The sequence below is a fragment of the Oncorhynchus nerka genome, linkage group LG10 (genome assembly GCF_034236695.1).
Source record: "Oncorhynchus nerka isolate Pitt River linkage group LG10, Oner_Uvic_2.0, whole genome shotgun sequence".
NCBI lineage: Eukaryota > Metazoa > Chordata > Actinopteri > Salmoniformes > Salmonidae > Oncorhynchus > Oncorhynchus nerka.
Genome location: NC_088405.1, coordinates 25,863,996 through 25,982,933, shown reverse-complemented (window position 1 = coordinate 25,982,933; position 118,938 = coordinate 25,863,996). Strand labels below are relative to the sequence as shown.

The following is a 118,938-nucleotide window of genomic DNA, read 5'->3' as shown; positions in this document are numbered from 1 at the left end:
GACTCCCTCCTATACAGACTGAACTTTGGTAATGATGGTCAGTCAGCATTATTTGTGTGTCCAATCATTGACCTGTCAAGTCTGAACAGGGTGTGGTGGTATGAGTTGTGTTTAGTCGAATGGAGGCCCACAGTGACCAATGATGATGTCATACGGTTGCTTGTGGAAAACAGAAACGACTACATCTGGATTGACTCGGGGCCAGTAAGAAGTGGATGAGGTAGCCCAGTCTGTTTATGCTTTCATTGGCCTGCAACAGTGACTTTTGTTGGGCTTCTGAGAGACTCCAATCGGAGTCCATGCTTCAACATTGTTTTGATCACATGGACTGGGATATGTTCCGGGTACCCTCAGAGAATAACATTGACGTTTACACGGACACGGTGACTTGGGTTCGTCAGGAAGTGTATAGGGGCTGTTGTTCCCACGGTGTCTATTAAAACCCAACCAAACCAGAAATGGTGGATAGATGGCAGCATTCGTGCAAAACTGAAAGCGCGAACCACCACATTTAACCATGGCAAGGTGACTGGGAATATGGTCGAATACAAACAGTGTACTTATTCCCTCCAGGCAAGGCAATCAAACAGGCAAAACGTCAGTAGAGAAAAAGTGGAGTAGCAATTCAACTCGGAACTGAGAAGTCTCGGACTTCAGTGAGTCAAGACAACTGGGAACTCGGGGGGAAAACTAGCTCAGACTGAGAAAATAAGTTTTGAACAGTCATCCAACTCGGAATTGTAAATCGGGAACTCGGGCATCTTTCTAGATCAATGATGTCACCATGATTCAACCTTTTTTCAGAGTTCCCAGTTGTCTTGAAAGCACCATAAATCCAGAGAATGCCAGACGTTGATGACAAAATGTACCCAAGAAGGACCGTCAGGAAGGACCGCTGCTCCACCTTCCTGTTCAAGTGAGCACAGCACAACAAGGTGGCTCCAAAAATGTCTTATATTCTGCTGCATAAATTATGTAATATGCCAGGGAGATATGTATACTGTAGCTAAAAAAGTAATACTAAGTGTATGTTGTGTAGTAAGCTGTTATTAGCCCATGTGCCTCACCCTAATAATTTGGTCTATTTTCCCCTTAATTTCGCCTGCTGTTCTTGGTGGTGTACATGTAGCCTATAACCTGTTTTAGAAAAATGTAATCATCGAATATTGTAAGAGCTTTCATTGTCTGCTTTATTTATCCCGTGGTTCTGACTTGGTGTAGAGGGAGAACACCCATGTTCTGAATTCGCTGTACATTTCAAAAGTGCTGAACAAATAGTTATATTGACTATGTCCATCCTAACTTGCTCATTGTCTTAATCGAAATTACCGATTGCCTCTTATCCGCTTGTTGTCCCCGTATGCCATAGTTTGTACATTTCAATTGTCAGTAGAAACCAACATTTGTTTAAGCAAGTCAGCCAAATCAGCTATGTTTTTTTTTAAAGGCATTAAATGAGGATGAATGAACTGTTTTGCTGCCAGACAAGACTCTGCTGATAGCCAGCTGTAGCAGTGGTAAGGTGTTGGGACAGCTTTACAGTTTGTGGGCACTGTTTGTCACCGTTTTAGTGTAATAATGTATTGTTTAGTGTTGTGTTGCATGCCACATATTTCTTTTTTTCCCCCCACCAAGATGTACATGCTAAAATCGCCACTGTTGGCAGGGACAACAGACATTCACAGATTACAAAGGGGAAAAAACACCAACATCTTGCTCCCAGACAAGTCAAACGCGTTCGCCCGCTTTGAGGATAACACAGTGCCACCGATATGGCCCGCTCCCAAGGACTGTGGGCTCTCGTTCTCCGTGGCTGACGTGAGTAAGACATTTAAGCGTGTTAACCCTTGCAAGTCTGCCAGCCCAGACAGCGTCTTTAGCCGCATGCGCAGACCAGCTGGCTGGAGTGTTTATGGACATATTCAATCTCCCTATCCCAATCTGCTGTCCCCACTTGCTTCAAGATGTCCACTATTGTTCCTGTACCCAAGAAAGCAAGGGTAACGGAACTAAATGACTATCGCCCCATAGCACTCACTTCTGTCATCATGAAGTGCTTTGAGAGGCTAGTTAAGGATCATATCACCTCTACCTTACCTGACACCCTAGACACACTTCAATTTGCTTACCGCGCCAATAGATCCACAGACGATGCAATCGACATTGCACTGCACACTGTCATGGACTTCCTGACGGGCCGCCCCCAAGTGGTGAAGGTATTAAACAACACCTCCACTTTGCTGATCCTCAACAGAGGCCCCACAAAGGTGTTTGTTCAGCCCCGTCCTGTACTCCCTGTTCACCCACGACTGCGTGGCCTACAAGTTTGCAGACGACACAACAGTAGTATGCCTGATTACCAACAATGAGGAGAAAGCCTACACGGTAATGGCCCTGGAGGAGTGGTGCCAGGAAAATAACCTCAATGTAAACAAAACGAAGGAGCTGATCGTTGACCTCAGGAAACAGCAGAGGGAGACTGCTCCTACCCACATCGACGGCCGCAGTAGAGAATGTGGAAAGCTTCAAGTTCCTCGGCGTACACATCACTGACGATCTGAAATGGTCCATCCACACAGACAGTGTGGTGAAGAAGGCGCAACAGCGCCTCTTCAACTTCAGGAGGCTGAATAAATGTGGCTTGGCCCCTAAGACCCTCAGAAACTTTTACAGATGCACAACCGAGAGCTTATTGTCGGGCTGTATCACTGCCTGGTACCGCAACTGCACTGCTCGCAAACACAGGGCTCTCCAGAGGGTGGTGCGTTCTTGCCAAAGCATCACCGTGGGTACACTACCTGCCCTCCAGGACACCTACAGCACCCGATGTCACAGGAAGGCCAAAAAGATTATCAAGGACATCAACCACCCGAGCCACGGCCTGTTCACCCCGCTATCATCCAGAAGGTGAGGTCAGTACAAGTGCATCAAAGCGAGTTCTATCTCAAGGCCGTCAGACTGTTAAATAGCCATCACTAGCAGGCTACCACCCGGTTACGCAACCCTGCACCTCAGAGGCTGCTGCTCTATATACATAGACATGGAATCACCTGTCACTTTAGTAATGGAACACTAGTCACTTTAAAAATGTTTACATACTGCTTTACTCATCTCATATGTATACACTATTCTACTATATTTTAATCAATGCCCCTTATAACATCTGCTAAATATGTGCATTTGACAAATAAAATTTGATTTGACTAATATAGTGGCTGTTTGGCCCTAGAGAGACCTCTGCATGTGCTCATTCGGAATCATACAGCTCACATCAACAATGGGTCCAAGTTAGCAAGACAAATCTCGTCTTCTTTAACTTATTAGGGTGTAACCTAAAGCAGGTTGTTTTCATCTGAATATGTTTTAATGGGTTGATGTTGACCTTAAAGGTTGCCATGTTATTTTCACAACATAATATTGTCCTCCAAAGCTATACATTCAAATGGGAAGAGTGTTTATAACACCAAACTTCATGAACTCCAGTGTCACTATTGTTCCACATACCCTCACCCTTTCAATGCAAGACAAAGTGAAAACCATTATGAAAACAGGACCCTCTCCATCCCTGTGCTTTCCTCACTAAGTACCCCTTTGGTTATGGGAGGAGCATGTTAGACAAACCCCATAGCACCACAAGGGGCCGTAGGCAACCTCCATCTCAATGCCTGGGCCCTGAGTATTGGTCCAACCACCTCATTAAACCATAGTCATTAAAATATCCCTGGCCCATAACCAATCATAGTTTATGGCAGTGATTCATTGGTCCACTGTTTAGTGGATCTTTTACAGCCCACCACAGGCATCCAACTTGACAGAGATTTGTTGTTCGCTACACTACAGTATATAAGCCACGAGCTATAACATTGGAATACATGCTTTTCATGCTAGAAATTGGCCAATATTTCTTCTAATGAGAGTAATTTGTTTAGTCTTTAATTTGTATAACTTCAGAAAACAGTTTAAGCTTTCTGTTAGAATACCACAAAAAAAACAGTTTGCTAATGATCTTATGAACAATGTTGGTTGAATGAAAAAGCTTTGAATGTTAGCTTTGTTACAAAATTGGAAATGATTCATCATCACCCAAGTTCCCTCAAATATTGGTTTCTGTTGATTGTTTAGTTTCTGACCGCACATGAAATTATTAATGAATGGGCAAATTGTTTACTTTTTAAAATAAGATTGAGATAACTAATTATTTGATAAATGGCTTATAACCCACAGCAATCCTAGAACGCCTCACACCCACCCTCTCTGTTGTTTTTGTAGCCCGATTATATGAGTTGAGTAAGTTGCCAAGAGTGACTAAGTCATATAGGGAACAGTAAAAAAAACAGCATGTTTAGGGCTGAGAATCCAGAATTCTACATGCTTCATGACCTCTCCTGTGATTTCTCCTGCTGTAGGCAGTCTATATGTATAGCTTCCTATTGATTGGGGAATGATCATATTAGTTCATCGTGAGCAATGTTACGATGGCACACACATACGTGAATGGATTCTCTGAACAGCTACATTTAAATGTTTAAAGATATAATATAAAGGCAAATGTTTTCAGGACCACATTTGTATTTGTTATTTTTTGTGACACGTTTATAAAACATGGACCTGTAGGCTGCCACTTTACAATTAAACATGTAAGAAATACATACAGAGTCTAACAGGTGACATCAATAAGGGATCAGAGCTTTCACCTGGTGAGTTTATGCCATGGAAAGAGCAGGTGTTCATAATGTTTTGTACACTCAGTGTATACTGTATATTTTGTTTGCATGTGATGTATGTGTTGGGCTTTAGCTGAGATTATTCTTTACAGAGTCAAGAATATTCGTCCAGGCCTCAAATGTTTCTTGACCAGCACCATTCAGTCTCGCTGTCGATAATTCTAACGTTATAACTTCTAACAGTACCTGTACTCACTGACACATTGGGTGAGAGTGAGGTGATTGCCATCTAAGAGCCAACATCAGTTTTGTGGCTGTGCTGCATGCCATCAGTAATCATCTCTGATTGTTTGAGATATTTAAAGAGCTAAAGTGTCATTGTTAAGTAACATAATAGATGCAATACATTGAATATTTACTTTGTAATTTGTCACCAGCAGCATTTAACTGCAGGGCACTCCCGCATCATATGGAGGAATGTGCCTACCTGATTTAGGAGACACGGTGAGTAGTTGGAAGTTGGGGCCAATTTCACCGTAAAACATTTCCTTCGTATAAATAGAGTCTGCAAACAAACTTTAAATGTCTATGTTGATGGTTCGGACTATGGGATTCCAAGGTCATATTATTCCATATTCTGTTCAAGTACTTTTCATGGCTTGCTCAGAATATCAGCTTTCCAAAAGTATAAACACAACATGCAACATGTGGTGGTCCTGGGCTGGCGTGGTCACACGTAGTCTGTGGTTGGAAGGCCAACTGGATGTACTGCCAAATTCTAAAAAACGACATTGGAGGCAGTTTATGGTAGAGAAATTAACATTCAATTATCTGACAACAGCTCTGGTGGACATTCCTGCAGTCAGCATGCCAATGGCACACTCCTTCAAAACTTGAGACATCTGTGGCATTGTGTTGTGTGACAAAACTAAACATTTTAGAGGGGCCTTTATTTGTCTCCAGCACATGGTGCATCTGTGTAATGATCATGCTGTTTAATCAGCTTCTTGATATGCCACACCTGTCAGGTACATAGATTATCTTGGTAAAGGATGAATGCTCACTAACAGGAATGTAAACAAATTTGTACACAAAATATGAGAGAAAAAAAAGAAAAAAAGCTTTTTGTGCATATGGAACATTTCTGGGATCTTTTATTTCAGCTCACGAAACATGGGACCAACACTTTACATGTTGTGTTTATATTTTTGTTCAGTGTATTATAGAGATCAGTCCTTTCGGGAGCCCAGATAATTTATTTCTAAATCCCATCATTGAATGGTTCGGTAGTTGGATTTCCCAAGGTGCTCCATAGGCCAGCGTAGCTGACCTAAGTTCTAAATAAGTGTAAGTGTCTTTCAAATCTTGGAATGTTCTCAAACCATTACTGTCCATGCTATTGGCAAGAGAAGGATTGAACATTTCGACCATTGGGTTGATGCAAAAGGTCGCCCCCCAGATCGCAAGGCGTTATAGTGACATTTTGGAGTATGGGCAGGCCATAGAAATTGTGTGAGCAATAATAGGACCAAAGCGTAGTTTACATTGTTTAAGGTATATCAGTGAAGACCACCTCTTCCAGGGCAATAGGAGACACCATATGTATCTATATACTCAGCCAGGGGGTGGACTTAATGCTAGTGCCTGGAAATACAGTTTTAAGTTTGGTATGGATAGTCCTACGTCTTTCCCTCTTTGCAAGTTTGTTAATTTGATCTGGAATCACTTACCTTGCCATGTACATTTTGAAACTGCACTATGGTTTTTATCACAATAGCCAGAAGGGGGAGACAAGGGAAGCATTGAGCTACAGAAATTCAGCTGTGGCAGTATATTCATTTTTACAATAGATATTCTGCCAGTTAAAGCAACTGGGATATTGAATTGATTTGAGTGTTCTGTTAAAGTTTCTGCCAATGATTTTAGGAAGGAAGGAAATACTGTATATCTATTCCCATATATTTACAATGGGAAACGATTGGGATTTCATAAGTAGTGATGGAGTCCTCATCGGGGTCTTGAGAGGCAGTAGGGCAGATTTGGTTAGATTTATTTTACAACTTGAGATGGAGATGAAGAATTTGTCCATGATTTTTAAAGCTTTAAGGAGGGATTGCAGTACATTGTCTAGATAAAGTAAGATATTGTCGGTGTATAATAAATTGACGTGATCCTTAGAATTGAGAGATATTGGTCTATTTTGTTTTTGTGTTTCAGGGGCTCCATCGACAATAAAAGTAGCGAAAGTGAGATGAGATCACGTTACCTGCTATTTCGAATGATTCTCAAAGGAACAGAGCAGGTATTGCCTGTTATTACTATGGCGAGGTATTGGCATATAGTATTTTAATAATCTGATTGAAATTGGAGTCAAATTCGAATCTAATTCGTAACATATAATACGAAATGGGCGATGGACATCCTCAAATTACTGCATAGCATACGAAACGTCACATATTATTCTAAAGAAAGGTTCTCGGATTTACGTACAGAATAATACGAAATGCTCTCAGACTAGGTTGAAAAGAGTAGTCACTTCCCGGTCTGAAGAAAGTGTTTGCTTTTTGTGTCATTAACAATTTTTTCAATTCAGATATCTTTTTTAATTGTGATTTATTCAGCTCAGATGCAAATGCAGTTTCATTGTTTTTAATCCAGGATAGGCCTATTCCAAATGTGTAGCATATTCTAAATTTCGTCTATTTCAAAATAGAATTCATTCAAATAGGCCTAATGAAAAAAGGTATGAATACATACCAAAGCGCTTCCCTTTAGCACGTGACACACACACACCAACCATAGAAATGCGTATTGTTATTGCCTAGAAAGTGTGCCGGGTCATGTGGAATTGAGTAGGCTTTTATATAAATGCAGTGCCAGCTAAAAAAACTCAGTTGCTTATTGGTGCACAGTGGAAGTGGAGCTTCTCTTAATCCCTTACATCAACTGCTCTGCTCTACACTCCTCAGCTCACATGTACCAAAGTACTGCAAGTTTAGAGAAGCCCGGACACTTTTTGTTTACTTTCCCATATTTTGAAACTGTGTATCACAGTAAACCACCATGTTTTGGTCAATATTGTGCGTAACCGTTTGCTTGGCATCCCTACTTGCTGAAGCACAGATCTCCAATAGGTACGTTATCAGCTGTCCCAGTCGTTGTCACAGGGCGATGTGTCCCCGTATGCCAGCGGAGTGCTTAGCAGGACAAGTCCTGGACCACTGTAACTGCTGCCCCGTGTGTGCCTCTGGAGAGGGCGAAGCGTGCGGCGGCCATGGCAAGCTTGGAGACCCGGTGTGCGGAGAGGGGTTGGAGTGTTCGGTGTCCGGCGGAGTCGGGTACTCTGCCACTGTCAGAAGAAGAGGGAAGAGCGGCGTTTGCGCCTGCAAAACCACGGACCCTGTATGTGGTAGCGACGGTGTATCTTACCGTAACATCTGCGAGCTCAAGAGAGTCAGCAACCGGGCACTGAAACTTCAGCAGCCCCCTGTTATGTTCATTCAACGGGGAGCTTGTGGGAAAGGTAAAGGCTTTGAAGAATATTATACATATAATTTTCATTTGTGCTGTTTGTGTGTGTTTCATAATCATTATTACTGGTGGCTTACTAACTTTAAATCAGTGAGCATAACTCGATTACGCATAATTGTTCCATTCAATCTATATCAAATAAGATTCAGCCTTGTTGATATTTAGAGTCATGAATTCTCACCAGAAAGGAATCAGTGTGTGACAGTCTGGTGGGCAACAACATCCAGATGTGGCAGCTGGTTATGCATCCCACGGGCACAAACATCAAGTGTCCTTTGACAGTAAAACAAAGGCTACCATTGAAATGCGCTGGTTTTTGTTTTTGTTCATTCACTCATGAAAAGCAGTAATCCTTGCTTAGTTTTACTTGTTTGAACTAAGTCACTAATTCTATGAACTTGTTATTAACGGTATGGATTAGCTCTGGTATGCGTACAGTCACATGGGAATAACCCTCCAAATGAATTGATCTAAAGTAGCATAATTAATGCAATAGGTCATTGTTGCTGACTTCACCATGGATAATGTATTATTTCTTTCTTTGGACTCCACTCTGTGAGTCCTCAGTTTCAGCCAGTGCAGCTGACCTGCAAACGGAGACACTTGTTATCAGAGTCAGTGGGACACAACATAAACCAGACCATCTATCCATCCCAGACATTTTTTTCCTTATGAAATATCATAACATTAATAGATTTGTGGCGGCCTTTTAAGTGGTTTCTATTTCCCTCAACTTTCTAATTGCACGTGCATTGTGTCTCTGAGGAGGGTACAAAGACAACCTTCACACTCACAACTCACCTACAGGTGGTAGAGAGATGAGCCAGTGATCTTTAACTGTGTTTGTGTGTTTGACGTGCTCCAAGGGCCCGATTCCGACCCGAAATGGAATGGAATTCCCTTTATAGTGTTCTATTCACCTGCTATTCATTGTGGGTAGAGATACTTTTATATATATAATGTATGTGGACACCCCTTCAAATTAGTGGATTTGGCTATTTCAGCCACACCCATTGCAGACAGGTGTATAAAATCGAGCACACCGCCATGCAATCTCCACAGACAAACATTGACAGAAGAATGGCCTTACTGAAGAGCTCGGTGATTTTCAACGTTGCACCATCGTAGGATGCCACCTTTCCAACATGTCAGTTCGTCAAATTTCTGGCATTCTAGAACTGCCCCGGTCAACTGTAAGTGCTGTTATTGTGAAGTGGAAACATCTAGGAGCATCAATGGCTCAGCTGCGAAGTGGCAGGCCACATAAGCTCACAGAACGGGACAGCCAAGTGCTGAAGCATGTGGCGTGAAAAAAATGTTTATCCTCGGTTGCAACACTCACTACCAAGTTCCAAACTGTCTCTGGAAGCCACATCAGCTCAAGAACTGTTCGTCAGGACCTTCATGAAATGGGTTTCCTTGGCCAAGCAGCCGCACACAAGCCTAAGATCACCATGCGCAATGCCAAGTGTCGGCTAGAGTGGTGTAAAGCTCACCGCCATTGGAATCTAGAGCAGTGGAAACGTGTTTTCTGGAGTGATGAATCACACTTCACTATCTGGCAGTCCAACAGACAAATCTGGGATTGGCGGATGCAAGATGAACGTTACATGCCCCAATGCATAGTGCCAACTGTAAAGTTTGGTGGAGGAGGAATAATGGTCTGGGGCTGTTTTTCATGCTTCGGGCTAGGCTCCTTAGTGCCAGTGAAGGGAAATCTTAATGCTACATCATACAATGATATTCTAGATGATTCTGTGCTTCCAACTTTGTGGCAACAGTTTTTGGAAGGTCCTTTCCTGTTTCAACATGACAATGCCCCCGTGCAGGAAGCAAGGTCCATACAGAAATGGTTTGTCGAGATCGGTGTGGAAGAACTTGACTGGCCTGCACAGAACCCTGACCTCAACCCCATCGAACACCTTTGGGATGAATTGGAACACCAACTACGAGCCAGCCCTAATCATGTCTAACCTCACTAATGTTATTTTGACTGCATGGAAGCAAGTCCCTGCAGCAATGTTCCAATATCTAGTGGAAGGCCTTCCCAAAACATTTAATATACATTTAAGTCATTTAGCAGACGCTCTTATCCAGAGCGACTTACAAATTGGTGCGTTCACCTTAAGACATCCAGTGGAACAGCCACTTTACAATAGTGCATCTAAATCTTTTAAGGGGGGAGGGGGTGAGAAGGATTGGAGACTGTTATAACAGCAAAGGGGGGACTCCATATTAACTCCATATTAATGCCTATGATTTTGGAATGAGATGTTTGACGAGCAGGTGTCCACATACTTTTGGTCATGTAGTTTAGACTAAATGAAGGTGATGCAGAGGTATCTACAAATATGCTGTATTCTGACCATGACTTAATTCCACCACCTTCACACTCGAGGAAACCATGAATAAGGTCTAGTGAACCTACCGGTTCCAAGTGGAAAATCTACTTTCTTTTTTTCTGATATAAATAATAACATACTCCATGCAACTTGATCAGAGCTATTGATAAGAGCTATTGATAAGAGCTAGGTCAATGACTAATCTGATTGACACTTGTTTCAGATAAATTTGACATTAGAATTGCTGGAGTCAAATCAAATCAAAGTTTATTTGTCACATGCGTCGAATACGACAAGTGTAGGTAGACCTAACAGTGAAATGTTTACGTACAGGCTCTAACCAATAGTGCGAACAAAAAGGTGTGTGTGTGTGTGTGTGTGTGTGTGTGTGTGTGTGTGTGTGTGTGTAGGTAAGTAAAGAAATAAAACAACAGTAAAAAAACATTTGAAAATAACAGTAGCAAGGCTATATACAGACACCGGTTAGTCAGGCTTATTGAGGTAGTATGTACATGTAGGTATGGTTAAAGTGACTATGCATATATGATGAACAGAGAGTAGCAGTAGCATAAAAAGAGGGGTTGGCAGATGGAGGGACACAATGCAGATAGCCCGGTTAGCCAATGTGCGGGAGCACTGGTTGTTCAGGCCAATTGAGGTAGGATGTACATGAATGTATAGTTAAAGGGACTATGCATATAACAGAGAGTAGCAGCAGTGTAAAAAGAGGGGTTGGGGGGAAGGCACACAATGCAGATAGTCCGGGTAACCATTTGATGACCTGTTCAGGAGTCTTATGGCTTTGGGGTAAAAACTGTTGAGAAGCCTTTTTGTCCTAGACTTGGCACTCCGGTACCGCTTGCCATGCGGTAGCAGAGAGAACAGTCTATGACTGGGGTGGCTGGGGTCCTTGACAATTTTTAGGGCCTTCCTCTGACACTGCCTGGTGTAGAGGTCTTGGAAGGCAGGCAGCTTTGCCCCAGTGATGTACTGGGCCATACGCACTACCCTCTGAAGTACCTTTAGGTCAGAGGCCAAGCAATTGCTTGGCCTCTGACCTCTCAACCTGCTTCACTACAGCATCGTCGATGAGAATGGGGGCGTGCTCGGTGCTCCTTTTCCTGTAGTCCACAATCATCTCTTTAGTCTTGGTTACATTGAGGGACAGGATGTTATTCTGGCACCACCCGGCCAGGTCTCTGACCTCCTCCCTATAGGCTGTCTCGTTGTTGTCGTTGATCAGTCCTACCACTGTTGTGTCGTCTGCAAACTTAATGATGGTGTTGGAGTCGTGCCTGGCCATGCAGTTGTGGGTGAACAGGGAGTACAGGAGGGGACTGAGCACGTACCCCTGGGGAGCTCCAGTGTTGAGGATCAACGTGGCAGATGTGTTGCTACCTACCCTCACCACCTGGGGGCTGTTTGTCAGAAAGTCCAGGATCCAGTTGCAGAGGGAGGTGTTTAGTCCCAGGTTCCTTATCTTAGTGATCAGCTTTGAGGGTACTATGGTGTTGAACGCTGAGCTGTAGTCAATGAATAGCATTCTCATATAGGTGTTCCTTTTGTCCAGGTGGGAAAGGGCAGTGTGGAGTGCAATTGAGATTGCATCATCTGTGTATCTGTTTGGGCGGTATGCAAATTGGACTGAGTCTAGGGTTTCTGGGATAATGATGTTGATGTGAGCCATTACCAGCCTTTCAAAGCACTTCATGGCTAAGGACGTGAGTGCTACAGATCTGTAGTCATTTAGGCAGGTTGCCTTTGTGTTCTTGGGCACAGGGACTATGGTGGTCTGCTTGAAACATGTTGGTATTACAGACTCAATCAGGGACATGTTGAAAATGTCAGTGAAGACACCTGCCAGTTGGTCAGCACATGCCCGGAGCACACGTCCTGGTAATCCGTCTGGCTCTGCAGCCTTGTATGTTGACCTGTTTAAAGGTCTTACGTCTGCTACGGAGAGTGTGATCACACAGTTGTCCGGAACAGCTGATGCTCTCATGCATGCCTCAGTGTTGCTTGCCTCGAAGCGAGCATAGAAGTGATTTAGCTCGTCTGGTATGCTCGTGTCAATGGGCAGCACGCAGCTGTGCTTCCATTTGTAGTCTGTAATGGTTTGCAAGCCCTGCCACATCCGACGAGCATCGGAGCCGGTGTAGTATGATTCAATCTTAGTGTGAAAAAAGTCATATGAGAGCAAACTGAAGCATATTCACATAACAACTTTCCCACAGTAAAGTTTATGAAATGCTGTGCCATTATGCAGAATTTAAATTGTACAACCTTTTAACTTGCAGGGATGGGTACTCTCGAATCTTTTAATTATGAGTTACTCCGACTTTTTCTATTTCCTATTTCTATCATGTTAAATATTAGCCTCTATCAGTATTGTCTGTCAGTAGGCGTAATAACACATATTCAACTGCCAATGTACTTTTAGTTCCCTTCAGTTGGTATGGCCTACATTATCATTCCATATAATTCCATTGTTTAGTTTACCTTAATTTGCTTCCTCTGTGCAGTATTCTCCCTATTATAATTATATGTACACTTATCTTCCAACATTACCGTGGGTTAAAGAACTGAGTGTGGCAATTTTCGGAATGGATCAAAACACCGTTTTTTCTTTCATGCCAAAGGCTCTCCAAGCCTGTTTTTTTATGATTCATAAATACTTTCCTAACCCTAAATAATCTACAAGATCAGAGTATTTTTAAAGCTACCAATTGGTGCTGAAACAAAGACTCATATGCATATACTGTAGATAGCTTTCTTTCATTGATTGCTAATATTCTGAACCTGTTCTCTCAATATATTCTATTAAACCTGTCGACAAAATTCTAATTAAAAGGTACACTGTATTTAAAGGCTTAAGATAAATGTACTGAAAACCGCATTGAATTCAAATCTCTTGTCCAGCGAGTGGGAGGGTTTTCAGCGATTGAATTACATTTATTCAGCGTGCGGAATGGAATCACGTCTGCAAAGTCCTTCACACATCTTCATGTTAGTCTGAATTCCAAATACTGAGAAGTGACAATGAAAGGAGTGCGTAGGAAAGGAGTCATTTCCGAAGTAGGAATCAGGCCCCATGTGTTTAGTTCTTAGTTGGACCACAAGGGTTCAAAAGGGTTCTTCGGCTGTCCCCATAGGAGAACCCTTTTTGGTTTCAGGTAGAACCCTCTGTGGAAAAGGTTATACTTGGAACTCAAAAGGGTTCTCCTATGGAGACAGCTGAAGAACCCTTTTGGGTTCTAGATGATTCATTGTCAGACAGTTAATGTACGAGTCCCCACAGCCCTGAACCAGCCCTGTCTCCCCGTCCCCACAGCCCTGAACCAGCCCTGTCTCCCCAGTTAATGTACGCGTGCAGGCACATAATGTCAGGATGTGTATGACAGTAGACTATCTATTTTTAATATCTCCACATGTTTACCTTTTCCAACACAAGGACACACAAGGCATGCCAAAGTTATGTCAGAGAGTGTCTCCTCAGTGATTTTGCAAACATTTGGGATGCAAACATTTGATCCAGCTCCTCTCCAGCTCCAGACAGCCTAAGAAAACAGAGTGCAGCTCTCTGCCAAGCTACATGAAGGCCCCTGGCAAAGTAAAGAGAGGCTCCGGACCACTGGCCTCAATGGCCTCTCTTAAAGCAAACACATTAAATTACACTGGTGCATGATGTCATTTGAATCTGTTTTCTGAAGTTGTCGATTATGCAAGTTGTTTGAGCTGGCACACGATTCAGGTCAAATCTTGCTGTCCCGTGGGCCCGTTGTGTGTTTTCTTAATGAACTAATTTAGTCACAGAATGGCATATATGGCCTTCAGAAACACGTTTGAGATGTATTGATATTTTACAAGAGGTAAGAGAATAAACATGTTGACTTTAGGATGTTGAGAACAACCTTTTTCATGCATTTCATTTCGATACACACCCAAAGGAACAGCAACATAATGCATAGCTCTAGTGAGTGATTGGGGCTTGCTAGCTTTACATTGGCAAGCTGTGTTGGTGTACAGTTAGAGAATGAAAATTGTCTGTGATTATGCTTGGTGGATCATGTACAGTATGCTGATCGTACAAGTATTTTCTCCCAGCCTTCTCGTCTCTGCCTCACTTGCCACTCTTCCTTTCAGCGCTCTGTTTTCTTTCTTTCTTTCTCTCTCCCTCTCCCCTTCCTCTCTTGGCACTTTAAATTCATCAGTAGGGTTATCACGAAACAATAGTCTAGGGATTGAATTGGGTTTGGGCTTTTCTGTGTATGTTCACACAGCTCAGGGAATATGTTTCATGTGACTTAGGGGACCCTTTCAAAGACTTAGTGAGTGTGTATTCAGTGGAGCCAATGCATTTGCTGCACCACAGCCTTGCAGCAAGGGACCTGGACTACAGTAATACCGCAGAGGGAATACAACCCCACTGACACTGCAACCCAATCCCTCTGCCCGTAGGATGGGGGAAAGGAAGAGCAGCTTCCTTATGGAAAAACTCATAAAGCAGCAACAGTGTGGACAGGCAGGCAGACCCGTGTGTGTTGGAGAGTGCTTGATACAAGAATCAGGGTTATTTTCTTGGTCAGTGAGTTTGTATAGCAGACATATGGGAATTATAGGGAGATGGACACAGTGTGTCTAATAGAGGGATGGAATGCCAGGGGTGGAATGTCTCTTTGACAGGAGGTTACTGAGCTGGCCCATGGACAGCATGACAAGTGCATTGTTTCATTATATTTTTTTACATTTGAGTCATTTAATAGATGCCCTTATCCAGAGTGACATACAGGAGCAAATAGGCTTAAGTGCCTTGCTCAAGGGCACATCGACAGCTTTTTTCCCCCGTCAGCTCGGGGAGTCGAACCAGTGACCTTACGGTTAGCCTACAGTCCCAATGCTCTTAACCACTGAGCTACCTGCCGTATGAGCTTATGAGTGGTTTTGTGCGTTGCTATATGTTGCATAGACGTAACGAGACAAGTCGAGAGAAGATGTGGCACTACAGAACCATTTAGGATAACTATACTACCCCCATCCTCCTCCACTCTTTCGTCTGGTTCCCCCACCTCTGAGGAGGTGAAGTTGAAGGCTACAGGAGCACAGCCAGACAGCCAGACAGCCAGGCCAGAAGAAGGTAACTGATAGGACAACAAGGACTACCTTTCAGGGAGCCGCAATAGACAGGCTACATCTACACCCTGATAGGATAGGCTTTGCTTTGCCTCTGTAGAATTTAAGTTTTGATTTATTTCATCAATATGACATTGTTCAATTAAAAATGAGACCTGAAGCCTGATGCTTGAATACCCTAAACCTATGTATAGCTTGTATAGCTGTTTAAGAATGTCTCCCCTGGTCCCCCTCTCTCTCCTCTCTCTCAGTCTGTAGTGAAGCATGCCTGCCTCGGGTCAGAACACTTCAATCAAAAAGCCATTATCTCGGTTTAACTGTGTGTGTGTGTGCGTGTGCGCGTGCGTACATAGGATATCTTTAATTTGTATTTATTTTACTCTGTCAATTTCTGGCAGACAGTAACTGTGGGTCGACTCAACATACTGTATGTATGTAGTTCTGTAAGGCTTATGCATATGGAACTGTGGGTCGACTCAACATACTGTATGTATGTAGTTCTGTAAGGCTTATGCATATGGAACTGTGGGTCGACTCAACATACTGTATGTATGTAGTTCTATAAGGCTTATGCATATGTAACTGTGGGTCGACTCAACATACAGTCCTCCATCATTTCAGAACAGTAAAAAGTTATTAAAACTCCTTTTCAAAGGAATTCCAATGATATTCAGGATTTTGGAGGGAGTTGAGGTTCAAGTAGATGCTCTCATCCTTGGTCCATATGCTTTTCTATTTGTCCAGCGGTCGACTTCATCCCAGCAGTCGTTGACCTGATCTGAGCCCCAGCTCCTCAGACAGAATGTCTCATTAAGAAATATCCTGTCACGGTCTACAGACGAGGCAACACTGGCAATAGTAACCTGCACTGCTATGGAAGAACCACACACTGACTACATCTGCTTTGTGATTTTCTCAAATCAGCAAGAACGATTTCGTCATCAACTTGCCAAAACCCCATTCTCCTTCATTTCCAATGCAATGATGTGTCTGTGGAAACAAATCAGTCTGTCTGTGTAAAGAGGACGTGCCAAATATCATCATAACATTGCACAATGAAGAGGTCAAGTGGTAAAGATGACCTCTTAATATACTTCAGATTGATCTCAGGTCTAGATACCGGAGCAGGCCCGCGGACCGATGCACTCATATCTTAAACATTTGAACCAGGGACATATGCCATCATACTATCCCCATATCTTGGGGCAAATTACAGCTATCCTGAGAATATGGATGCTATCATGGAATTTCCCTTCTTACACAGGAAAGAAATGGGGTATTCTCAACATATAATTAAGTAGGATTACAGTATGCCAAGACTGTGCTCATTCTACTCTTGTGTTGGTTTAACTGTGCCTCAAGCAGGAAGTTATTTTTTTCACAACCCATCTGCTAGGCTTATGGACGTCTCTTTCCCATGTAATATAATAGAACTAAACAACCTTTGCAAACTACAGCAAGGTTTTGGATTGTATGACAAAACCTCTATGGTGCTTTCTTTCTTTATTTGAAACATAATTACTTGAGGGGTGTGGAAAGATGAAGGAGATGAAACATGATTATCTTATCTTTAAAAAGCCAAATGTCTATGATAATCTTCAGAGAAGACTTAATGTAATTCACAGCCTGGAAAAATACTTGTATGCCTTCTCAGTATGATGTAATTACATGGTCAGTCATCAACATTTTCTGACTTGTCTTCTTACAGAAGAGTCAAAGGCACATACAGACAGAGACAGAAGCACGGGGAAGACTCTGTCTATGCCACAAATGGACTGTCATCTTTTCCATTTCTCTTTGGGACCAGTTTCCTATACTGGGCTTATTCTTGCATTGCTGTTACATCATTTCGTTGTATTTGTGTTTGTGGTTGTTTTTGAGTTCATTTTTTTTATCCCAACGTCCTGTCTCTGTGGTTGTGTTTCTAGCCCAGGACAACCCAAACAGTCTGAGACACAAATACAACTTTATCGCTGACGTGGTGGAGAGGATCGCCCCAGCCGTGGTTCACATTGAACTCTATCGCAAGTAAGAGCGGCACCTGTGTGTGTGTGTGTGTGTACTTGTTTTCCTACATTATCAGGACCCCAATGTCCTAACACTTCACCTTAATGTCCTGGAAAGGTAGGAAAACAATCACTTTTTTCAGGTCCTGAATTTGTTCAAATGCAATTTTAAATTGAAGGGTTAGATTCAAGGTTTTGGGATTAGGGTTAGGTTTAGGGTTAGGTTTAGGGTTAGGTTTAGGGTTAGGATTAGGGTTAGGTTTAGGGTTAGGTTTAGGGTTAGGTTTAGGGTTAGGATTAGGGTTAGGGTTAGGTTTAGGGTTAGGTTTAGGGTTAGGTTTAGGGTTAGGGAAAATATCATTTTTAATGGTGAAACTTTTACACTCCAAAAAGTCCAGAAATTTCATGAAAACACAGCTGTGTGTGTGTGTATGTGTATGTGTTCGTCCTTGAATATCTGTAGACACATACCAGAGTTTAATTTACAACCCACCTGGATGTGAGACCACACTAGTTGGTAAAACATTTCAGTTAAAACCCTCCCTTTTAACATACTTCTCCTTCTGCCTTGCATCCTCTTTCCCTGTCTTCATCTCTCCATCCACCTTCTCCTCCCTATTTCTATGAATCACTCCCTTTCTCTCTATAAATGTATCTCTCTCTCTTTCTGCATATCTATCTCCCTCTCTCCCTCTCTCTCAGGATGACATATTCTAAGCGGGAGGTGGCAGTGTCCAGTGGCTCAGGGTTTGTGGTGTCAGAGGATGGACAGATTGTGACCAACGCCCATGTTGTGGCCAATAAACATCGAGTAAAGGTGGAGCTGAAGAGTGGCGCCACCTACGACGCCAATATCAAAGACATGGATGAGAAGTCCGACATCGCACTCCTCAAGATCGACTCACCGGTAAGAGGGGACACCAGAGGTCACAGACATAGCTCAACATTTCAGAATTTAGTACAAATTACTTTATTCAATCAACTTAACCCATTAATAAACTGTCATAGGGAAGAATTTTACACTTAGAAACAGTTGCAAAAATGTGGTAGTTCGCCTGTGTTGTGTGGTACCCATTACATAACAAAGATCAAGTTTCAGGTTGTATTATTTATTGTCAATGTAAATTGTCCCGTGGCGATTTTTATGAATTGTTCAGCAGTGTAATGGCTTGGGGGTAGAAGCTGTTGTGGAGTCTTTTGGTCCTAGACTTAACGCTTCGGTACCGCTTACCATGCGGTAGCAGAGAAAACAGTCTATAACTTGGATGACTGGAGAGTCTGACAATTTTATGGGCTTTCCTCTGACACCACCTATTATATAGGTCCTGGATGGCAGGAAACTTGGCCCCAGTGATGTACTGGGCCGTTCGCACTAACCTTTGTAGCGCCTTATGGTCAGATGTCGAGCTGTTGCCATACCAGGCGGTGATGCAACCGGTCAGGTTGCTCTCGATGGTGCAGCTGTAGAACCTTTTGAGGATCTGGGGGCCCATGCCAAGTCTTTTCAGTCTCCTGAGGGGGAAAAGGTTTTGTCGTACCCTCTTCACGACTGTCTTGGTATGTTTGGACCATGATAGTTCGTTGGTGATGTGGACACCAAGGAACTTGAAACTCTCGACCAGCTCCACTACAGCCCCGTCGATGTTATTGGGGGCCTGTTCGGCCTGCCTTTTCCTGTAGTCCACGATCAGCTCCTTTGTCTTGCTCACATTGATGGAGAGGTTGTTGTCCTGGCACCACACTGCCAGTTCTCTGACCTCCTCCCTATAGGCTGTCTCATCGTTGCCGGTGATCAGGCCTACCACTGTTGTGTCGTCAGCAAACGTAATAATGGTGTTGGAGTTGTGTTCGGCCACACAGTCGTGGGTGAACAGGGAGCGCAAGAGGGGACTAAGTACACACCCCTGAGGGGCCCCAGTGTTAAAGATCAGCGTGGCAGACGTGTTGTTGCCTACTCTTACCACCTGGGGGCGGCCCGCGAGGAAGTCCAGGATCCAGATGCAGAGAGAGGTGTTTAGTCCCAGAGTGCTTAGCTTAGTGATGAGCTTCGTGGGCACTATGGTGTTGAATGCTGAGCTGTAGTCGATGAACAGAATTCTCACATAGGTGTTCCTTTTGTACAGGTGAGAAAGGGAGGTGTGGAGTGCGATTGAGATTGCATCATCTGTGGATCTGTTGGGGCGGTATGCGAATTGGAGTGGGTCTAGAGTGTCCAGGAGGATACTGTTGATGTGAGCCATGACCAGCCTTTCACAAAGCACTTCATGGCCACTGACGTGTGTGCCACGGGGCGGTAATCATTTAGGCAGGTTACTTGTTGAGAACAAGTTCTCATTTACAACTGCAACCTGTCCAAGATAAAGCAGAGCAGTGCGACAAAAACAACAACACAGAGTTACACATGGGATAAACAAACGTACAGTCAATAACACAATAGAAAAATCTGAATACAGCCTGTGCAAATGAAGTAAGGAACTAAGGCACTAAATAGGCAAATAGTGGGGAAGCAATTACAATTTAGGAATTTACACTGGAGTGATATATGTGCAGATGAGGATGTGCAAGTACAGTGCCTTGCGAAAGTATTCGGCCCCCTTGAACTTTGCGACCTTTTGCCACATTTCAGGCTTCAAACATAAAGATATAAAACTGTATTTTTTTGTGAAGAATCAACAACAAGTGGGACACAATCATGAAGTGGAACGACATTTATTGGATATTTCAAACTTTTTTAACAAATCAAAAACTGAAAAATTGGGCGTGCAAAATTATTCAGCCCCCTTAAGTTAATACTTTGTAGCGCCACCTTTTGCTGCGATTACAGCTGTAAGTCGCTTGGGGTATGTCTCTATCAGTTTTGAACATCGAGAGACTGAACATTTTTCCCATTCCTCCTTGCAAAACAGCTCGAGCTCAGTGAGGTTGGATGGAGAGCATTTGTGAACAGCAGTTTTCAGTTCTTTCCACAGATTCTTGATTGGATTCAGGTCTGGACTTTGACTTGGCCATTCTAACACCTGGATATGTTTATTTTTGAACCATTCCATTGTAGATTTTGCATTATGTTTTGGATCATTGTCTTGTTGGAAGACAAATCTCCGTCCCAGTCTCAGGTCTTTTGCAGAATCCATCAGGTTTTCTTCCAGAATGGTCCTGTATTTGGCTCCATCCATCTTCCCATCAATTTTAACCATCTTCCCTGTCCCTGCTGAAGAAAAGCAGGCCCAAACCATGATGCTGCCACCACCATGTTTGACAGTGGGGATGTTGTGTTCAGGGTGATGAGCTGTGTTGCTTTTACGCCAAACATAACGTTTTGCATTGTTGCCAAAAAGTTCAATTTTGGTTTCATCTGACCAGAGCACCTTCTTCCACATGTTTGGTGTGTCTCCCAGGTGGCTTGTAGCAAACTTTAAACAACACTTTTTATGGATATCTTTAAGAAATGGCTTTCTTCTTGCCACTCTTCCATAAAGGCCAGATTTGTGCAATATACGACTGATTGTTGTCCTATGGACAGAGTCTCCCACCTCAGCTGTAGATCTCTGCAGTTCATCCAGAGTGATCATGGGCCTCTTGGCTGCATCTATGATCAGTCTTCTCCTTGTATGAGCTGAAAGTTTAGAGGGACGGCCAGGTCTTGGTAGATTTGCAGTGGTCTGATACTCCTTCCATTTCAATATTATCGCTTGCACAGTGCTCCTTGGGATGTTTAAAGCTTGGGAAATCTTTTTGTATCCAAATCCGGCTTTAAAGTTCTTCACAACAGTATCTCGGACCTGCCTGGTGTGTTCCTTGTTCTTCATGATGCTCTCTGCGCTTTTAACGGACCTCTGAGACTATCACAGTGCAGGTGCATTTATACGGAGACTTGATTACACACAGGTGGATTGTATTTATCATCAGTCATTTAGGTCAACATTGGATCATTCAGAGATCCTCACTGAACTTCTGGAGAGAGTTTGCTGCACTGAAAGTAAAGGGGCTGAATAATTTTGCGCGCCCAATGTTTCCTTTTTTGATTTGTTAAAAAAGTTTGAAATATCCAACAAATGTCGTTCCACTTCAGGATTGTGTCCCACTTGTTGTTGATTCTTCACAAAAAATACAGTTTTATATCTTTATGTTTGAAGCCTGAAATGTGGCAAAAGGTCGCAAAGTTCAAGGGGGCCGAATACTTTCGCAAGGCACTGTAGAAATACTGGTGTGCAAAAGAGCAGAAAACACAAACAAATATGGGGATGAGGTAGGTAGTTGGTTGGATGGGCTATTTACAGATGGGCTATGTACAGCTGCAGCAATCGGTAAGCTGTTCTGACAGCTAACTCTTTTTTAAATTTATTTTTTAACTCTGTTTATTAAGTTTTACACACACACACACACATAGACAAGACAAAGCAATATAAATAATATACTCAACTAGAAAAAAAATACAAATAAAAATACAAATAAAAAAATAGCTTTAAAGATACCATACTTTAGACAAGTTAAACATACCAGGCAGAAGGCTACAGAGGTTAAAGGGCAATCTATAGTACAGGGACAGAGCAAACACCTCACCATTGTTCCTGTAAACAGTCAAGGGATAAGGGTGGAGAAATGCAACCACTCACAGAGAGTCATGGCCACAGACCGACCATCCACTGGACAGTTTTTTTTTACAATGCTTTAAAATAAAAAAATTAAATGATTATTCATGTAGGCGTGAACAAAGTGTAAAAATAACTGGGAAAAACAAGCTCACACTTCAGTCTCTGCCCGAGCAAGATGAACAAGGCATCTGCGGATCACAATCAATAAGCACATGGACCTTAATGCCCCCCCCAGCAAAAACACAGAGAGAGGCTCCTCCAACCCTTAAGTCACAGACTTATTTTTGTATTAATTGGAATGCCATCAGAGGATGGACTGTTTAAAGTAAGACCGGAATGGAGCCCAAGCCTCAAACAGTTTGGGGTTCCCACGTGAATTGAATTAGATTTTTTTCTAGTTTCAGAGAGCACAACACATCCCTCACCCAATATTTATAAGATGGGGAGCTGCCATCTTCCAGTTCTGTAGTATTAGCCGTCTAGCTAAAAGAGTTGTATAAGCAACAGTGTCCGACTGGATTCTTGATAGGGGGGTACCCATGGGCAGTACTCCAAAAAGGGCTGTAAGGGGAGACGGATCTATAACAGTGTCATATATATCAGAGAAACATTTAAATATTAATTCCCAGAAACCTGACAGTTTATGACAGCCCCAAAACATATGCAACAGTGTAGCTGGTTCCACTTTACATCTGACACAGGTAGAATCAAAATCAGAGAATATTCTTCCAAGTTTGGCCCCCGACCAGTGGATACGGTGAACCACCTTGAATTGAATGAGGCTGTGTCTAGTGCTAAAAGAGGACGAGTGCACCCTGTGCAGCACAGATTCCCAGGCGTCTTCCCCAAGTTCCTCCCCCAAATCCTTTTCCCATCGAGTCTTTAAAGGCACCAAAGAAGGGTTCTGTAAGTCATGAATGATTGCATATACATCTGAAATTGGGCCCCTAGGAAGCTTGTTCAGCTCCAAGATGCTCTCTATAGCTGTATTCGCAGGCCTATTGGGAAATCCAGGTGTGTTAGCCCTGACAAAGTTTCTAGTCTGGAGATAGCGGAAAAAGTGGGATTGGGGGAGATTGAACTTTTCCTGCAGCTGAGAAAAAGAGGCAAATGTATCATCAAAGAATAATTGGGCTAGCGAGGAGAGGCCTAGTGAGTGCCAAATGCCAAAAGCCCCATCATTCAAAGATGGAGGAAATAAAATGTTCTGATTGATTGGGCCTGATAGAGAAAAGCCTCGGAGGTTAAAGGCTAAACGGAACTGATTCCAAATTTTAAGAGACTGCTTTACAATTGGGTTGACACACCTTTTGCCTAGGGACACTGGGAGAAACGAGCACAGCACAGAGGAAGGTGCTGCAGGTTTACATGATTCAGACTCCATCTGGACCCAGAGTGGTCTAGGGCCAGTAGGATCAGTCTGCAGCCAGTACAGAACGGCTCTGAAATTTGCAGCCCAGTAGTATGTCTGAAAATTTGGTAGAGCTAAACCCCCCAATGACCTAGGCTTCTGTAAATGTTTTCTACCAATCCGTGGTACCTTGCCATCCCAAATAAAATGCATGAATGTTTGATCTAGTGAAATAAAAAAAGATTTTGGAATAAAAATGGGTAAACATTTAAATAAATATAAAAATTTGGGCAACACATTCATTTTAATGACATTAATCCTTCCGATAAGAGAAAGGGGAAGCGAATTCCAAAAAGAAAAAGATTGTTTCAATCTGTCTGCTAGAGGAACAAAGTTTTCCTGAAACAAATTTGAATATTTCCTTGTCACTTTTACTCCCAAGTAAGTGAATTGATCCCGGACAATCCTAAACTGAGAACTTGTAATAGAGCACTTTAAAGCAGCCTTGTTTACCGGAAAAAGCTCACTCTTGCCTAGATTCAGCTTGTACCCTGAGATTGATCCAAACTTTTTAAGAACAGATAGGGCACGTGGCAATGAGGTATCGGGGTTGGAGATAAACAAAAGGAGGTCGTCAGCATATAGCGAGACTTTCTGCTCCCAGCCCGCCCTGATTATGCCTTGAATGGCATCATTAGAGCGTAGTGCAATGGCGAGAGGCTCGATTGCCAAAGCAAACGACAAGGGGGAGAGTGGGCAACCCTGACTGGATCCGCGGTGCAAGGGAAAATAGCCAGAGGACAAGTTATTAGTCCGTACCGAAGCCATGGGGGAAAAATAAAGAATCTTTATCCACGCAATGAATTTGGGGCCAAAGCCAAATCTATAAAAGGCAGCTGTTAGGTAATCCCACTCAACGCGGTCAAACGCTTTTTCGGCATCAAGTGAGACCACCACCTCCGGGTCCTCCGACACTGGGGAGTACAGTATATTCATAAGGCGCCTAATATTGAAAAATAAATGCCTATTTCTCACAAAGCCAGTCTGGTCAGAGTGTATTACTTGGTGCAGCAAGCCTTCCATACGGATGGCTAAAATCTTAGCTAGGATTTTGTAATCACAGTTTAAAAGCGAGATTGGGCGATAGGATCCACATTCCAGGGGGTCTTTGTTTTTCTTTAGTAGTAATGAAATTGAAGCCTGATAAAGACTAGGCGGTAGCTTTGAAGTATTGAGGCACTCTGCAAATAGTCGAGACAAGAATGGGCAAAGCAGACCAGAAAACGTCCTGTAAAATTTGGTTGGAAAACCGTCCGGACCCGGTGACTTACCACTTTTCATTGCGGACACTGCTGTTGCAATCTCCTCAAACATAAATTCTTCTTCTAGATAGTCATGGGAGTCTGTATCAATTGAAGGCATATTCAAGCCATTAAAGAAGGAGTCAATCAGCAAGTGGTCTTGAGGGGATTCAGAGGTGTATAGCGCAGAGTAAAATTGTTTAAATTGATCATTGATCTCTTTATGTATAACTGTGGTGGCACCAGACGGGGTCCTTATTTGTGGGATTAAACGTGAGGCCTCAGATTTACGGATCTGATGCGCAAGGAGTTTACTGGCCTTGTCGCCTTGTTCATAGACTTTGTATCGAGCTCGCAAGAGTAACTGTTCAGCTTGCCTGGTAGAAAGCTCATCAAATTCAGATTGGAGTAGTTGGCGCTCTTTATGCAGATCAGAGGAAGGATCCGTAGCATACTTCTCATCCAGTGTGGCTATGGACTCGCTCAGGTCCCGAAGTCGCTGGGAGCGAACTCTGTTTTGGTTGGCTGTATAAGAAATAATTTGGCCACGTAGCTATGCTTTGAGAGACTCCCATATGGTAGAGCAGGACATACCTGGTGTTGAATTAGTTTCTAGGAATAAGGTGATTTCAGAAGAGATGAAATTGACAAACTCCTTATCTGAGAGTAAAATGGGGTTGAGACGCCATTGATAACACATAGGAGGTCGCTGGGGAAACTCTAGTTCAAGCACTAATGGTGAATGGTCAGAGATAACAATACTCTCGTAAGTACACTGCCGAAGGTTAGGCAGAAGTTTTTTGTCCAAAAAGAAGTAATCAATCCGGGAGTATGTTTGATGAACATGAGAATAAAAGGAATATTGTCTATCTGTAGGATGTAGGAAACGCCAGGCCTCAAACATAGCATATTTCTGAAGAAAGGATTGAATAAGTAGGGCACATTTAGATGGGCCTGTATTTGTTTGTGAGGACTTGTCAAGAACTGGGGACATTTTACAGTTGAAATCCCCCCCTAAAATCAACAAATGAGAATCTAAATTGGGAATAGTAGACAGAAAGGAAGAAATGAAACTTGTGTCATCCCAATTGGGAGCATAAACACTAGCCAAAACAAGAGGGGTAGAAAACAGTTCACCGGTTACTATGATGTATCGTCCCTTAGGATCAGCAATAACCTCAGAAGCTACAAAGGGAGTAGCTTTATCAACCAGAATAGCAGCACCTCTTGATTTACTATGAAAGTTTGAGTGGAACACTTGACCAACCCAGTCCTTACGCATCCTAAAATGCTCACCAGTCCTCAAGGGAGTCTCTTGTAGAAATGCAATATTTGCATTCAAACCCTTTAAGTGTGTCAACACCCTCTTACGCTTCACCGGGTTGTTAACCCCTTTGGTATTCCAAGAAATGTACTTGATCGTATTATTTCGGCCCCTCTGGGCATTCCCGTTATTCAACCCTGTCATTAGAGCATAGAATGGAAAAGCAATGAGCGCCCAAAACCCCCAGAATAACTTGTCTCAGAGTAATAATGTACGGTGGTAAATGTTTGGAAAAAGTACAGAAAAAAAACAGATAAAAAAACTAAAAAGACAGAATGACAACATTAGAACTGAACAATTCAACCTGCCCCCCACCCCCCCCCCATCCCAGACAATACCTCCCCAAACGAGGTACAAGCCTAAATAGAACATGTTCTCTTCGCACAGTATGTCTGTGAGAGTGCCTAAACCTAAACCCACAGTCCCGCTCTTTAAAGTCGCATTTTGTTAGTGGATCAAGCAGCAAAAAGAAAGATTTGTATGTATTTTTCAAATAAAAAAAAGAAGAATCCCTTGTGCAAACGGAATGACGAAAGCACCACTTGTAGATGTATATAATTGTATTCCCAGTCTTATAACAGGCATTGAGAGGGAAAATAAATCAAATGTATAAAGGCTCTCAGCCAAAAATCTAATTTGAAGTAAGGAAATCGTAGTAAGACCATCAAAAATAATAGTAATTATAATAGTAGTCTAGTTGAAGCTGAGACAGCTTACAACCAATACCAAAAAACTACGTGGGCATGAATGACGCTCAAAACGTTTAAAATTAAAACGAGGCCCCAAAAACCGTGTAGCCTCGGGAGACATTTACTGTTAACTGGGTCAATGCAAACGGATGCAGTAAACAAATAACCAAAAATATTTTGAGTCACCGAGACAATGTGTAAACAAACTAAATAGGTGAGCGAGATAAGGCACGCACACTAGACGATCAAAACATTAGATCACCTCAAATAAGCCTGAATAGTTTCACCAACTATACAAGACTAGCCTGTTATGTCTAAGCATAATTGAACCACAAGTGGGTTACTTACTATCCACAGTACGCAAGCAACAGTTGCTGAACTGTGAGCATATTCAAGACTTCTTGATGTGACGTTGAATGTGAGCCATAGCCTCATCCGGAGATTCAAATGTGTAGTCTTTACCCTCGTGAGATATCCATAGGGCCGGGAATCGCAGTCCATACTTCACACTTGGATGGTCCCGAAGTACTCGTTTGGCCTGTCCGAAAGCTGCGCGCTGCCTGGAAACAGTGGGGGAGTAGTCCTGGTAGATGGAAAAGCTCTGTCCTTGAAAGCTCAGAGTGGTATTGCGGGCTCGTCGGAGGATCTCCATCTTCTCATGAAAAAAGTGCACTCGAAGAATTATGTCACGGGGCCTCTCCCCATCCCGGGGCTTTGGGCGCAGCGACCGGTGGGCTCGATCAATCAGGGGCTTTTCATCTAAGGCAAGAACATCCTTCAGCAGCCCCGAAACGAAATCCGTGGCGCGATGCATTTCGGCGGACTCTGGGACCGATACAAGTCTCAGATTATTGCGGCGAGAGAATCTCTCTAGACTCACGCAGCTCTCCTTCACCTTTTTCAAATCCGCAGCTAGGCGTTTAACTTCAGCCTCCAGGGATGTAGTTAAATCGGAGACATTAGTAGCGGAGGCCTCCAGTGCCGCAATCGTTGTAGTGTGTGACGCAGTTGTTGTTTTGAGTATTGTGATTGCTGGCACAGTCTCGTTCCGCAGGATGGTTAAATCTGCTTTTAAAGTATCAGAAACCTCCTGTATTCTGGCCTCAATCGTAGCAACCACCTGTGTTTTCATTTCAACTATCTCAGAGCGTAGTAGTTTGATGGCCTCGAGAATGTTCATTTCAGCGCCGCCAGGCCAAGCCGCGCCCCCGGTTAAAGTGTGCGTCCCTGGGCCCTCAGACTCAGGAGAGGGCGGTGATGAGAGCGGGTCTTGTAGACCGGGTTTTCTCAAAGTCATGCTTTTGGCCTTATGTTTGGTCGACATGCTGACATTCGGAAGCAAAGTAGTCTTGTTTTTTACGGAAAGGGATCACCAAATTAATATATAAGATATAAGTCTCCAACTTCAGTGATTTTTCGCCAAAGTCAAGGATTGGTAAGATCCAGGGTATGTTTGGCAGCATGAGTAAAGAAGGCTTTGTTCCGAAATTTAACTTTGGATTGGAGATGCTTAATGTGAGTCTGGAAGGAGAGTTTACATTCTAGCCAGACACCGAGGTACAGTTGAAGTCGGAAGTTTACATACACTGTCATTAAAACTCGTTATTCAACCATTCCACAAATGTCTTGTTAACAAACTATAGTTTTGGCGAGTCGGTTAGGACATCTACTTTGTGCATGACACAAGTCATTTTTCCAACAATTGTTTACAGACAGATTATTTCAATTAAAATTCACTATATCACAATTCCAGTGGGTCAGAAGTTTACATACACTAAGTTGACTGTGCTGTTAAACAGCTTGGAAAATTCCAGAAAATGACGTCATGGCTTTAGAAGCTTCTGATAGGCTAATTGACACCATTTGAGTCAATTGGAGGTGTACCTGTGGATGTGTTTCAAGGCCTACCTTCAAACTCAGTGCCTCTTTGCTTGACATCATGGGAAAATCAAAAGAAGTCAGCCAAGACCTCAGAAAAGAAAATTGTAGACCTCCACATGTCTGGTTCATCCTTGGGAGCAATTTCCAAACACCTAAAGGTATCACGTTCATCTGCACAAACAATAGTACGCAAGTATAAACACCATGGGACCATACAGTCGTCATACTGCCTGTTCAACATAACCTGAAAGGCAGCTCAGCAAGGAAGAAGAAACGGCTCCAAAACCACCATAAAAGAGCCAGACTACGGTTTGCAACTACACATGGGGACAAAGATCATTTGGAGAAATGTCCTCTGATCTGATGAAACAAAAATAGAACTGTTTGGGCACAATGACCATCTTTAAGTTTGGAGGAAAAAGGGGGAGGCTTGCAAGCCGAAGAACACCATCGCAACCGTGAAACACAGGGGTGGCAGCATCATGCTGTGGTGTGTATGTTAACTTCAGAGTTCAACTGTATTTATAGTTGTCCACATATTCTAAGTCAGAACCATCCCAATCAGTGATGCTAGTTTTTTGGGCGGATGCGGGCAGCGATCGGTTGAAGAGCATGCATTTAGTTTATCTAGCATTTAAGTGCAGTTGGAGGCCACTGAAGGAGTGTTGTATGGCGTTGAAGCTTGTTTGGAGGTTTGTTAACACAGTGTCCAAAGAAGGGCCAGATGTATACAGAATGGTGTCGTCTGCATAGAGGTGGATCAAAGAATCACATCAATCAAAGAGTCGGCCCGAGAAATGAACTCTGTGGCACCCCCATAGAGACTGCCAGAGGTCCGGATAACAGGCCCTCCGATTTGACACACTGAATTCTATCTGAGAAGTAGTTAGTGAACCAGGTGAGGCAGTCATTAGAGAAACCAAGGCTGTTGAGTCTGCTGATAAGAATACGGTGATTGACAGAGTTGAAAGCCTTGGCCAGGTCAATGAAGACGGCTGCACAGTACTGTCTTTTATCAATGGTGGTTATGATATTGTTTAGGACCTTGAGCGTGGCTGAGGTGCACCCGTGACCTGCTCGGAAACCAGATTGCATAGCGGAGATGGTACGATGGGATTCGAAATGGTCAGTGATCTGTTTGTTAACTTGACTTTCGAAGACTTTAGAAAGGCAGGGCAGGATGGATATAGGTCTGTAACAGTTTGGGTCTAGAGTGTCTCCCCCTTTGAAGAGGGAGATGACCACGGCCGCTTTCCAATCTTTAGGAATCTTAGACAATACGAAAGGGAGGTTGAACAGACTAGTAATAGGGATTGCAACAATGGCAGCGGATAATTTTAGGAAGAGAGTGTCCAGATTGTATAGCCCAGCTGATTTGTAGGGATCCAAATTTTGCAGCTCTTTCAGAACATCAGCTGTCTGGATTTGGGGAAAGGGGGGGGGGGGCAGTTGCTGTGGGGGGTGCAGAGCTGTTGGCCGGTGTTGGGGTAGCCAGGTGGAAAGCATGGCCAGCCGTAGAGAAATGCTTATTGAAATTCTCGATTATTGTGGATTTATCAGTGGTGACAGTGTTTCCCAGTCTAAGTGCAGTGGGCAGCTGCGAGGAGGTACTCTTATTCTCCATGGACTTTACAGTGTCCCAAAAGTTTTTTAAATTAGTGCTGCAGGATGTAAATTTCTGTTTGAAAAAGCTAAGCTTTGCTTTCCTAACTGACTGTGTGTATTGGTTCCTGATTTCCCTGAAAAGTTGCATATCGCGGGGAATATTCAAAGCTAGTGCAGTACGCCACAGGGTGTACTACACTAGCCTCGAATAGTCCCCACGATATGCAACTTTTCAGGGAAACCAGGAATATGCAACTACAATGCCATTGGATGAATCCCGGAACATATTCCAGTCTGTGCTAGCAAAAATCCTGTAGTGTAGCATCCGTGTCATCTGACCACTTCCGTATTGAGCGAGTCACTGGTACTTCCTGCTTTAGTTTTTGCTTGTAAGCAGGAATCAGGAGGATAGAATTATGGTCAGATTTGCCAAATGGAGGGCGGGAGAGCTTTGTATGCATCTCTGTGTGTGGAGTAAAGGTGGTCTAGGATTTTTTTCCCCCTGGTTGCACATGTGACATGCTGGTAAAATAAATGGTAAAACTGATTTAAGTTTGCCTGCATTAAAGTCCCCGGGCCGCTAGGAGCCAGCTCCACTTTGTGGTGGTAAATAGATGGCTACGAATAATACAGATGAGAACTCTCTTGGTAGATAGTGTGGTCGACAGCTTATCATAAGGTACTCTACCTCAGGTGAGCAACACCTCGAGACTTAATATTAGACAGCGCACCAGCTGTTATTGACAAAAAGACACACACCTCCACCCCTCGTCTTACCAGAGGTAGCGTCTCTGTTCTGCCGGTGCATAGAAAATCCTGCTAGCTCTATATTGTCCATTTCTTCGTTCAGCCACGTCTTGGTGAGACATAAGATGTTACAGTTTTTAATGTCCCGTTGGTAGGATAATCTTAATAGTAGGTCATCAATTTTATTTTCTAATGATTGCATATTAGCAAGGAGAATGGAAGGCAGTGGGAGTTTAGTTGCTCGCCTCTGGCTTCTGCGTCCCCTTTCCGGGCGTCTTTTCTTCTCGCAAAAGGCGGGGACCTGGGCCTGTTCCAGTGAAAGCAGGATATCCTTCTCGTCGGACTCATTAAAGGAAAAAGTTTATTTCAGTCTGCAGTGAGTAATCGATATTCTGATGTCCAGAAGTTATTTTTGGTCATAAGAGACGGTAGCAGCAACATTATGTACACTAAGTTTTTTTTCAAAGTTAAACAAAACTCCACAAAAAATAACAAAATTGCACAATTGGTTGGGAGAATGTAGAACGTCAGCCATGTTCTTCGGCGCAGTCTTTATATGAAACAGTGGGTCAGTACCAATACCATATTAACAATGTGCAGGTATACTGGAGTGGTAGGGGTAGATATAGGGGTAAGGTGGCTAGCCATCAGGGTATATGATAAACAGTTGCAGAGGCGTATACTATGATTATATGTGAGTGTGTGTGCTTGTGTAGAGACAGTATGAATGTGTGTGCATGTTATGTGTGTGAGCAAATTAAGTGTGTGAGTGTCAATGTGATTGTGTGTGAGTGAGTGCAAAAATAAAAAATAAATGAAAGGATAAATGCAGACAGTCCCTGTTGCCATTTTGTTAGCTATTTAGCGGTCTTATGGCTTGGGGATAGAAGCTGTTCAGGAGCCTGTTGGTGTTAGACTTATTGCTCCGGTACAGTTTGTTAAGCGCCAGCTCGTTGTATTTCTTGTCCTGAGGTGGAATATATACAGCAGTCATGCTAACAGCTGAAAAAGCTCTCAGAAGGCAGAAGGGTCAGCATTTGACCATCAGGTATTCCAAGACGGGTGAACAATGGGTCGAAACTTCAGCATACCATTTGCTGTTGGTGAAGAGTTATAACCCTCTCCCTCTCGATTTCCCTGAATTAATTTTCATGTCCGCTCGGTGAATGGAGAATCCATTGAGTTGGATAGCCATGGGGGGCATCTTGTCTGAACGCCATGTTTCAGAAAAGCAGAGAATATTGCAGTTACGAGCTTCACATTGATAGCAAAATCGCAATCGGATGTCCATCTTATTACCAAGTCATTGGCCAATAGAATGGAGAGAAGAGGTGGCCGGTTTTCCCTTTGTCTTAACCTCGCCTGGACTCCCTCTCTCCTGCCTGTTTTGTTGCCGACATTTTCTTTTTTTGGGCAGCCCGGAATTGAAGAAAGAGCCCAGGGCAGATGAGTCAATGTTAAAGCTGGAATTGAGGTTAGTAACTGCCAATCTTCACAATATTCCTTCAAATTGAAACTTTATGGAATATTATAAGTGGCATAAATAAGAGGGTTTGAGGAGTGTGACTTTACACAGTAGCTCCCATGCTATTTAATCCCTGCCTATGAGCGTGAGTGGGAATGACATTGAGAGTTTCAACTCCCAGGAGGCAGATTGGATTTTAAGTACAGCCTTTCAGGCCAACAGCAGCCATCTTGGTGCAGTACTTTCCAATATCTTACAACTGCAAATCTAGACACCACTAGCAAATGTGAGCAACAATTGAACAATAACAATGACTTAATATCATTCCCTATTAAACATCAGCGGAGTCAGAATTACAAGATGAAGGAAGATGTTATTGGTAGAAAGTTGTTGTTCAGCTTGATAACACAGCTTGTTTGAGAGGTGCAACATGTGCAACGAAGTGGTCCTTGTAAACGCTGGCATTCAACACATAGTTAATGTTGGCAATGGCATTCAGATAAAAATACTTCAGAGACAACAGTCATTAGGAAACGATTCTCTGAAATAAACTTGGAATACATTCTGCAAAGACTCATTACCAGCAGATGAAAACCCATGTCATGCTCCAATGAGCAAATAGTTTTGATAGCAAAAGTTCTGCTCATAAATGGCATGGAGGCAGGCCATGCAAGGTTTTTGCAGAGGCAGCGTACAGTAACATAGAGAGATTGTTGCTTTGTGGACTAGTGGGATACACATCCCACATGAATCATATTCGACAGCCATATGAAGGAATGTCTGGCACCCAGTCAAAGCCACAGGCTAGGAGTAACTGCACCGCAGAATGGCTCGCAGAGCATTCCCTCGCTTCAATGCACAGCTGAAAAGACACTCACGACAAGGACAGGGCTGCACACAGCATCGGCCAAAACGCCAAGACAAGCACAAGGTTATGTTTTCTTTTATGCGGCCTACAGTGGTTCCCCAAACTGGCCCTGGAAGACTACTGTGCTATACACCCTGGTCTACATTCAATACACATACTAGACAACTGGAAGGTGATATCAGACCCAAAGCAGTGATCCATGGACGTCTGAAGAAAAGATTATGGATGGAAAATACAGCATCATTACTTCTCAAAAAACTGTTTCAAGACACTGAAAAGTCGAATGATTTGTGCCCTGTGGTAAGACTACCATCCAACTACTGGTTGACCATGACAGCCCAGTACCTGACTGTAGATTGACCATATAACCCGTGCCCCACTCTGGCTACATAGCTAAGACAGCTGTTGAAATCTTTGCCCCAGTTTTCTCTCCTGTGTGAGAAAGTGTCTACCCAGCCTGCCCAGTGGGCACAGTCCCAGTTCCATGACTAACCCCCACAGTGGGACAGGACAGAGGCTATGGGCTAGTGGGAGAGGGGAGGAGGTCTGACTCATGACACCCCAGCTAATGAAACAGTGGGTACGGCAGGGGAGGGTGGATGTGAGGGAAAGAGTCGACTAGAGATGGAAAGTGTCAGTGAGAGAGTAATTAGAGGATGAAAGAGAGAGGGAGATAATTAAAGGCCAAAATAAAGGAAAAGTTGGAATATCCTAATTTGTATGAAAAATACAGTGTTGTCACAGTTACAGCCTCAGGGCTTCAGGTCTGTACTCTTTTAAGTATGTATTTATTTCCCTCCTTTCCTCACTCTCCCTCCATCTGTCCCTCTCTTGCCTCAAGTGTGCGTCATGAGTATGGGTGACTTCTGTCAAACTTTGTATTTCATATCAGCACACTGAGAGAGAATCAATCACATGTTTATGACTGTGAGCTTTGAAAGTTGACTCTTTGAATGTAGAATACCCTCTCTTCCCCCTCGGTGCTTCATGAGAAGCAGAGTTTATTGGAGGCTGGGTCGGTCCGTTCTTGTGTGGTGTACCCTCGTCTCTGGGGAAGACATTACACGTCTGCAGCTACATTAGTCTGTCTGCAGAAGTTGGGACTTCAGAGGATGGGAAGGGGAAAGGGGAAAAGTGCTACATTCATTTCTGACAGAGAGAGAATGTGATGGAGAGGCAGACAAAGACAGAGGGAATGTGGCCTGGAAAACGGATCCATATGTCTGCAAAGCTAAGTGATCTAATAGGCTAATGAGATGGCTGTGTGATGTGACGCTGGGAAGATAAAGCTAGAAGTCATCAAGCGGGGGAAAGAGCAGCTTGTTAACCCTATCCACTCCCTCACTCACTTCCTCAACTGTCTGTGGTGCAAAGTAGCGCACTGTCGGTGTCCTCAGTTTAGAATATTTGAGATGATTTTGTTCATGGAAGTCATGTCAACAGACTGAGGACAGTTAAACACACCCAACCAAATAAAGACACCACATCCTCATCAATAAATACAGTGAGTATATGTGTCTCAGTACTCAAGCACAATTGTTAGTCTGTATGCTCCCCAGGTCGTCCACCTCCTAAAGGGTGGTAGGATGACTAGCGCTGGCTAGACCGACCACGGCTCTTATTGGTCCCTGTTAAGGAGACATCCAGGACATGCTTTGTTTCTCAGTGGAAAGAGTGGCGTCCTTCAGAAAGAAGCAGAGGGAAAATTAATCACATCCTCGTCTCATCCGTCATTTCACTCGCTCTCCCACAATTGCTTCCATCCTTGCGGAAGCAGCGTGTCGGGACGAGGGCCAAGGGAAGCAGACTGGCCTTACTCTTTTATTCGATGCTCCAGACAAGGCCTAGTTTGTAGATGGTTGTTTCCCAGGCCAGCGATGCAGTGGAAGAGAGACCCATACATCCCAACTGCATTTTATCAGATCTGCATGGCCCACAGATTAAAGGCGTGTGGTGTCTAGCCGCCCGTTGGTGAGATGCCATCCAGTCTTCCAGGGTGTCTGTAAATCATGCTGGGAACACAGAGGGAGCTTACGACCATGTGTTTGCTGTTGTGTTGGCTGTGGCATTTACAACAACATGTGCACCATATTGATCCCCAGAGCTGATGGTTCTGCAAGTATTATCATGTTGGATCAAGCTCCTCTTTATCCACTGAGGCACATCCCTTGGGACAAAGTTTATGTGTAGCCAAAGTAGCATTCACCCACACACGGTCACACCATTTGCTAGTGGCCCCATGATATGTATGCATGGTAGCATAGGACTAAAAAGTTAACATAATACCTACAGATGCGCTGTCTTAATTTGACCCTGCTTCTCACAGCAGGAAAATAATCCTACAGTAACAGGAAATGTGAATTATTATGTGGATTATAATACATTTTGTAGGGGTTGATACATTATTAGATCAATGTTTTGTTACCGCAAATCAAGTACTGACATTTTTAAGCGGAAATGAGTAACTTTAGAAATATTTTGTAAAACCTTGAATACACTACAATTTGCGTATTGCCTTGAAGTCCCCTATAAGAAAAGCACAGTAGTGATCACAGCAAAGACTCTAGAAGTGGTTATAGGTTTAATCACCAAACAGAGGGTGTGTGTGTTTCACTGGCATGTCTCTGTGCTGTTTACAGTTGTTTTTTGTTCGGGTTGATGTAAAAGTAACCCTTTTTCTCAGGTTTGCATACGCCTTCGAATTTATTAGCGACAGTCCATCAAAGCGTGAGGCTTGACAAAAAACAAGTTTGCACCTGGGATCAAGTCATAAAAGTTCATGTAATGGGTTTTTAAGTGATTCCAAACAGCCAAAGCTGTCATTTGAAACAAAGACTTGTCTACAGCAACAAAGGAGGTATTTTCCTCGTCGGTCCTTCCACCATCTCACATGGCAAACACTCTAGATGTACAGTACAATTTTGGTTGAGATGATAGGATAAAGCCTATTGTGCCATTCTCAGTTATCTTCTGTATGAGCCAGTGGAGACCTTGGGAAATGGGTATTTTTTTATTAATAGAAAAATTGAAATTTCAATTGAAAGTTTGAAGTTAAGATCTAGAACAAGGCAGTAGTGCATTTAACTGAAAGCATCTCACATGATGTTAGGGACGGCCAATGCAGGAGAGGGTTGACTGCTCCTCTTGTTGTCCCTCTCACCACCTCTCCTTAATGAGGTCATTGTCATGGGTTGACAGGGTTCGATACTGTGACCAAAACAGTCGCTTTTGCAACCTTTTGACTGGGCAGTGCGACACACATTTTTAGATGGTCGCAAGAGTGCCAGTGAAACAAATGTATCTGGTCACGTACATTTTTGGTTCACGGGTTGCTTTTTTTTTTTATCTTCGTGATTTATTCAAACTGTTATGTGCAATTGACAAAACATAAACCAACTTTCTAAAGAGCGAACAATGGCACAGGAATGCCCCTGTCTGTGTGTGTCAGGGCTTGACATGAATGGGAGGTTTTGGAAACCCTCCAGACCAGTCAATCATCCCTGTTGTGGCCAGTGAAAAGATTAGGCCATTTTAATAATGCTATTTTTAATCTTGGCTATGTAAATTATTAAAAAGATGGATTCCCGAAGCTGTTTTTTTTGTGTCGAGAACATGGTGTCTATTTAGTCAGGCAATTCCCACATTATTCTGACATACACTGAGTGTACAAAACATTAAGGACACGTTCCTAATATTGAGTTGCACCCCACCCCTTGCCCTCAGAACAGCTTCAATTCGTGGGAGGATGGACTCTACAAGGTGTCGAAAGCGTTCCACACGGATGCTGGCCCATGTTTACTCCAGTGCTTCTCACAGATGCGCCTGCCACCTACTGCTATACCCCTTTCAAAGGCACATTCATATTTTGTCTTGCCCATTCACCCTCTGAATGGCACACACACACAATCCATGTCTCAAGGCAAAAAAATCCTTCTTTAACCTGTCTTCTCCCCTTCATCTATATTGATTTAAGTGGATTTAACAAGTGACATCAATAAGGGATCATAGCTTTGACCTGGATTCACCTGGTCAGTCTATGTCATGGAAATAGCAGGTGTCCTTAATGTTTTGTACACTCAGTGTATTTTAGAAGGACAAAATTACGTGAATGTGAATGCTTACTGCCATTGGGTAGGCTTATAAAAAAAGGCATTATTCTTAAAGTACTAACTTTACATACATTTTTTCTTCTTTTCTATAGGTTTTTTTTTTTGTATGAAAGATCAAATGACCTGCTATTGAAATTATGCATGCATCATTCAGTTTCCTGTCAAGTCTTGACCTGGGCCAGTATTTTTGTTCCTTTGAGCCAGTAGCTTTCAGTTGCAGGGCACTGGCCCTGTGTACTACTTGCAAATTTAACTGAATGTCAAGCCTTGCTATGTGCGGTGCGTGTCGCCATGTAGACTATATGTCTACCACTGTTTGTAGCTATTAGCAATGCTAATGATAGCCAAATTGTTTTTGGGTAGATGGAAAGGCAATTAAAAGTTAACTACAAAGTAGCCTATGCCTACCTGGCAGAATCATGATTATTTGCATCAATCCAGTGGCCATTTTGTTTTGAAAACCATCACAAGTATGCTACAAAAACACTGCTAGCCAAATACAACTGTCTGGCTGGTGTGCACCTGAATGAAAGGGGTACTACACTAAAAATTCTAAATTTCTCCGATTTGACCCAGACCTCAAAAAAGGTTCCCTATTTTGGTTTAAGCATTGTTGTTGACATATAACATCCAATTTGGTTGTTTTTCTATTAAAACGGGTGCTTTTGAGAGCAAAAGAATGTGGGAAATGACAGTCCAGCTCTCTATTTTATTGCCGTTGTATCGTTTTGGTATCAAGTATATTTCATATTCTACCCTCTGGAAGGTTGCATAGAAAATAACACATGGCACTTTGACATTTGCAATTAATACATTTTGCACTTTATTTTAACAGTCTCTTTTCTTTGCTGTTAGAGTTCATCTTCCCAACTCAAAGAATACAAGCTAATTTGAAAGATGGCTAGCCATTGTTAGCCTGGTTTTGTATGGAATGCAAGAACATAATGGGACACAGGCCAGGTCAATTCTCATTGTTTGTAATAAAAAAAAAATGTGCGACCAAATCATGTGCAACAGTGCCACCAGTGGAAAAAGTAAGTATAGAACTCTGGATGAGTGTTAATGCATTAAGGCCAGCCCATGGTCCAAAATAACCTGGTGAGTCACTTATGGTCAAGAGAAAGTCAGAACCACCAAAATTACATATACAGTATTCGACTCGGTATCAAAAAGTAGCTGAGTACAAGTGGTTAGTAGGTGATAGCTAGACTAACAGTCCTCACACATGAATAGTCATGCCATTTGATGTTTGTTTTATTCCTATTCACACCTAGACACTCCCACCCTCAAGGGCTCATATCAGCTAGCCTTGGCATCCACAGTGTATGAGTTAATGTGTGTACACATGACTGTACCACCCACAAATCAGTGGCCACATTGTGTGTAAGCAGATGGATATGTGCAGGTGTGTGTCAAGTTGTGTTTTTCATTATTCACTGGGCTGAGACATTTCAATAAGCGACAGGACGATTTTATAATGATCACGCTGTTATTACCAGTATCACCACAGCAAGCGGTTGGTAGACCGTCTCAGTGTTAGGGATTCAGATCGGGCTGACTTCTCTCACTTCCTCCCTCCATCTGCTTATCCCTTTAACTCGGTGGGGTCAAGGTACGGGGTGGTGTGTGTGTGTGTGTGAGGGTGTGTGTGTGTGAGGGTGGGGAGTCCAGACTGGATAGCAGTTCACAGACTGCTATTCCGGTGTCAAGTCTGGATGAAAGAAATTAGAGGGAGGGGTGATGGGGTTACGCACTTTCATCTTCTAACTGTCATCTTCTATTAATACCTAGGCTACACCTCAGGGGTCAAGTTCGCACTCAGTTCCCGCAACCCAAAAAGCTAAAATGGCGTCTTATAGTGTTAGATGGATTTAATACTGTATAAAGACCTATTCAGCTATTGTTGGCAGCGGTCAGCAGTCAAAAGTGGCCCTTATGTTGTGTCGTCACTCCACAGAGTTGACAATCACCATGTAATAACCAAGTGTGTACACCATATTGGAAAGGAAAATCTAGTGTTATCATATTTTATGATGGCACTGCACTATGAATATCCCTGGGTAGTTGATTACAGGACTTGTTTCTGTGTTTGCATACAGAGACTTTTGTCTGTGTGTATCTTTGGCTTGTTGGCCAGTCAGTCTCAGTTACCTTAGCTTCCACACTGTGACTCTATTTATAACCCAGGGTAAACTAAATGGATACAGGGGAACAACCGGGAAAGGTCTCAAGATTGTGCTGTTGTCGGGAGTTTGTTGGGTGGTGTGTTGGGAACCACACACTCAACTTGATGTGGCGACGCGTAGGCTATGACCATACACTCATTGGCTATGACTGGACAGAAGGGAGATGATTTCATGCAGACAGGGTAACGGTGGATGGATAAATATACCCTCTGTCTGTCTAGGCACTGTTTCTGGCTCATGGTTTCCTTACCATGGCGTCTCAGTCGTTGAAGAATTTAACGTGAATAGATTTGTACTGTTTTATGAGGTACTAGCCAGTGGCCACTAATAAAAGAGATGCACTGTGATAGGAGAAAAATGAGGATGGATAAAAAAAACATTGTAGTTACTCCACAATACTAACCAAATTGACAGAATGAAAATAAGGACGCCTGTACAGAATAAAAATTTTCAAAAGCATGCATCCCATCCTGTTTACAACAAGGCACGAAAGTAATACTGTATAAGATTTGGCAAAGCAACTAACTTTTTGTCTTTTTTTTTGCCCCAAAGTTTTATGTTTGATCCTCCTAGGTTTTGTATTGAAGTCAATGTACCAAGAGGAGGACGGAAGCTAGCTGTCCTCCGGCTATACCATGGTGCTACCCTATAGAGTGCTTGTCACGTATACTACCTCTCCAGCCTCTAGGTCATAAGGCTGCTGATTATCCCGTACACCTGTCACCATCGTCAAGCGCACCGGCGCCTCATGACACTCACCTGGACTCCATCACCTCCCTGATTACCTCCCCTATATCTGTCACTCCCCTTGGTTCTTTCCTCAGGTGTTATTGACTCTATTTCATGTCGGTGCATTGTTTGTGTTTCATGTTTACTGTTTTTTATTATTTATTAAAACACTCACTCCCTGTACTTGCTTCCTGACTCTCAGCGCACTCATTACAGTGTTATTGAGGCTACTATAGACTATTTGGTGAAATTAATATATTTAGTACAGTTTTATCTAAAAAGGATAACTTCTTCAATGTTTTACTATTGACATTTTTATGAAATTCACTGAGGATGGTCCTTCCATTCCTCCTCTGAGGAGCCTCTAATGGTATGTATGTGGGGAAGGATAGCTTTACGGCCCACAGTTTCTAGTGCTGCTGCTTATCAATGTTACTGAGGGATGTGTACCTATTAATATCTCCCCCTAACCTGTCCCCTCTACAGATCAAGCTTCCTGTGCTGATGTTGGGGCGTTCGTCAGACCTGAGGCCTGGGGAGTTTGTGGTGGCCATCGGAAGCCCCTTCTCTCTCCAGAACACAGTTACCACAGGAATAGTCAGCACAACCCAACGAGGGGGCAAGGAGCTGGGCCTACGCAACTCTGAAATGGAATACATTCAGACAGACGCTATTATCAACGTGAGTCTGTGAACACATGCACGCACATAAACACACATCACAAAGGATTGTGAACTGAGAACCGAAGTAATCTTCTTTTCTGTTTACAGTATGGTAATTCAGGAGGCCCTCTGGTGAATCTGGTGAGAATACTGTTTGTTTATTGACAGCTAAACAGTTTTTGTACATGTCTAATAGACAGCAGATAATGTGTCTGAATGATGGCACATAATATTTTGAGACTGTATGCAACTGTGTGATTGCGTGTTACTGTCACGACTTCCACCGAAATCGGTCCCTCTCCTTGTTCGGGCGGCGTTTGGCGGTCGACGTCACCGGTCTTCTAGCCATCGCCGATCCACCTTTCATTTTCCATATGTTTTGTCTTGTCTTCCCACACACCTGGTTTCAATTCCATCATTACATGTTGTGTATTTAACCCTCTGCCCCCCCCCCCCCATGTCCTTGTCCGGAATTGTTTGTAGTGCTTGTACACGTTATGCTGGTGTGTAACGGGTTTTGTTAACCCATTGATTTATTGTTCTGTTTACGGTGGTTTTGTTTATTAAACTGCGCCGTTGTAAATCAGTTTCTGCTCTCCTGCGCCTGACTTCTCTGCCGCCAGTACGCACCCCCCTACAGTTACGGTGTTATTAATGTGTCACTTTGTTTGATCATGAGTGATTCTGGTCAGTCTGGTTCAGACACTACATGAATGACTTTATTATTGACTGTGTTATTGAAGGATGGTGAGGTGATCGGGATCAACACTCTGAAAGTGACGGCTGGTATCTCATTCGCCATCCCCTCTGACAAGATCCAAGAGTTCCTGACTGAATCCTACGACAGACTGTCCGGAGGTAGGACGTTAAATCACTATGGTCATCCTGTGTGTAACATCTAAATATGTCCCCTTAGTGTAAGGTCCTGTCTACACTCTTATCCACATGTTTTGAGGATAACCATAAACACTTCCAGACGTTTTGATTCAAGCCCCTTTATAACTAATCTTAACCCATGGCCTAGGTTCAGAATCACTCAAATATCTTCCAAGTCAAAAGGTAAACCCCATTGCAAACCTGGTGGTTTTTCTTCTTATTGTGTTTCCGTAGGAAGAGCTGTGACAAAGAAGAGATACATTGGTGTGAGGATGATGACACTCACCCCAGCGTAAGTAGATCCTTAGTCACTGGTTATACTTGCAATGAAATGGATAAAGATGGTACTTTTCCTCTCTAGGACCGTCAACTCCCGATAAGTGCAAAGAAAGATTTGAGACTGTGAATGTGTACACTAAACTGGAAAATGCAGTTATTCAAAGCTGTCAAAAAGAATGTATTTGAACTGGACCTGGTGAACTGCATTTCAGTTTGATACGGAAAACAGAGAACTTCTTCTTAAAACGGAGCACCTCTTCCCCTTCACTCTGTAGGTTAACCAAGGAGCTGAAGGTTCGACACAAAGACTTCCCAGATGTCACCTCTGGAGCGTACGTCATGGAGGTGATATCTAAAACGCCGGCCGCGGCGTAAGTACAAACTAACAGGGATAGTAGAAACTCACTCCGTCTCACCAACAGTGGGGGTTTCTTATGAGTGTGAGGACAAGTTGTCTGACTTTTTCTGTGCTAAGGGATATTTGCTTTGGCTCCTTCCGCTGACTGTACACATGTTTCAAATTTATATAGACCCTCAACGCCCAACTCTCCCCACACAAACTCACTCACATTCACACTCTCTCTCCAGTTTTCACGTGCGCGCGCGCACACACACACACACACAACCCCCCTTACTAAAACATTGCTGAGACTCACTTTAAAATTCTTGTTCACCCACTCAAGAATCCCCTCCCGACCACAGTTCTACCAGAGAGGGGTTGGGGGACACTGAGGTCAGCCATCCCCTTCCTCCCTCAAGCAGCAAGGGTTATGCTGTGGTTTTCCTGGGACCACTCACCCAACCCTAGTACACTCTCTGTGTTTCATTGGAGGTATAAGTGTTAGTCATGTTTTCCTGAGGAGAATGTGGAAGTGTGGCTGTATTATAAGTGGTGGTGGCGGCCACTGTTCACATGTGTGATTAGAGAGTAGTTGTGTGCAAATTGGAGGCATTGATATCACTTCTGGTAACCGCTCCAGTCTTTGTGCAATTTAGTTTTACTAGATTTCTATTCTGGGTGTGTTTAGTCTATGGGAGTGTGTTGCACAAAGCAGTCTCCACCTGACTTACTGTAATTATTGTGGTCTTGATGAAGGATACGTGAAAGGGGTCAATTTGTGTTCATTGTAGCACTATAAAGTAAGGCATCATAGAATGTGTGGAAGGCAACAAGGCCAATGGAATCCATTCTTAGCTGATTGTCAGTGCAATAAAGACCAATATTGAGTCTATACCTTAAAATGATTATCTTATAGCTAGGACTGAGCGGTATATTGCATTTTACTATATATAGGGTGTCCACCAACTCTGCTCTGATTGGTTGAATATGTGCTTTGGTGATGACATTTTCCTTCCTTATGTTATGTAATACATTTTACCAAGATGTTTGGATTCGTTCAGTGGGGTCTTCCTCTAACATACATTATGATTATATCCAAAAAGTCGGATTTCATAACCTAATACATCCCATAATAAGCACCTAGCTGTGTTGACAGAGCGACACAGCTTTCTTGCCGAAGCATTTGAGGATTTTACATTTTGTGGTCGCCATCTTCCAAGTTGTTTCCGCAGGTCGCAAATAGCAAAATTAGCATGCCACAATATGAATTAAATGTAAAAGGCTTTGAAAATAAAAAGCTTGCGGGACGCTCAGTGCTCCATTTATATTTCACAGAGATGCGCTTGTTTTGTGAGAAGTCTTTGAAAAAGAACAGGAACTTCAAATGAATATGAACAGTGTATACTAAAATATGAGAATACTACATGTCTCAAATTCGACATCTATCTTACCCATATTGTTTTAATGGTGATTTCAAGACAACTGAGAACTCGGAAAAGAATGAGGTCAAATCATGACATCAGTGGTCTTCAGGTCAGAAAGTCAGAGCTCTAGAACAATGCAGATTTTCCAAGTTAGATGACAGTTCAAACTATTTTTCCCCTTCAGAGCTAGTTTGTCCAGTTGTTCCCCATTATCTTGAAAGCACTGCAGTCGGAAGTCAGAGATTTCCGAGTTCTCAGTTGTCCCCAGTTGTTTTGAACGTGGCATATGTCCTCCGGTTTTGAGAAGAAATATGACGAGTATTTAAACCGTTCAATACAACTGGGAACTCAGAAATAAACAAGCTCCGACTGGGAAAAATAGTTATGAACGGTCATCCAGTTCGGATTTCCAAGTTGGAAACTCTGGCTCAGACTTTCCGATTTGAAGATCACTGACATCATGATTTCAGCTAGTTCCCAGTTGTCTTGAAAGCACCATATATTCTCGCACAGCATCCAGCCTAGCTGACGCGATGCTAGTTTCCTGATGATTTTTTTATTTTTATTTACTACTTTTTTTCCTCTGGCCCCCATTTAGTCACCTTAATTTTGACAATCCTACAAGGGTAAAAACGCCAATAAAGGTTGAACTGATTATGATAGAGACATGAGGTTTGGACCATTGGTTTTCTTAAAGGATTATCCACAATTAACATATTATTTTCCAATTGGTCAAAAGATGCGACAGCCTACTATATACCGGTATTGATGCATGGACCAGTTTGGGTTTTTACTTAACCTTCTATAACGGTATTTCAATGTTTGGTTTGTGCCCCCTGTCACTCAAGGAGAGAGCAGTTGCTCAACCATGGAGTCACTAGTACTTTCTTGCTGTTCACTCTGCAGTCTGCATGGTCAGATAGATGCAACAAGATGTTGGTGACATGCTGCTTCCTACAAGCATTCTATAATTACACTTTTATGTTTGTCTTTTCTTAGCAAGTTGTGGCTGAAATAAAGCTTGTTAGCCGCCAATGCCAATTGCTAGTTTGCTGGCTAGCTAGGTTGCTAAATGTACAGTACTAAGAGCAGTGTTGTAGTGAATGGTGTACGCATTATACCCATACGCTCACTTCTTACCACGGTGCGTATCAACGTAGTGTAGTAGAGGTACGTATACGCCATATGAATTAATACGTCTGATGGAATATTTCAGAATGTTTCGCTTAAAATGTTGATAAACTATTATTTCTACACATTTTCACTGCAGCAAGGTTCACAGTGGTAGGCCAATCTGCAAATGTTCCAAAATACAAATAGCAGGAAAACAGTGTTCTAAAATGCACACCGCACATGCAAGTGGTTTCATGGACAGAGATGTAAATATGAAATCCATTAGAACTATCATGGGTTGCTAATATGACTAGGATAATGCCATTGGCTGCTAGACAATGAAAGAAAACCAATAGAACAGGAGAACGCATATAAGTCATATAAAATAATTGCCTCCACCTTTCTATGGTGCGATTTTTGTCTATAGGCTAACGTTACTATGAAGTTAAACATCCAGCTTTCAAACAATGAAGGAACCGGAAAAATATAGCAGTGCTAATGATAGACCTAACCGTCTTCTGGTAGATTGAAAGGCTTTCCCCAAAACCGTATTAAATGTTAACTAGCTACAAAGTAGCCTATCCCTACCGGACAGAATGATACCATGATTATTTGCATCAATCAAGTAGCCATTTAAACTCAAAAATCAAAAACATGTTTAATGTTTTTTCCAACTTTAAAAGTGGTCTCCTGATGTGGTTTAAACATTGTTGGGCCAGTTGTTTTTCTATTTTAAAAATGTCGTGCACATTGAGGAAATGACGACAAAAGTGCAAGAAATGGATTTAAACTGCTGAAAATATTTTTGGGGTTTGAAGTTGGATTGAACAGTAATGAAACAATTAGATTGGAGAAAACCCAATTGAAATCACAGATAATTTACGTGTTGCCACTCTTGGGTCTTGGGTAATGAACTACTCATAAAGAATATTTAGAACTTTTATTATTAAAAAACATAAATTACTGTAAAAAATGTGAAAAATATTCTGATTTGATATTTTGTCCATATTGCCCAGCATTATACCTAACCGTTCCATCCAGCATGTTTCTTTCTGTCGTTCTCATTGTGATGTGACCTTCTCTTCTCAGTGGCGGTCTGAAAGAGCATGATGTGATCATCTCCATCAATGGCCAGCAGATCACCTCTGCAACCGACGTCAGCACCATCATAAAGAAGGACACCACGCTGCAGGTGGTGGTTCGCCGTGGTAACGAGGACACCATCATCACCATCACTCCCATGGAGATCGACCCCTGACCCCCCCAGCCCCACCAATGAGTTGGTGCTCATTACCATCACCAATAGACCTTATATGGACGTGTGCTTTTAATCACACCCCATGGAGTATCTGTGGCCTTTAGGGTTTTGTGGCGCCATGCGTCCAGCCAGGTTAAGACCGCCTTGGAAAGGAACGCTTGTATAGAGCATCTCAGCAGAGTTGTAATTCCTCATCCATGTGTATTACACTTATATTATTATACGCTTCTACTACTGTTTACTGTTAAACACAAGCCAGTTGACCTGTTGTGATCTGCCTGTTTTGTTGTTTTATACTGACTGATTGTTCAGATGGAGGCCCACCATGGCAATCTAAAACAATGTGGAGAGCAGCTCTGGGCGAGTTGTGCAATTATTGTTTTCTAAATTCCTTACCTAAGTACTGTAGTTTTATGGTTTGTTTGTCGATGACATTTACGAAGAAGATAATAAAGACTTGTAACTGCGTTTTATGATCATAATTTTAATGTTGGAAGTGTAAGGATCAACATGCAGTGCTTACGTCTCTCATTGACAATCTTTTTCAAGCACTCTCTCTCTTTTTCTCTGTATCTCTCTCATTTACACACACACACTGTGATGGACTGCATCCGGACTGAGATTAGGTTTACAATATTTTTATTTGAGTGAGTATGAGCTTTGCCATGACACACACACACACTCACGAGGAAGACAAAGTTGATGTGGGGCTGTTTTTTAAATTTAGTTGTACTGCCTCCATAAGGGTTTGATACTGGCCTGGTGTGGCAGTTGGGCCAGGGGCCCTGGCTGTAGGCTGACCTCACAGGGAGGAGAATGGTCAACCTATGTGATCCAGATGAGGTCCTACGGATGATGAGACACTCACATGAAGACACTCTACCCAAGATCTTTACCAATACATCACGATGCAGTCGTATTATTAAAAGTCCCTGCCATCACTTCATAGGCATAGCCTACAGGCATAACATAATCATGTAAGAGGACTGGTACACATTCTAGACATCATGGCAAGCAGGTTATGGGCAGGACATGATCACAGTAAACTGGCCACTGTATGCACTTGTGTGTGTTATAAATACAATAATATTTTGGGTATAGGGAACATGTTACATTATCCCAAAAAGTGATGGTTTTCAGTTGATGTAGGCCTAGATTATACCTGATTTCAGTGGATGAATAGCATAAAAAGGATGTATCCTTGGGCATAAATGACAGAGACCACTTGAGCCAACCTAGTGCAGTACAGATGTTGTGGCTCAGGATTATAATCTCCCCAATGCTGTATTCACATGTTACACAGAGTAAAATGTATAGGAGAGCGGATCTACCATGATACGTTAGATGTGTATCAAGAAACAGTGTGGTAGCGCATTTCAATAACAGTAAAAAGGAAATGCAAGTTAAGCAACTGCTGCCATCTAATGGTTTTATGAAGCATTACATCCTTATACACAATGAAAATACTTAATGGAGGATTCAACTTGACTTTTTCTGTCTCCATCACACAGATGTTTGAAAGTGTTCCATTGATAGCCTTCACATCACTCTGCAAAAACATTGTTCCAGTGGGGTTGCTAACTGACCCAGAGACAGTGAAAACATCAAGCACATGTGACTCCATAAGTCTAGTGGTGTATTCAGCTGTGAAGGGCAGGGCGTGCCTATGTATGAAGCCAGGGTTTGTGTCCAAACATTCAGTCATAAGGGCCATGACGGCATTAGCTCATGCCTCTTGTGTATTAGCCCTGCTGTGTCAATATGTGTTAATTGGCTTAGATTGGTTACATGTGTAATCAAACTCAGAGATGGATCTAGATAGAAACATTTGGCTAGACCTTGTAGTGTAAAATGTTGTACTTTAAATGTATCTACCTAGACTAAGCATTGCCCATGTCTAACCCAGAAATCATTTTAGTTTGATCATATAGTCCTCAGACTTGTTAGCCTGATGTAGTATCTATAGGTCAGAGGAACTTATGCAAATACTTTTCTTTGGAGGCCGAAATCACTTTCTTTTAACCATCGCCATGTGCTGTCATGCACATAGCTGAGCTAAACTGACATCTAGGGGTTATGATACCTGTGTTTAAGATTAGTCCCCTGGCAATCTCTACCAGTCGCAATGAGTCATGTTCTACACACAGGTGGCTGGTGTCACCTTAATTGGGGAGGTAGTAACACCTGGAATGGAATATTGGAATGGTATGAACACATTAAACACGTGGTTTCCATGTGGTTGATACCATTCCATTTACTCCATTCCAGGAATTATTAAGAGCCATCCTCCCCTCAGCAGCCTCCCGTGGTTCTACATGAGCTTTCCTCTTCTGTTTCTGTGATTGTACATCAATCATTACATTCTCCTCGCTCAGACGTAGGCCTACAGGCCATACAATTGTTCCATGTACTTCAAGTCTGAGTAATAGCCAGTGATTTCAGCATTGACCACTTGCCCCAAAGCTGTTCATGAAGCAGTGTTCATTTAAATACATCTTGATCCCAGTTCAGTGCCAAAGCTTATTTGTATTTTAAAATGCTTTTATACATGCTACAACTTTGTTTCGAATTTGTACTTGGCGCACAACTATTGGGTAGGTTGTAGGCTAATAGTGGAATAGTGGAGGCACGCACCGCTACTGCTTGTCAACCAGCTCACCAAGCTCGTCAAGCTTGACCAAGCTGGTCAACCAGGTAAACTGGATTTTCCAGAAAGGGCACATTTTTATTTTATCGTCAAGGAAGGACGTTAGGATTTACAAACACTGATCTCAAATATCAGATTTTATGGCGTTACAGTAGTTATGTGCTCATTCCACACTGGGGGCAGTATACTTCTGCAGAACTATGCAGAAATGTATTCGCACACCCTCTCTTTGCGCTCCATCGAAAACACTTTTCTTTAAGTTTTTATCCAATCACACACACGTTTACTGACACAACTCGTGAAAGTCGCTTGGGCACTACAAAACATTATATTCGATGATTGGTCAACGGCTATCTTGTGGAGAAGTGACGCAATTTTCTTGGCCACATCCGAAGTCAGAGGGAGGCTAAATTTTAATGGCAGTCACTGGCGCTGTAAAATAAATTAAGTCCGGAATCTGGGAGGAATTCATGACAATTTCGGTTATCAATGTAGCTCTTTAAACGCGTGTTTTCCCTGGTACATCTGCGTCGTATTTGTAAACGGTAGCTATCGTTGTTTCACGAAGTTAATGCTTGTTTTGTGCGATTACAGTACGCCGGAGTCAGGCTAGGCCCAGCCGGGTGCAGAAGAAGCGGTCCCACTGAGTTGAGAGAGGTGTGTTTTCGGTGTTTTAAAGCGCATTTCGGACCATATCTTGTTTTAATATGTAACTAGGTACCTAATTTTGAGAGATGCATTTCGACACCTTTTTGTTACAGAAAATAACGTCTTTAACGTTGCATTTGCTGGCTAGCAAACGTTAACGCGTTAGACATGTAAACATAGCTAGCTTACAGTTAGCAGTAACGTTAGCTAACTACTATACATAGCTAATGCTGGTTTTTAGCAGATGTCCGGCCTTTTTCTTACATTGGCCCAGTCAGCCGTGTCATGAGTTGAGCGTTACTAGTTGGCCAGTGAGCTGGCTACGCAACATCACGCCTATGTTTAATTTCAATGTGTAACTGGTTAACTAGCTGTTAACGTTACTAGTGCTGACAATATCATAGATTGAGATCAGTGTTGAAAGGAAACGTTAGCTAACTAGAGCTGGATAGCTATCTAGCCGAATAAACTAACATTGCTTGAGCTTAGTCGGCTAATTAGATGCTGTAGGTAGCTACTGTGGTTTTAGTGAATCCATCATTGCAATGACCCCCATCACACCTAATTTATTAGCAACGTAATCTCGAACCTCGGCGGCAGAACTAAAGCTGATAGCTCGTCGTTTGATTTAATCAGCTACTACATTATAAACTGTATTCAGGGTAAAACAACATCCAATCTATTTTGCAGGTAGGCCTTCACACCACCCACCAGCTTTGCATGAGATAAAATTGTTCTAGTGAACTAAATGTATTGTTTTCTCGTGTTACACCCACAGAGAATATGTAACATACATCAACATGACATCCAGATTTGGTAAAACCTACAGCCGTAAGGGAGGGGAGGCCAACTCCAAATTTGATGAGGTCTTCTCCAACAAGAAGGCCACACTGAGCACCAAATGGGGAGAAACCACTTACAAGGCCCAGCTGGGCTCCAAGCGGCCCCTTCAAAAGCCTGAGGTAGTCGAGTTACTCAAGAGGCCCCGCATTGAGGATGACGACAGCTCAGAGGATCCTTTTGGTTTTGACAGCGACGATGAGTCCAATCCTGTCACCTCCCACAGTGTGCCCCAGTCTGAACCAGCTGAAGGTGAGGCCAGTAATATGCCACCTGCTACAACCACAGTCCCAGTGGATAACAGTAGGAACAGCACAGCTACAGGTAAGAACTGGATGCAAGAAAACTGACTTACTGTTGACTTTAAACATGTTGGACATGTTTTCATGGGAGGAGGCACTCAAAAGTCTAGCTTGAGCCTGTGTCTGTCTTTAAAGTGTTTTGCAGCACCAACCACCTTCCGTAGAGCTGATGTGTGCGTTGTGTGTCTGGTGGGAACATGTTTCCACAGGTGCTTGTAGAATACTTGTATGTCTACAGTAGCTAAAGAACACCATGCATGTCTCTTGTATTTAATTTTTTGTTGTTGCGTTTTTTATTATGTAAGGACAACTGCTTCACTTGATCCTTGTGATATTGCTTATGATGAGAGCGGTGGTGTGTGGATATTTCTGGGGCAGATAAAGTGAAGGGCTCCCTTGTGAGCTTGTTACACTCTGCTGGCAGCTTCTGTGTCAGCTTATCTCGTCTTTGTCTCTCCCTGATAGCTCTCTAAAGAGAGATCAGGCTTTACTGTAACACTATCGTCTCAGCAGGTCTATACCCATTTCATTTAGAATACCTGATTTAGAAATGATACAAACCAAACAACCCGTGTTGAACAAAGTCTGAAACTGTATTTTACAATATAATGCTTGTGTAGAATGTATAATGCTTCCTTCTGTTAACTTGCTCTTTCATCTGCTTTGTGCTCACAGGCAAGCAAACATTGTCTAATGAGGGTGCAGAAAAGAGTAGCCAGTCCTTGTACAGAAGTAAATCTGACAGTAACCAGAAGCCTATTGCTCAGTCCTCTGTTACAAAGACTGTGCCCAAGGACCCCTATGTGGAATGGAGCTTAATAGGGACCCAGAGGTCTTCTACCTCCTCCACTAGTATGGACCCTCTCCAGGAAAAAGACTCAGCTGAGGCACCAGGGTTTAGCGGAGACTCACAGTTCTCTTCTTCCCAGGATGGGCTCTCAGCTGGGATGAAAAGTGCTCAGCAGGAGGCCCCGGCCGAGCCTGTTGTTGACAACCTTCCCCCCTCCCCGTTCCTCCTCAGGCCCTGCAACACTAGGAAATACATCCGTCCCAAACCCAACAAGGCCTCTGACGTTCCAGATGCTTCTGCTGCTTGCGACGTCAAACTGCCTGTAGCCGCCAGCGTTCGGGCTGCACTGAAGTCCAACAGTGTGTCCGCTGCCAGCGGTAGCGGCGGTGCTAATGCTAGCACAACGGTGGCCAAACCTGCTGGCAGGGGTCGGGTACGGGACTACACGGTGCTGCATCCATCCTGCTTGTCGGTGTGTAACGTCACCATCCAGGACTCCATAGAGCGCAGCATGGACGAGCTCATCACCAGCACACCCCTTACTGACCTGGGGGAGGTGGGACGGCTGAGGAAGAAGGCAGACGTACCTCCAGCCAAACCCAACAGGTAAACGACTCCACTTGCTGTGGTCCAGACAGTACACTCTAACTCCTCCCTCCCACTGGTCCTTCATGACATGCTTGGTACTACTTGCTTGATATTGTACAAATGTACACTACTGTTCAAAAGTTTAGGGTCACTTAGAAATGTCCATATTTTTGAAAGAAAATAATTGGATTTTTTCTCCATTAAAATAACATCAAATTGATCAGAAATACAGTGTAGACATTGTTAATGTTGTAAATGACTATTGTAACTGGAAACGGCAGATTTCTTTAAAAACAATTATGGAATACTACGTAGGCGTACAGAGGCCCATTATCAGCAACCATCACTCCTGTGTTCCAATGGTATGTTTTGTTAGATAATCCAAGTTTAGCATTTTGAAAGGCTAATTGATCATTAGAAAACCCTTTTGCAATTATGTTAGCATAGCTGAAAACTGTTGTGCTGATTTAAAGAAGCAATGAAACTGGCCTTCTTTAGACTAGTTGAGTATCTGGAGCATCAGCATTTGCAGGTTCGATTACAGGCTCAAAATGACCAGAAACAAAAAACTTTCATCTGAAACTCGTCAGTCTATTCTCGTTCTGAGAAATGAAGGCAATTCCATGTGAGAAATTTGCCAAGAAACTAAAGATCTCGTACAACGCTGTGTACTACTCCCTTCACAGACCAGCGCAAACTGGCTCTAACAAGAATAGGAGGAGTGGGAGGCCCTGGTGCACAACTGGGCAAGAGGACAAGTACATTTGCATGTCTAGTTTGAGAAACATGCACCTCGCAAGTCCTCAACTGGCAGCTTCATTAAATAGTGCCCGCAAAACACCAGTCTCAACATCAACAGTGAAGAGGCGACTCCAAGATGCTGGCCTTCTAAGCAGCGTTCCTCTGTTCAGTGTCTGTTCTTTTTCCCATCTTAATCTTTTATTGGGCAGTCTGAGATGTGGCTTTTTCTTTGCAACTCTGCCTAGAAGGCCAGCATCCCGGAGTCACCTTCTTTAAATTTGCACAACAGCCTTCAGCTGTGCTAAAATAATTGCAAAAGGGTTTTCTAATGATTAATTAGCCTTTCAAAATTATAAACTTGGATTAGCTAACACAACGTGCCATTGGAACACAGGAGTGATGGTTGCTGATAATGGGCCTCTGTACGCCTATGTAGATAATCCATAAAAAATCTGCCGTTTCCAGCTACAATAGTCATTTACAACATTAACAATGTCTACACTGTATTACTGATCAATTTGATGTTATTCTAATGGACAAAAAATGTGCTTTTCTTTCAAGAACCAGGGCATTTAAGTGACCCCAAACTTTTGAGCGTTGGTATACATTTACCGTTGAGCACGTAATGTCTCTTATACCCACTTACTTTAGTTTGCCCCTATAATTGTTTTCTATATGTGGGTTACCAAATTTTTCTACTACATTGAGACTTGGGTGATTCTGTTCTCTCAATTTAAGCAACTCTTTTGTTTTTAGAAGACTTTTGAATCCTTTGACTATGTTTTCATGTGTTCCATGTCAGCTGCTGATTTGAAATTAAATGATTCTCCTCTTGTAACATCAGGTTCCGCACCACCCAGAGTAAATCCAAGAAGGAGACCAAGCTGGAATTTTTCGGCTTTGAGGACAAGGGTGACCAGGAGGGGGAGGATGGTGCGGACCCCACGGCCGGCGGCAGCAGCTACAAGATCAAGTACTTTGGCTTTGACGACCTCGGCGAGAGCGACAGTGACGAAGAGGATGGCATCCATGTCAAAGTGAAGAGGAAGGCCAAGAAGGCTGCAGCAGTGGCGGTAGCAGCCATGGCTGTTAGTGTGCATAGCCCTCAGCCCAGCGACTCGCAGGACAGCCAGAGCAGCAGCAATACAGGTGATATATACTGTTGATGTTTGTTTGTCTATATATAAAAAAGGCTTTAGCTGTATGAAAAACAGGTGAGAGAGGCTATGTCATACTGTCAAAATATAAAATATTTGTTGCATGCTTCATAAACAACAGGTGGAGACCAACAGTGAAATGCTTACTTACGACCCTTCCCAACGCAAAGAGAAAAAATTATAACGCAAGGAATAGATGCATAATGAGTAATGTTAACTTGGCTATATACACAGGGTACCAGTACAGAGTGTACATATAAGTAGGGATAAAGTGACTAGGAAACAGGATAGATAATAAACAGTAGCAGCAGCGTATGTGATGAGTTAAGTTTGAGCAATGCAGATAGTTAACCAATAGCTACCTGGACTAATAATTTAGCAGGCTTGTGGGTAGAAGATGTTCAGGGTTCTGTTGGTTCCAGACTTGTTGCATTGGCCCCACCTGCTGTGCGGTAGCAGAGAGCGCAGTCTATAACTTTGGTGGCTGGAGTCTTTGACAATGTTTAGGGCCTTCCTCTGACACCGCCTGGGTATAGAGGTCCTGGATGACAGGGAGCTCGGCCCCATTGATGTACTTGGCCATACGCACTACCCTCTGTAGCGCCTTGCTGTCGGATGCCAAGCAGTTACCATACCAAGTGGTGATGCAGCAAGTCAAGATGCTATCAATGGTGCAGCTTTAGAACCTCTTGAGTGTCTGAGTGCCCATGCCAAATCTTTTCAGCCTCCTGAGGGTGAAGAGGCATTATTGTGCCCTCTTCACGACTGTTGTTGTTTGTGTGTGTGTGTGTGTGTGCGAACAATGATAGTTTGTTAGGCTCATGCTTTGCTTACTGTCAGTTTTCCTTCACCATGTAACTGGATTTCTATTGTAGATGTATTTCTATCATGTTGATTCCACTGTTAACCTCATTGTGCTGCTCCCCCACTCAGATATTCTGGAGTTTTCTGATGACTCTAACTTTGGTGGGTCTGAAGAGCAGAAGGGTCGTTCAGGAAAACAAGGGGACACATCCAAGGACATTGGCAGGAAGATCTTCAGTGGACCAAAAAAGGTGAGGGAGGAGAGATGCACATTTCTGTCCGTTTTGCTGCCAGCTAACCTAACCTCGTTAACTGGTCAACAAACAGTTCCGTTTCTTCCCAACAGTAAAATTAGGCGACCCACAGAAAATAGCCTGCTATGCATGCATGGGGCGGCAGGGTAGCCTAGTGGTTAGAGCGTTGGACTAGTAACCGGAAGGTTGCAAGTTCAAATCCCTGAGCTGACAAGGTACAAATCTGTCGTTCTGCCCCTGAACAGGCAGTTAACCCACTGTTCCTAGGCCGTTATTGAAAATAAGAATTTGTTCTTAACTGACTTGCCTAGTTAAATAAAGGTACAAAAAATAAAAAATAAATACAAGGAAATGACAATAGCAAGCCTATCGTCTTAGTCAAAAGGCTATAGCCTATTATTGAACATGCAACTCTTGGAATGAAACCGCTAATAAAAATGCAATTAGCTGGAAAAACCCAGTTCTAAACCGTGCAGCTAATGCGAGCGTTAAACTTAAGAAGATGGAGAATCTCATAGCAACCACTCGGATGGGTTGCTAATATGACTAGGATGGTGCTTCTGGACTAACGAAAGAAAGTTGATATGAAAACCAATAGAACAGGAGAGAAATTATGTCTTTATTAAAATAATAATAATGGCCTCCACATTTCTCTAGTTGGATTTCGCTAGGCTACTTTGAAGCAAGGTAAGAAAGACATGCCTCATTAGTTGAAGTAAAATGAACTGTTTAGGTTTCCAACAATTATACTGCCTCAAGCTCAACTTGCAAAGTGGTGGGTGACTCGCTGATAGTCTGCCTACCGTTGATTATAGCCTATGCACTCGAATGAGAGGTGCGCTTGAATTACGTTGAGAAATAAATATGGCTATTTTTAATCGTGGCCATCTGTTTTAAACACTTGCATTTAGAATTGTTGGTATTGGCACATTGCGCAATGACTGGTGCTTATAAAATAATGTTTTAATAATGTGGCAGCTTTTTAAGGAGGTGCTCTGGTGCTGTCTGACAGGTGCTGTGCCGTTCCTCTCCTCAAACTAGGCTCTGTATGCTGTGCGCATGTGACAACTAAGATACTTAGCGACTAATGAAAATACACACGCACCAATTTAATACACATCATTATGCAAATTAACCTATAGACCGATAACCTGTCAAATGCATCTTCGGCGGCTAATCGATTTAACGGTTAACCATTCACATCCCTATGAGGAAGTTACGAAGTCTGATGTTTCTGTGTGTGGATTGTATGTGTGTGTGTGTGAGAGATGGAGATTTTTGTTTGTGTGTGTAGCTGTGCTCATGAGGTAACACTGATACGAGCAACAATTGCTGTCACTTTGGGGACGATATGTCCAATATGTTTCAAGCACTCAAGGGTGAGTGAGCAGCCAGAGAACATTCTCTTTTGAAGGGATAATTGTGCTGGAATCAATGACAGGATCACGTCTGCTTTGCTTCACTGGATATATAAAAGCGTTTTTTTGCCAGGCAGATGAATGGGACGGGCCTAATTACATGATTCTTCAGAAACGTCACAAGAACTTCTCTCCTCCACTCAAACATTTTACCAAATCAAGCGGAAAGTCGCACCATTTTCATAATTGACATGCCTAGATTGACCATGAAAATGAGTGATTTAAGCCAGTTAAGAGGACCAACAGATTTGTTTTAATTCCAATAATGAGTAGTAACTGCACCAGCCACAGTAGCTGAGTCATACAGCAACAGTTGAACAACAGTCAATTCAGCAACAGTTCCTCTGCACTGTAAGAATTTCACTGTACCGTTTACACCTGCTGTATCTATCCAGTGCATGGTAAATCAAATGTTATTTGTCGTATGCGCCGAATATAACAGGTGTAGACCTTTACAGTGAAATGCCTACTTACAAGTCATTGTATCTGGATGCGGCTGATATTATTTTTTAAATATATCTACATAGGCGTACAGAGGCCCATTATCAGCAACCATCACTCCTGTGTTCCAATGGTATGTTTTGTTAGATAATCCAAGTTTATAATTTTAAAAGGCTAATTGATCATTTGAAAAGCCTTTTGCAGTTATGTTAGCACAGCTGAAAACTGTTGTGCTGATTTAAAGAAGCAATAAAACTGTCCTTCTTTAGACTAGTTGAGTATCTGGAGCATCAGCATTTGCAGGTTCGATTACAGGCTCAAAATGACCAGAAACAAAGAACTTTCTTCTGAAACTCGTCAGTCTATTCTTGTTCTGAGAAATGAAGGCTATTCCATGCGAGGAACTGCCAAGACACTAAAGATCTGGTACTACTCCCTTCACAGAACAGAGCAAACTGGCTCTAACCAGAATAGAAAGAGGAGTGGGAGGCCCCGGTGCACAACTGAGCAAGAGGACAAGCATATTAGTGTCTTGTGAGGACTTGTGAGGCGTCTGTTTCTCAAACTAGACACTCTAATCAAGCCATTCATTTGATGTTCTGTAGTTTACTGAGGAGTGGCTTCCGCCTGGCCACTCTACCATAAAGGCCTGCTTGGTGGAGTGCTGCAGAGGTTGTCCTTCTGGAATGTTCTCTCAACCCCACAGAGGAACTCTGAAGCTCTGTCAGTGGGACATCTCGTTCTTGGTCACCTCCTTGAAGGTCACCTCCAAGGCCCCCCCGATTGCTCAGTTTGGTCGGGCGGCCAGCTGTAGGCAGAGTCTTGGTGGTTCCAACCTTCCATTTAAGAATGATGGTCACTGTTCTTGGGAACCTTCAATGCTTTCGTCATTTTCTGGTTCCCTAACCCAGATCTGTGCCTCGACACAATCCTGTCTCGGAGCTCTACGGACAATTCCTTCAACCTTATAGCTTGGTTTTTGCTCTGACTCGCACTGTCAACTGTAGGACCTTATTAGACAGGTCTGTGCCTTTCCAAATCATGTCCAATCAATTGAATTTACCACAGGTTTGTCATTATGGGGTATTGTTTGTAGATTGCTGAGTTTTTAAAATTTTTTAATATATAGATAGATTTATTTCTTTATATTAATTAATTATTAAGGCTGTAACGTAACAAAGTGAAAAGTCAAGGGGTCTGAGTAATTTACCAAGACATTAGTTATTCTATCAACAATTAAGTAATAAATTATATCCGCTGCCATTTGTCACATGATCTATTTCAGACGACAAATTATCCACCCATATCTAGCGTGTTTTGTCGACATTTGAAAGGTTTACAGACATTTGCTCTTTCCATCAGCTCCGTCATTCTTTTTTTTGGTCTGACATACTTGTTTTGATGGAACATGCAAAAATATAAACCGCTCATTGTAGCTCTGCCACAAAAATGGAAAAGGCAATTACTCAAAAGAGAAAGGAATTAATTAGGTTGTCTGCCGCCAATCAAAAACCATGCATGGCTTAAAATTACTAGTGTGAATCATAAAATATATCAGTTTCACTTCAGGTTGAGAGGTTTGACAACATACAGCTTAAAATTCAAGACAGTTGGAACAGATTTCATGTCACAATATGAACTGATACAAAACATTTGACGCATCAATCCATTCTTTTCAATTTAAACTAAAATTCCCGCTACACACAAATAATGTCCAATGTATGGGGCATTGAACAGTCAGCTCTGTGAAAAGACTGCAATGAAGAAACAGAATCAATAGATCATCTCTTTTTGTACTGTCTTTCGGTAGCTCGCATTTGCAGTCATGTCTAGCAGTGGTTGTTAATGTCTGTGTTCAGATGAACCTACAAACAGTACTGTTAGATCTGAAAAACCACAGCCTATTCATGGAAAATATGATTATACTCTTAGGTAAAATATTTATTTGTTGGGCAATATCTGTAGACAAGGTACAAAGTGTTTCAAGACCCTTGGGACATCACAGTAAAACAAGATGTAGCACAATTGTGATAGACTGGGAAAGATTGATTAGTCTGTGGACATGAGGGATTGGTTGATTTGCCGATTCACTTGGAGTCCAGAACAAATAGGAGTACTTTACACTGCGTGTCCAAAACATTACCAACACCTGCTTTTTCCTTGACATACTGACCAGGTGCAACTCAATATTAGGAGGGTTCTTAATATTTTATAGTGTGTGTGATATATATCACACACACACTACCAGTCAAAGGTTTGGATGCGTACTCATTCAAGGATTTTTCTTTATTTGGACTTTTCTATAATAATAATAATGAATACAAACTATGAAACATATTTTGATTTGTTACTACATGATTCCATGTGTTATTTCATAGTTGTGATGTCTTCACTATTATTTTACAATGTAGAAAATTGTAAAAATAAAGAAACCCTTGAATGAGTAGGTGTGTCAAATGTGTTGACAGGTACTGTTTCCATCAGGTTCTCCAACCATGGGTGGATGGTGGTGGTGAGGGCAAGGGAAGGTGGTGGTGAGGGCAAGGGAAGGTGGTGGTGAGGGCAAGGGGGGGAAACGGAATCAGAAATGATGCAAGTAATGTTTTTTTGATACCAATCGGTCTGCTGGTTTCATAGCTAAAAAAAACAAAAACACATGGTTTGTGTTAATTCACAACACCTCTCAATATAGGCAAGTCATATTCAGGACATGCACTAGACCAGGTTTTCCCAAACTTGGCCCACCTGGGTCCATGTTTTTTATTTGCTCGAGCACTACAAAGCTGATTCAAAGAATCACAGCTTGATAATGAGTTGGTTATTTGAATCAGCTGTGTAGTGCTAGGGCAAAATCCAAAACGTGCACCAAGGGGGGGCCCCAGGACCGAGTTCACTAAACCCTGCACTAGACGACTTCAAAAATTGATAGTTTTCCATTAGAATGCAGTGTCTGAACATACCGAATAGGTCTACCTAAAAAAAAATGGGTATCATTAAAACATAAAGCATGTCTGATGTTTGTATTCCTTCCATCACAAACTCACCACTTTTATAGCCGATCTAATGGTTTTTTCTCCAAATGGATAGAATTTTTATTAAAGTGAGCTTCCTGAGTCGTGGAGATGATAGGATAATAGTATAAGATGAACTTAAATGTCCCCAAGGTGCAATTTAGGGGACTAATGTATTTATTTCAGAAGTCTGTTTTGGTCAAAGTGAAAAGAAGTGACCGTTTTTGTCCAGGAGTCTTCAGAAAGCAACTTGATGAAACGAGCCACGTAGCTTCATAAGTCTAGACGTTATGAAGTTGTTTATTATATAATTCTCTGCTATTAGCTCCTATGGTATTGTGATGAGGCTAATAATAAGTCAGATTTATCTAGTACCTACTGTTCCCAAAACTGAGGAAGTCTAGGTTTGTTTTGCTAGTTCATCATGAATCCTTTCTACTACTACTGAAAGCTGTACTGTAATCATTCCCAGTGCTACTGTACTTACCCTGTTCCTGTGGTTGTGTGTTGTGCAGTCCCCTGCTAAAGCTGTGTACAATGCTCGCCACTGGAACCAGCCTGAGCCTGAGGAGATTCCCCTGCCACCCCTTGCCTGCGCGCACATTGCTCCGGTGAGAACTACTCTAGGACTGCCAGGGCTCTGCCTTACACTGGTCACACACACATTCACGCACGCACACCATGTATTGAATTTGCGATCTCTAGTAAGCCGACAACAATGCGTTGTCCTAGAAATAATGCATTGCCCAAATAGCAGCCTCACCTACTTGAGATTTCATATTAGCTGTGTTCTGCTTAGTCAAGACTTTGAAAATGTCCCAATAGGAGACATTTTAGATTGTCCAAGGGCACCTGGAACTAGATTTTGTTTGTCTCTAACTTTGCTTTTTGATTTATTCCCCTCTCCAGGCCAGCATATCGAGCGGAAGTAGCAAGGACACCAATTCTCACAAAGACGACGGTCTGTTCAAAGCGCCTCCCCCACCGCCCAAAGTCATCAAGTCTGTGACCATCCCCACTCAACCTTACCAGGACATCGTCACAGCTCTCAAATGCAGGAAGGAACACAAGGAGGTGAGCCAGGCATGCTGGGTGACGCTCCACTCCCTCAAGTCGGCATGATCTTTGCACTGTTAACATCACCCGACCACTTATCTGCCATTTTCACAATTTGCGTTTGCGTGCTTGTATGGATTATTTTTTTCTCTCCCGCAGGCCACTCTGTCGTTATTCATTCCAAACACAGTTTAGACTGTTGATGTCCATTTTAGAGCGCCGTGTAAAGCTTGTCTTTGTTAATTTTAAACACAGTATGGGCAGGAGGGTTCCTGAGGAGCATGCTGTTTCATTAAGGCCTAGCCACAACTAGCAGATTTGTCTTTGTGCTCTTGACCAGACAGTTGGTTGCACATCCCCCTTACCAAGAGGAACTGAACCGAATCGATCTTGTTGTCTTCGCCTTAGAAAACCTCTGGTGCCTTGCGTACACACACATAGTTATTGATAAGGGAGTATTATCCCAGTCAGCTAATGGAACTAATCGAGTTGAGCCGCTTTGCATGCTGTGAAAATGTTATCTTTTTTTTTCTTTGGACAGATACACATGCACACAGACACTTGCATTAGATAATACTTTTAAATCATGGTTATTTTGCTCAATGTTCAGTGCCATTTTCTTGTGTAAATGTCAGTCATTATCTCTTCCCCCTTGTAGCTGTACACGGTTGTGCATAATGTGAAGCACTTCAACGATGTGGTAGAGTTTGGTGAAAACCAGGAGTTCACTGATGACTTTGAGTACCTGGAGACAGGCCTGAAGAGCAGCCAGCCACTCAACACACGATGCCTTAGGTAAGATAAACCCACTCAACATTGTCCACCTTGGCAATAAGAGCTCTTATTTAACATTTCCATATTCACACACACACAGAGAGTGCCTTCGGAAAGAATTCCGACCCCTTGACTTTTTCCAAATGTTATTGTGTTACAGCCTTATTCTAAAATGCATTGATGAATTTTCTTCATTTTAGTCTATGCACAATATCCCGTAATGACAAAGTGAAAACAGGTTTTTATAATTTTTTGCATATGCTTAAAAAAAAGAAGACAAAAAAATGGAGCTCCGGTGCATCCTGTTTCCAATGATCATCCTTGATGTTTATACAACTTTTATTGGAGTCTACCTGTAGTAAATTCAATTGATTGGACATGATTTGGAAAGGCACCTGTCAATATAAGGTCCCACAGTTGACAGTGCATGTCAGAGCTAAAACCAATCCATGAGGTTGAACGAATTGTCCATAGAGATCCAAGACAGGATTTTGTCGCGGCACAGACCTGGGGAAGGTTACCAAAACATTTCTGCAGCAATGAAGATCCCCAAGAACACCGTGGCCTCCATTCTTAAATGGAAGAAGTTCGGAAGACTCTAACTAGAGCTGGCTGCCCAGCCAAACTGCGCAATCGTGGGAGAAGGGTCTTGGTAAGGGAGGTGACCACGAACCCGAACCCAACAACCCTAAGCACACAGCCAAGACGATGCAGGAGTGGTTTCAGGACAAGTGTATGAATGTACTTCAGTAGCCCAGACTTAAACCTGATCGAACATCTCTGGAGCTACCTGAACATAGCTGTGCTGCATCGCTCCCCATCCAACCTGACCAAGCTTGAGAGGATCTGTAGAGCAGAAAAGAGATATTTCCCAAATAAAGGCGTGCCAAGCATACCCAAGAAGAATCGAGGTGTAGTCGCTGCCAAAGGTACTTCAACAAAGTCCTGACTAAAGGGTCTGAATACTTATGTAAATGTAAAGTCAGAAGTTTACATACACTTAGTTTGGAGACATTAACTCGTTTTTCAACCACTCCACAAATTTCTTGTTCACAAACTATACTTTGGCAAGTCGTTTAGGACATCTACTTTGTGCATGACACAAGTCGTTTTTCCAACAATTGTTTACAGACAGATTTATTTAACTTATAATTCACTATATCACAATTCCAGTGGGTCAGAAGATTACATACACTAAGTTGACTGTGCCTTTTTAAAAAGATGTCATGGCTTTAGAAGCTTCTGATAGGCTAATTGACATCTGAGTCAATTGGAGGTGTACTTGTAGATGTATTTCAAGGCCTAGCTTCAAACTCAGCACCTCTTTGCTTGACATTATGGGGAAATTAAAAGAAATCAGCCAAGACTTCCGAAAAACAAATTGTAGACCTCCAAGTCTGGTTCATCCTTGGGAGCAATTTCCAAACGCCTGAAGGTACCACTTTCATCTGTACAAACAATAGCAAGTATAAACACCATGGGACCACGCAGCCGTCATACCGCTCAGGAGGAGACACGTTCTCTCTCCTAGAGATGAATGTACTTTTGTGCGAAAAGTGCAAATCAATCCCAGAACAACAGCAAAGGACCTTGTGAAGATGCTGGAGGAAACGGGTACAAAAGTATCTATGTCCACAGTAAAAACGAGTCCTACATCGACACAACCTGAAAAGCCGCTCAGCAAGGAAGAAGCCACTGTTCCAAAACCGCCAATAAAAAGCCAGACTACGTTTTGCAACTGCACATGGGTACAGAGATCGTACTTTTTGGAGAAATGTCCTCTGGTCTGATGAAACAAAAATAGAACTGTTTGGCCATAACGACCATCGTTATGTTTGAAGGATAAAGGGATAGGCTTGCAAGTCGAAGAACACCACCGCAACTGTGAAACACGCAGGTGGCAGCATCATGTTGTGGGGTGCTTTGCTGCAGTAGGGACTGGTGCACTTTACAAAATAGATGGCATCATGAGGAGGAAAAATATATTTATCTCAAGACATCTGTCAGGAAGTGAAAGCTTGGTCTCAAATGTGTCTTCCAAATAGACAATGACCCCAAGCATACTTCCAAAGTTGTGACAAAATGGCTGAAGGACAACAGTCAAGGTATTGGAATGGCCATCACAAAGCCCTGACCTCAATCCTATAGAAAATTCCTGGGCAGAACTGAAATAGCGTGTGCGAGCAAGGAGGCCTACAAACCTGACTCTGTTACAACTACTCTGTCAGGAGGAATGGACCAAAATTCACCCAAGTTATTGTGGGAAGCTTGTGGATGGCTACATGAAACGTTTGACCCAAGTTAAACAATTTAAAGGCAATGCTGCCAAGTACTAATTGAGTGTATGTAAACTTCTAACCCACTGGGAATGTGATGAAGGAAATAAAAAAGCTGAAATCTATCCTTCTCTATACTATTATTCTGCCATTTCACATTCTTAAAATAAAGTGGTGTTCCTAACTGACTGGAACTGGAATTTTTACTAGGAGTAAATGTCAGCAATTGTGAAACATTTAAACTCCGTTTATGTAAACTTCCGAATTCAACTGTATATGTGATATATATTTTTAAACCAGTTTTTGCTTTGTCATTATGGGGGGGTGCGATTTTTAATAAATTTTAGAATAAGGCTGTAATGTAACAAAATGCGGAAAAGGTCAAGTGGTCTGAATACCTTCCGAAGGCACTGAGTGGTCAATCCAAGAGGACAACATGGAGCAATTTTTAAATTTTTATATATATATATATATATATATTTATTTAAGAATCTTTCATTATTTTTACTTGTCCACTTAATCCTTTTATGTGCTCTTCTCCTCTGAACTTCTTCAAACACTCTCCCCCTCTCTTGCGCCTCTCTCTAGTATAATCAGTTTAGCCGCAAGGTGTGCAATGCCCAGTTTCCGGATGCACCTACGGGCCAGAGGGAAGGTGGCTCAGGTCTTCAAGATGTTGAATGATGCCCCGCTGCATCCGGTAGGAATCTGACGTCTACAACCACAATTGACTCAAACTGTAGTAACTGACCCAAACTAATGGTAACAAAACCAGTGTGTTTCAATAAATCTACCTCAGCTTATTTGTGGCGATGACCTATTTGTCCTGTAGACACTTCACATTTTGCTATTGAACCTGAATTTGAATAAACAAGGAGAATATTTAAGGTCTTCCCCTGCAACCAAATGCTTTTGAGCTGATTGTTGCCCCTCGCCGCTCTCCCTTCACTCTTCTCCAGAACCTGGCCCTGTGTACGGCCTCTCTGATGTACATCCTAAGCAGAGACAGGTTAAACATGGACCTGGACCGGGCCAGTCTGGAGCTGATGATCAGACTGTTGGAGCTGGAGCACGACCACTCGGGCCACCACCAGGACCAGCTCACTGCCAAGGAGATGACCAAGGTCAAGGAGAAGATCCGCAAGCTATGTGAGACGGTTCACAACAAGCACCTGGACTTGGAGAACATCACGGTACGCGGGGTCAATCAGAATGTCTTTGTATTGATGATGGTGAGTTGGATTTCTATAGCACTTTGTTTGTTTTGCAGTCGTGTCACCTGGCCATGGAGACCCTGTTGTCTCTGACCTCGAAGAGGGCCGGGGACTGGTTCAAAGAGGAGCTGCGCTTACTGGGAGGCCTGGACCACATTGTAGATAAAGGTGTGTGTTGTAACAGTTTTGACTTGAGTTTATTTTTTGTTAAGGCTGCCAGGCAGGTTATGAAATGTTTGATTTGTCCCTTTTACTTTGAGTTGGTCTCATCTGGCAGTGAAGTCTACAGCAATACAAAGGACTCATGTAAAAGTCAGTACTGGGAAATACACTTTTCATATACTGTTAAACATTGAAATAACTGCAACTATTTGAATATTTTGCATTTGTTGTTTTATTCAACATTAATGATCAAATAAATACAAGTCACTACTTAATAATAATAGTAATAATAATAATATGTTCACTTTGGAAGTCTCATAAGTTGCATCTTATCTAGGCCATCTTATCTTTGTTAGAACATAGTCATTGGCATACATGTGAATTATTGTCTTCTGCAGTGAAAGAATGTGTTCAGAACCTGATTCAAGAGGAAGACAAGGAGAAGCTGGTGTCATCGCTATGGGGGGCAGAGAGGTGTCTAAGAGTACTGGACAGTGTAAGTACAACATCAAAGAGTGTTGGCAGGCTCAGAGGTTTGAAATCCATTCATTGAATACAAGAGGGGAAAGTACATTGACTCTGCACTCTCTGCTTTATGTGACCAGCTTTGATTTGACAATTGAAAAGGCATTTCAACATCAGTCTAGTGTGTCTTTCTGTCCTTCCATTGCAGGTGACTGTCCAGAACCCAGAGAACCAGGGCTACCTGATCGCCTACAAGGACTCTCAGCTCATAGTGTCCTCTGCCAGGTGAGACTGAAACGCATGCTAATCTTTTGACACCCACGCTCGCTTGCTCCATCGCTCGCTCGCTCCATCTTGCGTTCTCTCTATCGCTCGCGCCATCTCGCTTTCTCTCTCTTGCTTCATTTCTCTCTCTTGCTTCATGTCTCTCAGAGGTTTGCGGTACTGTGAGGACATGATTCAGCGCTACAGCCGGGAGGTGAACAGCTCTCTGTGTTCGTCAGGCACGGCGCTGCCCCACTGCAGCTTCAGCAACGTGGGCAAGGCCGTTGAGGACTGCATGAGGGCAGTCATAGGGGTGCTACTCAATCTCACCCACGACAATGGTAATATCACTGCATCAACATGACCTCTACATCGAGCAACATTGTAGCTAGTGCAATGCGTTCCCAATCCTAGTGCCTTGTTTCTCTGCTCCTCGTCTCTTTTGATCGCATCCCAGCTGTGCTAGAGTCCTCATAACACACCCCAGCTAGCTGCAGGGTGGCGGCAGAGAGGTAACTCTGGACTGTACTGTGTTTTTTTTAGAGTGGGGAAGCACTAAGACTGGAGAGCAGGACCGGCTCATCATCACAGCACTCAACTGTGTCCTACGGGTCCCACGCTACATACCTCAGGAACAACGCTTTGACATCAGAGTCCTGGTGAGAGGCGCTGTGTGTGTTGTAGGCCTGCATGGAAATGATTACACAAATCCAGTTACTTGTACCCATCTTTGAAACATGTGGTTCCTGTGAACCCACTTCATTGAAGTGCCACTTAATGAATGCCTAGGTAGTAATTAAAACCGAAGCTTCAATGTAGTAATTGCAGGTTGTTTGTGCTCAATGTTTTATTATGGGTCTCAATGAAGTGTATGTCCTTGAGCCTTTTTAACAGCATCGCGCCTCTCCTCCTGTCTGTGTGTGTGCACGCTGGTACAGGGCTTGGGTCTGCTGATTAACCTGGTGGAGTACAGTGCCAGAAACCGCCACTGTCTGGTGGACATGGAGTTCACCAGTTCAACCAGCCCTGAAGGCATCCAGGGAGAGGCAGGGGGAGAAGAGACCCAGACCCCTGAAGGCATCCAGGTAGAGGCAGGGGGAGAAGAGACCCAGACCCCTGAAGGCATCCAGGGAGAGGCAGAGGGAGAAGAGACCCAGACCCCTGAAGGCATCCAGGGAGAGGCAGGGGGAGAAGAGACCCAGACCCCTGAAGGCATCCAGGGAGAGGCAGGGGGAGAAGAGACCCAGACCCCTGAAGGCATCCAGGAGAGGCAGGGGAGAAGAGACCCAGACCCCTGAAGGCATCCAGGGAGAGGCAGGGGGAGAAGACACCCAGACCCCTGAAGGCATCCAGGGAGAGGCAGGGGGAGAAGAGACCCAGACCCCTGAAGGCATCCAGGGAGAGGCAGGGGGAGAAGAGACCCAGACCCCTGAAGGCATCCAGGGAGAGGCAGGGGGAGAAGAGACCCAGACCCCTGAAGGCATCCAGGGAGAGGCAGGGGGAGAAGAGACCCAGACCCCTGAAGGCATCCAGGCAGAGGCAGGGGGAGAAGAGACCCAGACCCCTGAACAATTCCTAGCCTCCACAGATCCAGCTACAGCAGCCCTTACAGAGGGTGAGGCTGAGAAGACCAAGGGCTCCTCTTCAAGTGCCCTGGCTGCTCTGGTGCAGGTAGTAGTTCTGTTATTACCACTTCAGAATCATTTTGAAGGGAATTTGTAGCAAGAAGATCGAAAAACACGGGTAATTTAGTTACTCTTGTGCATTTTCCAAAAGTCTTCCAAAAGTACATAGAGTAGCCCCCGGCTGAATTCCTTTTTGCCGAATGAGCTCTTTTGGTGTCCTCTGGTACATTCTAATGCCTTGATTCCATCAGAAATACACAGCGACATTATTGACTTTACCTCCCAGATTGGAAAATGTGTTGTGAATTGTCGAAAGACATGACTTTTTACAATTTTAAATTACTGAAGAATGTATGAATTACGTGTATTGTTAATTATTTTGGATATCGTCTAGGCCTATATGATCAGGAATATTTAGTAAAGTGTTATATCGTTCTGATTTTACTTAGCCTAAATTCATTTCAATAGATCATTAGGTAGGGCCCTATAAAATCTGTTTATTTGTTGCCTGATCCCGTTTAGTTTTGTCAAATTTGTTTTTAGTTTTTTCCAGGTTCCCAAATTTCTATATTTTGTCAGGTTTTTGCTCTCAGATCACTTTATCTTTTTTATTTTTTATTTTTATAGATCATCCAATTTAGTTTGTTTTCTAAGTCCACAACAATGCTTAAGCCATATGAGACCACTTTTGAGGTCTGGGAAAAATCTGAGATGTAGGTTTTTGACTGTCAAAATCATCGCTAACGGCCACACAAAGTGGTAGACGCGTACACACACACACCGATGGAGGCATTCTCGTTGGCTTTTAGAAAGTTGCAGGAAATGGGATTCAGGGATGCATCCTGTTCATGTCGTATGATTATCTCGGGAAAATAATGCCTTTTCAATACATTTAGTTTATTCCTTACTAAGGTCAATACATTTTTGAATGTTGTTCATGAGGGCCCTAATGATCATATTTGGACCAGAATGAGGCTCTCCTCTACCTATTGTTCCTGCAGTGATGATTCACCATCTTCATTGAATGTTGTCATAATTTATCTGCACATAATCACCAAAAAGCCTAGGCACTTCAGGAGCCTGTGCAAAGTAGTGACCCAAATAAACGTCTCTCTCGCCGACGCGATCGTTAGGCCAGACTGACCGACTAGACGAGTCACTCACTTTTAGCATCACTGTCTGGCAAAACCCGACCTAGGAAATCCTTTGGTTTACTTGCCCCAATGCGATAACGTGAACATATAACTACTTTGCATGATTTAACACTGATAAAGGGATATAGGAGATCGACTTTATTCAGTCAGTTGGACACCTTTCTATAAACTAGTCAACACTTGCTGTTCAGTTGTCAAAGCACAGTAAATAGACTGTGAAACACTAAAGGAAATGAATGAATGTGCCAGAAAACAATAATTAGGCAGTCGTGGATTTCAACTAATTGTTACCACTGACATGCAGATTCACGAGCATCATGTTCTCTTCCTCTGTAAAGAAATTTGACGGCAACCAATCACAAGCACACACATTGTACTGGGAGGCAGAATGTGTTTCCCTGTCATCGCTTGCTTTGTGACTGACAGGAGCCTAACCTATCAATAGATTGCTAGAAAGATTCATATTGTTCATCGTAGTTAATATGAAGTGGAATAAGTAGCCGGCTGAAAATGAGTCTGTAACCAGATGATTAGTTGACGGCCAGAGCTAATGTCTGTCTGGCAGGAGTTTGACTGTCTTTTCCTCCGTCCACAGTTCTTCTTGGAGCGGGAGCGAGCAGCCATATTGGCTGAGGCGCAGACTGATGACCTCATCAGTGAACCTCCCAAGCCCCAGGACCAGAGCGGGGAGTGGCAGGAGACATCGGGTGAGATCCAGTGGGTCGCTGCAGAAACCAACGACGGTGAGAATGACAAGGAAAAGGACACAAAGAAAGACGAGGAAGACGAGGAGCTGGATCTCAACAAAGGTAAAGATGTGGGTCTGTGTAAAATTATTTTTTTGTAACAGTTTCCAATAGTATCACTACTCACTACTACTCATGTTGAGTGTTCTCCTTCACCCTCTCTCTCTGTGGTGGTGTAGCTCTGCAGCATGCTGGGAAGCACATGGAGGACAGCATTGTGGCTTCCTACACAGCTCTGCTCCTGGGTTGTCTGTGTCAGGGCAGTCAGGTAAGCTTCCGGCAAACTAGCGACAACCATGTTCCTCATTCCTCGCACTGGGGGTGCAGGCTTTTGTTCCATCTCAGCACTAACACACCTGATTCAACTAATCAATAAAGGGCTTGATTAAGTTTGCAGATTTGAAGTACAGATGTAGGATCTTAATTTGAACCAGTTTGCTACAGCAAGAAAATAATCCTGCAGCAACAGGAAATGTGGATTATACTTGGACATTAGTGGTTGATTTGATTTTCCATTACAGAAAATGTCTTGAATTCCAAAGTGGAAATGATAAACTTCAGAAACCTTTTTAAACCTCAAATAGCCTACAATTTTTTAATTACAGGAATGTTGTCCTGCAACAGGCATCTGTATAGGCTACTGCAAACCAGTGCCATTCTTCTGTCTTGATGGTAGGTCTCTTAGAGTGGCGTTTTCCTTAGAGCCTTTTGCTAATAGTGTTATCTGTGCAGTGCTAGTATTTTCCCCTTGCAAAATATCAGGAAGAGAAATTGAAACTTGTGAAAGACAAGTTAAAGGCAATAATCTTGGACCGACTCTTCTCTGTATACATCAATGATGTCGCTCTTGCTGCTGGTGAGTCTCTGATCCACCTTTACGCAGACGACACCATTCTGTATACTTCTGGCCCTTCTTTGGACACTGTGTTAACAACCCTCCAAGCAAGATTCAATGCCATACAACTCTCCTTCCGTGGCCTCCAATTGCTCTTAAATACAAGTAAAACTAAATGCATGCTCTTCAACCGATCGCTGCCTGCACCTGCCCGCCTGTCCAACATCACTACTCTGGACGGCTGTCGTGGAAATTTCCTCTATTTACCTAATCATGGGAGCAAACCACACACACACACGTCAGAGTTAGTTATAGAAGTCCATCTTTAATTATATGAGCTCTTATCACAATCCTGTGACTCTCAGATAATTCAGTGTCTCCCAGTGAATCCTCTGAGAGTCCCCTTACAATGCAACTGAGTTCCTTTAATAGCAAAGACACCCATAGTCAGACAGCATAGACATAATTCATCGTTCAGCTTTGTCCCCTTTCATAAACCAAATCCTCCATATCACAGGCATATATCAAATTGTCATTTATATACAACCCACTCTAAACACAAACTCCTGGACAAATTCACGGAGAGGAGAGTGACCACACAGGTCAACAAAGAGGGAGCATAGAATGATTCCACCCTCCTTTCCCCCCCATGAGAAAAGTAGGGAGTAAAAGATATGTTTACACATGATGACACTTTGACCTCTCCCCTCTCTCAGCGGCCCAGGCAACTTAGTTTTGACATAGAACAGATAACTGCAACCTCACCACAGAATTACACAAAAATACCATTCTGATGAGAAGTAACTTACACACATTTGATGAATATTAAACATCTTACAAATGTTACAAACATATTCTGATAATTCCACGACACGGCTCTGACTTAGAATACGTGGACAACTACAAATACCTAGGTGTCTGGTTAGACTGTAAACTCTCCTTCCAGACTCACATCAAACATCTCCAATCCAAAGTTAAATCTAGAATTGGCTTCCTATTTCGCAACAAAGCATCCTTCACTCATGCTGCCAAACATACCCTTGTAAAACTGACCATCCTACCAATCCTCGACTTCGGTGATATCATTTACAGAATAGCCTCCAATACCCTACTAACCAAATTGGATGCAGTCTATCACACTGCCATCCGTTTTGTCACCAAAGCCCCATATACTACCCACCATTGCGACCTGTACGCTCTCGTTGGCTGGCCCTCGCTTCATACTTGTCGCCAAACCCACTGGCTCCATGTCATCTACAAGACCCTGCTAGGTAAAGACCCCCTTATCTCAGCTCGCTGGTCACCATAGCATCACCCACCTGTAGCACACGCTCCAGCAGGTATATCTCTCTGGTCACCCCCAAAACCAATTCTTTCTTTGGCTCTCCTTCCAGTTCTCTGCTGCCAATGACTGGAACAAACTACAAAAATCTCTGAAACTGGAAACCCTTATCTCCCTCACTAGCTTTAAGCACCAGCTGTCAGAGCAGCTCACAGATTACTGTACCTGTACATAGCCCACCTATAATTTAGCCCAAACAACTACCTCTTTCCCTACTGTATTTATTTATTTATTTTGCTCCTTTGCACATTCTTCCACTGCAAATCTACCATTCCAGTGTTTTACTTGCTATATTGTATTTACTTTGCCACCATGGCCTTTTTTTTCCCTTTACCTCCCTTATCTCACCTCATTTTCTCACATCGTATATAGACTTGTTTCTACTGTTTTATTGACTGTATGTTTGTTTTACTCCATGTGTAACTCTGTCGTTGTATGTGTCGAACTGCTTTGCTTTATCTTGGCCAGGTTTATCTTGCCTACCTGGTTAAATAAAGGTGAAATAAAAATAATAATAATATATGTATATGTATGTATACTTATTAACAAGTAAGTGAAAAGTAAAGGCAACTGCAGTGCTCTACTTTGTCCATGGTGAATAGAATAACCCGATCGTGGCCTATGGTGGTCTAAGCCACTGCCTCGAGAACTCCTATACCACTGCAGCATGCGATCGATTCCGGAACACTTATTCAGCAACTCTCTCTCCCCTTTACCTCTGTCCTAGCTGATAAACAAATAACAATATGAGAGGAAGCAGAAAAAAGAACCTGATCGCTGATTCCAGTTCATTTGCAGTTCAGTTGCATAAATGCTGCAGTAGATTTCACTTGCGAGAGCTTGAGTCTGTCAAAGGCTATTAAACTATTAAACTTAATATGACACAATACAATTGCAGAATACATAAAAGCACAAAGGTTTTTTTTGGACTAATTTAAACTATTTATATTACTATTTTTTTGACTAATATAGGTAACATAAAAGCGTAGTTCAAAGCTTGAGTACTGTTGTAGCCCATCAATAAATGGAAATTCATGGGAAAGCTAGTAGCCTTCTCCCCTAAACACCTCATGAGTCATTTTCTGCTCAACCTACATCGGTGCAGAGTTAACCAAGATCTGTGCAGATGCACCGAAAGGTGAGCTGAAAATAACTTGTCATTGCTTAGTTATTTCAGCTGGTTGCGTATTTTTGCGAGAGGGAAATGTTGCCCCTTAATGAGTATTTGCTTCATTCTCTCTCCTCAGGTTAATGTGACAACTGTGCGGGAAAACCTTCCCAAGGGAGATTTCTCAATAATGACGGAAATGCTGAAGAAGTTCTTAAATTTCATGAACCTTACTGTAAGCAGCCGACGTCTTTTGATAATGACCTAGCATCTCTTTCTCCTTTTACATAGGAGCACAATACAAGCTAACTTACTTTCTCTCCAATCTCTTTTTCAGTGTGCATTTGGCACCACAGGGCATAAGTCCATCTCTCGTGTCATAGACTATCTGGACCACTGTTAGTGAACCCTTCTTTGCACTCTTGAGTGCAGATAAGGGGACATCTTTTCAGATCTGGCAACCCAACAAGGGTCCCACCAGATCTGGCAACCTTAGCAAGGTTATGTCAGATGTGGCATCCCCAGCAGGACGGGCTGTACAGAGAATCCACCAGAGATCATCGGTGTCCCAACAGTGTCCCCGGCATTGCTTCAACATGTGTTCTCATTCTGAAGAACAAGACACACACCCCACACACAATGGCCTGTGATGGTTGTAGAAAAGGAAAGGCAAGTTCTGATTATGACCATTTGCATAAGCTCGCGGTCAAGTTGTAATCTTCTGGAGTTTTCTTCAATGCTTGTTTAAGTTATTCTCACAAGGTCATGTAATGTAACATCATTCTACATTTAAGAAATCATCACTTCAGGATGACTGATGTTATTTAAGTATTTGTTTTTAAATAATGGCACTTGAATTACTTAATTGTTTTACTCATTGCCCTTCCAAATTTGACTTTACAGTCAAACTGAGTTTTGTGTTTTAAATTTGCAATTGGTCGTTTTTATGATTGTGGTTATGCTGTGTGAGATGCTTCAAGTCTCTACAGTTCCTTACCTTTTACATGTTCCACCTAACACATCACTTGAAGTGGCTGGATATAATAACTGCTGTTTGTACGGTTTTCATTTCAATCCCAGAAACCCTGGTAAACCGGACTAACATTAATAATAACCAAACCTCGGCCAACTGGCATAATCCTCATTGAACATTGTTGTTTGCCCATACTGTGGGTGTCAGTGGTGGTTAGTGGCACTTTAAATGAAGAAGACGGTCTCATAGTAATGGTTGGAATGGCCACACGTTTGGTACCATTCCATTCACTCTATCCATTACTACGAGCCGTTCTCCCCTCACCAGCCTCCTCTGGTGGGCATTGTATCTTACCACTTCAAGTAGCGCTGATCCAGAACCAAGCCCAGGGTTCACCACCTGGTCCTGGACAGGGGGTGCAGGTTGCATCCAGCCCTGCAGTAATTATCAAAAGCCTGCACACCTAGTACCCTGCATTGGTGATCCCTGTCCTAACCCCAACCCCCCTAGGCACCCCCAAGTCTGTGAGCACTGGATAGTAAAATGGTGACAATTCTACCTAGTTTATCGGAGGGAAAAGTGAAGTAACTACCATACTGCTTATACCTATCCTTTCCGATCTGCTTGTGGTGGTAGCTTCTGGACAGGGCTGTAGTGTTTCTTTACTGCCCCTTGTGTCTTAAGTCATCATGTTGGACCTGACCTTTCTACTCTGAGCGGTGAACCAGTACCCCTAAACCTCCTTTCAGCTACTCTAACTAGTCCTGTGCTCCAATAAGATACTGATTGAATGACTGCCATACAGATTTCATTTCCCTCTGATTTGTAGAGCTGCAATTGAACAGACATATTACCTACAAGTTGAGTTGCAAATCTAGGATGTATTCATTATGACGATTCTGTTGCAAAATGTTTTTACAAACAAAACAAGGGTTTCTATTGGACAAATTCAGTTAGGTCCGTTCCTTTTTTCTGTTTGCTTCCGTTTGATTGTTAAACGGTTTCTATAAGGAAAGGAATTTCAGAATGTAAACACCTGTAAATAGTGGTTAGTGGATGTTAGAATGCTAGACTACTTTTCTGAAGCTGATATTTTTATTTTCTACAATATTTCTGAGTTGTCATTTTGAAGTAAAAGCAAAAAATACAAAGACCGCTGCAGGACGAAAAAAGTTTGTACCGGTTTTGAGGACGTTGTCTTTGATTACATGTAAATAATTGTAACTCAAATAAAAAGTTACTTTCAGTACACCACTGTATCTTTCTCATGTCTGGTATTGTGTGAGAAATACTTGTGTATTCATTCTGCTATTAACATACTGACTGGCTTAGCCTCAGGAGGCAAACATTTATACATAGAACTTGAGGTATTCGTGTAAAGACACTGTATGCATGACTGTATTCTGTTTATCCCCGTGAGTGCTTTCTGGGAGTGTGTGTTGCTTCCCCCCCCCCCTTTGTTCATTCACCCTGACAGACTCGGACTGAGTTGCACAATAGAAACAAGCATTTTATACTTAAAAGCACCACATATTGACATTTTAGACCGCTGTTCCTGCTTGACAGACAGCTGTTTTAATAGAGACGTGTGCTAATACACCAGCCTCTTTAACCAACAAAACACTTTAGAATTGTTTGAATATCTGGCAACCTAACATTTATAACAGTGGTGTCAATAGATGGGAGACATACAGTACACATGATTGTCTGAACCTGACAAGACATGCCAACATAAACTGTGAAAATGTATGGTTTCAGTGCAATGTCAAGATGGACAGTATGTCTATGGAAGGGATTGCCCAGAGTTCCAAGTGTTATTTCTTTTCATAGCTCATTATGAATATGTTTGAATTTCAGGTAGACATGAGAGTGAGCTCTACTCTGAATTTCGATTTGACTATCAGAAGTGATGGTTGCTGTTTACTTTAAGTGTATAAAATGTGAATACATATAAATAGAGTAATGGGGGGGGGTGTATTTCACAGAGGCCAATTGGATTGCTAATTCCTCTCCGGTCGGTCTAAATGTAAATCCGGCTATAATTTCTCTATACTATGGATCAGTCTCCCAATCGGTCTGTCTTCCTGTGTTCATGTCTCTGCCACCTCTCTCTCTGTGGTTTTCATTTGGCCAGAATGACCACCAGGTGGCATGAGCACTGAAGTACTGCCCATCTGTGCCTCAATATAGTGGTGAACAGGTGGAGACACTCCATTGTTGACACTGGAATAATTGCTCAGTGTATTTCTCGTACGCGCCTGTGCACACTCATGCAGGAGTCTCCTCGTCAGTGGTGCTGCCTGACATTTCTCTCACAGGCTCTTGTAATGTTATGCTAGCTTTGGAGTGATTAAAACCACTCACGAAATGCCAACTTTGGAGTGATTAAAACCACCCCACTCCTGAAACGCCAAATTAATAAGATATACACCTGCACAGAAGTATACACTCTGGGAACCAGTGAAAAATATACTGTTTCATCACCACACACACACTTGGGGCTCCTCTTTAATCTTGCACCTTAAATAATTGACTGGCACAGCAGAAAGAGCCACTAGCCTATCTGTATTCCTAAGTGTGTGACCTGATTTGTAATGGGTTGTTTCATGTCTTCAGACCAGCCAGATGACTAATAGAGGGCTAGGTAGTTATCTGAGCCAGGCTGGGGTTGTTTCATGTCTTCAGACCAGCCAGATGTCTAATAGAGGGCTAGGTAGCTATCTGAGCCAGGCTGGGGTTGTTTCATGTCTTCAGACCAGCCAGATGACTAATAGAGTGCTAGGTAGCTATCTGAGCCAGGCCGGGGTTGTTTCATGTCTTCAGACCAGCCAGATGTCTAATAGAGGGCTAGGTAGCTATCTGAGCCAGGCTGGGGTTGTTTCTATTTTTCTATGTCCCACTTCGGAGGTGAGTCTGTCTTAATTCAGTGGAGAAGAAGAGGGATGTTAGGGTGTGTGTGCGCTCGAGCGTACGCGCGCATGACAGTGTTGATGGGAGATGGACGACCCATGCTCTAACTGATCCCAATGGAGTGTCTTGATTCAGCCACAGCAGATTACGTACAGTTTCAATGCATAGTAAAACAGGGAATGCTTACAAACTTGTACATTCAGACTTTATATTCAGTACGGTGGATCAACCTAAATCCTATTCCTCTCTGATATAATCCCAGTAGGATTGTAAATGTTTTTACACAGTTGACCCTGACGCTAAGGGTGTGGATAGGGACTTAAAGGGAGAGGTGAGAGACTTTGTCATTTTTAAAGTTAGAGTGTAAGGTGTGAACATGAATGCAATCCCCTAGATGTAACTTCAGGGCGAGTTCATGTACTGTACAATAACACACAGGACCAGAGAGTCTACACTGCAATCTAAGTAGTCTCACTCCTGCTCTCCCCCTCTCTGAGTATTATTTTCCTCTTCTTTGCTTATGATATTTGTTTCCCTCCATCTCCATTTCTCAATCAATGTCTGTCTCTCTGTACGCGTTCTCTCTCTTGATCCCTTCTCAAGGGGTCTCTCTCCTCTCTTCTCCATGTTCCGCTGTCTGTTTAATTTACCCTGCCATGTTCTGGAGAATTTTCTGATTGACTGCCAGCAGACCACATCTGAAGACCCAGTTACTAGCTTGACAGTATAAAATAGCTTTATTGACTTCAGAGAGTCTGACAGTCAGAAACATACCTTGGGGCACTCTTGAGTGTCAGAAGTTTCTGTGATACCCAGGGAACTGATCTGATCAGGACATTCCATGGGATGCACCTTGATGATGACAGCGCTGGAATGTTTGATATTGAGCTGGGTTAGAAGCCAGAGCCAGATATTAGTTGTATTATTTTGCATTAGCACTGGTAATACCCCTAAGATGCCAGCCCACCTTTATTGAGTGTTGTGTCGTTGACTATCATTAAATGTGAAGACTGTATATTATCAAATCAATTCTCTATGTGTAATTTAATTACGCGATTAAACTATATGAAACCGATATGACGGCTTGGTAGACAAAGGAGAGGGGATGGGGACAGCTCAAGAGCGGGAAACTCATAGCTGATAACTACACTCATAGAAATTGCTAATACTTTGAATATGAACAACCGCTGATTTGAAAAGAAATGACAATTGACATATTTACGAGCGTATGTCTTGTTGTCTCTCTCTGTGGTTGCCGGTCTATCTGCTGGAGAGAGTTGACAGAAAAGTCTCTGGTTGCGTTCCCCAGAAGTCACAGTCTGCCGTAGTTAGAATTGATACTTCAAAGTACCATTCGGAATTGTTCTTAGAATCGGATGCATTTACCAGACTAAAGTATTTAAACGGCTGCAGTCTGAATAATTATTCTTTGTAGATATCTTCGCCATTTCAACGTGGGAATGATCTCCACGTTCTCTGGTCTTCTCCTTTGGTAGTTGTAGTTCTTAACCATTTCAACATGTAGCGTCAGCTCCATATTTTTTTGTCTTCTTAACCATTTGAGACGCCCAGCTTACTGTGGGTCTCTTTGGCATCGAGTAGTACTTGTTTTCTGTTGAAAGTTTCAGAGTTCCAGCCATTTCAACATGGGAACTCTCTATCTTGACTAAATGCAAATGTTGTCATGAGTCCTTTTATTCTGGAGTAGAAAAGGGTGGTTCCATGATGCCTGATGTAATGTCTGGCTCACGGGGGTGTGGCCACTGACTAGTTAAACTTTATATGAAAATCCATACTCTCATTTAGAAAGCTAACATCACATTTCATCTTTTCACAAATAGTTTCATATGTAATCACATACATTTCACAACATTTAGATGTAAACCTGAAATTGATAAGTGTACACAAGTATAGATACAGTAATGTGGATTTCCTGTCCTTCACGAGATCACCAAATGAAACACACTTGACATGACTGTCCCTTAAGTGTCCACGGACCACTCCCACATTCTCAAAAATATAAATATGGTTCAATTATTCAAATGTCATATTATATATTCAAATTATTCAAATTTTTGATGTCCAAATGTCTCTGTGTTCCACAGTTTACATTCCAATCTCAAACACTACAGAGCATAGAGGCAGCGTATTTTTACAACCGCCATAAAACAGCCGACTTCCCGCTCTCCCCCCTCTATGAGAGAGAGCACACTGTAGAGCGGACCCACTGTAACCTGATCCTTCAGATCATCACAGGAGAGTTATGACAGTCCCCCTCGGGTGGGTTCAATCTTGTGTTTATCCTGCAAGTTGCAAACCAACATAAAAATAATGACCACGTGATGTCCTGGTTGTGGATCATTGTTGCGGTCCCCCTCTGGTGGTTGACCTTGGTAGGCTCTCTGAGAGCGGAGCAGTCCACCACAAGGATGGGCAGTGGATGTCTGGTTGGTGATTGCAGTTCCCCTCTGGTGGTCAACCCGGGTAGGATTTCTGCAAATGGAGCAGGCCGCCACAAGGATGGGCTGTGGATGTCCGGATTGGGATCGCCTTTCTGGACCCGTCATCCAGGCTGGTTGATCTAGTCAGTAACTTAGGCAGGTGTTAACAACGCACACACACTCATGAAATACATAATTACATTTCTTCCCAAATGAGCGGCATTGTGGTACTAAGTGATGGTTGTATGGGGAACTTGTTTATGGCTCTATTACTTCCTAAGTGTCAAAGGAAATGAAACGAAAAGGAATGAAAGCATAAACAAAACATATACAAAATATAGTTATCACACCTTCTTCATCTAATTGGACTGTATTCTATATACGTCCAAGCCTGGGCAAAATGGCCCTTTCATGGCATTGTCTAATGCCATATCTAGGGTGTTCCTAATTTGTGGTGTTTTGCTTAGGGCACTATTTTAAGATGATAACTACATGATAAGTCTACAGCTGTAAGGACCCAGCTTCGGCAGTCTACAGGGATTACCTATGGATCTCTGTGGGGAAACTGGTGAGTACTGTAGCTGTAGAGTCAAAAGGACTTAGAGTACATTTTCAACTTTACTAAGGTTGGTATTTTGCAACTACGTGATGTGCCATTTCTGTTCAAGGTGAAAACAGATCGACTTTTCTGATTTTGAGTGGGCTTTTAGCACAGAGTCTATAGACAAACCCTGTGGGCTTGTTTTTTAAACGAACGGGTGCTGGATATGGTCTCGAGTGAGAGCGGGAGAAATTCGATTTTTAACTTCCTTGCTAAGGGTGTTAATTCCTGCGGACCTAAGGGTGTTAATTCCTGCGGCAAATCCCCATCTAGTCCTTATTTCTTCTCACTTTAGTTCATCACGTAGTGGAACTTCTAGAGGACATTGGTCTACGTTTTGATTGTCCTTTAACCCTTGGTTACCCTTGTGCCTTGACACTTTGTGCGGTTTGGGTGCAGGACGGTAGCGAACAGGTTGATTGTAGCGGCAGGACGGTAGCGAACAGGTCGATTGTAGCGGCAGGACGGTAGCGAACAGGTCGATTGTAGCGGCAGGACGGTAGCGAACAGGTCGATTGTAGCGGCAGGACGGTAGCGAACAGGTCGATTGTAGCGGCAGGACGGTAGCGAACAGGTCGATTGTAGCGGCAGGACGGTAGCGAACAGGTTGATTGTAGCGGCAGGACGGTAGCGAACAGGTCGATTGTAGCGGCAGGACGGTAGCGAACAGGTTGATTGTAGCGGTAGTCATTTCAACGGCGACATACATTACTGTTATTTCGATCGCGGTGGTTATTGGAGTCCTGGTTTCGTGATAGAAACCATTGTTGTGCGTCATCTCTCAATGCTCCAATACCTGATAATACACCCTCTAACTGGAGTGAGTGCTCCTGGTCAAACTTCAAAACCAAGTAGTCAGGGCTCTTAGCGTTGCAAGCTTTTGATGCCTCAAAAGCTGTGCTTGCAAGCTCTCTGAGTTGTAAGATAGGCAAGCCAACGTGGGCTGTAGGGTTCCAAGTAGGTAATGAAGGTGGGATACATGTTCGACAGAAACATTTGTTTCAGTGGTAACAGCTCTTCCATTCCTGTTTCAGTGAGTAGGCCAAAGTAAGCTGAACAAAGCCTATGATAGTAAGCTTGTGGATGTTAATTCCGAGCTTGTTTGACAGTGTTAGCCAGTGAGCTATTGTATTTGCGAGTTGCAGAACCCCTGAATTCTAATTTCAAGGCTGTGGCAAGTTTAGCGTAGTCATTTAGCATGTGTTGCTGTTGAAGACGAATGAAACATGTCACGTGTCTATTCGACGTTCGCTACAACAGGTAAATCCTGCCAGAACCTGTAGCATTCCGGTAGCCATCCAATGCGTCCTCTATGTCAGCTAGGAACGTCTCAATATCGTTTGGCTGACCTGGAACGGGGTCAAAGGTGGGTAAATTCTTGATGAGTTTGTTGAGGCGTTCCGCGCCGACCGGGTGGAGAGGGTTGGCAGCATCCTGTGGGGAAATTGAGGCCGAAAGGCCAAGAGGAGAAGACTGAGGGACACATGAGGGGGGCAAAGTCTGAAACCTTCTATCATCTTCACTCTTTTGAGTACCGGACTCCTCCGGTTGCTTGATTGGGTAGTCACGCTGTAGTTTTTCCCACTAATGCCATAGTTAGGGTTGGTATTGCTGCTGAGGTCAGAGATCAATCCTTTTATGGGTGAGGGTTCACTAATTAGCAGTGGAGTGGGGACCACTCCCTCTGATAGCTTGCACATTATTAGACGTATTAACGTATTAAATTGAATGAGACGATGATATCCAATCAATTGAGATTGTCTGAATTATCACAAGTGTAACCAGTAGTTCAAATGTCACCACTAGGGTCACTTAGCCCTAAGGCCGAAGCCACATGGAATTCCCACGAAGGCGGGACTTCCTTCAGTGCTGGGTGGTACTGAATGGGCTTTGCGAAAGCAAATTTGACTGATTAATCAATGTTAATGATAAATCAAACCTGTATAGGCAATTTGGGAATTCAACTTTAATTAACCTGAGAGTGTTGCTGTATCAAGGTTAATGTGGAAAGTTTAAATTGTCTCATTTGTAGAAACCAATCGATTTGGATATTATTTAACATGTCCATTTGAAAAAGGTAAGTCTGGCAATTTTACTTTTTAGTTTAATTGAATGAGACATCGATATCCAATCAGTTGAGATTGGCTGGATATCATAAGTAACCACTTGTTAAACATGGTATATGTTGTGTGTCACCTAAATAATTATTTTTAAAAAATAATATTGGTGATTCTTCACCTCCAGGGGTCACTGATCACAGAAAGCTGAAGTCAAACAGAACTACAAAGGGCGGGACTTCCATCGCCCAAGACGGAAGAATTTCAACGTGACACAGGAAAAACAAAATGGCTGTTCTCCTTTGTTAGCTTAGCAACTCGTGCAAGCTAATCCTACTTTGTACACTTTGAAGCATAACATAGGATCCCCTTAAACAAGGGAATGGTTTTTGCTAGTAATCGTCTTACTTTCAAAACTTTTTGCAGATATTTTTTGCGATGTTTTTAACCGGAACGCGCAGTAAACAAAGAAATACACAGAGGCTACTCACGCTACTGAAACCGCAAGGGACAGAATTATCGCTTTGTCAAGCTAATATCTCCTCAAATTTCAATCGGCTGGCTCTGTGTTCTCGTTTGAGAAATTAATAACGACCGAGTCTACCCGGTTCTGAAACACAGGAGACAGAAATAGCACGTTTGGCCCAAGGTGTCTATTTCTTACATTTCTGTAGTTAGCAGGATTGTTATCCAAGTACTAGAAATGTTGTCAGTAACTTTACCAACTCATAAGAAGTTATCAGATACATGACACCGGCACAACTTCTATGGGGAAACACACACAACTAATAATTCCTGTCTACAACTCCCCTGCAGTTTAACATAATATGGGTGTATAATGCAATCTGCTTTTCAATTTTATATAGGCTGAATCAAAATAAATGCCTCATTCTATCTTAGATTCCTCACATGGGAGCATCAAATATTGTGTCGTTGACTATCATTAAATGTGAAGACTGTATCTTATCAAATCGATTCTCTGTGTAATTTAATTATGTGATTAAACTAATCATGTAACTTTAATTAACTAGGAAGTCGGGGCACCACGGGAATATGTTGTTTATAGAGTTTCAATTTCCGAATATAACTCAAAAGATATTTTTATATCTTATCAGGTACACTCTTGTATTAATGTAGTATTATTACCTCATCAGTCATATTCTTGAACGTCGCAAACCCTTGGTTATCTGCACGAACCCTAGCCTAAATCATGAATCAGCAATATACAAATTGGTTAAATTGTTTACTTACTAACTAACTTAATCAATCACAGAATTACATAATCACACACACAATTAGTTATACATTGGGTGCTACATGATACAAAGAAAAAGTCCCTGGTGTTCTCTGGTCTTCTCCTTTGGTAGAGTTGTAGTTCTTAACCATTTCAACATGTAGCGTCAGCTCCATATTTTTTGGTCTTCTTAACCATTCGAGACGTCTGGCTTACCGTGGGTCTCTTTGGCATCGAGTATTACTTCTTCTCTGTTGAAAATGTCAGAGTTCCAGCCATTTCAATGTGGGAACTCCCTATCTTGACTAAATGTATATGTTGTGACGAGTCCTTTTATTCTGGAGTAGAAAAGGGCGGTTCCATGATGCCTGATGTAATGTCTGGCTCACGGGGGTGTGGCCACTGACTAGTTAAACTTTATATGAAAATCCATACTCTCATTTAGAAAGCTAACATCACATTTAATCTTTTCACAAATAGTTTTATATGTAATCACATACATTTAACAACATTTAGATGTAAACCTGATAATTGATAAGTGTGCACAAACAGAGATACAGTAAATTGGGTTTCCTGTCCTTCATGAGAAGTGTCCACGGACCACTCCCACATTCTCAAAAATATAAATATTGTTTAATTATTCAAACTTTTGACATCCAATTGTCTCTCTGTGTTCCACAATTTATATTCCAATCTCAAACACTACAGAGCATAGAGGCAGTGAATTTTTACGACCGTCATAAAACAGCTGACTTCCCGCTCTCTCCAGCGAGAGCAAGCTGTAGAGTGGACCCACTGTTACCTGATCCTTCAGATCGTTACAGGAGAGTTATGACACCAGACACATCACAGAAAGGCCCATTCAGCCCCATGTCACACAGGAAGTAGAAAGAGAAAACTGCATGACTGAAGGAGACACAGATGTGTCAGCGTTATACAGGGGGATGCTATTTAAAGAGGTGGATTTCTGAAAAGAAAAACAGACCTGAAAGACCTTGTATTTGCATTATCTTGCATAATTGAATCTTTGAGTTATTCAAAGGGAATTAATATTAATCCTCCCCTCTGGCTAGGTGCCCTGTGAAGTTGCTGTGCCTAGGGGCAGAGGAAACAACCACACCACAGGAGGCTTGAGAGGGGAGGACATGGCTCATAATAATGTCTGGAATGGAGTGAATGGAATGGGATCAAACACACAGAAACTGTGTTTGATACGGTGCCATTCATTTCATTCCAACCATTACTATGAGCCTGTCCTCCCCAATTATGGTGCTACCAGCCACCTGTGAACCACACAGGAGTGAGACAACCACACAGAGGGAGATCACGCAGAGGGAGGTTCCTGTCCAGCTAAACTAGCAGGGGTTAGACAACCTTCCTTCAACCTTCCTCCTGGAGAGCTACTGGCGTGCAGGTATTTTATTAGGATCCCTGTTAGCTGTTGCGAAAACAGCAGTGACTCTTCCTGGGGTCCACACAAAACTTGAAACATGGCATAATACAGAAAATTAATAGACAAGAACAGTTCAAGGACGGAACTAAATACATTTTTAAAAAGGCACACGTATCATACATATCAATATATACACGCAAACTATCTAGGTCAAATTGGGGAGATGCGTTGTGTCGTGAGGTGTTGCTCTATCTGTTTTTTTTAATCCAGGTTTGCTGTTCATTTGACAATATGAGAAGGAACGGAGTTCCATGCAATAATGGCTCTATATAATACTGTTCTGGATTTGGGGACTGTGAAAAGACCCCTGGTGGAATGTCTGGTGAGGTAAGTGTGTGTGAGCTGTGTGTAAATTGACTATGCAAACAATTTGGGATTTTCAACACGTTAATGTTTCTTATAAAATTAAGTGATGCAGTCAGTCTCTCCTCAACTCTTAGCCAAGAGAGACTGGCATGCATAGTATTTATATTAGCCCTCTGATTACAATGAAGAGCAAGATGTGCCGCTCTGTTCTGGGCCAGCTGCAGCTTGTCAAGGTCTTTCCTTGCAGCACACGACTGGACAATAATCAAGATTAGACAAAACTAAAGCCTGCAGGACTTGCTTTTTGGACTGTGGGGTCAAAAAAGCAGAGCCTCATTTTATTTCAGACAGACCTCTCCCCATCTTTACAACCATTTAATCTATATGTTTTGACCATGACAGCTTACAATCTAAGGTAACACCAAGTAATTTAGTCACCTCAACTTGTTCAACAGCCACTCCATTCATTACCAGATTCTGCTGAGGTCTAGAACATAGGGAATGACTTGTACTCAACACAATGCTCTTAGTGTTAGAGATGTCAGGACAAGTGTATTATTGGTCACCCATTTCAAAGCAGACTGCAACTCTTTGTTAAGGGTTTCAGTGACTTCATTAGCTGTGGTTGCTGATGCATATATGGTTGAATTATCAGCACATATGGACACACATGCTTTATTTAATGCCAGTGGCAGGTCATTGTTAAGAATAGAAAATAGTAGAGGGCCTAGAGAGCTACCCTGGGGTACACCACCCTTTACATGTTTAAAATTAGAGAAGCTTCCATTAAAGAGTTATATTAGATAGATAGCTCTGAATCCACGATATGGCAGAGGTTGAAAAGCTATAACACAAAAGTTTGCTCAACAACATGTTATGGTCAATAATATCAAAGGTTGCACTGAAATCTAACTGTCCAGCTCCCACAATCTTCTTACTATCAATTTCTTTCAACCAATCATCAATCAATTGTGTCAGTGTTGAGTAACCTTCTCTACAAGCATTCTGACAGTCTGTAGTTAATTTGTTTACAGAGAAATAGCATTGTGTTTGGTCAGGCTTTTGCTCCAGCCCTGCTCTAACACACCTTATACTGTGCAAGGCTTGGAGCAAAAGCCTTCATACCCAGAGGCTCTCCAGAGCAGGGTCAGCCACCCCCTTGGTGGTAGGTTGTACTTTAGTTAGTATGGAAGTCACGTAGGGGGAGTGAGGCATCCATATGAGTGAGATCTTTAAAGCTGCAATATGTAACATTTTGGGCAGCCCAACCAAATTCACATAGAAATGTGAGTAATAGATACTTTTGCATATATAGTGTATGTGGACACCACTTTAAATTAGTGGATTCAGCTATTTCAGCCACACCTGTTGCTCTATACAATCGAGCACACAGCCATGCAATCTCCATAGACAAACATTGGGAGTAGAATGGCCTCACTGAAGTGACTTTGAACGTGGCACTGGCATAGGATGCCACCTTTCCAACAAGTCAGTTCATCAAATTTCTACCCTGCTAGAGCTGGCTCTGTCAACTGTAAGAGCTGTTATTGTGAAGTGGAAACGTCTAGGAGCAACAACGGCTCAGCCGCGAAGTTATATGCCACACAAGCTCACAGAACGGGACCGCCTAGTGCTGAAGCATGTAAGAATCGTCTGTCCTGGGTTGCAACACTCACTACCGAGTTCCAAACTGCCTCTGGAAGCAATGTCAGGACACAAGAACTGTTCATCGGGAGCTTCAGGAAATGGGTTTCCATAGCCGAGCAGCCGCACAGAAGCCTGAGATCACCATGCGCAATGCCAAGCGTTGGCTGGAGTGGTGTCAAGCTCGCCCACATTGGACTCTGACGCAGTGGAAACACTTTCTCTGGAGTGATGAATCACGCTTTACCATCTGGCAGTCCGACGGACGAATCTGGGTTTGGCGGATGCCAGGAAAGCGTTACCTGCCCCAATGCATAGTGCCACTGTAAAGTTTGGTGGAGGAAGAATAATGGTCTTCTAAGGGGCTAGGCCCCTTAGTTCCAGTGGATGGTAATCGTAATATTACAGCATACAATGACATTCTAGGTGATTCTGTGCTTCCAAATTAGTTTGGGGAATGCCCTTTCTGTTTCAGCATGACAATGCCCCCGTGCACAAAGCAAGGTGCATACAGAAATAGTTTGTTGAGATCGGCGTGGAAGAACTTGACTGGCCTGCACAGAGCCCTGACCTCAACCCCATTGAACACCTTTGGGATGAATTGGAATGCCAACTGCATGCCAGGCCAAATCACTCAACATCAGTGCCCGACCTCACTAATGCTCTTGTGGTTGAATGGAAGCAAGTCCCTGCAGCAATGCTCCAACATCTAGTGGAAAGCCTTCACAAAAGAGTGGAGGCTGTTATAGCAGCAAAGGGGGGACCAACTTCATATTCATTCCCATGATTTCGGAATGAGATGTTTGACAAGCATGTGTCTACATACTTTTGATAATGTAGCATGTGTCATTCTCATTGAAAGCAAATCTAAGAAGTGGTAGAGCTGTTCTATGTGCACTATTTCTATGCTACTCTTTCTTAAGTTTCATTTTTGCATTCTTTTACTTTCGGTTTTGTACACCAGCTTCAAAAAGCTGAAAATACAATATTTTTGCTTACTGAGAAGATATTTCACAGTGGTATAGATGGTGCAATGATTTTCTACACTACACATTGGTTGTTTTGCCACATAAACTGACATTTGGTCAACTATTCTAATTTTAGCAACCAGGAAATGGCTGAGCGATTTCTGCATATTGCACATTTAATGTTGCCCATTGTGGAGCCTTACTCTCTGCTCTTAATGCAGTAAAGGGAAGATAGAAGTGAAGATACTGGTATTTGACAGCATTCATGAACCTTAAAGAATATTATGGAGTGAAGTGTTTTGGCATAAAGGGATCATGTAGCACAGGTCAACAATGTTAAACTCCTTTGCTCCTGGAGTCATGCGACTAAAACCTTTGCTTGGAAATCTGAAAACAACAATGCGTGACTCTCTTTCTTGCTAAGCTTTTGGTTCCATTAAGTCTGCTTCATAGAGAATGGAAAGTTCATTTAGAGTTTCTTAATTCTGTCTAGCCCAATTTAACACCCCCTTCAGGCACAACTACACCTGAACCACAAAAAAAGTATTTCACATGGAACAAATTAACCATCAGGAGGAACAGATAACTCTGCTTCTCTCATGCGTCTATCTATTCCCCCGTTACGCCTGCTCACATATGCAATTCCTCTCATTCGCTCCATCTCAGACAAACAAAACATAGATGGGCAAATAGAAATGAGAAAAAAAGTATCGCTTGTTTATCTGCTTTATTCATTGGAAAATCGGGAGAATGTTAATCAAGGTGTGTGTGTGTGCATGCATGGGTGTCTTGTTTATGAGGAACAAAACACTCTGGTTTTGTGTGTGTGGGTGTGTTTGTATACAGCCTGACCCCTGCTGTCTGGTCCCCTGAGTGTGTGTCCATAGTCAGCTGGGGACGACAGGGGGAATGATGCTTAACACTGGGGATTCAGATTCACATCAAATTTACATCCTCTTTCTCTCTTCTTCCTCCCTCATACAGTATTAATGAAGCTCTCTCTCCACTTTTAATTACCCTCTCCATCATAGCAGCACCAGCCCAGCCTGGACCACGTGGTCCTGGGACTCTTCCGCCCTCCTGGGTGGATGTGGCATCTACTTTTTGGTCCGCTAGTCGTCCTGGGCTGTATTTGTGACGATTTTATCTGTCATTCGATGTTGCTATGATCCCTGTTGTGTTTCAGCAGGATGAGAGTGGTGTGGACCTCCCACTGAGATGCACTAAATATAACATGTGTTTTGATCCAAGATGGGAAACATGTAGATATGGATCAAGGTTAGGAATATAAAGCATCTATTTACTTTCCTTGCTTGTTAACTTCCTGTTTACTATCCCAACCACAACAGGGATCACTCAGGTAGAGTATTTCTCTAAAACCTGCTGTAAACCAATTAAGGAATTATTGACTGGAGCCAATGAAGATGACGAGAGTGCTATATGATCGAAAACCTCTCCTCTCTTGTTCCATGGTGGCTGAATCACTGACTGAAATGTGAAACCCTGTGTGATGTATGCTGATTGCTCAGTACCATTTCTGTACAGTTGAAGTCGAAAGTTTACATACACCTTAGCCAAATACATTTAAACTCAGTTTTCACAATTCCTGACATTTAATCCAAGTAAAAATTCACTGTCTTAGGTCAGTTAGGATCACCACTTTAATTTAAGAATGTGAAATGTCAGAATAATAGTAGAGAGAATGATTTATTTCAGCTTTTATTTCTTTCATCACATTCCCAGTGGGTCAGAAGTTTACATACACTCAATTAGTATTTGGTAGCATTGCCTTTACATTCTTTAACTTGGGTCAAACGTTTTGGGTAGCCTTCCACAAGCTTCCCACAATAAGTTGAGTGAATTTGGCCCATTCCTCCTGACAGAGCTGGTGTAACTGAGTCAGGTTTGTAGGCCTCCTTGCTCGCACACGCTTTTTCAGTTCTGCCCACACATTTTCTATAAGATTGAGGTCAGGGCTTTGTGATGGCCACTCCAATACCTTGACTTTGTTATCCTTAAGCCATTTTGCCACAACTTTGGAAGTATGCTTGGGGTCATTGTCCATTTGGACCAAGCTTTTACTGATGTCTTGAGATGCTGCTTCAATATATCCACATATTTTTCCTATCTCATGGTGCCATCTATTTTGTGAAGTGCATCAGTCCCTCCTGCAGCAAAGCACCCCCACAACATGATGCTGCTACCCCCGTGCTTCACGGTTGGGATAGTGGTCTTCAGAATGCAAGCTTCACCCTTTTTCCTCCAAACATAACGATGGTCATTATGGCCAAACAGTTCTATTTTTGTTTCATTAGACCAGAGGACATTTCTCCAAAAAGTACAATCTTTGTCCCCATGTGCACTTGCAAACCATAGTCTGGCTTTTTTATGGCGGTTTTGGAGCAGTGAATTCTTTTTTGCTGAGCGGCCTTTCAGGTTACGTCGATATTGGACTCGTTTAACTGTGGATATAGATACTTTTGTACCTGTTTCCTCCAGCATCTTCACAAGGTCCTTTGCTGTTGTTCTATGATTAATTTGCACTTCTCGCACCAAAGTACGTTCATCTCTAGGAGACAGAACGCGTCTCCTTTCTGAGCGGTATGACGGCTGCGTTGTCCCTTGGTGTTTATACTTGCGTACTATTGTTTGTACAGATGAACGTGGTACCTTCAAGCGTTTGGAAATTGCTCCTAAGGATGAACCAGACTTGTGGAGGTCTACAATTTTTTTCTGAGGTCTTGGCTGATTTCTTTTGATTTTCCCATGATGTCAAGCAAAGAGGCGCTGAGTTTGAAAGTAGGCCTTGAAATACATCCACAGGTACACCTCCAATTGACTTCAAATGATGTCAATTAGCCTAGCAGAAGCTTCTAAAGCCATGACATAATTTTCTGGAATTTTCCAAGCTGTTTAAAGGCATAGTCAACTTAGTGTATGTAAACTTCTGACCCACTGGAATTGTGCTGCAGTAAATTATAAGTGAAATAATCTGTCTGTAAACAATTGTTGGAACAATTACTTGTGTCATGCACAAAGTAGATGTCCTAACTGACTTGCCAAAACTATAGTTTGTTAACAAGAAATTTGTGGAGTGATTGAAAAACTAGTTTTAATGACTCCAACCTAAGTGTATGTAAACTTCCGACTTCAACTGTATGCCTTCATCTCACACTCACTCACTCACTCACTCACTCACTCACTCACTCACTCACTCACTCACTCACTCACTCACTCACTCTCTCTCACCTCTCTCTCTCTCTCTCCCTCCTCTCTCTCTCTCTCCCTCCTCTCTCTCTCTCTCTCTCTCTCTCTCTCTCTCTCTCTCTCTCTCTATCTATCTATCTATCTATCTATCATAACACTCACACTGTAGGTGTGTTGTCTGTACCTGAAGCCATTCCAGAGAATAACCAAAATAGTCCTCCACCAGGCAGATCCTTTGAAATGCATTGTGCTTGCAAAATCCAATAGGCATCAAAGATGAGAATATATCTTTCATGTTGTTGCTTCAGAGGCAATGATACTTTTCCGCCTCCAGTGAACTGGGGTTTGGGTGAAAATCCACTCTGATTTGCTCTGTGTGAGTTGTAGGGCATATAATCAGGTTCAAGGGCTTTAGAATGATCAAGAAGCTTTGGCCCTTGTCTGAGGTGAAGGCTGTTCATTTCAAATGTGTGTAATATGCTCCAGAATGTGGTGTGATTTGACAGTAACAGGGCCATTTTTTTCAATAGTGTGTATCTGCAGACCACAATTATATTCCTACATGAATTATATTCCTACATGACCCCCCTACCCTTGAGCACTCCATAGTTTCTTCACCATCGCCTACCAGAGTCCTCCTTGCTAGCTGGTGGGAGCGACACTGATAGACAGTGTCCTTTGCTCCTGCCTGCCGAATACCTGCCCTCACCGTCGTTAACAGAACTGCGAGAAAACAGTGCCCGACAGGCGGGGGCAAAGGACACTGTCTACCGGTTGCCCCGCCTCCCGCTAGTACAGCAGGCAGGGAGCCTGTGACACAGTGTGCTACCATGCTAGTTAGTGACACCATTTTCTAACTACCTTTCTAGTTAGCTAGCACATGGTGTTGCCTCCCACCTGCTGTGTACTGGAGTCTTCATTGGGACCAGCTGGCTAAGCTAGCACACAGTGTCTTTCACTCCCGCCTGCCGAACACCGGCCCTCACCATCATTAGAACTGCGGGAAAACAGTGCCTGCGGGAAAACCCCTTCTTCTGTGGGGTTTATCGGCAGCTGGCATTCTACGTTATTGTGCTTTAACGTGTGCAAGTAGTCAGGCTCAGAGGAGCCATGATTGTTTGTCAAAATAAGGTCAAATAAAATACAAATTACAATCCAAAGAAAACATTATGTTAATGAAACATTAAAAGGTAATAGATTTTCAAAGTTAAATGACAAATCTTTACTATTAGGACCACAGAGATTGTATTAAATGAATAGGGATTCTATATGTTTTGTTTAGGCCACAACATGTTTTTGGTGCACATAGAAGGCAGCGTACCATACCAGGAAGAAATTAAATCTACTTACATTTCTAGGAATAGAGTACCACAGTATGAGTCATAATAGCCATAAAACCTAGCGGTCAAACAGGGAAATGGTTCCAATTGTTTTTCCACCATTCATTTTCCCATAGGGGATTTTAGAAACACTTACAGTAAGAGCTGTGTTTCCTGCAGGCTTACCCTGGCGTGACATTTTGATAACTGTGTAAATCTCTCTAGGACAATATGGCTTTTATCCAGTGGTTGAAAAAGTACTCAGTCGTCATACTTGAGTAAAAGTAAAGATACCTTAATAGAAAATGACTGAAGTAAAAGTGAAAGTCACCCAGTAAAATACTACTTGAGTAAAAGTCTAAAAGTTTTTAATATACCAAAGTATCAAAAGTTAATGGAATTGCTCAAATGTCCTTAAGTATCAAAAGTAAAAGTATAAACCATTTAAAATTCCTTATATTAAGCACACCAGACGGCACAATTTTCTTGTTTTTTCAAATTGACGGATTGCCAGGGGCACATTCAGACATCATTTACAAATGAAGCATTTGTGTTGAATGGGTGCGTCAGATCAGAGGCAGTAGGGATGACCAGGGATGTTCTCTTGATAAGTGTATGAATTGGACGAGTACTTTTGGGTGTCAGGGAAAATGTATGGAGTAGAAAGTATATTATTTCCTTTAGGAATGTAGTGAAGTAAAAGTTGGCAAGAATGTAAAGAACAGATACACCCCCAAAACTACTTAAGTACTACTTTAAAGTATTTTTACTTAAGTACTTTTACACTCCTGCATTTATCAATATAGTTACCTGTATTTACCCCCCTAATTACATCCTAATGTGGCTCTCATAAAGAACTACAAATGCCATGACGAGACTGTCGAATTGTGGAAAAGGTAAGGATCTCTCTGGATGAACTTTTATGGGATTGGTGTCCCCCCCACAGGATGGTTGAACTATCGTGCGTTAATGTAATTAGCATGACGTTGTAAGTACTAAAAACATTTCCCAGGACATAGACATGACTTAAGGGCAGAAAGCTTAAATGCTTGTTAATCTAACTGACCTGTCTAATTTACAGTAGCTATGACAGTGACAAAATACCATGCTTTTGTTTGAGGAGAGTGCACAAAAACAAACTTTTTTCACGGGAACTGGTTTGATACATTCACCTCTGAAGGTAAATAATGTACTTACATTCAGTAATCTTGCTTTGATTTGTCATCCTGAGGGTCCCAGAGATAAAAATGTAGCATAGTTTTGTTTGATAAAAAATCTGTTTTTATATTAAAATATAGAAACTGGGTTCTACAGTTTGAACCCCTGCTGTCCCCCCCTCCCATCTAGATGTGTGAAGGTTAGTGTCTTTTCTGTAGGGAAGCTAATTATTCACCATTTATGACATTCCTGGGTGTGTGTAAACTGACATTTTTTATTACCATATCATTCTTGTATGTTCTCTATAGTTATGTACTTGAAGATTTATCAATTGACCAATACGGCACATTTTGGCATTAATGCAGTGGTTCATTGGATCAGTCTAAAACTTTGCACATACACTGCAGCCATCTAGTGGACAAAATCCAAATTGCGCCTAGACTCCTAAGTGATATAATATAATATTTCCGACAGTTCGAGATAGGCTCCTTTGTGTTGGTGTGCTCGTGCTGAATACACATCAGGAAATAGCAAGCTATATTCCAACATAAAATGTTCTAGATTTGTCTTTGTTTTTCCTCTCATTCTGAGCCTTTAGAGCATCCCCTCAGATGCTGAGCTGCCAGAGTGAAAGAGGCACAGCAATCTCTGGACTCATTGGCTGTTGGGCCCGTGGGGGTTGTGGTTATGGTCTAGACATGCATCACCTCTACTGAGTTAGCTGACACAGGCTTGCTGCCTGGCCTCTCTGGATCAACATCCATGGAACACCCAGAGTAGAGCTGGCATGATGACAGGCAGGTACCCAGAACTCTGTGTTGGAACATGGCCAGGCAGTGCTGGCTCAATCCTTTTTGGGGCCCTAAGCGAGATTGGCAAATATTGGCACATTTCCAGAAATTCACAATTTTTTGCCATGAGTTATGCCATGTTAAAAGTATATCTGAGTGGGAGTGGATAACAAAATTAATGGGGCCCCCTGGAGGTCAGGGCCCCTGGGTATGTGCCCTTCATCCCTGGTCAGTAATTTGTCCATGATTAAGTTCAGAAAGCTGGCTAGACTAATTTACCAATCTAAAAAATGTTTAGTGAGTGACAATTGAGTGACTGTCAACCACATTTCATAACTGCACCTTGTGTATTCTACTATTGTAACTCTCAACAGTAATTTGAGACCCAGACTGAGTTCTAAAAACACATTTCTTGTGCCTGGAGCCCGCCCTGTGGCCAGGCTTCATAACATCCATCTATCCCATGTTATTGCCTTCTTGAGAAGTCTCTGAGGTGGCTTACTCTTCCTCTTCCCTTCCCTTATCTCTCCTTCTACGTTCTCTGTTTGTTGCCTCTATACCCTTTTTTCCCCTCTCCCAATTATGTTTTTTATTTTGTATTTTTTATCTCAGCCTAATTAGGAAATCCCATAGGTTCTGGTTACTCAGCACAATGTTTACAGTTGGTGGTTCAGCCATGGGTTTCTGGGTCACACCAGGCAAGGGACTGACTGGAGCTCATAACACAAGAGCTTTATCACACCAAAAATACTGCGCTTGTACATTCATATACAAACTTCAATGATCACAGGTGCATCTTGTGTTGAAGGATCGAGACGTCAAGCACAACTCACACTCTCATAAAGACTTGCTGTGGTTGAGTTAGAACAGTGTTGCTCAACTCCAGTCCTCAAGTACCCTCAGCAGTAGTAATTTATATTGTAGCCCTGGACATGCACACCTGATTCAAGTTGTCAAGTAATCATCAAGCTCTAAATTAGTTGAATAAGGTATGTTTGTCCTGCGCGCCAACAAAAATGTGTGCTGTTGGGGGTACTCGAGGAGTTGGGCAACACAGAGTTAAAACATGGCAAGTTAAAGACGCATGTATATTTACACTGATTATTGAGTCCCCTGTGTTCTTGGAAAAGTAGGCTGCAAGTCAATCCCATACATGCTGGTGAGAATGCATAGACTAATACATACTCTACATTACATTTTAATAGAAGAGGAAATCGAACAGGGCTCTCACTTCAACCCCAGTTGTAACTGACCTGATTGTGTTTATTAACCAGCTATTTATGAGAATCAGGTGCGCTAGATTAGGATTGGAGTTTTCACTGCATAGCACTTAGAAGTTGTCCCTTTTCAGGTTTAGAAAAAGTGACTGCTAACTGCCGTTCGTATAAGCTGGTGGCATAGCTAGCACACAAAAATCGGTGGTGGTAGTCAAAGTTTGTTTTTTTACCCCCTTTTTCTCCCAAATTACAATCTTGTCTCATCACTGCAACTCCCCAACATGCTCGGGAGAGGCGAAGGTTGAGTCATGCATCCTCTGAAACATGACCCGCCTAACCGCGCTTCTTAACACACGGCCGCTTAACCCGGACGCCAGGTGCACCAATGTGTCAGAAGAAAACACTGTTCAACTGACGAACAAAGTCAGCCTGCAGGCGCTCGGCCAGCCACAAGGAGTCGCTAGAGCTTCATGAGCCAAGTAAATACTCCCTGCATAAACCCACCCTAACCTGGACAACACTGGGAGAATTGTGCGGCGCCCTAAGGAACTTTCGGTGACACAGCTTGGGATCGAACTGTGTGGCCTTTGATGGCCACTCGAGAGGCAGTCTGATTTTGCTGGGGGGCAATGGGGAGATTTTGAGTGGAGATGCAGGTGGAAAAACAAGGCAGGCTTTTTACTTCATGCTATCTTGGCTAAATTCCTATGTCAAGCACCGGAAAACGGACTCCAGCATCTCAGAATAGGTAAGGTATTGTCTTTTTGTTTAGCCAGTTGATTGTAATTAGCTGGATGACTATAGCTAATAGCCCTAAATCATTACGAGTGGTAGAGACCAATTTATTCAATGCGTATAACAGCTCCCACGAAACGCAATAAGTATGTATGCTCTGGCTTCTGCAGAGGCCACATCACAGTAAATGCTGTACAGCCACTGTAGACATCGATTGACCATGCAGACCCTTTTATACTCCAGAGGCTCCGTATGGAGGATGTGACTTAATTGCGGAGACTCTGGCGGCTTGGGGAAGTCAAACAAGCTCTGTATGGCGATGCCGTGCTCCTCCCACATTTTTGAACAATCTGCAATGACATAATTGGTTGACGGTAGGTGGGGCGGTACGTCCTGTATAAACACAAACTCCCTTCCCTGACAACTTCCTTCACAACAGCTCTACTCTGCTTCTCGGAGTACAAGAAGAATGAATGCCCTGACTTCTGCAGTGGCCTCATCGCAGTAAATGCTGTACGGCTGCTGCACACGCCGGATCGACCATGCTGCTATTTCCATAAGAGCTGCAACACAGTGGCGGCAAATATCTTGCTCACAACAGAAAACTGAAAGTGGACTGAGACCCAGTAGCATGTGTTTGTCATGGTAACCACCTGATTTAGAACACTGTGGTCCACATCAGGCCGTTACCATGCTAGACACGTGGCTGGACACTGTGATCAAAACAGAAGTTAAGATTAAACAGATAAATCACTACATCCTGTTCTTCTATTAACTTCTTGCGTCGAGACATCCCGGATCCGGTATCGTGACTACAGCCTCAAGCTCATTACCATAACGCAACGTTAACTATTCATGAAAATCTCAAATGAAATGAAATTAATCTATTTGCTCTCAAGCTTAGCCTTTTGTTAACAACACTGTCATCTCAGATTTTCAAAATATGCTTCTCAACCATTGCAAAACATTCGGATGTTTTCAATGAGGAGACTCTCAGATAGCAAATGTTCAGTTTTTCCTGAAAGATTATTTGTTTAGGACAAATCGCTCCGTTTTCTGCGTCACGTTTAGCTACGAAAAAAACCTGTATCCAGGATTGTGTAAATCTATCCGCAAGCTCATTAGCATAACACAATGTTAACTATTCATGAAAATCGCAAATGAAATGAAATGAATCTATTTGCTCTCAAGCTTAGCGTTTTGTTAACAACACTGTCATCTCAGATTTTCTAAATATGCTTTTGAACCATAGCTAAACAAGCATTTGTGTAACAGTATTGATAGCCTAGCATAGGATTATGCCTGGCTTTCAGCATGCAACATTTTCACAAAAAAACAGAAAAGGATTCAAATAAAATCATTTACCTTTGAAGAACTTCAGATGTTTTCAATGAGGAGACTCTCAGTTAGATAGCAAATGTTCCGATTTTACAAAAAATATTATTTGTGTTGACAAATCGCTCCCGTTTTCTTCATCATTCTTCATCACGTTTGGGTAAGAAAAAAAACGAAAATTAAGTCATTAAAACGCAAACTTTTTTCCAAATTAACTCCATAATATCGACAGAAACATGGCAAACCGATGTTTAGAATCAATCCTCAAGGTGTTTTTCACATATCTATCGACGATAAATCCTTCGTGGCAGTTGACTTTCTCTTCTGAAGAAATGGAACGCGCATGGACCTACAGATTACGCAATAATTTCGACACAGGACACCGGGCGGACACCAGGTAAATGTAGTCTCTTATGGTCAATCTTCCAATGACATGCCTACAAACACGTCACAATGCTGCAGACACCTTGGAGAAACGACACAAAGGGCACGCTCATTCCTGGCGCATTGACAGCCATATAAGGAGACATTGGAACACAGCGCCTTCAGAATCTGGGGCATTTCCAGTATGAAACTTCATCTTGGTTTCGCCTGTAGCATTAGTTCTGGGGCACTCACAGATAATACCTTTGCAGTTTTGGAAACGTCAGAGTTTTGTCTTTCCAAAGCTGTCAATTCCATGCATAGTCGAGCATCTTTTCGTGACAAAATATCTTGTTTAAAACGGGAACGTTTTTTATCCAAAAATTAAAAGTACGCCCCCTATCTCGAAGAGGTTAACCTGTTGCGACGAGCAATCCCGTATCCGGGATCGTAATTATAGCCTCAAGCTCATTACCATAACGCAACGTTAACTATTCATGAAAATCGTAAATGAAATTAAATAAATATATTGGCTCTCAAGCTTAGCCTTTTGTTAACAACACTGTCATCTCAGATTTTCAAAATATGCTTTTCAACCATAGCAAAACAAGCATTTGTGTAAGAGTATTGATAGCTAGCATAGCATTAAGCCTAGCATTCAGCAGGCAACATTTTCACAAAAACAAGAAAAGCATTGAAATAAAATCATTTACCTTTGAAGAACTTCGGATATTTTCAATGAGGAGACTCTCAGTTAGATAGCAAATGTTCAGTTTTTCCAAAAATATTATTTGTGCAGGAGAAATCGCTCTGTTTTGTTCATCACGTTTGGCTAAGAAAAAAAAACGTATCCGGGAGTGTAATTATAGCCTCAAGCTCATTACCATAATGCAACGTTAACTATTCATGAAAATCGCAAATGAAATGAAATAAATATATCGTCTCTCAAGCTTAGCCTTTTGTTAACAACATTGTCATCTCAGATTTTCAAAATATGCTTTTCAACCATAGCAAAACAAGTATTTGTGTAAGAGTATTGATAGCTAGCATAGCATTAAGCCTAGCATTCAGCAGGCAACATTTTCACAAAAACAAGAAAAGCATTCAAATAAAATAATTTACCTTTGAAGAACTTCAGATGTTTTCAATGAGGAGACTCTCAGTTAGATAGCAAATGTTCAGTTTTTCCAAAAATATTTTTTTGTGTATGAGAAATCGCTCCGTTTTGTTCATCACGTTTGGCTAAGAAAAAAAAAACGAAAATTCAGTCATCAAAACGTCAAACTTTTTTCCAAATGAACTCCATAATATCGACAGAAACATGGCAAACGTTGTTTAGAATCAAGCCTCAAGGTGTTTTTCACATATCTATTCGATGATAAGTCATTCGTGGCAGTTTGGTTTCTCCTCTGAATCACATGGAAAAATACATGCAGCTGGAGATTACACACCAATTTCGACGGAGGACACCAGGCGGACACCTGGTAAATGTAGTCTCTTATGGTCAATCTTCCAATGATATGCCTACAAATACGTCACAATGCTGCAGACACCTTGGGGAAACGACAGAAAGTGTAGGCTTGTTCCTGGCGCATTCACAGCCATATAAGGAGACATTGGAACACAGCGCCTCAAAAATCTGGCTCACTTCCTGTTTGAAGTTTCATCTTCGCCTGTAGCATTAGTTCTGTGGCACTCACAGACAATATCTTTGCAGTTTTGGAAACGTCAGAGTGTTTTCTTTCCAAAGCTGTCAATTATATGCATAGTCGAGCATCTTTTCGTGACAAAATATCTTGTTTAAAACGGGAACGTTTTTCATCCAAAAATGAAATACTGCCCCCAGAGGTTCAAGAGGTTAAGTACTGTATAATACAGTACCTATCATTAGTATTGACCTTTTGGATGTTTTTCACATTTTGTTGCGTTAGAAATAGGGATTGAAATGGTTTATATTGTGAGTTTTTTTGTCACTGACCTACAAAAAATACTCCATAATGTCGAAGTGTCTGTGGTTGGAGAAAACTGAGGATGGATCAACAACATTGTAGTTATTCCACAACACTAACCATTATGACAGTGAAATGAATGAAGCCTGTACATAATAAAAATATTCCAAAACATGTTTTCAAGCATGGTGGTGGCTAGATCATGTTATGGGTATGTTGGTCAGAGGCAAGGACTTGGTAGTATTTCAGGATAATAAGAAACAGAATGGAACATGTTGTGGAAAATTACGTAATTAGTCATGCTATCTCGTGTTTTTCTGCTTAAAGAATAATCTCTTGTTATATGCTAGCGTTTTTTCTAACTAGATACAAACTTGTCTTTGTGTGACTTAGTCATAAGAGCTAAGATCCGTTTAGGTGCGACCACAGCATGTGAGACATCCCGTGGGTTTACTATCTGCAGGAAGTCAGCTGTGTGGAACCTTGCAGGAAGGAACACATTATAATGTGAACTGTGACAAAATGCAGTTATACATTTAAGCCCTCGCGCTATCACCTCAGGCTTTCTTAATCTACACGGACATACCAAATCGCATTTTACACTATGCTCCGCCCGTTTCCACACATCTGCTAACTACCACGTATATTTTTTATTTTATTAAACCTTTATTTAACTAAGATAGTCAGTTAAGAACAAATTCTTATTTACAATGACGGCCAGATAAGAGGTTGTACTTTTTCTATAAAGCTGAGATCCAACTATAATTCGTTGTGCCTTAACTGTGCACTGTTGAACTGCTCCAGTTTTGCAAATCTTATAATAAAGTTGTTGTTTGAAGGATCTCTTCACTTCCTATAGATAAATTCCCCCACAAACATAAGGAAATAGGTATCCTAGAGGTAAATATGGTTCAGTCTGCTTTCCACCAGGAACTGGGAGACAATAACCCAAAACACAAGGCCAAATCTACACTGTAGTTGCTTACCAAGAAGACAGGTAATGTTCCTGAGTAGCCAAATTGACTTAATCTGCTTGAAAATCTATGGCAAGACATGAAAATGGCTGTCTTGCAATGATCAACAACCAACTTGACAGAGCTTGAAGAACTTTGAAAAGAATAATGGGCAAATGTTGCACATTCCAGCTGTGGATAGCTCTTAGTCTTACTAGCCAGAATAGATTCCTACGCTTGCTTACAGCTGCGCTGTGGTTGGACAGGCTTCCTGTTAAGATTAAGATGCCATGGAGCCGGCGCGAAATATGACTCGGACAATATACTTCAATCCAGGGATGAGAAATGCATTGGACTCTGATATTGTCCCATTATCCCAACTGTTACACCGAGAAGATTGAACGACTGCTACAAAACTAGTAGTCATTCAATCTTCTTGGTGTAACAGTTGAGATCATCCCTATATTGAGGTACATTTTCATAGCCATATCTTGCGCCGGCTCCGCAGTGTCTTCATCTGAGGAAAAACACTCCCAAAGTTTTATCAACACATTGCCTGCACCATTCATGCTTCATAAACTCTCGACCAATGCTACTCTCCCTTCCAGGATGGCTACAAGGGCCTCCCCCGCCCTCCCATCGGCAAATCAGATCATGCCTCCATTCTGCTCCTCCCTTCGTATAGGCAGAAACTCAAACAGGAAGTACTTGTGGTAAGGACTGTTCAATGCTGGTCTGACAAATCGTAATCCATGCTTCAAGATTGTTTTGATCACACGGACTGGGATGTTCCATACCATGCGATTGTGTTAGAAAAACACAGAAAAACACAGCCATTTTTCCAGCCAAAGAGAGGAGTCACAAAAAGCAGAAATAGAGATAAAATTCACCACTAAAGTTTGATGATCTTCATCAGATGACACTCATAGGACTTCATGTTACACAATACATGTATGTTTTGTTCGATAAAGTTCATATTTATATCCAAAAATCTCAGTTTACATTGGCGCGTTATGTTCAATAATATTTTGCTTCCAAAACATTCGGTGATTTTGCAGAGTGCCACATCAATTTACAAAAATACTCATCATAAATGTTGATGAAAATACAAGTTATGCATGGAATTAAAGATATACTTCTCCTTAATGCAACCACTGTGTCAGATTTCAAGAAAGCTTTACGGAAAAAGCACACCATGCAATAATCTGAGTACAGCGCTCAGGCACCAAAACAAGCCATACAAATACCCGCCATGTTGTGGAGTCAACAGAAGTCAGAAATAGCATTATAAATATTCACTTACCTTTGATGATCTTCATCGGAATGCACTCCCAGGAATCCCAGTTCCCCAATAAATGTTTGTTTTGTTCGATAAAGTCCATAATTTATGTCCAAATACCTCCTTTTTCTTTGCGCGTTTAGTTCACAAATCCACATTCACGAGGCACAGGCACTTAGTCCAGACGAAAAGTCAAAAAGTTCCATTACAGCTCGTAGAAACATGTCAATCGATGTATAGAATCAATCTTTAGGATGTTTTTATCATAAATCTTCAATAATATTCCAACCGGACAATTCCTTTGTCTTTAGAAATGTAAAGGAATGCAGCTCACTCTCACGGCCGCGCGCATGACTTAGCTCATGGCATTCTGCCAGACCTCTTAGTCAAACAGCTCTTATTCGCTCCCCCTTCACAGTAGAAGACTGAAACAAGGTTCTAAAGACTGTTGACATCTAGTGGAAGCCTTAGGAAGTGCAATCGGACCAAATTTGACACTATATATTGGATTGGCAAAGACTTGAAAACCTACAAACCACAGATTTCCCACTTCCTGTTTGGATTTCTTCTCAGGTTTTTGCCTGCCATATGAGTTCTGTTATACTCACAGACATCATTCAAACAGTTTTAGAAACTTCAGAGTGTTTTCTATCCAAATATACTAATAATATGCATATCTTAGGTTCTGGGCCTGAGTAGCAGGCAGTTTACTCTGGGGACCTTATTCATCCAAGCTTCTCAATACTGCCCCCCAGCCATAAGAAGTTTTAAGGAGCCTTTTGGACCTAGACTTGGTGCTCCGGTACCACTTGCCGTGAGGTAATAGAGAGAGCAGTCTGTGATTTGGGTGACTGGATTCTGACAATTATTTGGACTTTCGTCTGACACAGCCTAGTATGTAGGTCCTGGATAGCAGGAAGCTTGGCCCCAGTAATGGACCGTAATGGACCTTATGCACTACCCTCTGTAACGCCTTACAAATGCAGAGCATTTGCCATACCAGGCGGTGATGAAACCGGTCAGGATGCTCTCGATGGTGCAGCTGTAGAACTTATTGAGGATCTCGGGATCCATGCCGGGATGCATGACTGTCTTCATGACTTCATGACTGTCTTGGTGTGTTTGAACCATGATTGTTTTTTTGGTGATGTGGACACTAAGGAACTTGACACTCTCGACCCGCTCCACTACAGCCCCGTTGATGTTAATGGGGGCCTGTTCGACCCTCCTTTTCCTGTAGTCCACGATCATCTCTTTTGTCTTGTTCACATTGAGGGAGAAGTTGTTGTCCTGGCACCACACTGCCAGGTCTCTGACCTCCACCCTATAGGCTGTCTCATCATTGTCGGTGATCAGGCCACTGTTGTGTTGTCAGCAAACTTAATCATGGTGTTGGAGTCGTGCTTGGTAATGCAGTCGTGTGTGAACAAGGAGAACAGGAGGGAACTAAGCACACACCCATGAGATACCCCGGTGTTGAGGATCAGCGAGTCAGATGTGTTGTTGCCTACCCTTACCACCTGGGGGTGGCCCATTAGGAAGTCCAGGATCCAATTGCAGAGGGAGGTGTTCAGTTCCAGAGTCCTTAGCTTAGTGATGAGCTTTGTGGGAACTATGATGTTGAACGCTGAGCTGTAGTCAATGAACTGCATTCTCAAGTAGATGTTCCTTTTGTCCAGGTGGGAAAGGGCAGTGTGGAGCGCAATTGTGATTGTGTCATCTGTGTCATCTGTGGATCTGTTGGGGCGGTAAGTGAATTGGAGGGGGTCTAGGGATGTTGATGTGAGCCATGACCAGCCTTTCAAAGCACTTCATGGCTACTGATCTGAGTGCTACGGGGCGGTAGTCATTTAGGCAGGTTACCTTTGCTTTCTTGGGCACAGGGACTATGGTGGTCTGCTTGAAACATGTAGGTATTACAGACTCGGTCAGGGAGAGGTTGAATATGTCAGTGAAGACCGTTGTCAGTTGGTCCGCATATGCTCTGAGTACATCCCCTTGTTAAACCTTTAAGCCCCGCGGTCTTGTGAATGTTAACCTGTTTAAAGGTCTTGCTCACATTGGCTACAGAGAGTGGGATCACACAGGCGTCCGAAACAGCTGGTGCTCTCATGCATGCTTCAGTGTTGTGAGCATAAAAGGCATTTAGCTTGTCTGGTAGGCTCGCGTCACTGGGCAGTTCACGGCTGGGTTTCCCTTTGTAGTCCGTAATAGTTTGCAAGCCCTGCCACATCTGACGAGCGCCAGAGCCGGTGTAGTAGGATTCAATCTTAGTCTTGTATTGATGCTTTGCCTGTTTGATGGTTTGTCTGAGGGCATAGCGTGATTTCTTATAAGCATCTGGATTAGTGTCCTGCTCCTTGAAAGCGGCAGCTCTAGCATTTAGCTTGGTGCAGATGTTGCCTGTAATCCATGGCTTCTGGTCGGGATATGTACATACGGTCACTGTGAGGATGACGTCGTCGATGCACTTATTGATGAAGCCGGTGACTGAGGTGGTTTTACTCCTCAGTGCCTTTGGATGTATCACGGAACATATTCCAGTCTGTGCTAGCAAAACAGTCCTGTAGCGTAGCATCCGCGTCATCTGACCATTTCCGTATTGAGCGAGTCACTGGAACTTCCTGTTTTAGTTTTTAGTTTTAAGCAGGAATTAGGAGGATAGAATTATGGTCAGATTTGATAAATGGAGGGCGATGGAGAGCTTTGTATGCATCTCTGTGTGTGGAGTAAACGTGGTCTAGAGTTTCTTTTTCTTCTGGTGGCACATGTGACATGCTCGTAGAAATGAGGTCAAACGAATTTAAGTTTGTCTGCATTATAGTCCCGGGCCATTAGGAGCGCCGCTTCTGGATGAGCATTTTCTTGTTTCCTTAAAGCCTTATATAGCTCGTTGAGTGCGGTCTTAGTGCCAGCATCAGTTTGTGGTGGTAAATAGACAGCTACGAATAATATAAATGAGAACTCTCTTGGTAGATAGTATGGTCTACAGCTTATCATGAGGTTCTCTACCTAAGGCGAGCAATACCTCAAGACATCTTTAATATTATTGTTCCTGTTCCCAAGAAAGCTAAGGTAACTGAGCTAAACGACTACCGCCCCGTAGCACTCACCTCCGTCATCATGAAGTGCTTTGAGAGACTAGTCAAGGACCATATCACCTCCACCCTACCTGACACTCTAGACCCACTCCAATTTGCTTACCGCCCAAATAGGTCCACAGACGATGCAATCTCAACCACACTGCACACTGCCCTAACCCATCTGGACAAGAGGAATACCTATGTGATAATGCTGTTCATCGACTACAGCTCAGCATTTAACACCATAGTACCCTCCAAACTCGTCATCAAGCTCGAGACCCTGGGTCTCGACCCCGCCCTGTGCAACTGGGTACTGGACTTCCTGACGGGCCGCCCCCAGGTGGTGAGGGTAGGTAACAACATCTCCACCCCGCTGATCCTCAACACTGGGGCCCCACAAGGGTGCGTTCTGAGCCCTCTCCTGTACTCCCTGTTCACCCACGACTGCGTGGCCACGCACGCCTCCAACTCAATCATCAAGTTTGCGGACGACACAACAGTGGTAGGCTTGATTACCAACAACGACGAGACGGCCTACAGGGAGGAGGTGAGGGCCCTCGGAGTGTGGTGTCAGGAAAATAACCTCACACTCAACGTCAACAAAACTAAGGAGATGATTGTGGACTTCAGGAAACAGCAGAGGGAACACCTCCCTATCCACATCGATGGAACAGTAGTGGAGAGGGTAGTAAGTTTTAAGTTCCTCGGCGTACACATCACAGACAAACTGAATTGGTCCACCCACACAGACAGCATCGTGAAGAAGGCGCAGCAGCGCCTCTTCAACCTCAGGAGGCTGAAGAAATTCGGCTTGTCACCAAAAGCACTCACAAACTTCTACAGATGCACAATCGAGAGCATCCTGTCGGGCTGTATCACCGCCTGGTACGGCAACTGCTCCGCCCACAACCGTAAGGCTCTCCAGAGGGTAGTGAGGTCTGCACAACGCATCACCAGGGGCAAACTACCTGCCCTCCAGGACACCGACACCACCCGATGTCACAGGAAGGCCATAAAGATCATCAAGGACAACAACCACCCGAGCCACTGCCTGTTCACCCCACTATCGTCCAGAAGGCGAGGTCAGTACAGGTGCATCAAAGCTGGGACCGAGAGACTGAAAAACAGCTTCTATCTCAAGGCCATCAGACTGTTAAACAGCCACCACTAACATTGAGTGGCTGCTGCCAACACACTGACTCAACTCCAGCCACTTTAATAATGGGAATTGATGGGAATTGATGTAAAATATATCACTAGCCACTTTAAACAATGCTACTTAATATAATGTTTACATACCCTGCATTATTTATCTCATATGTATACGTATATACTGTACTCTATATCATCTACTGCATCTTTATGTAATACATGTATCACTAGCCACTGTAAACTATGCCACTTTGTTTACATACTCATCTCATATGTATATACTGTACTCGATACCATCTACTGCATCTTGCCTATGCCGCTCTGTACCATCACTCATTCATATCTTTATGTACTTATTCTTTATCCCTTTACACTTATGTGTATAAGGTAGTAGTTTTGGAATTGTTAGCTAGATTACTCGTTGGTTATTACTGCATTGTCGGAACTAGAAGCACAAGCATTTCGCTACACTCGCATTAACATCTGCTAACCATGTGTATGTGACAAATAACATTTGATTTGATTTAATATTAGACATTGTGTAGTAGCTGTTATTGACAAATAGACACACCCCTGCCCCTCATTGTACCAGATGCATGTCCTGCTGATGCATGGAAAACCTAGCCAGTTCTATATTATCCTTGTCGTCGTTCAGCCATAACTCTGTGAAACATAAGATTTTACAGTTTTTAATGTCCCGTTGGTAAGATAGTCTCAACCGTAGATCATCCATTTTGTTTTCCAGTGATTGCACGTTGGCCAATAGAACCGATTGTAGTGGCAATTTAATCACTTTACTACAAATCGTCACAAGGCACCCCGACCTTCACCCCTTGTATGGCCGTCTTTTCTTTACACAAATTATGGGGATTTGGCCATATCCTTCGTGTCAGACTCCTTTAAGAAAATACCTCCGTCTAGTTGGAGGTGAGTAATCACTGATGTCCAGAAGCTATTTTCGGTAGCAGCAACTTAATGTACATAATAAGTTACAAACAATGCACATTTTTTTTTAAATAGCATAGTTGGTTAGGAGCCCATGAAATTGCAGCCATCCCCTCTGGCGCCATTATTATGATCATTGGTGCCCTCTTCCTTCAAGATGTCCACCATTGTTCCTGTACCCAAGAAAGTGAATACAACTGAACTAAATGACTATCACCCCGTAGCATTTACTTGTGTCATCATGAAGTGCTCTGAAGTGCTTTGAGAGGCTAGTTAAAAACTTCTTGGTGACAGGGGGGCAGTATTGAGTAGCTTGGATGAATAAGGTGCCCAGAGTAAACTGCCTGCTACTCTGTCCCAGATGCTAATATATGTATATTAGTAGTATTGGATAGAAAACACTCTGAAGTTTCTAAAACTGTTTGAATTATGTCTGTGAGTATAACAGAACTCATATGGCAGGCGAAAACCTGAGACAAATCCAACCAGGAAGTGGGAAATCTGAGGTTTGTAGTTTTATTTAAGTGATTGCCTATGCTGTGTCTATGCGGCCAGATTGCACTTCCCAAGGCTTCCAGCAGATGTCAACAGTCTTTAGAAAGTTGTTTGAGGCTTCTATTGTGGAAGGGTGTCGAATAAGAGCTGTTTCAACAAGTGGACTAAGCTGAGGCCAATCAGTCGTTTACTGCGCGGTCACTCGTGCGCGCCGTTCCCTCTTTTTCCTCTGTAATGAATACGCTATTGTCCAGTTGGAATATTATTGAAGATTTATTATAAAAAGACCCTAAGGATTGATTGTAAACATCGTTTGACATGTTTCTACAAACTGTAACGGAACTCTTTTGACTTTTCGTCTGAACTTTGCGCCCGCGCATTGTGCCTTTGGAATAGTGAACTAAACGCACGAACACGGATAATCGGATAAAATGAACATTTGTTGTATAAGTGGGAGTCCTGGGAGTGCATTCTGATGAAGATCAGCAAAGGTAAGTGAAGATTTATAATGCTATTTATGACTTTTGTTGACTCCACAACTTGGTGGGTAACTGTATGGCTTGCTTTTGTGGCTGAACGCTGTTCTCAGATTATTGAATATTGTGCTTTTGCCGTAAAGCTTTTTGAAATCTGACACAGCGGTTGCATTAAGAACAAGTTTATCTTTAATTCTATATAAAACATGTATCTTTCATCAAAGTTTATGATGAGTATTTCTGTTATTTGATGTGGCTCTCTGCAATTTCTCTGGATGTTTTGGAGGCATTTCTGAATATGGCGCCAATGTAAACTGAGGTTTACATTGTATTGTGTAACATTGAGTCCTGGGAGTGTCATCTGATGAAGATCGTCAAAGGTTAGTGATTAATTTTATCTATATTTCTGCTTTTTGTGACACCTCTCTTTGGTTGGAAAATGGATGAATGCTTTCTGTGACTAGTTGCTGACCTAACATAATGATATGTTCTGCTTTTGCCAAAAAGCCTTTTTGAAATCGGACACTGTGGTTGGATTAACGAGAAGTGTATCTTTAAAATCGTGTAAAATACTTGTATGGTTGAGGAATTTTAATTATGAGATTTCTGTTGTTTTGAATTTGGCGCCCTGCAATTTCACTGGCTGTTGGCGATCCCAGAGAGGTTAAGGATCATATCACCTCCACCTTACCCGACACCCTAGACCCATTGCATACCGCCCCAATAGTTCCACAGATGACGCAACATCCTGTGGCATACTGAAGTAGCATCGAATAGGCCCTGCAATATGTTACTTTTCAGGAAAGTTAGGAACCAATATACACAGACAGTTAGGAAAGCAAAGGCTAGCTTTTTCAAACTGAAATTTGCATCCTGTAGCACACACTCCAAAACGTTCTGGGACACTGTAAAGTCCATGGAGAATAAGAGCAGCACCTCCCAGCTGCCCACTGCACTGAGGCTAGGAAACACTGTCACCACCGATAAATCCACGATAATTGATCATTTCAATAAGCATTTTTCTACGGCTGGCCATGCTTTCCACCTGGCTACCCATGGGGTATATGGGGTATATCTGCTAAATATGTGTATGCGACCAATAAAATTGGATTTGGTTTGAAGCCTGTCCATCGCCAGTGCAGCTGTAAGAAAGCTTAGGGTTGAAATCTATTCTGGCTAAGAGACTTACCTAAAAAAGACTCATAAGTAATTGATGCCAAGTATGTTTCCAACACGTCTTTACTCAAGGGGGTGAATATTTATCTAATCAAGGTGCACTGAGTGTACAAAACATTAGGAAAACCTGCTCTTTCCACCTGACCAGGTGAAAGCTATGATCCCTTATTGATGTCACTTATTTTATCCATTTCGATCAGTGTAGACGGAGAGGAGACAGGTTATAGAACTGGGGCGGCAGGTAGCCTAGTGGTTAGAGCATTGGACTTGTAACCGGAAGGTTGCAAGCTCGAATCACCGAGCTGACAAGGTAAAAAGTTTTTGTTCTGCTCCTGAACAAGGCAGTTAACCCACTGTTCCCAGGCTGTCATTGAAAATAAAAATTTGTTCTTAACTGACTTGCCTAGTTTTAAAAAAGGTTTAAAAAAATAGAATTAGAATTTTTAAGCATTGAGACATGGATTGTGTATATGTGCCATTCAGAGGGTGAATGGGCAAGATAAAAGATTTAAGTGTCTTTGAAGGGGGTATGGTAGTAGGTGCCAGGCGCATCGGTTTGTGTCAAGAACTGCAACGTTACTGCGTTTTTCATGCTCAACAGTTTCCCATGTGTTTCAAGAATGGTCCACCACCCAAAACATCAAGCCAACTTGACACAACCGTGGGAAGCATTGGAGTCGACATGGGCCAGTATCCCTGTGGAACGCTTTCGACACCTTGTCGAGTCAATGTACCGACGAATTTAGTCTTTAGTAAGGGCAAAAGGGGATGTACCTCAATATTAGGAAGGTGTTCTTAATGTTTTGTACATATTACAAAGTTTGTTTAAATTGAATTGTTATGTCTTATCAATGTTCAACACAAAATACTCCAATATCAAAGTGGGGAAAGAACGATGTATTTTTAATGAACAAATAATAAAATACTAATATTACTAGTATTTTATTAATTGTTCATTAAAAAACAGGAGCTGGTGCACACCCAGTAAAATGTGTTTGTGTGGAGGTGCTGACTAAAGGTGAATAAACTATCAAAATAAAGAGAGTCGCACACTCCGTATATAAACTCCCAGTAATTTATTGGGTATTTACCAATGTTTCAGCATCACTGTGCCTTCTTCAGGGTGATGTCATGAATACTTGAACCAGGTTATGTAGACAAACAGTGCAATTAGTGCAACCAATGACATTAGTGAGGGGTGTGTCCTAATGATTAAGTTAGTTAGAATGAATTAGTGAAACTGTTAAAAAATGTTTATTACAATGATTAGGCTATTGTTATCATATAGAAATATAATATAATATTGTACATAATAGCACCAACATACATTATTGTTTAATTCAATTGTATATATTTAATTGTTTCGGATTTCATATTTGTTACATGTAATCTTTTGGTTCAACCTTAATGCATAATAAGCATCATCAGGGGGAACATATTAGGTGTACGCTAATAAACTGTAGAAAGTATATAAATATATAAATGTATAAGACTTGTTCATAAAATAAAGGGGGCATGTCAGATCTCACCAAGCTATCTCCAATATTGCGATCATGCTTATAGACCACCAGTGGGGGGGGGGGGGGGGGTTCCTTGAAGAGGTGTGAGATTTTTTTGTCTGATTGCAGAATATGCCAGTGATTTTTCAGGATTGCTTTCATTTTCTCCGAACTCTTGGTGTACTTAGTTCAAAATACGGTTGCATTGTTTTTCTTTGGTTGAGTTTTTAGTAATTCCTCTTGGTTTTTGAGATATTTTCATCATTGCAGCATCAAGAGTTTTGTCCTTGTAGCCTCTCAGGTTGAAGCCTCTCATCTGTCTTGTAGCCTCTCATCTGTCATTTTTTAGCATTACTGTCAAAATCTGTCTGGTAGCCATAGATTCATTTAACCCTGCATAACTGGCTATATGGTATAACATTCTTGAGGGGAAGAGGATGCATACTATCCACACATAGCAAGGTATTGCGGTCTGTGGGCTTTGTGTATAAATCTGTGTATAATGTATTATTCTCTTTGATGATCCATAAGTCCAGGTAGTTTATTTTTCTCTCATCTGCATGGTGAATTTGAGGTATTCAGAGCTCTAGTTTAGTAGAGTTTGGAATTCATTTAGTTTCTGCTGACTTCCTTCCCAGAGCACAAAGTCATCATCTGTGTATCTTTTCCATAGGATGATTCTAGAAAGTAGGGTGTGTGTCTCTGTTTTGTAAAGGAGTGCTTCCTCAAATTGTACTATATACAGGTTTGCATAGTTGGGGGAAAAGGGCGAGCCCATGGCTACACCTCGATTTTGAAGGAAAAAGTCTGACTCAAAGATGAAGTAGTTATTGGACAATACCAGTTCAGTAAGTTGTAAGATGCAATCATTAGATGGAGCAAGGGTCTCTCTGCTGAAGGAAGTGTTGCAGCGCCTGCAAGCCTCCAGTGTGTGGGATGTTAGTGTACAAGCTCTCCACATCAAAAGTGGCCAGCATGGTGCCTTTTGGTATCCTTCCTAAGCCATCAATCAATGAGATCATGTAAACTTTGACATAAAACGGGAGATTCTCAACCATCGGTTTAATGTGGTAATCCACAAATTTAGAAATGTTGGATGTCACAGAATCGACTGCTGCTAAAATGGGTCTAGGTGACACTTGTTTGTGTAATTTAGCGACTGTATAGAAAGTTGGTATCTTGGGAAATTTCACATAGAAATCAACCTATTTTTTGGTGATTTATCCTGAATCCAAACAGCTTTCCACTGTGGATGAGATATTATGCTGGAATTCTAGGGTAGGGTCATAATTCAGTTTGCGATAGAAGTCACCTTTAGATAGTTGTCGGCGACATTCATTCACATAGTCACATTTGTTTTGTTTGCAAATTCATCCTCCTTTGTCACAATCTGACTTTATGTCCTTAAGAACCATTCTCTCGTCTCTACTCAGGTTATCATAGGATTTGTGTTTCTGTTTGTCTTTAAGCAGGTCACCTACATCATTTTTCAACAATCCTACAGAAGGTTTCTATGGACGCATTGCGTTTGTTGTTTTTAGTAATTGTTTTTAGCATCACTGTGCCTTCTTCGGGGTGATGTCATGAATACTTGAACCAGGTTATGCAGACTAATGAGAATAGTGAGGGGTGTGTCATAATGATTAAGTGAACTAGAATGAATTAGTGAAACTATTAAAAAAACAATAGTTTATGGCATATTAAATATATTAGGCTTTTGTTATCATATAGAAACATAATTTAATATTGTACATAATATTAGTATCAATATACAGTATTGTTTAATTTAATTTCACATATTTAATTGTTTTGTATTTAATTTAGTATTTGTAAAAAAAAAAATGGTTCAACCTTAATGCATAATAAGCATGAACGGGGGAACATATTAGGTGAACGCTAATAAGCTGTAGAAAGAATATATCAATGTACACTTTTCTTGGCTCATCGCGCTCTAGCGGGTTTTTAAAGCAGGGCACCTGCAAATTGACTTCGGTCATCAGTCAAACAGTGTTTCCTCTGACACATTGGTGTGGCTGACTCCCGGGTTAAGAGAGCAGTGTGATAAGTGCCGATGCCAGGCGGGTCATGTTTTGGAGCATGCATGGCTCGACCTTCGCCTCTCCCAAGTTTGTTGGGGAGTTGCAGCAATGAGCCAAGGTCTTAATTCAGGGAGAAAATGGGTAAAATCAATATGCTTGTGGCTTTTCCACCCTGAACACGCCTGATCTCATCTGATCTCGGTAGCTAAGCAGTATCAGGCCTGGTTAGGTCTTGGATGGGAGGCTGCCTGGGAATATCATGTGCTGGGAACTCTTTATTATTTTTTTTAACCAAAAAATAAATTAAATGATCATGAGTGTTGCATTGTAGGCTACATCTTTAAAAACAACTTTTTCAAAGTGAATTTCTGTTTTCTCTTTGAAATGTGTTTCTTGCTCTCTTGGCCTTCTTCAGAGCTTTTAAACTAAACAGTAAACCATCTTTTGATTCCTGAATGTGTCGGCACCAGGGACTCTAGATGTGGCTGCGTTATAGATGTCATGTTAATCAGGCCTTTTGAGTTGAACAGATTGTTTTAGTTTTGTAAGCAAGGTTATCTTTTTAATTATTTATAAATCAAGTCTTAGCAGTCATTCTGATCTCGTTCCCAATTATTAGTCCTTTAGTTTATTATGTTGCTGTCCAGTGGTTCTGAATTTGCGATGTACCCGACTGTCCGTTTTTCTGTGCAACATTTGAAAAGTTTTAGTGTGTGTACTAGGCTATTTGATTTCATTTATATACAGTATGTTACAACACTTTGGTTTCACTAATATGTTGAAATGGAACCATATCTGTTTGTGTCTTCTGTCCTTTTTAGATAGGATGGATGGGCTATATGGGCTACAGTATAGGTTGTATGTAATAGTCTGCCTATAACCAGCCTGAGTAGGCCTATACTATTCTATTCAGAGTTTAGAGAAATTAATTGTCTGTTGACTTTGGAAAAATCCACCCGCACTCTGCCCGCACCACCTACTCAGCCAGGCTACGTGCTTAATAGTATGCGACGATGAGTACATAGTATGCAGTTTAAATATGTAGTACACATCCAGAAGTCGAGGGGCTCTAGGTGAGGGGAGCAATGATACATTTTTGTTTCCTGTGTGTGTTCTGTTGACGTTTGAAAAGTGCAAACTACTCTCAGAGGGATCCTCTGAATTATCTTTAATATGTTTTTTCATTTATCTGTTAGCAGTGTGTTAATCTGTTACAGTGAGGTACAGGATCAACATCTCCAGGGAATATCCATGTTTTTCCACATGGACCATGATGCAATATGGTCAAAGTGTTAGTTAAAGGCCCAATGCAGTCAACATGCAGTCTTCCTGTGCTTTGTAATATATTGTACAACAGCTGATGAAACTAACACTGTAAAAGTGTGAAAAATGTGATCAATGTTATTTTCTGATTGTATTTTCAACCAGAAACTATCTACACAGAACCTTCTAATCAGCAGGTTTTGCATGGGTGGAGTTTCGGCTTGCCTGGTGACATCACCAGGTGGTAAATAAGAGAAGAGTTCAAAAATAGTTCAAAATCTCTCTGCCAATGACAGTTCTTTTTCAGTTTTCAGGTGCTCTCCCCACTCAGACCACTCCAGACAGTCCTAGCAAAATTATTGCTTGAGAAATGTTTTTTTTCTGCTATAAAGCGATGTTTATAAAAAAATAGAACACTATTAGGCTACAGTTAGGTACTTATTTGTTACGCAGAAGTTATTTTATATTGATTTAAAAACAGCTGCATTGGGCCTTTTAATATTATCAAGCTTTCAGCTTCAACTGGACTGTAGGTGCCTTCAGAAGTGTGTTACATTATGGGATAAACTTTACAAAAACCACCTGATCAAAGGTCATGAAGTTTTGACTGCAGTCGACTACAAAGTTCTGCAGTTGCTGTTCACTAACTTCGTCCTGCAGACATCGCTTGCATTGTGGGAGGCTCTATTGTCAACCAATCATTAGGGTGTTTCGTTTAAAACATGCAAATGTGACTGAGACAGGAACCAACTTTGCCGCAAGTCATTTATACAGTGGATATGTACAATTGAATGAATGTGATATTGGAGTCTCTCTTACCAATTGATAGTACAATGTACACACATATATTTACAGTTTGTGTGTGTGTTGGAGACATGCTTATTTTAACATTACAAAGGAAAACACTGCCATGTGGCACTGAGCCTTGCTGTTGGAAAACCACATCAGTGTGACTTTATGCTGTCGCAGATGCACCTCCCCTGACTTCTCTCCTCTACTTCCGTCTACAGTCGGTTGCTTTCACCTTACTACTCAGACTCGCCCAACGTGTTCCTAAACTGAGTGTGTTGTGGAGTGCTGGGTAAGAACTATGTACTGAGATATGTAGGCAGAACAACACATGTAGGGTAGTAGGGGTAACTAGCCCCCTGGAGTAACTGCACCTCCCCCCACCACCTTGTTTTATGTCATTTTATTTAAAGTTGTAGATACAGTTGAAGTCGGAAGTTTACATACACCTCAGCCAAATACATTTAAACTCAGTTTTTCACAATTCCTGATATTTAATCGTAGTAAAAAAGCCCTGTCTTAGGTCAGTTAGGATCACCACTTTATTTTAAGAATGTAAAATGTCAGAATAATAGTTGAGAGATTTAATTCACATGCACTCAATTAGTATTTGGTAGCATTGCCTTTAACTTGGGTCAAACGTTTAGGGAGGCATTCCACAAGCTTCCCACAATAAGTTGGGTGACTTTTGGACCATTCCTCCTGACAGAGCTGGTGTAACTGAGTCAGGTTTGTAGGTCTCTTTGCTCGCACATGCTTTTTTTTATTGTAGTTTTGGAGGAGTGGCTTCGTCTTTGCTGAGCGGCCTTTCATGTTATGTCGATATAGGACTCGTTTCACTGTGGAGATACTGTGGAGATACTTTTGTACCCGTTTCCTCCAGCATCTTCAAAAGGTCCTTTGCTGTTGTTCTGGGATTGATTTGCACTTTTCGCACCAAAGTACGTTCATCTCTAGGAGACAGAACGCGTCTCCTTCCTGAGCGGTATGACGGCTGTGTGGTCCCATGGTGTTTATACTTGCGTACTATTGTTTGTACAGATGAATGTGGTACCTTCAGGTGTTTGGAAATTGCTCCCAAGGATGAATCAGAATTGTGGAGGTCTACAATTTTTTTTTTGAGGTCTTGGCTGATTTCTTTTGATTTTCCCATGATGTCAAGCAAAGAGGCGCTGAGTTTGAAAGTAGGCCTTGAAATGCATCCACAGGTACACCTACAATTGACCCAAATGATGTCAATTAGTCTATCAGAAGCTTCTAAAGCCATGACATAATTTTCTGTAATTTCCAAGCTGTTTAAAACCTCTTACAGCTCCCCCCTACTTTGTGCAATTTCCGCCTGAAGACATACCCAAATCTAACAGCCTGTAGCTCAGGGTATGCATATTCTTGGTACCATTTGAAAAGAAAACACTCTGAAGTTTGTGTACATGTGAATTGAATGTAGGAGAATATAACACTATAGATTTGGTTTGGATAAAACAATGAAAGAAAACATGTTTTTTTGTATCATCTTTAAAATGAACAAGGTAAAACAAACATTCAGATAGGATGATGGGGCCAATTCCAGTAAAAATTATAAGAGGGCAACAGTACTTGTGCAAAGTTTCAGAATGATAACTTCCAAAATGAGTGTGCTACATGACATTTATCATGAATTCACCCAGGTGTCCCACACAAGTAGTCCAAATGTACCCAAGTGGCCAAATTGGTGAAGGTATACATTTCGAAACAAATAACTATATACAAAATACCAAAATGGTATTCTAAAACACCCCCCAAAAAATGATTGATTAAAAAATACATGAAAAATATATATATGTACATTTACAAAATAACATGGGTAACTATTTACACACTTTCAATATTTGGAACACCCTCAGTCCTCTATCAAATCAAATCTATTTATATAGCCCCAGCCTAAAACCCCAAACAGCAAGCAATGCAGGTGTAGAAGCACGGTGGCTAGGAAAAACTCCCTAGAAAGGCAAAAACCTAGGAAGAAACCTAGAGAGGAACCAGGCTATGCGGGGTGGCCAGTCCTCTTCTGGCTGTGCCGGGTGGAGATCACAGTGGTTGCAGAGGGTGCAACAGGACAGCACCTCAAGAGTAAAAATGAACAGTTTAGGGTTCCATAGCCGCAAGCAGAACAGTTGAAACTGGAACAGCGGCAAGGCCAGGTGGACTGGGGACAGCAAGGAGTCATCATGCCAGGTAGTCCTGAGGCATGGTCCTAGGGCTCAGGTCCTCCGAGAGAGAGAGAATTAGAGAGAGCATACTTAAATTCACACAGGTGGGTTCATGAGTTGTCCTCCAATTTTACTGGAGTTAGCTTTATTTGTGACCTACAGGTACAAATAACTTCCATGATGGCATAGCAGTTGGATATTATGATTGTCTTGTCCCGTCCATTGTATATATAGTTTCTTTCTTCGCATATATTTAGTGTATATTTTTTTAATCAAATGTTTCTGTAATTTTTCCATCTACGGACTAAACATACTCTCCTGCATCCCGCCTCACCCAATGTGGTATGGATCTGCTATTTTTTATACTTTAGAACCTTTTTATTTTATTTTTTTATTTTACCTTTAACCAGGCAAGTCAGTCAAGAACAAATTCTTATTTTCAATGACGGCCTAGGAACAGTGGGTTAACTGCCTGTTCAGGGGCAGAACAACAGATTTATACCTTGTCAGCTTGGGGGTTTGAACTTGCAACCTTCCTGTTACTAGTCCAACGCTCTAACCACTAGGCTACCCTGCCGCCCCAAACCTTAACCCCCTTCAGGAGCTAGCCAGCTTACTAGCTACTAGCTAGCAGTCAGTTATCCACTGCTAGCGGTCATCGCCATTAACTCGGACATCTGCCAGCTTCAGCCCGGTCACTCCTGCTGGCCTGCACAGCGCGTAATCAACCAGAGCATATTGGACTGCTTTTCTCCACCATATCTCCGGATTCCTACCGCAAGCTCTGAACCTTTACTCCGGATCATCGCAGTTAGCTATCTGATTGCCTACTCCTGACTAACGTCTCTGTCCCGAGGCAAGCACCAGTTAGCCTGGAGCTAACCTCAAATCGAGGCCCATCTCCCGGCTAGCCAAAGAGATCTATCAAGCAATTCCTGGGCTTCAATGATCTCTTTTGCCAATTGGCCTGGACCCTTTGCTGCCGACACGGAGCCCCGCAGATCCATCACAACTGGTCTGCCGACGTAACCGTCTGAGGGGATTTCAACAGGCTCCCCCTTTGCGACGTCCCCCTGAGGCCCATCTGCTAGCCTGCTGCTAGCCCCAGCCTGCTAGCTGTCTGAATCCCCGTGCCTCCAGCTCGCCTAACTACTCACTGGACCCTATGATTACTCGGCTACAAATGCCTCTCCCTAATGTCAATAGGCCTTGTCTATTGCTGTTTTGTTTAGTAATCTTGGTCTTATTTTACTGTGGAGCCTCCAGCCCTGCTCAATATGCCTTAGCTAACCCTGTTGTTCCATCCCTAATTACATTTTCTGACAAAATAGAACTGCCAAAGGGGGAGGAGTTGCAATCTACTGGAGAGGTAGCCTGCAGAGTTCTGTCATACTATCCAGGTTTGTGCCCAAACAATTTGAGCTTCTACTTTTAAAAATCCACCTTTCCGGAAACAAGTCTCTCACCGTTGCTCCCTAAAACACTTCAGCGAGCACTATCCCCACTCAAAAAGGCTTAAATACATAACCTGCCCCATTCATAAAATGTACATTAACAAAGCTTCCTTCACTATGCGCGCTTGTTATAGACACCTCTGCTGTCTTAATCCAGGATCCCAGCAATCACTGCCTCCCTTCAGCTGTTATCCAAATACCTGGCTTAAATAAGCATAACCTGCCCCATTCATAAAATGTACATTAACAAAGCAACTGGGTGACTGTCATTTACAAAATAGCCCCTAACACTTACTCAGCAAACTGGATATAGTCCAGCATCGGGCTAACTTAGAATATGTGGGCAATTAC

General features: G+C 42.4%; 2 protein-coding genes across 2 annotated transcripts; both read left to right on the top strand.

Annotated features, from left to right (window-relative positions):
* The first annotated feature begins 7,552 nt into the window (after positions 1–7,552).
* Positions 7,553–46,940, top strand: LOC115135062 (serine protease HTRA1A-like). The gene is made up of 9 exons (XM_029669298.2): positions 7,553–8,187; positions 17,596–17,695; positions 18,376–18,580; positions 41,007–41,201; positions 41,291–41,323; positions 41,926–42,040; positions 42,293–42,350; positions 42,613–42,708; positions 46,304–46,940. The coding sequence occupies exons 1-9, from the start codon at positions 7,728–7,730 to the stop codon at positions 46,470–46,472; spliced, it is 1,431 nt and encodes a 476-aa protein (XP_029525158.1). The 5' UTR covers positions 7,553–7,727; the 3' UTR covers positions 46,473–46,940.
* A 2,510-nt stretch (positions 46,941–49,450) lies between these two features.
* On the top strand, positions 49,451–75,358 carry LOC115135061 (wings apart-like protein homolog). Its single transcript, XM_065023164.1, is given in 21 exon segments — positions 49,451–49,776; positions 50,546–50,931; positions 51,585–52,305; positions 53,873–54,177; positions 55,119–55,240; positions 60,629–60,724; positions 61,023–61,187; positions 61,828–61,964; positions 64,808–64,919; positions 65,179–65,412; positions 65,490–65,601; positions 65,994–66,091; positions 66,269–66,345; positions 66,493–66,665; positions 66,868–66,983; positions 67,263–67,592; positions 67,594–67,995; positions 69,699–69,912; positions 70,029–70,117; positions 73,274–73,369; positions 73,472–75,358. Coding segments are annotated over 20 exon segments (4,029 nt in total). The 5' UTR covers positions 49,451–49,776; positions 50,546–50,567; the 3' UTR covers positions 73,538–75,358.
* Positions 75,359–118,938: the final 43,580 nt, after the last annotated feature.

Bases quoted from the DNA above. Each gene is read 5' to 3' on its own strand.
- LOC115135062 (XM_029669298.2), top strand. From the start codon at position 7,728: ATGTTTTGGTCAATATTGTGCGTAACCGTTTGCTTGGCATCCCTACTT. The intron at 17,696-18,375 runs GTAAGAGCGGCA...CCTCTCTCTCAG, and splicing joins CACATTGAACTCTATCGCAA to GATGACATATTCTAAGCGGG. The intron at 41,202-41,290 runs GTGAGTCTGTGA...TTCTGTTTACAG, and splicing joins AGACAGACGCTATTATCAAC to TATGGTAATTCAGGAGGCCC.